This window comes from Moschus berezovskii, chromosome 9 (assembly GCF_049115385.1).
Source record: "Moschus berezovskii isolate FMDL1 chromosome 9, NW_MosBer_1.0, whole genome shotgun sequence".
Taxonomy (NCBI): domain Eukaryota; kingdom Metazoa; phylum Chordata; class Mammalia; order Artiodactyla; family Moschidae; genus Moschus; species Moschus berezovskii.
The window spans coordinates 79,636,774-79,780,952 of record NC_142468.1 but is presented as its reverse complement, the minus strand read 5'-3'; the positions used below and the strand labels follow the sequence as shown (position 1 = coordinate 79,780,952).

At 39.9% G+C, this 144,179-nt stretch overlaps 3 protein-coding genes across 5 annotated transcripts in view; 2 read left to right on the top strand and 1 right to left on the bottom strand.

The window, feature by feature from the left end:
- Positions 1 to 24,861: 24,861 nt before the first annotated feature.
- Positions 24,862 to 101,723, bottom strand: AP3S1 (adaptor related protein complex 3 subunit sigma 1). 2 transcript variants are annotated; one of them, XM_055435511.2, is made up of 6 exons: positions 101,516 to 101,719; positions 69,376 to 69,467; positions 65,672 to 65,783; positions 54,636 to 54,707; positions 34,755 to 34,862; positions 24,862 to 25,578 (listed from the first exon to the last, which is right to left on the bottom strand). In XM_055435511.2, exons 1-6 carry the CDS (start codon positions 101,582 to 101,584, stop codon positions 25,450 to 25,452), a joined length of 582 nt encoding a protein of 193 aa, XP_055291486.1. In that variant the 5' UTR covers positions 101,585 to 101,719; the 3' UTR covers positions 24,862 to 25,449. The 2 variants fall into 2 exon arrangements, with proteins under 2 accessions (XP_055291486.1, XP_055291487.1); XM_055435512.2 differs by lacking the exon at positions 34,755 to 34,862 and having other exon boundaries at positions 101,516 to 101,723.
- A 57-nt stretch (positions 101,724 to 101,780) lies between these two features.
- Positions 101,781 to 122,570, top strand: ATG12 (autophagy related 12). Of its 2 annotated transcripts, XM_055435513.2 has the most exons (4): positions 101,782 to 102,240; positions 112,180 to 112,316; positions 120,451 to 120,513; positions 121,430 to 122,570. In XM_055435513.2, exons 1-4 carry the CDS (start codon positions 102,078 to 102,080, stop codon positions 121,487 to 121,489), a joined length of 423 nt encoding a protein of 140 aa, XP_055291488.1. In that variant the 5' UTR covers positions 101,782 to 102,077; the 3' UTR covers positions 121,490 to 122,570. The 2 variants fall into 2 exon arrangements, with proteins under 2 accessions (XP_088695998.1, XP_055291488.1); XM_088839872.1 differs by lacking the exon at positions 120,451 to 120,513 and having other exon boundaries at positions 101,781 to 102,240.
- Positions 122,571 to 133,193: 10,623 nt separating this feature from the next.
- The window catches only part of CDO1 (cysteine dioxygenase type 1), an 11,433-nt gene continuing 447 nt past the window's right edge, over positions 133,194 to 144,179 (top strand). Inside the window, exons 1-5 of the mRNA XM_055436649.2 lie at positions 133,194 to 133,616; positions 136,542 to 136,619; positions 137,967 to 138,121; positions 142,889 to 143,058; positions 143,902 to 144,179. The exon at positions 143,902 to 144,179 is cut by the window's right edge and continues 447 nt beyond it. Coding sequence (XP_055292624.1) covers positions 133,447 to 133,616; positions 136,542 to 136,619; positions 137,967 to 138,121; positions 142,889 to 143,058; positions 143,902 to 143,931 — 603 coding nt within the window. The 5' untranslated portion in view covers positions 133,194 to 133,446 and the 3' untranslated portion in view covers positions 143,932 to 144,179. The remainder of the gene's footprint in view (positions 133,617 to 136,541; positions 136,620 to 137,966; positions 138,122 to 142,888; positions 143,059 to 143,901) is intronic.

Below are 144,179 nucleotides of genomic sequence, written 5' to 3'. Positions count from 1 at the left end.
GCTATGCAAGCCTTCAGCTCCGTGACGCCTCCCCCAGTCCTCCAACGGTACAGAAGCAGAGGCTTCACCAAGGAATCCAGCAGGAGGCCCGGAAGAAATAATAAGTGATCCAGAGAGTTTATTGGAACTTTAGGCAGTCACTGCAAGGAGGAGAGGCCTGGGACAGCTGTCCAGACGTTACACCTCCGCCGTCTCTCTCCTCTGCGCTGCCGGCGCTCTCTTCTTCTGCAGCCACAGCTCCTTGCAGGAGCCTGTGAACCCGGTTTTGAAAGGACAATGCTCCCAAACAGGTAGAAAAAATCAAACAAAAGGGAAACTAGCTCCATTTGAATTAAGTGTCAGGGGCTGGAATAAGAGAAGGTGTGGCGTGGAAGCAAGAGCTCTGGGCTAAGAAAGAGGCCGCTTGACTCCCATCCCTCACCCACCCAAGAGAGATGTCCATGAGAGCCCCAGTAACGCCGTAGTCCCCTTGGAACCACAGAGGTCTCACCTCTGAGGAGGCTGGCTGTTAGCCTATATCAGAGATTTTCAAGCTTGTTGTGAAGTGGAACACTCTTTATTCAAAACAGATTTTTTTATTTTATTTTTTTAAGGAACTGATCTGGTTAAACTTGGAAAGGAAACAGTTGAGAATTCCTGGTCTCAAGGATTGAAAATTCCCCAGCACTACTTCCTCACACCCTGCACCCTCCCCCGACACAGATGATGTCTTGTCCTCCACACTTACACAGCAAAACCCCCTTCAGTTCAGTTCAGTTCAGTCGCTCAGTCGTGTCAGACTCTTTGTGATCCCATGAATCGCAGCACGCCAGGCCTCCCTGTCCATCACCAACTCCCTGAGTTCACTCAAACTCATGTCCATAGAGTCGGTGATGCCATCCAGCCATCTCATTCCCGCCCCCAATCCCTCCCAGCATCAGAGTCTTTTCCAGTGAGTCAACTCGTCACATGAGGTAGCCAAAGTATTGGAGTTTCAGCTTTAGCATCAGTCCTTCCAATGAACATCCAGGACTGACCTCCTTTAGAATGGACTGGTTGGATCTCCTTGCAGTCCAAGGAACTCTCAAGAGTCTTCTCCAGCACCACAGTTCAAAAGCATCAATTCTTTGGTGATCAGCTTTCTTCACAGTCCAACTCTCACATCCATACATGACCACGGGAAAAACCATAGCCTTGACTAGACGGACCTTTGTTGGCAAAGTAATGTCTCTGCTTTTTAATATGCTGTCTAGGTTGGTCATCACTTTAAGGGACTCTCAAAGTTGCTGAGGGACATTCCAAGACTGGAACTGCTATTCTGCTCTAGCAGAAAAGCGGGAAGATGAAGGATGGTCTGGGCCATGCTCTGTGACAGTTAGTTGTAAATACAACCACAGTGGGGACAACTCTCGATAAACTGGAGAAGGAAACACATTGAGGAGTCTTGTCCTGGTTGGTAGATCCTGAATGTGCATGGGAGGAAATGGGGACCCAGTGAATGCGTCCAGAATTGAGATCCTCAGTTTGCTCACGGCTTCGCGGGTTACCAGTCTTCCCCGCTCTGCAAGAGAGTTCCTCAGTCCCTGCAGGCCTCCTTTCTACCAGTAAAGGCACCCTCGTTCCATCCTGGCTCATCCCAACACGTCAAGAATTCAGAGGCCCTTGGCTGGATGCCCAATGTCTCTAGCCTAAGAATCTCCTTCAGCATGCTGCCATCAGCTTCTGACGGTCTCTGTTTTCCTTAGACCCACGGGAGGGGGCTAGGCAGATCCATCCACCTGCTGCCCCTCATGCACCAGCTGGTATAAAGTAAAGGTGGAATTCTAAGCCTGCAGTTGGCTTGGAAGCACTCATAGACTGATCTGTAGCATTCCCCGTATTTTCCAAATGTGGAACAAAAATTTTACACACACCTCTTAGGAAGTCAATCAATCCATCAGCACTGAATGTACTTCTTGAGAGCAAGGAAATATTCAAACTATGAACCAAGTTCTACATCACATGAATGGACAAATCAGAATGGATGAGAAACTGTAGTGGGCCTTGAAGAACTCCTGTTGGGCCAGGTGTTGATTTTATTTGATAAATTATGTTATGGGTTGAATTGTATCCTTCTCAAAATTCATATGTTTAAGTCCTAACCCCCAGTACCTCAGAATGTGACCTTATAGAGATAATTAGTTAAAATGAGATTATACTGGAGGATGGCAGGCGTCTAATCCAATATGAAAAGGGGACATTTGAACAGAGAGACTCACACAGAGAGGACGCCATCTAACATGAAGGCAGAGATCATCAGACCAAAGTGTCTATAAGCCAAGGACACCAAAGATGGGCAGCAAGCTCCAGGCAACTGGGGGAGAGGTCTGGAATACACCCTTCCTTGAGCTGAAACTCCAATAATTTAGCCACCTGATGAGAGGAACTGACTCACTGGAAAATACCCTGATGTTGGGAAAGATTGAAGGCAGGAGGAGAAGGGGACGACAGAGGATGAGATGGTTGGATGCCATCACCGACTCAATGGACATGAGTCTGAGCAAGCTCCGGGAGTTGGTGAAGGACAGGGAAGCCTGGCGTGCTGCAGTCCATGAGGTCACAAAGAGTCGGACACGACCGAGTGACTGAAATGAACTGAACTGAACTGGGCATCCTCAGAGGGAGCATAACCCTGCCGATATCCTGATGTCAGACTTCAAACCAAGCCTCCAGCACCGTGAGACAGTAAACTTCTCTTGTTGAGGCCACCAGTGTGTGGCCGTCTGTTACAGCAGTCCTAGCAGACCAGTATGGATGGGGAATGGGGCCTGGGAGTCCTGGGACAGAGCCTGGTTGGCAGAGGGAGAGCCTTCCAAGATTATGGCAGTGTTGATTTTCCGACAGGTGTGAAAGCATTTCAGTACTTGAGCAATCAGCTCAGCTATGTGTCAGTTTGTATACAAACTGATTACCCGGCCAGACTCTGCGGTCGAGGGCTAACAGTCTGTCTCTTCCAAGGATGTGTAAGACGAAAGAGAATTATGTTTTCAGGAGAGTTAGAGAAGGCACCTGCTTTAATGGGGGTTAGAGAACAAGTGAAGTGAAGTGAAGTCCTTCAGTCGTGTCTGACTCTTTGCAACCCCGTGGACTGTAGCCCACCAGGCTCCTCCATCCATGGGATTCTCCAGGCAAGAATACTGGAGTGGGTTGCCATTTCCTTCTCCAGTGGGGAGTTAGGGGGGTTAGAGAAGAAGATGTTTATTCAGGTCCATTTTAGCTGTGTGAGTACCTCCAGCTCCATTCCAGGTTAGGCACCTACTACAAGTCACTTACGCTTCCCAGGTGACTCAGGAGTAAAGAATCCACCTGCCAATGCACAAGACATGGGTTGGGTCCTAGGGTGAGGAAGATCTCCTGGAGAAGGAAATGGCAACCCACTTACTCCAGTATTCTTGCCTGGAGAATCTCATGGACAGAGGAGCCTGGTGGGATACAGTCCATGGGTCGCACAGAGTCAGACACGACTGAGTGACTAAGCATGCACTCATGGTGCCCAGGCACCAACAGAGGACACAGAGGCTAAGACTCAGCCTCTGATCTCCTATAGTTTGCATTCAGTTGGAAAGACAAGATTATGTCATTCAAAAAAGAAGCTTATATAAACCCATCAAAACTTTAGTGCAATTTAACTCAAACACATTGTTGTTGCTATCACTGTAAGAACCCACTCAGATGACTACACTAAATTAGATTCCCATCACTCTGTGAGCTCTTCCGTGAGATGAATGGCTATGAAATGCTCAACCTGACAGTTCACACCTTCTCTCTTAGACTGTGGGCTCTTTCTAAACAAATCAAAATAGATCCATCAGCTTTCCACATATGATGTCAATGTTCCCCTCACAAAGTTTTGTAGTCGCATTCTTAACATTTGAACTCATTTTACATTTGGTTTCTGTGAGTCCATCCTGCTTGCGAAATGTTAGGGGGCCTAGCTTGTGTTTCATTGACTTGCCCTCAAGCCTGCTGAGATTTCTAGTCTGCTTAGGGCATGCGGGTGTGGGCCAGACACATGGATAAGAGCTGTGTACTGACCCTTTCTAGAAAAAACCCAGGGAGCGTTCTCCACGCGGTGAGGAAGGCAGGTCTGACCGATAGGAAGAGGGACGGGATGGGTGAGGCTGAACTGCAACAGGTGTTCCCAGAAGTGGAAGATTTGCCAAGGGCCTTCCTGGGACCCAGGGCGCACCAGGAACATGGCGCCCTTTTTAGCCCCGTTTATCCCAGGAGGGCACACAGCCTCAGCATCGTCACCTCTGAATGGGAACAGAGAGGACACGGACGAGCTCCCATCTCTCAGAGAACTGTTGGAGATTCCATGGGCTATAATCCCGGCCACGCAATCCAGGAGGAAGCTCCAGCATCTGCTCGCTTTGTCTCTGGGCCCAGTCTGGATTCCGTGAAGCCAACTGGCAAAATGCGTCCTTTCCTCTGGCCAGAAACACAGCATCTTTAGAAACCTGAACTCACCTTGACTCGTCTTCCCTCTTTTTGTTCTTGGGCTTTGCTTTTCTTCCAGTCCGATTTTCCTCGTTAATTACTTCAAATCTGAAACTTGGACACCCACTAAACAAGAAAAACACTGTCACTGCAGATTCTGTGAGGCTGGGAGACAGGAGCTTCAGGAATAGAACTCGGAACAGATGCATTTTGAATACCTATTATTTAGAAACGTACCTGGATGTTTTATAAACATTTGAATCGCATCTCCACGAAACTCCTGTTGGATCTGTCTGGATCCCTCCATCACGGCCACAGGCCCAGGGGTAGCACTGCTGAGGTACAAGTGACGCTTCTTTCATCATCACAGCCCCGATCATCAGCCCTTCACAAATGCTCACAGTGACGTGTCAGTGGTGTGTTGCTGCTATGAACAGAGGATAGATGACGCTGTCTTTTCATTTGAGTCCTAGCCCTAGAGTTGGTCTGTTGGTTACAAATTCTCCAGGAACTGTGTCAGCCTGGGATCATCTGCAGGCAAATACCTTCTCAGGGTGGAGGCTTCAGAAGAATGCTGACTGACACTTCAGTTCAGTTCAGTTCAGTCGCTCAGTCGTGTCCGACTCTCCGCGACCCCATGAATCACAGCACGCCAGGCCTCCCTGTACATCACCAACTCCCAGAGTTCACTCAAACTCATGTCCACAGAGTCGGTGATGCCATCCAGCCACCTCATTCTCGGTCGTCCCCTTCTCCTCCCGCCCGCAACCTTTCCCAGCATCAGAGTCTTTTCCTTAGGTGGGCTTTAACACCCCACTCCAGTGTTCTTGCCAGGAGAATCCCAGGGACGGAGGGAGCCTGGTGGGCTGCTGTCTATGGGGTCGCACAGAGTCGGACACGACTGAAGCGACTTAGCAACAGCAGCAGGAGTAAAATCTTAACATACTCCTAAGAAGACAAAGAGCAGAGTCATATCTAAACCCAGAATATATCAGCTTCAGTAATCTGGGTGAATTAAAGCACTAAGACACACACTCACTAAAAAGTCCAAAATAAAGGTCAATTGAAAAGTAAAAGGTTTAGAAGAATTTTAATATTTTCTACTTTCTAATTCATTTCTGCGTAGGTTGGTTTATTTCCTTGGAAATCTACATAAGCAAACACTTGACTTGTTCTAGCCAGACGTTTGTGGGCTCTTGGCCTGATGTACAGACAGCCACGATGGGGAGGAAGATGGGGACGCCAGGGAGTGGAAATGACACCCAGATCCTGGTGGCTGTTCCTTGTTGATGGACTCGGATGATTTCTAGACACTGTATCAATCTGTTTGCAGGATAAGTGCTTTCCCCAGGGTCTCCTATTAGTTCACAACGGAGCTGGAGTCTGCTTCTACCATGCTTGCAGTGCCTAGCGCAGAGCCGTGTCCACAGGAGACATTCCGGGAATGAATTCTAAAGGTTGTGGGTGAATTCCACTTTTATAAGTTGAATTATTCTTTAAGAACATATGCAGGGGAAGAACATATGGGGAACACATTTAAAGGGATACTGCATTGGACCATTTTGTAAAGTTAGAATAACTTCCTGATTTATTTGTTTCGTAAGCAGAATTGGTTTTATCAGGTTTCCTTAAAACCGAACACGCAGGACACTCTGTTCCTCCATTTGTAATGTAAGGGGATCAGACTCGATGATTTTGAATATTTTTCTTTTTATTAAATATTTCAGTGCTAACATTTTAAGGTTTTAGAACCTTCCTTCAAATAACATTGAAGTTTAGAAATCGAGAATTTTGGCTGCCTTTTCTGCTTTGAGGGATAGAGAGAAAAAAATTGAGTGATTCTTCTCAAGTTTGGTCTTCTTTTCATTTATTCACAATCAACTCCTTATTGCAATTACATCCTTCTGAAATAATTATTTGTATTATGCCAACCTCACCTCTCCTATTAGGCAGAGCTTTACTCTGCATTAAATGTATTGTTTGCCTTTAGATATGCTTTCCTTCTTGACTGCAAAAGAAACGAACCCTATTAGATTGAAGTGGCAACAACTGAGCACTCCCCCTGCCCCCGCCTCTGCCAAATAGTGGCTGACTGTAAAAGTCATGTATCTTGGAAGCAAAAATCACACAATTAAGATCCTTTGTGTGTGTGTGTGTGTGTGTGTGAGGGAGTTTTCACAGGAAAAATGTTTAAATGCTTTTTGTTTTTTTAGATTATGAAAGTAACACACAAAAGAGTAACAACATTGAAATGTACCGATGGATGATGATGATTTAGCGAGCTCCCTCTTGAGCCAAGTATCCTATAAATCCTTACAGAAGGAAACGATGTTGGTTCTTTTCCTACCATAACTAGGGTAGCATCGAGTTCTTGATGATTGGTACTTCTCTCTCCATTTCCTTTATTCAAAAAACATAGTGACTTCAATACTTTGATAAAAATAACATGATTATTAAAAATAATTCAAGTAGATCAGAACATCACCACATATTTCACTAGTTAGATACAGTAGTCCTTAAAATGTGGTGAACAAACCCTTGTGCACTCTTGGAGAGAATGTAAACTGGTGCAGTCATCATGGAAAACAGTATGAAGGTGCCTCAAAATTTGCAAATAGAAATATCATACAATCTAGTAATTCCACTTCAGGGTATTTATCCAGAGAAAATGAAAACACTAATTTAAAAAAATATATATATGCACCCCTATGTTCACAGCGGCATTATTTACAATAGGCAAGGTATAGACGCAACCTGTGTCCATCAACAGATGAATGGATAAAGAAAAACAGATCACACACACCAAAATGGAATATTACTCAACCATATAAGACAATGAAACTTTGCCATTTGCGGCAACATGTTTGGACCTAGAAGGTGTTATTATGCTTAGTGAAACAAGTCAGAGAAAGACAGATACTGTATGTGTTCACTTATACGGGGAATCTAAATGTCTAAATGAAACAGAAACATACAGATACAGAGAATCATACAAACTCCCTTCTGTGGCTGCCAGAGGGAAGAGCAGTGGAGGGAGGGGCAAAATGGTGAGTGGAACCAAAAGGTACAAACGACTAGGCATAAAATAGCTGTTACAAGGAAGTCATGTATAACACACGGAATATAATCAGTCTTTTATGGTAACTTTTTATATGGGATATAATCTATAAAGTTATCAAATTACTACATGTATACCTGAAACAAATATAGTACTGTCAACTATATTTCAATTTTTTAAAGTGTCATTCACTGGTCAGAATGGTCATAATCAAAAAGCTTACAAATAATAAACGCTGGAGAGGGTGTGGAGAAAATGACTCCTCCTACACTGTTGGTATGAATGTAAATTGATGCACTGATGGAGAACATTATGGAGATTCCTTAAGAAACTAAAGATAGATTTACCATAAGTGAAGTTGCTCAGTCGTGTCCGACTCTTTGCGACCCCATGGACAGTAGCCTGCACCAGGCTCCTCCATCCACGGGATTTGCTAGGCAAGAGCACTGGAGTGGGTTACCATTTCCTTCTCCAGGGAATCTTCCCGACCCAGGGACTGAACCCAGGTCTCCCACATTGTAGACAGACGCTTTACCATCTGAGCCACCAGGGAAGTCCTATAGAGAGTTACTATATGATCCAGCAATCCCACTCCTGGACATAGAGCTGGTAAAAATGGAAACTCTAATTTGAAAAGACACATGTACCTCAGTGTTCACAGCAGCGCTGTTCACAATAGCCAAGACATGAAAGCAACCTAAATGTCCAATGACAGATGAATGGATAAAGAAGATGTGGTATGTATAAACAATACAATATTACTCAGCCATAAAAAAATGACACAAAATAGTGCCATTTGCAGCAATATGGATGGACCTAGAAAGACAAGTATATGTCACTTATTTGTGGAATCTAAAAAAGACATGAATAACTTTCTTACAAGACAGAAACAAGTCACAGACATAGAAAACAATCTTACAGTACCAATGGGGAAGGAATGGGAGGGATAAATAAGGAGTTTGGGGTTAGCTACTATATATAAAATAGATATACACTACTATTCGCACGGGGCTTCCCTGAGGCTCAACGGTAAAGAAACTGTTTGTTATGCAGAAGATGCAGTTTTGATCCCTGGGTCAGGAAGACCCTCTGGAGAAGGAAATGGCAACCCACTCCAGTGTTCTTGCCTGGAGAATTCCACGTACAGAGGAGCCTGGCAGGCTATAGCCCATGGGGTCACAAAGAGTCGTACACAACTTAGCAACTAAACAAAAACAACAAGCAAGGGTTGTATAGAGGATTCCTTATGCCCAGCTATCCTGTCTCCAGTCGTCCCCATTGTTAATAGTCCCCATTAGTGTCCATACTCCATTAGTATCCTCCATTAGTAGGATACTGTTGATGAGGGGGGAATTTCCCCCCTATCGTTCTTAAGTTCTTTTGGCTGGTCTGGTAATTAAATTGATACAAGACAGAAAAAAACAGGAGGAAAAAACAATTTAATTCGTATGCATGGAAGTCTCATAGAACTAGAATCCCCAAAGTGACCAAAGCAAACTCTTTATGAATCATATTTAGACAAAGAAACAGTTATTTGTGAAGATCTGACAAAACAAAGGGGCTTGTGCCTGGAGCAGCAGACTCAATGAAGAAGCAGCAGTTTGTTTACACAGCTTTCCCAGCCCTGAATTCCCTAACTGGTGACAAGGATGCTTTCTCTCCTCTTGGCGGGAGGATACCTTCACTTGGGAGATTTATTTCCTGCTTTCATGGGGAAAGACGGGGTCAGAGTCAGTTAAAAAAATTGTTTTTTCGCCAGTTGCTTCTCAAGTAACTTTAGTCCAAAGTGATCAATATGCCCTTGAGGCATATTTTTGGACAGCCGTGTGTGCTAAGTGCGCTCAGGCGTGTCCGACTCTTTGCAACACCCAGGACTGTAGCCGACCAGGCTCCTCTGTCCATGGGATTCTCCAGGCAGGAATGCCGGAGTGGGTTGCCATTCCCTTCTCCAGGGGATTGTCCCAACCCAGGAATGAACTCAGGCCTCCTGCACTGCAGGATTATTTACCATCTGACCTACCAGGGGACAGCCCTGGACCTCAACAATACAATTGTCAAAACTAATGAACACCTTTGTCAAGGCTAATGAACATTATTACTGACAAAATTCCATACTTTATTCAAAATTCCTTAGTTTTTACTTGATGTCCTTTTCCTGTCCCTGGACCTCATCTATTAATAGGATACCACATTACATTAAGTCATCATTTCTCTAGGCTCGTCTGGCCTGTAACAGTTTCTCAGATTTTTCTGTTTTTTTACGAACTTGAGAATTCTGAAGAACATGGGTCAGAATACTTTGTAGCTTGGCCCTCAGTTTGGCTTTGTCTAATGTTTTTCTCATGATTGGAGTTGGCATGCTTGGGAGGAAGACTGCAAAGATCAAGTGCCATTCTCATGGCACCATGTACAGGGTATATGCTATGAAGGTGAAAGTCAAAGTTGCTCAGTGGTGTCTAAGTCTTTACAGTCCATGGAATTCTCCGGGCCAGAATACTGAAGACGGTAGCTGCTCCCTTCTCTAGCAATCTTCCCAACCCAGGGATCAAACCCAGGTCTCCCGCATTGCAGGCGGACTATTTACCAGCTGAGGCACCAGGATAGCCCAAGAATACTGGAGTGGGTAGCCTGTCCCTTCTCCAGGTGATCTTACTGACCCAGGATTTGAACCAGGGTCTCCTGAAGAGCAGGTGGATTCTTTACCAGAACCCACTAAATAGATTTCATAATCTCCTGAGTATCTTGAAAAACACTCCTGTTCAGGGAAGAGACTGCCACCCGAGAAACGTAGACCAGAACCTAACCGAGGTGGGCTTTAAATGTCAACCTCTTGGGGATTGCTTGGGCGTCGAATGGTTAGGACACCACGCTTCCACTGGAGGGGGTCCAGGTTCGATCCCTGGCTGGAGAACTAAGATCTCACAAGCTGCACGGCACAGCCGAATTAAAAAGAAATGTCAACCTCTTGACAGCATACGACAAATGTTTAGTAGCTTATAGTTGGTGCCACTGCCATGTGGGCCTAAACAAAGTAGACTTTGTTTAGCTTTTCTCTGGAATTCCAAATGAATTCTGTTCTCCAGTGGTTCTCAACTGAGGGTGATTTTGCAGCCCTGGGGACGCTGGACAAATATGTCTGGAGACGTTTTTGTTGTTACAAGTAGGAGAAAGACTGCTATTGGCATAAAGTGGGTGGAGGCCTGGGCAGACACTGCCAATCATTCCACAACCCGCACGACAGCCCCCACGACAATGAACTATCCAGCCCTCATGTCTGTGTTGCCGAGGTTAAGAAACCACGCTCCACCTGCACCTTCTCTTAGTCTGCGGTGTCCAAATCAGCTGCATGTCTCCTTAGAAGCCCTTTCCAGGCCCATCCTCCCTTACTATGCCCTATGGTCTAAAATGTTGCCTTTTCTAGCTGGCAGAAGACAGTCACAAGCTCTTAAGAATTACATCTGTGTTTTAGTCCATGAGGGCTGCTGTAACAAACACCACAAACTGGGTTGCTTACACAGAAATGTGCTTCTCACAGTTCAGGAGGCTGGGAGTCCAAATTGAGATGCCAGTGTTATGGAGTGAGGTGGTCCTCTTCCGGCTTGAGACTTTCCAGCAATCCTGGGTGGCAGAAGAGGAGAGCAAGCCCCAGGGTGCCACCTTTATAAAGGCATGGGTCCCATTTGGGAAGGCTCCACCCTCATGACTAAGTGCCTCTCAAAGGCCCCATCTCCTGATAACATCACCTTGGAGGGGGTTAGATTTCAACATATTAACTTTGGGGGAACACATTCAGACCACAACAGCTTGTGATAAACGGCAGCTGCATTTAGAAGGGCTTACAAATGGAAAGCAGGGATTGGTGAAAAGTGCACAAGCTCTTCTTGGCACACAGCAGCTTACTCCAGACTGCAGCTCTCAGCGAATTAAACCACCACATCTACAAACTGTTTCAGACTTGCCAAACTACAAAATAGCTCATCCGGCCATCGTTTTGCTTTATTAGATTTTACTACAGTCAGACTTAGGGGCTTCCCTGGTGGCTCAGATGGTAAAGAATCTGCCTGCAATGCAGGAGACCCAGGTTCAATCCCTGGGTTGAGAAGATCCCCAGGAGAAAAAAATGGCAACCCACTCCAGTATTCTTGCCTGGAAAATCCCACGCACAGAGGAGCCTGGCAGGCTACAGTCCATGGGGTCGCAAAGAGTCAGGCACAACTGAGCAATGAACACACACAGTCAGACTACACAGTTGAAAGCTATCTGAATGGGAGACAAGCAGCATTGGTCCATTGAAAACTGAAAAGAAAATGACTTCCATATTATAAAGCTGTTTAAGAGGATTTTCACTCTAAAAATAACTTTACAGTGTCCCTAATTCTATATGTTCCATGGGCAGGGCACTAGAAAGCAGTTTAAGAGTAGAAGGGAACAGCCAATAACCACCTTTCGTTGTTGCTGCAAGTAACTGGTATAAAATATACCATATGTTTAGGAAGTGACATCTAATTAGAGCTGATAGGGGACAACTTTCTAAGGGAGGCCCAGGCCACAATCACAGGGCCGGCTCCTTGGGAGACGTCAGGAGTGATACACACAGAGGAGGGCATGGTGGTGCCTAGTGTAAAGGGTGGATTGTGCAAATAATCTATTTCAGCCTTCATATTTGGGGTGGTCTTTAGGGAAAAAATACCACATGCATTGTTAATTCTAGAATGAATGGTTCTGTGGTTTAAGTATGACTGTCTCCTCTAGTTTCAGAGAAACATGAAAGCACCTATAAAAATAAACTCCAGGAAGTGGAAGATACATTACAAAGAGGGCTTTAAACATAATAATTAGAATTCCTGCCTTCTGAAACTAAGATAGCTTTACTGTGGAAAATACTCCGGCCTTAATTTCTGTGTTGCAGTATGCAGCCCTCCCCCAACCCCAGGGGAATCTGGAATAGTAATCTTGGCAAACCAAACGTCAGGAGCTTAAATGGTTAAGGAAGGTGTCTGAAAGGGAAAGTTCCAGAAGGGCACTGTTCCAAACAGAACAAACCCTTGAAAGTGAAGAATATTCTTTACTAGCCAACCAGGATCGTTCTGCACTTGTATGTATTTCCCCCCCTGGAGCAAAAACACATTTTTTTTTTTTTTAAAGCAACCATTTCATTAAATGCCAATCTTCTGGTTGGCACTGTGCTAGGCACATTACATAGATTATTCACGGGGTTTTCTGCTGTGTAGTCAAGTCAAGTCTGACACTTTTGCAACCCCATGGACTGTCGCCCACCAGGCTCCTCTCTCCATAGGACATCTTGGGCAAGAATACTGGAGTGGGTTGCCATTTCCTTCTCCAGGGGATCTTCCTGATCCAGGAATGGGATTGAAACCACGTCTCCTGTAGCTCTGGCATTGTCAGGCATATTCTTTACCACTGAGCTACTACGTAAGTCCAGTTCATACAGTCATCCCAGTAATTCTAGGAGATAAGTACCATTGGCATATTCTACTTACACGTGAGAAAACTGAGGCTTGGCCTCCTTGTGTATTTTATTTAACACGGACAAGCTAGAATTAAAAATCTGGTGATTTGTGAGGAAACCAGAATTGAAAGAGACATATGTACCCCAGTGTTCACTGAAGCACTGTTTGTAATAACCAGGACATGGAAGCAACCTAGATGTTCATCAGCAGACGAATGGCTAAGAAAGCTGTGGTATATATACACAATGGAGTATTACTCAGCCATTAAAAAGAAAAAAATTTGAATCAGTTCTAATGAGGTGGATGAAACTGGAGCCTATTATACAGAGTGAAGTAAGCCAGAAAGAAAAACGCTAGTACAGTATACTAACGCATATATATGGAATTTAGAAAGATGGTAACGGTGACCCTATATGCAAGACAGCAAAAGAGACACAGATGTAAAGAACAGACTTTTGGACTCTGGGGGAGAAGGCGAGGGTGGGATGATCTGAGAGAATAGCATTGAAACATGTATACTACCATATGTGAAACAGATCGCCAGTCCAGGTTCGATGCATGAGACAGGGTGCTCAGGGCTGGTGCACTGGGATGACCCTGAGGGATGGGATGGGGAGGGAGGGAAGGGAGGGTCAGGATGGGGAACACATGTACACCCATGGCTGATTCATGTGATTGTATGGCAAAAACCACAATAGTGTAATTAGCCTCCAATTAAAATAAATAAATAAATAGAAATCAGGTGATTTGAATCTAGAGGTCATGAAATTAATCACTGTGGTAGCTGCTATCCCTCCCCAGTGGCTCTCCTGCAAAGCAGGAGCTGCCGGAGGCACGGGTTCAGTCCCTGGATTGGGACGATCCCTTGGAGGAGGGCATGGCAACCCATTCCAGTATTCTTGCCTGGAGAATCCCATGGACAGAGGAGCCTGGCAGGCTGCAGTCCATGGGGTCACAAAGAGTTGACATGACTTTTTACCCTTAAACAACATTTCCTGTTCCCTCAACCCCCAGCACCTGGTAGCCACTATTTTACTCTGTTTTTATGAGCTCTGCGTTTTCAGATTCCATTCTCAGGTGTTATCCTACCTACTGTTTATCTTCCTCTCTCTGACGTACTGCGTTTAGCCTAAGGCCTCCAGACCCACGTGGTTGTAACCAGCAGGATTCCCTTCCGTCTCGTGGTGAGTGACCCTCCACTGTGTGTGTGTGCTTATTTTTCCCATGTCTGCACTGACACACACCTCTTGTCTTCAGAACAGCCATTCTAACAGATACGAGTTGATATCTCGCTGCGGTGTTTTTCTAACCTTCTTAAATTGTAGTTAACTTACAATGTTGTATTAGTTTCAGATACACAGCAAGTGACTCAGTTACATACATATATATACAAGTGTATTTTCCTCAGATTCTTTTCCATTATAGGGTATTCCAAGCTATTGACTCTATTAATAGTTCCCTGTGCTATACAGTCGATCCTTGTTGCTTATCTATTTGATGTGCAGCAGTGTGTATCTGTTAATCCAAAACTCCTTGTTTATCCTATCCCTTTCCCTTTGGTAATGTAAGATTGTTTTCTATGTCTGAGTTCGTTTTGTAAATAAATTCCTTTGTATCATTTTTTAAGATTTCACGAGTGAGTGATAGGATACTTGTGTCTGTCTGACTTACTTCACTTAGTATGATAATCTCTAGGTCCACCCTTGTGGCTGCAAATCGCATTATTTCGTTCTTTATGGCTGAGTGTGTGTGTCTGTGTCTGCCACATCTTCTTTATCCATTCATCTCTTGATGGACACGTAGGGTGCTTCCACGTCTTGGCTGTTATAAACAGTGCTGCTGTGAACATTGGGGTGTGAGTATCTTTTCGAATCGAGTTTCCACCGTTTCTGGATATATGCCCAGGAGTGGGATTGCTGGGTCAGATGGTAACTGTTTCTGTGGAAGATGTTATTGGAACTTTCACAGGGGTCACGTTGAATCTCTAGTGGCTTTGGGAATGGGGGTTTGCTGTCAGCATCCGCGGCATGACCTGTGCCTTTTCCTCTCCCCTTTGATTTGCAGCAGGTTGGGGATTCACAAGCAAACAAAAGTGCCTCTTCACATTACACCAGAAAACAAGAGCGTAGGGTGGGAGAGGGGAGGTGAAACTGGTGAATGCAAAATAAGGCAGACAAGCAAAGGAAAACAGAGAAACCTGAGGCAGTCCAGAGGGGCCGTCAGGAGAATCAGGCACGCTACTGGAATGGGAGAGAGTCAAGTTTGAAAACAGAGGAGGAGAATCTCAAAAAGTCAGCCCTCCTTCCCGGGGTAACACCGCCTGCTCTGGGCTTTCCGGGCACTGACAGTGGTGATTCCCTCACAGGGGAGATGGAAAGCAAAAGGGTGAGTGGCTAACCAGTGGGCTGCCCGGGTCACAGGAGGATGGACCTGTTTCTATCCAGCAGCATGGATTTCTGAGGAAAAGTCTCTGTGACTGAGGGGGAAAGTAGGGGTGGGGCAAGGAGGAAAGGGAAAGAGGCAGACAAGTAAAAGGAATGGCCTTCCAGGAACAAGTGCCCTGCTATCTGCTTCAAGATTTTAGCAGGAGGTCTAACCGGCAATCAAGGAACTCCCTGCTGAGTAATGGGCATCCACAAAGCCCCAGGTGCTAAGCCCACACTTCCCCACAGCGTGCTGCTAGCCTTCTCTATGTCAGATTCTATTCTACCAGGAGCTCCGAAGTGCAGCCCCAGCACTAGTTTAGGTAAGTGGAGCCGAAAGTTTGACCTGTAACGCCACCGTGTGGAAAACAAAAGTTTCTAATTGCCCATCTGCTAAACTGAACAAAGGAAACAAGAAAGGTGTGTGGTATTTCAAATGCAACAGTACAAGCACAATTCATCAAACAATATAAAAAAAATCATGGTAATATGGTATAACAAAAAGAAAACAATAATTCTGTAGCAACTGAACCCACAGGTACAGAATATTGCAATCTGATAAAGAATTCAAAACAGTTGTTATGAAGAGATTCAATGAGCTACAAGAAAACTCAGAACAGCAATTAAAAGAACTCAGGAGTAAAATTAATGAATAGAAGGAGTTATTTACCAAAGAGACTGACATTTTTTTTTTTTTTTTTTTTTTAGAGAAACAGACAAAAATTCTGGAGCTGAAAAAGTCAATGACTCTGATAAGGAATACATTAGAGAACTTAGGAAAAGAGGCAGAAAGATCAAAAAGCAATTAGTGACCAGAGGATAAGAACATGGAAATGACTCTGAAGAGTAAAGACAAACTAAGATGTTTAAAAAGTAAAGAAACCCTATGAGAACTATGAGATATGATAAGAAAAAGAATAGTTAGTCTACCAGGAGGAGAAGTGAAAGAGGGAGCAGAGAGTCTATTTAGAGAAATAATAGCTGAGAATTTCCAAACCCTGGAGAAGGAATTGGACAAACAAGTCCAAGAAACTAGTAGAACATCCTATTATCTCCACGAAAAGAGAACTTCCCAAGACACATTATAATGGAATTGTTAAGAATTAGTAAGAAGGAAAGAATCTTAAAGGCAGCCAGGGGAAAAAAGGAAGTAACCTACAAAGGAACTCCATTAGGCTATCAGCAGATTTCTCATCAGAAATGCTACGGGACAGGAGAAAGTGACATACATATTCAGAGTGCTGAAAGATAAAAACTGCCAGCCAGGAACACTTTATCCAGCAGTTATCTTTCACATATGAAGAATAAAGGCATTCTCAGACAAACAAAAACTGGGGGAGTTCATCACCAGGAGACCTGCCTGGCAAGAGAGGCTGAAAGGAGTTGTTCAAGTTGAAATGAAAAGACGCTAATTAGTGACATAAAAGTAAATCAAAGTATACTATACTCTAGCAATAGTGAAAAATAGACTATAGATGACTTTTTAAGTTTTAATTCTTTAAAATTTTTATTAATTCAATTTATTAAACAATTCTTTAAAGATTAATTTTTAAAATTTAAAAATAATTCTTTAAATTAATTAAAGAATTAATTACTCCAATCCACAAATTTCCATTTGTTTGTGCCTTCTTCAGTTTCTTTCAACAGTCTTGTAGTTTCCACTCTAGAGATCTTTCACTTCGATTAAATTTATTTCTAGGTATTTTTCTGTTTTTGAAGCTATTGTGAAAGGGACAGTTTTCTTTTTCAGATCTTTTGATTGTTAGTGTATAAAAATGCACCTGACTTCAATATGTTAATCTTATGTCCTGCAACTTAACTGAATTTGTTGATTAGTTCAAACAGTTTTTTTATTGAGTATCTGGGATTTTCATTATTTAAAACCATAGCATATCATCTGCTAATAATGTCAATTTTATTTCTTCCTCTCAAAGTTGGATGATTTTATGTCTTTATCTTGTTTAACTGCTCCAGCTAGGACTTCCAGTGCTACACTGAATAACAGGTGAGAGTGAACTTACGTGTCTTGCTCCTGATCTTAGAAAAAGAGCTTTCAATTTTTCTCCATTGAGTATACTGTTATAAAGTTACCTGTGGAGTTCTCATTTTGATTTTGCTGAAGTATGTTTCTTCTATATGAATCTATTGAAGGTTTTTATCATGAAAAGATGCTATATTTTGTCAAGCGCTTTCTCTGAATTTATTGGTTACTCTTCAGTTTTCTCTCTCTCATATATATGTATATATGTATTTAATATCTGGCTTTGGAGTCACACTGAATGAGCTGTGTTAAGTCAGCAACTGCAATGCTAGCAACAGAGTCCTAATGAAATCTGTCCTCAAAATAGCTGTGATTTTGAATCACTAGACAAAACATGATTGCTATTATTTTTGGTGCCCTGAAATATTTTTTTTGGGTCAGACTTCAGTGAGCTGAGGAGAAATGGAGGATGGGGACTCTTCTTTGCCAACAAGATGTTTTGATATGAGGATCCTGAAATGAGTGCACGACTGCTGTAGATGAAAGAGGAATACAACCCCTGTTGCACCCTGAGAGGAAGCATTTCCGGGATCCAAGACCTCTAGACCATAATAAACCCTAGAGTTGTGACGACACGAGGCACAAATTCCCCTGGCAGGTCACTGGGAGTGGTGTGAGTTTGGCTGCTCCTACTTCTGCCCCGTGGTTCACCTGTTGGGAACAGAGAAGCATGTAATGATTGTCGACTGAAGCACCCAGTGCCTCAGCTGTGCTTTAAAAAAGGCCATGACGTGGCCCTAGCAGTCCAGCAGCTTGAGTTGGGCAGCATGTAACAAAATCAGTTGATCACCTGTTCTGCATTCATTGCAGCGCCTCCTTTGCTGTAAGGTAGATGCTTTGGTCCTTTGTGATGCTATGTGGGCCCTCCCGTGTGAGCTGATCAAACTCTTTGTTAAGTCCTTCAATAGTGATGCTGGTTGAGGACACGCAGCCTGGAAACAAAAGCTCGAATCCAGAATATGTGTCCATTCTATCAGGATTAATTCACTCTGCTTTCTAAAATGGAAGGGGCAAAAATTACTTGCCACAAGCGGCTGCTGGGTTTCCTCAAGGGAAGGTGCTGCATCAGGGGCTCAGCACTGGTCTCTGTTACTGGTAGAAGGACATCTGACACAATCAGTGGCTAAGTTAGCCTTGATGAGCAGGAGTTCATGCTGCTGGGCCCACGTGTGGCCTCAATCCCTGGATACTCCATTCAAGCTCCACTGTACCAACCCTGAGGCCAATGGCAGAAGCACAGGAACACTTTGCTGAGTCATTCTGTCTGTATTTGGCAGTGCAGCATCTCTTCAGATGATTTCTATGGGTAAGCTACGATTCAAAAATCTTCACATTTTCGTGCTCATTCCAATATAAATCTATCCACATGCCTCCTCCCCCAGCTTCCTTACCCTGGATCTTCCAATCTTTGTCCTTCCGGGACTTTGGCTAGCCCCTGTATGTTCCCACCGTAATGGGGACAGAGGCACATGGTGAGGTTAGACTGCTAGTTGTCAGTGTCAACTTGGGAACCGTGCCCAATAATCCTCAAAAGGTTGGGTATTTTCCATTTCCCAGTGTCTGGTTAGTCAAAGTTCCTTTAAAGGAAGTCCTGGGAAATGATTCATCTATGCCCCTGCCATGTGTGCTGGGCTGTCTCCCTGGAGACTTGATCTTTCTGTGAATCATTGAGTTCTAGGTCTGAGAACCGGCGCAGGATCAGAAACTGGACCACGAGTCACGACTTTTTATTGTGGTGGTTACTCTCAACCTCATCATCCGGTTTTTCTTTCTTTTGATTATGCAGACTGGGCAACGCCCTCACTGGCTGACCATCTATCTTGTACCTACTGAAGCCCTGTTCCATTAACCATCTCTATAGGTCTCTGCAGATCAAGACCTTTGGCTGCCATTTCAGTAAGATGATTAATCCAGGCCTTCCCCAGTGGCTCAGTGGTAAAGAATCCCGCCTGCCAATGCAGGAGACACGGGGTTGATTCCTGATCCAGGAAGATCCCACGTGCCACGGAGCAACTAAGCCCATGGGTCACAACTGCTGAGTCTGTGCTCCGGAGCGTGGGAGCTGCAACTACTGAGCCCACGAGCCACAACTACTGAAGCCCTCGCACCCCAGAGCCTGTGCGCCACAAGAGAAACCACTGTAGGGCCAGGCACTGCGACTGCAGGAGCCCCCACTCACCACAACTAGAGAAAAGCCCGCACAGCGATGAAGACCCAGCATAGCCAAAAAAAAGAAAACATCCATTTGCCACAATATGGAATCTCTTATTTCAGGATCTCAACATCCCTATTGTTTTCAGGGTACCCAGCTCTTTAACAGCGTTTCCTACCATCAGCCCTGGCCTTCAGAAGACAACCACTAATGAGCTCCTAAATGATGCCAGTGTCCCTATCGACAGTATATTCCTTATTGCTTTAATAAATGGAGGAACTTCTGGGCTGTTTTGCTTTATACAGTATATTCACTTAAGCTCACATGCTTCTCTAAGCTTTTTAATGTCTTCTTCCTCCTCCTGTCAAAGAAAAGCTATGACCAACCTAGACAGCATATTAAAAAGCAGAGACATTACTTTGCCAACAAAGGTTCATCTAGTCAAAGCTATGTTTTTCCAGTAGTCATGTATGGATGTGAGAGTTGGACTAGAAAGGAAGCTGAGTGCCAAAGAATTGATGCTTTTGAACTGTGGTGCTGGAGAAGACTCTTGAGAGTCCCTTGGACTGCAAGGAGATTCAACCAGTCCATCCTAAAGGAAATCAGTCCTGACTATTCATTGGAAGGACTGCTGGTGAAGCTAAAACTCCAATACTTTGGCCACCTGATGAGAAGAGTTGACTCAGTGGAAAAGACCCTGATGCCGGCAAAGACGGAAGGCGGGAGGAGAAGGGGATGACAGAGGATGAGATGGTTGGATGGCATCACCGACTCAATGGACATGAGTTTGAGCAAGCTCTGGGAGGTGGTGATGGACAGGGAGACCTGGATTGCTGCAGTCCATGGGGTCGCAAAGAGTCAGACACGCCTGAGCGACTGAACTCTACCTGTCTGCTTGCACATTCTGTTATACTTCACTTAGCTGGGCCAAACCAAGTGGCTCAGTCTTTCTCCAAGCTTTCAAGAAATAACCCTAGCAGTGTAACAGCACTGGCTCCCAAGGTCCGGACCAAATAGTTAAATCTTCTGTCACTGGAGAGCTTACATATAAAACTCTCTCCCTCATCCAACTTTATGTTCCTTCCACCTTAAGCCAGAAGCCTCGTGATCCATGTCCATATATTAATATATTCTCTTGGCTCCTCCAGGTTTACTTTGGCAAGGTTCTGCAACAACTTTGGCAGACCTAGCACTTCCCTGGCCTGATTATGCTGTCTTGACCCTAGTTATTGGCTTGGTGATCACAGTAAGGGAGGCAAACCCTAAGGAGGATTCGTCTTACCCTGCGAGGTAGATGCTTCTGCATCTCCTTCAGCAAGGAGGACACGAGTGAGTGGCAGCTTAATGGGAAGAAGTGGGCTACTTCTGTAGGTCTGTATCCAAGATTTTTGCCCCTGACCTTGGCTTTGCCGACATGTTGAGCCTGGAATCCCTTGAACTTTGCCTATCTGACAGCTAAGTCTGGGCCTGACACTTAGCTATTTCTGCCATCCAGCTGAACAAGAGATGAAGCACTTCTACAGGCTGTTACGAAGGCCTGCTGCTCCTCATTGTTGTTCAGCCGCCAGCCCCCCTTCTCCCGCCTTCAGTCTTCCCCGGCATCAGGGTCTTTTCCACTGAGTCAGCTCTTCCATCGGGTGGCCAAAGTATTGGAGCTTCAGCTTCACCAGCAGTCCTTCCAGTGAATATTCAGGACTGATTTCCTTTAGGATGGACTGGTTGGATCTCCTTGCAGTCCAAGGGACTCTCAAGAGTCTTCTCCAACACCACAGTTCAAAAGCATTAATTTTTCAGTGCTCAGCCTTTTTTATCGTCCAGCTCTCACATCCATACGTGACTACTGGAAAAACCACAGCTTTGACTATATAGATCTTTGTCAGCAAAGTAATTACTGTCTCTGCTTTTTAATACACTGTCTAGGTTTGTCATTGCTTTTCTTCCAAGGAGCAAGTGTCTTTTAATTTCATGGCTGCAGTCACCATCTACAGTGATTTTGGAGCGCAAGAAAATAAAGTCTGACACTGTTTCCATTGTTTCCCCATTTATTTGCCATGAAGGGATGGGACTGGATGCCATGATCTTCATTTTTTTGAACGTTGAGTTTTAAGACAATTTTGTCATTCTCCTCTTTCACCTTCAAGAGGCTCTTTACTTCCTCTTTAAGGGTGGTGCTATCTGCATATCTGAGGTTATTGATATTTCTCCCTGCAATTTTGATTCCAGCTTGTGCTTCATCCAGCCCAGCATTTCCCATGATGTACTCAGCATAGAAGTTAAATAAGTGGGGTGACAATATACAGCCTCGACATACTTCTTTCCCAATTTTGAACCTGCTCTTTATACACAGCCTTTAATTAGTAATTAATCACACTCAGCATTTCTCTAATGGATTGATGGCCTGGAGTAACAGTCATCCAATTCCATACTCTCCATAATTTAGTGCTCACGCATTTCTTAAGGCCTGAGACACTGTCCCTACCAGGGCATTCCCAGTTCACCTGCAGTGACAGTCTCAATAGGTACACTACTGTGGCATGCTACTGGTGAGCCACGCTCCACCTGCTGTCAGTAATAGGTCTTTTAACGCCAGCCTGCCAGGAGGCAGTCAAGTTTCAAAACCTCATTTTAGAATGTGCTTCCTCAGATCATTCTAGGCAATAATTTGTTGAAAACCAGACTGAGATAGAGATGTGCATGCAAGCCAATCACTGGGATCAAAGCCTGAAGTCTCAAGGAAGAGGATGAGCCAGAGGGAAGAGCTAAATGGCAGTGCAGTCCCGACAAAGGCTGGAGCTGACCCCATGGGCAGCGCTGGAGCTGGGGCTGTTCTGCCATAGCCACGTGGATGGAGGATGTCTTTGGCGAGGAGTCACAACGTGAGGTGAAGAAGCTCCCTTCAGCTGGTGGCAATCCTCAGCAAGCCAGCAGAGTGCCCTCAGCCAGCAACGTGGCCAGCAGCTGAGGAAGTGCGTGCTCCAGTTCTGCAGAAGGCACGCCAAGGTGCCCACTTCTGGCACTGACGCACTCTCTCCCTTGCTCTACCTCACCGTCCCCACGCACAGCCCCCTCGGAATTCGAAAACATCACAGATACCAGGGTTAAAGAAAACAATTTAATTTCGGAGGCGGGCAGGGCAAGTCTTTTTGTCTTTAGTGGTATTAAGAGTTTTAAAGTTGCCCTTTGGGGTCAGGCTTCCCAGGTGGTTTAGTGGTGAAGAATCCTTCTGCCAAGGTAGGAGACAAAGGAGATGCAGGGGATGGCATCTTTGGCCTCTGGGTTAAGAAGATTCCCTCGAGATGCAGTTTGACCTCTGGGTTAGGAAGATCCCCTGGAGGAGGAAATGGCAACCCACTCTGGTATTCTTGCCTGGGAAATTCCATGGACAGAGGAGCCTGATGGGCTACAGTCCGTGGGATCACAGAGTTGGACACGACTTAGTGGCTGAGCAATGCACGCACGCCACCAACTCATCACATAGTTCAATTTATTTGCTTTGCTTTTAATTTTTAGGGGTTTAAAAATTTAAGTTTGATTACTAACTACATAAAACATTTACATGGTTTCAAAACAAGATACACTTCAAGAAGTGCACGCCTCTGCCGCTTCTCCTTCTCACTATGTGTGTGTGTGTATCCTTTCATTTAAAAGTACACACACCCCACTCATTCTCCCTTCTTCTTGGGTAACTGATAGCATACTGGATGGCTAATTTTATGTGTCAACTTAATTGGGCCATGGGGTTTTTGGATATCTCATTGTGATAACTCCATAAGACACCATAATGTGGATGCAATCCAACTTCTCAACCAATCTCCTTATAAAGGACATTCGGGTCACCCCAGCCTTTTGCTGTTAAAACTAGTATGATAGTTATCATTATTTATTCAACCATTTCCTTACTGGTGGGCACTGAAGATATTTCCAGTTTATTATATAATTATTATTTTGCTTTAAAAAGGTGATGAAATAATTACCTTTGCATATAAAGATATCCAGGAATGCTAAGAGAATAGAGAGTCTCCAAAGTGAGTCACATACCCAAAGTGAGGGTATGTATGATTTGTGTATTTTTAAGTTTTAAAAATTTTCACAGAACTTGGCATATTTTTTAAGTTACCATAAATTACATTCCCATCAGCAATATATGACAGTTTTCATTCCTCACATTCTCTCCAGCACTGGATATTGTCACCCCTCCTAATTTTTGCTAGTATGATAGAAGAAGTGAAAGTGTTAGTGGCTCAATCATGTCCAACTCTTTGCGACTCCATGGACTGTAGCCACCAGGCTCCTCTGTCCATGGGATTCTCCAGGCAAGAATACTGGAGTGGGTTGCCACTGCCTTCTCCAGGGGATCTTCCCGAGAACTCAGGCCTCCTAGATCACAGGCTTTACTGTTTGAGCCACCAGGGAAACCCATGACAGGTGAAAGTAAAATCTAATTGGTCTTTAAACTTGCATTCCTAGGTTACTAGTGAGATTAAGCATCTTTACATATTAAGTGATCACTGAGATTTAGTTTTCTATGACTTGCTTATTTTTGTCATTTGCACATGACTGGGTTTCTTTCTCATACTAGAATATAGTGAGAGATAAAACCCTTTCCACTATTTAGGTTAAAGCATAATCCGGCCCGTTAGTTTCCCTAATTTACAAAAACTTAAATTTTTCCATAATTCACACCTCTCCCCCAGAAAAATTAAAAAGAAAAAATACATATTGCCAGGCACCCTTGTGTGGTACTGTATATAGCTCCATTAGGAAAGGGACTTGTTAACCTGGCACATTTGTCAAATGACTAAAACATTTGTAAAATGACTGAAGAGCAGGGACTTCCCCGCATGTTCTGCTTTGCATAACCTTCTTCAAGGACTTTGATACACCTCTCAACTGATGGAAATCCCGATAATCACAGACTGAATTTCCTGGATGGGGCTAAGAGTCAGATTAATTTTATTAAAAAAAAAATAGTGACTTTTCTTATACCCCAGACCTTGGAGTAAAATTCATATATGCCACAGATCTAAGGAAATGTTTCAAAAAAAGAACATTTGGGGAGAGGGGACTGGAACTACAGGGAAAACCTTACTCTAACTGGAAGAGGAACCCCACTCATGGATCACAAAATAAGACTAAATATGAAAATATGGGCAAATTATGTGATACACTGCTCTTGACTTGTGAAATAATATAATTTTATAATAATGAGCTTCTGAATGTTAAAAATATAAATTAAAAAAATCAACATTAACAGCTGCTTAACAGTGATAAAATATACTTTATTTTGTTGAGTCAGAGGGTCGTAAAAAAAATTATTGCTAAAGTAGATATCAGGCAAACAGAACGGTGCTTTGTAAGTCCGGTTACCTTGGAGTTTATTTAAGCTAAGAGAAATAGGTCATAATGTTTTCATGCAATACATACTTCGTTCTTTAAATAACAATTGTGACAAATAACAGAAATTATTAAGGAATGCTGCACTTGTGATCCATACAAAACACCAACATTTTGGGTTGTACACAATTTAAAGAAATGTCCTGAACACTTTTTGAAATACTGTAATAGCCAATACATACAGGCATGCCTTAGGTGGCCACAGGAATGCAGTTTAGAAAATAAAGGAAAAAAAAAACATACTGGAACTACTTAATTTCTTCAAAACCACTGAGCAAGAAAAGCAACACTGAACTTCCATACTGATTTTATATAATGTCTATACAGTACCTTGACTTAAATCCAAGAGTAAAAGTTAAGACTCTCCTCCTTTATTTTTGGTAAACAACTGCATGGTAAACTTAGATGACTTTTTCCCCTGGGTTTTACCTGGGAGTGGCCTTTTTAATTTTTTACTTAAAAGAGGGCAGGTTTGGCACTTTTATACTGATGTCACCAATGTTAATATTTCTTGGGATCTCAGGAAGATTCATATTCTTTACAGCTGATACAGCACGGGCTGGAGCTCCTGCTAAGCCAGCCTGTATACAGAAGCAAATAAAAGAAAAAGAAAATGAACAACTCAGGTGTAGCTCATCAAAAAACACTAAAACTGGAGGACAATGGTAAAAGATTTTCATATAACAAGCTTAGAGACCAGATGGTAGTTTGAATTGGTATGGAATGGTTACTTTGAAATACTAATCTATAAAGAGATTAACAGTTGACACATTAAAAAATACAGTGAATACATGCAATGATAACAATGTAAAGATTTATATGTAAATACAAATTAACTTGTACTATGGAAACATCACACAAAATATTTAAATTGCATAGCTAGATCTTCACCTTTATCTTGATTTAACTGACATGATATAAACATGAAGCATATTTAACATTACTTTCCTTATTAGACACCTCTTGCAACAACTGTGATAGATTTTGGGTTTTTGCTTTTAAACTGGCATTTATCATTAATATATGCTGTGAAATAAAAATTGAAAGTAATAAATCATGTTTGTTTAGTTTCTTAGGGCTAAACCCTTAAAACATTTCAATACAATAAAGCTTTTTAAAATTATTTTTTACAACTGTAGAGGTTCTTCTAAACTTTTCTAGGAAAGTTCCAGAACATTAAAAAACAAAATCAGGCTTTTAAAATGAAGCCTCAATCCAAAGAGAATGGTTCTGTCAAAAAATGAAACTGTAAGAAGAGGCTCAATCCAACCCTTCAATGCATTAGTAAAAATATAATGATTAAAAATATGTTGTCATATAAAGTAGATTCAACATATGTTCAGTTTATAATATACAAATTTAGAGAAAGAAACAGCATGAATGCAAACGGCAGGATATATATGAAGACATGAATTTAACAATTTCCGATGTCATCGGTGTACAATATCTGGCTCTCATCTCAGAAGGAAAATTGATAATTTGTGAAAAATTTTGAGAGAAAACATGCTTAAAATTATAAGAAAAATGCATATACATCACTTTTCTCAAAAAGCTACATCAATCATCATTATGTTTTTAAGGTTTAATTTATATATTAATCAGATTTCATCAATTTTTATTCAGGTTATATAAAAAAGTCAACAAACATATGGGAATTCAGTACCATACAATATTTTGCACAAAATCAATTAAATAACAAAAACAAATCTTCCACTTTGCTTAGATTTCATATATGAGACAGTGTCCATGTTATTAGAAAGATGAGTTTTAATGTCCCTTTTTGTAATGTAGTTTGTTTTTTCTCTTATGTAATCCTACCTCTTTTGTTAATTAAAAAATAATAATAATAAAGCTGTTACCTGAGAAAAATCTTGACTGATACAAAATAGGCCAGTGTAAACTATTAGCTGAATAAAGGATACAAACATTGTTAAGCACGGAAATAAAAGCCATGGATTATCAAGTCAGAATTGGAAATAATAGAAAAAACAGCAAAATAGTATTAATAATATATATGGTCCACACAGGCAACGATAAGGGTGATATGGATGAAAAACTCCATAGCCAGTTAAAGACTAAACAGGGCCGGAGAATTCAATTTTTATAATTGAATGGAGGTTAGTTGTTTTTGATGTATAACTAAAAATTTGATTGACCTCTACATTTATACCTACCTGAAATAATGCAGTTTTTGTTATACCCCACTTCTCTCCAACTGCCCCCCAAAAGATGTTGAGATACAGATGAATATTATTTGGGCTTCCCAGGTGGCGTTAGTGGTAAAGAACCCGTCTGCCAATGCAAGAGACATGGGTTTGATCCCTGGGTCGGGAAAACCCCCTGGAGGAGGGCATGGCAACCCACTCCGGTATTCTTGCCTGGAGAATCCCATGGACATAGGAGCCTGGCGGGCTACCGTCCACAGAGTCGCAGAGTCAGACACAACTGAAGCGACTCAGCACACATGCCAACTTGATATTTTCAAGTTCAGTGTTTAGCTACCAAAATTTAGAATGGTTTAGAATCAGAGAAGACTCTAATTCAAAGAGCTTTACCATGTTGTAGGCTTTCTTCCTTTTACTAGAAAGTATGCTGTTTTCTGAGGGAACAAAAATTATTTAACAAAATTACAGACAACCTGGAAATAGTTATTTTTCCAGGTAAAAAGGTTTTATAATTTTTATAATTATATAAGTAACTTGCTCCTATTTCTACTCTGGAATTTAAATACCAGGTGCTAGTTATGAGTATATAGTAAAGCACTGACAAAGTATTTAACTACAAATATTTTAAAAGACATGGATTATTAGAGGATTTTTACTATTGAGAAAAAGAGAGAGAAAAGGTAGTGGTGCATGTGTGTGTATGTGTCCATCTGTTTTACTGGATGCTATGCTTAACATTTATAAGTAGTAAAAATTCATTTTTGTAGTATTAAATGTCCTTGTCAAGAAGCTTTTTTCCCCTCATAATACCCTGTACCATAAGCAGCTAAACTAGAGAATAAAATTGCATCCTGTTAAATATCATTAGATTAAGTCGTTTCTTTGTGACCACAGATGGTGTTGACTGTTGGCTGCTAATAAGAATATATAAAGTCAAAATAGCAATTGATTTAAATAGCATATATGTGCCAAATTCATACTACATAAAACCAAAAAGTTTCTAAGTCAACAAACTACAATTCCTCTAAACATAAGCAGCAAGCCATAGACATGCAAAGGGTGGTAACTACTCAGAACACGCAAATGAATTAAGAGAATCAAATTATTTCTCAAGCATATTCAATACTTCTGTGTATTATGTCACAAATTTAAATGATAGAAAACTTAAAAATTGTAATGTGTACTTCAATTAAATTTTAATTAACCTAACATTTTAAGAAATCAGATTCTATAGAATATAAAATGGAAAGAAAAACATGAGGACTATTGATCAGTAAGTAGATGCTTAAATGAGCTGTTAATGTACAAAAATTCAGACTTTAAAAAATAATAGACTTCATGTCAGTCAGATAGTTAACACCAGAACTGCTAGAAACACATTTCAGTTTCAGACTTCCATGAATGTGAAGTCTGAAACATTTTTATTAAAGAATAAAATGTAAAAGAGGTAATTTGCCATTAGAAAATCAGTTTGCCAACAAAAAGGTAAGGAATTTTCATCTGAGTTGAGGTTTTTTAGATATACTCAAAACAAGATAACATTTACTAACACAATTTTTTTTAACACTGAAATTTACAGAAATTAAGTTTTACCTATCTTGTTAGTAGTACGTACAGTTTAAAATGTAAAAATAAGATACTTCTGACAGTACAACATAGCTCTTATAGATTTAAGATTACCCAGTTGACATAAAGCAGAAATAAAAAGAATGAAACCCTACTGGAGAAATAACTTGTTTCCATCTAAGCTGTTATACTCAGCACCACCATGGCAGGTAAACTGCAGCAACTTCACTAACAAAAACAATACATGAATCCAAAGCAGTTAAGAGTATGAATCGGATGGAAGAATGAAGTACAGTATATAAAAGAATGATCATGTTTTCTCTCCCATGAGATTAAATAAATTAACAGAATTAAGAGAAAGAAAACAAAATGAAGTCTGCAAGTATACCAAAATGAGGCCAAACAGATAGAAGACTTATACAGACATACTCTCAGAAATTTCAAGCACTTGAATCACAAAGATAGTAATGGATGGATATGATTCGTTTTTGATTTTTTTTTAATTGCCAGACCCAAAAATAAACAAAATGTGTGCAAGCAAAAATGAAAAAGCAGCATTATAAAATATATTTCATTCAAAGACTCTGAAGGCTCCCTTTTCCTCATGCAATAAGCAATTAGCTTTCTCCAAGGGAAAAGGAAAGAACCTAGATATTTACTTCATCTAACACATAAAATATTCTACCATCTTAAAATATTTTTTCAAGCTTGAAATAGACCATAATAAGATGGTAGCTGGAATAATTTTTACATACTAAAACCTTTACCCACGCATCCTGCTGGAAGTTGCTATATGCACAATTCATAATTTTGACCTAACAGCAAAGTGAAAGAACATCAACATTAATAAACACAGTATTAAATGGTTTCAGACTCAAAATCATTAACAAAATAATGGCAGGTTTTGAAAGCATGTTTTGAGCAGAACGGAAAATGTCAATATTTTAATTTCTGAATTTAAGGCAGAATAACTTTTAAACTGGGACAGGCTTGCTCTTTGCTTTAAAGGCAGTGTTTTAAAATTGCAATTATAAACTGATCAGAAATGCTGCTGGCAGTCCTCTAGTGAGCAAGAACGATGGCATGTTATGAAAATTTTTATCAAAATGAGAATGTTTAAAAATTGTAAACCTTTTAGGTCTAGTAATTTTATGTAATCTTAAATTATAGTTTTAATTTCTAGCATAGGATTTACCTGTGTGAAATATAGCAGACCGATGTCATTTATGGATTTAAGATAAGGATTTACCTGTGTGAAAGAAATATAGCAGACTGATGTCATTTATGGATTTAATATAAATAGCTTTGACCATTACACGTGACCTCCAGAGTCTTCACCATAATTGGGAAGTAGAGGATAACTGGGCATGTCAAGGTAGAGGGGCAGAACCAACTCACAAGCTGACTTTCCAGCATCTGTATCTGAGGGCCACTTTTCTTGTTCTCTATTCTTTGAAAATAGATACTTGATTTAAAAAAAAGCAAATCAGTAGTTTTAGTGATAGACGTTATAAGACCAAGTTACTGATGGTTCTGTACTAGAAAAACAATGTAACATAAAGACTGGAATGTAGAAAGTGGCAGTGATTTGAGATTAAGGGAACAAATGAGACCCATTATGTATTTTCTGTTCCAGGGATACAGTAATACAGATCTGGGGTTCAAAAGTGTGTCCCCAGCTTCACGATACAAGGCCTACAAACCCAGGATAAGAAATTATAAAACCACCAGTATGGGAAGTAATAATCTAGTGTCTAAAAAATGGTGCCAAAGTCTCAGTGGCACTTTTCTAATTACTATAATAGCTAACCTAAGTTTATATATTTTTTCCCTGCATGCGACTCAATAAAGTATTTTCATTTGAAAATTTAAATGGAGGTATGTAAACATTTTCATTTTTCCTGAAATGGCTCTGTACAAAAAGTTGTTCATTATCATCTCTACATGGAAATGATTAACAGTAATTCACACAGGTAACTTGTGGTGTGAAAAATTCACAGGAGATAGCAGAGAAAATTTAGTTTTGCAGGGCTAGGAGTCTATTTAAAACATTTCCAATTTTTGCCAATATGCTTTGCAAAAATTTTCAAGGTTTACAATATCTTATTGAGTCATATTATGATATATTTAGATATCAGAAGTTTGCTACAGTAGAAATCCATTTTAGTTTGGTCAATATATTTAATTCCATGTTTCAGAGCATTTAGTTCAATTTTAGAAAATTTCTGATCTTATTTTGCTGGCCACTTTCAATATTCATCTGTCAGTCAAAACTGTAAAAGCAATTCTGTTAAGACTTTGGAACTGAAAACCATTAAGTGGGAGGAAAGGGACTATTTAACAGTCACTGTTCTAAGCCTTTGTGGGTTCCCACTTTGTATCCAAATCTCTAAAGGTTCAGCTTTTGGTTTTTAAATTCAGAGCTTCTAAAACCCAGCAGGCAATTTTATGTTATTAATAGAATCCTAATTTAGAAAGATGAGGGAAAAGTATCTGTGAGTTAAATTAAGATTGGTTCTGCCATATGGTGCTCAAAATAAACTAATTTATATATACAAAGTAAATAGTCATTTCTACAAATGTAATTAATCAGTTAAATGACAATGCTTCTAAAAAAAAAAAAGAACAAAAAATTTAAACTGTCCTTCACAATGCAGGCAGACAAAACAGAACAAACAAGACATCAATGATATACTAATAAAATACACTAAGTTCAATCAAAGATGAATAACTACAGGAGAAACTAGAATGGAAAATAGCTACAGGGACTATATGGGTTCATTAACACAAAGAATTTTTGAGTCTGGCCTAAATAATTAATTGCCTTTGACATCATTTTGCTTTCCCTTTGTTAAAGTACATTTTTCTCAAAGTCAGCAATACCTTGTCTACCTGTCCTGTCTGGGAGATTGAAAGATAAAGGTCTGTAAGAGAGAAGAATGGAAAGAGCTAGAAAGATCAGGATGTTCGGAAAATAGAGGACTGACTTTTAAAAAGTAGTGACTAAATTCAGACCCATTTATTCATCTTGAAAATCACATGAAATACATATCTCCCCAGCCCCACCCCTCTACCTCCACCCCCAGGGAGTCTTTTCACACCTAGGCAGATCCTGAGTGCCTCTTCCATGTCCCCAAGTCCCAACAACCTCCCAGCTTAAGCCCTCCTTTCCCAAGATCCCAACATTATAGTAAACCATTTATCTATTAAAGCAGGATAGAGGAAAATCTTTTCAGAGCGTTATGTTTGTTTCCCATCTTTCAAAAGATCTGAGTGACCTTTGCTTCTATTTGTCTAGGTAATGGGAATTAAACTGGCTCACTTTTGACTGTTACTGGAAATACACTATTTTTAAAATAATGAAATCTTTTTATTTCTGACAAAGTTAAAGGGACCTTGAAACATCCATGTTATATTTTAAAAATTGTACCGTGACAACATCCAGGCTTTTTAAAAGACACATGATATTCTAAACAATACTTTTAATCTTTAGAATATGATAAATAAGTCTTTTAATCAATCATGGTTTTCTGAACTTTAAGATTTTCTTTGGAAATTTTTGCTTATATAATACATTTTAACTAAAATTTTGTAAGAGTAAGATTTATAAAAGCTTACAGTTTGCTCACAAATAATTTTGGATTATTCTGCAGTCATATATTTGGTAGATATAACCAAATTAAATAATACAGAAACGAAACCCATATGAAAATCTTAACATTTCACTGTGTCTGGAATAAAGCTAGCAGCCTTCCAAACACATTTAACATATATGAAAATTACTGGAAAATTACACAAAGTCAATGTTGCTTCAACACAATTTCTTAAAATGTGATCAGAACTAAATTATGGCTTCACTAGGACTCAAAATTCTATCTTGTGAGTAAAATATTAGCAAATATCACATATAGGGAAATGCTTGATAAACATATAACGTTAGTTTATCCCATCAGATTTAAAACATACTTTTCTGTTAAGAAGAAAAACTAATTTGGCAATAGACAACAATTGATTATACATGTTAAAAAATGATCAGTGGATGAAAAACGGAAGTATTCATTCCCTAGGATTAAAAACCAGTTTAAACAGCACTGTTGGGGTGAAAGGACATTTTAAAAGTTTTAATATTCTTGTAACTATTTCCACTGAAAACGTCAATTCTTTAATTTACCGCTCTTTATAGATAAGAAAAATTGGCTTATTAACAAAGTTTTACTGGACAATCAAAAAGCAAATATCCATTATGGAATAATTATAGGTCTCTCATGACTTCTATCAATATTACAGAGAGCAAACTAAGGAGGAAAAGGGGTGAAGGGCACCACCAAAGGAAAGGAATTAAATACCTGGAAAGGCGAAAATTCCAGACAAGAGGTTGATTTGTTTTTACAGATGATTACACAGAATTTATAAATTACCACATATCCACTCACTTTGGACTAATTATTAAGGGACTGTATCACTGTCTGTGTCTTAGCATTTAAAATCTATGTCCAGACAGTTTTGCAAAGCAAAGTTTAACAGATTACATAAATTATCATTTTAAGACCTTAAAAACTATAGCTTAGAGCTTATAGTAAATCTTTTTCCATACCGAAAAATCCATTGCAAGCCAACTCTACTAAATATTCTGAGCCCTTTTCCTTGTCCTAAAATGAAATTTTCTCTATCAATCTAATTTGTTTTCCCTTTTCAAAAACCACTATTTTAAAAACTGGTTGTAGAACATATAAAATATATACAATTACTTAAAAGAGTCATAATTTTAAGTTCTTCCCCATTTCAAGCCCCTCCTTTGGGACACCAAGAAAGATAATAGACTGAGATAAGGAGGAATGTAGGACTTATTTTAATTTAAAATAGAACACTGGAAAAGACTTTTATACAAAACTTCAACTGTTTCTAACCTTCAGATTTCAGATTTATCCACCATCCTGTATTTCATTTAATTACAATGAGCACAGCACTTTGTTAAGCTGATCCTTTAAAGAGCCAACAAGATAAAAATTCTTCACAACTCACCTGTTGTAAATCAATACTAGCATATTTTTAATCTTTCTCTGCTTTTATAGTAATATTTACTTTAGATTATCCAAATACCTGTACTAATAATTATAAATAAAATTAGTCTTCTACTCTGAGTTATGAGTATAAATATCAAAGGTAAGGGTATCCTCAAACATGTATAGTGCTAAATGAGGTATCAAGACTATTCATCTTTCTAAATTTCTTCTACAGCAATAAGAAACCACTAAAATAATGCCCACTTGAGGGGTTCAGCTTCAGCACCTGTTATATTCAGCTTTGTTATTGAGGGAAGAAGCATGCAATCATAAAGCAGAGGTTTACACAAAGCTAAAGTGCTGGCTGGTCCTCATTCACTCAACCTAACAGCACAAAGTCAGCTGTATATCACCAAATCTTGCTCTTCTAGAATGCAACAAAAGCCATGAATACATGGGTCATTGTATGAAGTATATATGATTTAGGTAATGTGTCCGTGACCTTTGACAGGATCCAGAAATAAAAGAGTAGAGTGCTGAATTTCTTTTTTTTTCAATGTTCATTCAGGCCTACTAACCACCTATTATTAATATCACTTCCTTATGGGAATTCCATTTTCTCTCCTTTCCTTTTTCAGAAATGGATTTATAAAATATTAAATTCATATATCTTTGAAAACCAGTTCTAAGATTTCTTGGATAATTAATGACTAAGAATGTAACAAATACTGATTCCACTATTCAAGTAAATAACTTTTTTTAAGCAATAAGAATTGGGAATTTTATTTATTACTCAGCAATTATGACTGTGGCTAAAAGAATACACAAAACTATTTGGTGGACAGTGGTCACAGAACATTTAACATACTAAAATGTGTATATTCCATTTATTTTCAAAGCTGAATAAACCTACCAGCTGCACTAAAAGGTGATATTGAAGGACAAACAGTGAAAACTACAAATCATGCATAATTTATGATCACGCTCACTCCCTTCATTAACTAGAGCACTTTCCATTCTTACCTCAGATTTCTCCAGTTTATTTTGTGCATCAATTTGTGTAACAATCTCATTCATGTTGGTCTCCAATACCATTCCCCCCATCACCATTTCTGCAAGAATATTGTGAACCTAAAGGAAAATATAATACACACCCATAAAGAAAACTATGTTTCATGATTCCAGTAATTTTTCTTTTAAATACTGCTGTGTCTGTTTTATGAGCTATAAAATAAAAATAATTTGGAGTGAGAGTTCATAATACACTGCTGTGAAGCCTTAGATATACAAACCTCTTTAAATCTTAGTTTAATGAGCTGTAAAACAGGGATAATAATAATATCTCCTTCCTAGAGTGCTGAGAAGATTAAGCGAGGTCAACCACCATGGAAGCACCCAAAAAATAAATAATCTATAAACATTAGCTACCATGATTATAGTATCAAAATTAAAGCTAAAAAAATGACCTATTAGGGCCGTTTATACCAGATTCTTCATCAATAATTATTAAGTTGTTTTATGCTCAAGGTACTTAATAAGGCTATGTGGCCTTACTACTAGCTCTAGATTTAAAATGAAGTAATTTTTGTTTTTTATATTGTGCTCATTTGCTCAGTCTGACTCTTTGCAATCTCATGGACTGTAGCTCACCAGGCTCCTCTGTCCATGGAATTTTCCAGGCAAGAATACTGGAGTGGGGTGCCATTTCCTTCTCCAGGCGATCTTCCAGACCCAGGTATCAAACCGCTATCTCTCCTGTCTCCTGCATTGGTAGGCAGATTTTCTTTGGCACTAGTGGTAAAGAACCTGCCTGCCAATCCAGGAGATACAAGTGATGCAGGTTTGATCCCTAGATTGGGAAGATTCCTCTGGAGAAGGGCATGGTAACCCACTCCAGAATCCTCGCCTGGAGAATCCCATGGACAGAGGAGCCTGGCACGCTACAGTCCAAAAGACTGCACAGAGTTGGACAAGACTGAAATGACTTAGCATCCTTGTTAGTATAGTGCTGAGTATTCCTGCCTGTCATATGGGAGACTGGGATTTGATTCCCCGATAGGGAGGCAACACGCCCTTTTTGAGCTCCTGGTGGCTCAGATGGTAAAGAGTCTGCTTGCAATGCAAAAGACCCGGGTTTAATCCCTAGGTCAGGAAGATCCCCTGGAGAAGGAAATGACAACCCACTCCAGTACTCTTGCCTAGAAAACCCCACGGATGGAGGAGCTTGGTAGGTTATGGGGTCACAGAGAGTCTGACATGACTCGGTGACTTCACTTACTTTTCTTTCTAGCATAGCATAGCACAGCTGCTGCTGCTGCTGCTGCTAGGTCGCTTCAGTCGTGTCCAACTCTGTGCGACCCCATAGACGGCAGCCGACCAGGCTCCGCCATCCCTGGGATTCTCCAGGCAAGAACACTGGAGTGGGTTGCCATTTCTTTCTCCAATGTGTGAAAGTGAAAAGTGAAAGTGAAGTTGCTCAGTCGTGTCCAACTAGTAGCGACCCCATGGACTGCAGCCCACCAGGCTCCTCTGTCCATGTGATTTTCTAGGCAAGAGTACTGGAGTGGCTTGCCATTGCCTTCTCTGACATAGCACAGCACCACCTGGGAAGTAGCGCTTTCGTTATATTATAGGAAGTGGTGCTTTCTTTACATTATAGCTACTTGAATAATACTTTTGGGCTTCTCTGATAGCTCAGTTGATAAAGAATCCACCTGCAATGCAGGAGACCCTGATTTGATTCCTGGGTTGGGAAGATCAGCTGGAGAAGGGATAGGCTACCCCCTCCAGTATTCTTGGGCTTCCCTTGTAGCTTAGCTGGTAAAGAATCCTCCTGCAATGCGGGAGACCTGGGTTTGATCTCTGGGTTGGGAAGATCCCCTGGAGAAGCAAAAGGCTTTGGTATTCTGCCTAGGAGAATACACAGTCCATGGGGTCACAAAGAGTCGGACAGACTGAGCAACTTTCACTTTCAATAATACTTTTGCCCCAAAGCTCTCTCTACATATCTAATTACTCAGATTTTTCACAATCAAAAACATTACAATGACAAAAATATCATTTTCCATTGGGCAGAAAAGCTCTAACCCAGGTATTCTATTATAAGGAATTTACTGAATCAAAAAGCACCAATTCAAAGCTGAAGTGGGTGTCAAAGAGCAGTCTACTGTGCTGTAATATACATTTTTAAAATAATGTGGCAGCATTAAGAATGGAGACTGTGAAAGTATACAGGTGTAAATACTGACTATCACTTATTAGCTGTACACGCTTCAGTAGTTACTTGGCCTCTCTGTTACCTGTAAAACAGAGGTAGAATAGCATAGGTACCTCATAGAGGTATTGTAAGGATTAAACAAATTCATGAAAGGTACTGTAGCACAGTACCTTATAGGTCTTTTTTTTAAAAAACAAAAACTTTTAAAAAGTTAAATATAGAATTAAGCTATTTGATTTTCATTCTTTTAGGATTTCATGCAAATATATTCATGATTTTTAAAATGATATATTATCATTATTTACTAATGTTTCATTTTGGAAAGTTGGACACGTCACACTCCAATTCTGAAAAATTCTAGAAATTATTCTTCCTTAACAAACAAAATAAAATCAGAAGCTACAGAAGCTTTAAAAAATAGTACTAAATATCATCACTTCGACTACTATCCTTTCTTTTACCAGATAACATTTATTAAAACTTTGTTTTGATGTCGTTGGACTTATAGTGTCTGATTTAATTCTCACATTAACCTGTTACACTGAGAGAATAAACCAGCTTACTCAAGATACATAAGCTAATATGTAGCAAATTAATGACTCAAACCTAAATCTGAGTCATCCAAGTCCAATACTTTGTTTTCTTCTGTTAACAATAATAAATAAAATAATTTATTCATAATAAGTATAGCAAATTACTTTTTAGTCTCAATTTATAAAGATCCAATTAAAGGTCAAGAAGGTAACTAGATAGTAAAACTACTTATAATAGGTACTGTTTGTGTAAAAAGTGTTCAGAAAGAAAAGTCATGGCAGGGAGAAATATCAATAACCTCAGATATGCAGATGACACCATCCTTATGGCAGAAAGTGAAGAGGAACTAAAGAGCTTCTTAATAAAAGGGAAAGAGAAGAATGAAAAGGCTGGCCTAAAACTCAACATTCAAAAAATGAAGATCATGGCATCTGGTCCCATCACTTCATGGAAAATAGATGGGGAAACAGTGGAAACAGTGACAGACTTTTATTTTCTTGGGCTCCAAAATCACTGCAGATAGTGAGTGCAGCCACAAAATTAAAAGATACTTGCTCTCTTCGGATGAAAAGCTATGACCAACCTAGACAGCATTATTAAAAAGCAGAGACATTACTTTACCAACAAAAGTCTGTCTAGTCAAAGTTTTGGTTTTTCCAGTAGTCATGGATGGATGTGAGAGCTGGACTCTAAAGAAAGCTGAGCACCAAAGAATTGACGCTTTTGAACTGTGGTGTTGGAGAAGACTCTTGGGGGTCCCTTGGACTGAAAAGAGATCAAACCCGTCCATCCTAAAGGAAATCAGTTCCTGAATATTCACTGGAAGGACTGATGCCGAAACTGAAACTCCCACACTTTGGCCACCTGATGCGAAGAACTGACTCATTGGAAAAGACCCTGATGATGGGAAAGATTGAAGGCAGGAGGAGACGGGGATGACAGCGGTGGTTGGATGGCATCACTGACACGATGGACCTGAGTTTGAGTAGGCTCCGGAAGTTGGTGATGGACAGGGAAGCCTGGCATGCTGCAGTCCATGGGGTTGCAAAGAATCAGACAGGACTTAGCAACTGAACTGAACTGAGGGAAAAGAGATTCATTAAAACTTCTGTTTTAGCAGTAGAAATTCCTCTCTTCTTTGTAAAACAAATTCTCATGAGATAGCATGACTTGTAACACGGATAGATGTGTAGCAATTCCACCAGCCCCATTTTGCTCAGGCTTTCTTGTGGGTTCATCCCTACACACATTGTTCTACTGCCTTTCGAAACATCTCAGAACACAAGCACTAGATTGGTGGAACTGTAGATTTCAGTAATACTGAAATGTCTGCCAAGTTTAGAGGTATCAAAACATGAGCAGCCTACCAGTGTGAGTTGTAAGCAACAAATTCTAAGAATGTATGCAACTTTGTCCTCAAAGTTAAAAAAATTCTTATGAAAGCAAATTTAGATCCTGAAGAGACAGAAAATATGAGCTAAATTCCTAAACATAATCTCAGTCATTATAAAGATAATAAATGCCTAAAGCCTGTATTCTCAGTGAGGAGGTACCATAAGTTATGTAGAAATCCAAGGAGATAAACAGTTTGGGAAAGAGAACTATCAACTGGGAGGCTACTCCAATACTATCCAGGTCGCTATTGTTCAGTTGCTAAGTCGTGTCCAACTCTTTGCAACCCCACGGACTGAGCACGCCAGATGTCCAAAGTAAAGTATGGCACATGAGGAGAGGAAATTTAGAAGATGAACATGTCCAGTGACAGAAAAATTCATGTTCCAAGAATTGAGAAGAATTTTGGCAGACTTAGTAAGAGAAAGAGGAGAAGCTCTGCTTTCAGCTTAGCCCTAACTCATATGGATGACATATTTCAGTATTTTGTTTTATAAATCTTAGTAAAAACAGATTTTTATGGAAATAAAAGGGTAACAATATCCTTACAACTCATCTACTAAACTGCTTTGATGTTCACCTAAAAGTTCAGTAAGTTTTCACTCTCTTTTATGAATTTTTTAAGTGTTTAAAAAGTGGCAAATACCACATTAACAATGTATTTTTGCTTAAAAAAAAGAAAACGCCCTATCTACCCAGCCACACAACTTCTTCTGGACATAGATCATAACTTTTAAATTTTATTTTTACTTTTTAAAAAAATCACCATATAAGAAAAACAGAAACATATATAAAAATAGTCTCTACCACCCTCTGCTTTTGTTATTAGGTCCCTCTATCCAAAGATAATCACAGTTACTTGTATCTTTATATCCTTCCAGAAAACTGACGCACATACTTGTTATATGTGTGTGCATAGCTAATGTACACAAATGAGATTATATTGTACACACTATTCTCATAGTTCTACAAGAAAATAAAGATTGAATTGAAAGTTACAGGCAAGAGAAAACGAGCCTGTCAGTTAACAAAGTAATAAAAGTTACCGGAGCCAGATACATGTACAAAAATGATCAATGAAACTGTTGGTAAGAGCAAACAAAAATATAAAATTAAAATGGTGAATCTACCATATTAATTATCACACACCTAAAAATGAGAGAAATATACAGATTCTTCAGGAATATAGGTAAGTTATCAAATGAACAAATGAGTGGGACAGAACAATATCTATAATACAGTCCCATTGAGGTATGCTAAAAAAATTACACACATACACACACTTGGATATACCCAGATAAATTCTGGAAAAGGAACATAAATAATTTTAAAAATAAGACTTTATCTTTTAAGAACTGTTTTAGGTTCACAACAAAATTAAAAGGAAGGTCCAGAGACTATTCCATACATACAGCCCTGGCTTCTAACAGACATTGCCCACTGAGAGTGGCAAATCTGTTAAAACCAAAGAACCTACACTGAGACAAAGTCACCCAAAGTCACAGTCACTCTCAGAGCTCTCCTCTGCTGCTCTACATTCTATGATACAGAGCCATGACCGCTGTGTCCCAGAGAGTACCCGAAATGCCCTCTACGGTCCATGTATTCCTCCATTCCCCTCCTTCCCCACCCTGACAGGCACTAATCTTTTCGGTGTTTGCACAGCTTTGCCTTTTCCAGAATGCCATACCGGTGGAATCATTCAGTACACAGCCTTCTCTGATTGGTTTCCTATAGTTAGCAATATGTATTTTAAGGTTCATCAATGTCTTTTCATAGTTTGATAATTTGTTTTTAGCACTGAATAAAATTCCATTGATTGAATATAACACAGCTTGTTTTTCTATTTACCACTGAAGGATATCTCAGTTACTTCCAAGTTTTGGCAACTGTGAAAAGAGCTGCTATAATCATCCATGTTCATGCTGGACTGTATGATAACAGTATGTTTACTTTTTTAAAAAGGAATTGGCAAACTGTCTTCCATAGTGACTACTATTTTGTATTCCCACCAGAAATGAATGAGAATTCTGTTGCTCCACATCCTTACCAGAATTTGATGTTATCGATGTTCTGGACTTTAGCCATTCCAATGGATGTACAATGTGTTAGAAATATTTTTTAATAGATAGTAGTTACCTAAAGAATGGGACTGGAGGACTGAGGAAGACAGGAGACTTACTTCCTTCTGTATATTTTGTTCATTCGTCTTGAAAACTTTTAACACAAGCATATATTGCTAAAGAAAAAACAAGCTTCCAAAAAGAGTTTAGAGGAACAATATCAAAGGCAACAGCCATGTGCATATTTAAGTAATTTAAGAATGCTCAAACTACTGCACAATTGCACTCATCTCACACGCTAGTAAAGTAACGCTCAAAATTCTCCAAGCCAGGCTTCAGCAATACATGAACCGTGAACTTCCAGATGTTCAAGCTGGTTTTAGAAAAGGCAGATGGAGAAGGCAATGGCAAGCCACTCCAGTACTCTTGCCTAGAAAATCCCATGGATGGAGCAGCCTGGTAGGCTGCAGTCCATGGGGTCACTAAGGGTAGGACATGACTGAGCGACTTCACTTTCACTTTTCACTTTCACACGTTGGAGAAGGAAATGGCAACCCACTCCAGTGTTCTTGCCTGGAGAATCCCAGGGACGGGGGAGCCTGGTGGGCTTCCGTCTATGGGGTCACACAGAGTCGGACACGACTGAAGTGACTTAGCAGCAGCAGAAAAGGCAGAGGAACCAGACATCAAACTGCCAACATCTGCTAGATCATGGAAAAAGCAAGAGAGTTCCAGAAAAACATCTATTTCTGCTTTATTGACTATGCCAAAGACTTTGATTGTGTGGATCATAATAAACTGTGGAAAATTCAGAAAGAGATGGGAATATCAGACCATCTGACCTGCCTCTTAAGAAACCTATATGCAGGTCAGGAAGCAATGGTTGGAACTGGACATGGAACAAGAGACAGGTTCCAAATAGGAAAAGGAGTGTGTCAAGGCTGTATATTGTCACCATGCTTATTTAACTCATATGCAGAGTACATCATGAGAAACGCTGGGCTGGAGGAAGCACAAGCTAGAACCAAGATTGCCAGGAGAAATATCAATAACCTCAGATATGCAGATGACACCACCCTTATGGCAGAAAGTGAAGAGGAACTAAAAAGCCTCTTGATGAAAGTGAAAGGAGAGTGAAAAAGTTGTCTTAAAGCTCAACATTCAGAAAACTAAGATCATGGCATCTGGTCCCATCACTTCATGGGAAATAGATGGGGAAACAGTGGAAACAGTGTCAGACTTTATTTTTGGGGGCTCCAAAATCACTGCATATGGTGACTGCAGCCATGAAATTAAAAGACACTTACTCCTTGGAAGGAAAGTTATGACCAACCTAGACAGCATATTAAAAAGCAGAGATATTAGTTTGCCAACAAAGGTCTGTCTAGTCAAGGCTATGGTTTTTTCCCAGTGGTCATGTATGGACGTGAGAGTTGGACTGTGAAGAAAGCTGATCGCCGAAGAATTGATGTCTTTGAACTGTGGTGCTGAAGAAGACTCTTGCGAGTCCCTTGGACTGCAAGGAGATCCAACCAGTCCATCCTAAAGGAGACCAGTCCTGGGTGTTCATTGGAAGGACTGATGCTGAGGCTGAAACTCCAATACTTAGGCCACCTCATGCGAAGAGCTGACTCACTGGAAAAGACCCTGATGCTGAGAGGGATTGGGGGCAGGAAGAGAAGGGGACGACCGAGAATGAGATGGCTGGATGGCATCACTGACTCAATGCACATGAGTTTGGGTGAACTCTGGGAGTTGCTGATGGACAGGGAGGCCTGGCGTGCTGTGATTCATGGGGCTGCAATGAGTTGGACACGACTGAGCGACTGAACTGAAGAACATGAGACTTCTGCTTAAAACTACTGTAACATACAAGTTTACGTGGTCTCTGTATTATTTTATTATTATTTATACAGCATTATAATGTCCACTGTTGGCCTCTAATAAGTGAATCTAATAAGTATTAGATGACAATATAACAATTTTTTTTTCTTCAGAATCATTTATCTCAATTATCTCAAAATTAAAAAGTTAAAAAAACATGGCATTCTTTGTATATGTAACAGTTTACCCCATCAATAAACCACATTTATTAGATATTTATATATAGTGCTACAGACAGCAGCATCTTGGTGAGTAAAGCCTATATAATCATTGGAGAGTAAATGAAGATTAAATCAAACACATTTCACTTTTTAACAGTTACAAGTCAAGTAGAAACAAGCATCTAAAAACAAAGAAATGGAAGGAGGTCAAATTACACAGAGTCCTTTCTATGGACTATCACTTGTTTTCAAAACATAAAAGCTACTTTGTTGTAATTTATGCTAGAAATGAGGTCCTTGGCAGCAAACGTCTTTTAATTTGACTGCACTAATATCTTACTACAGGGGTAGTCAAGTAAAACATGGCATATACTTCACTTAAGAAAGCTGACACATATATATTGATATGGAAGGATCTAAAGAGAGACGAAGACAAAAGCAAGGCACAGAACACTATGTGAAATAAAAACATGATCATTCACTGAATCAAGAAAACTACGCATATCCTTGAAAATACATACAAAGACCAGAAACCTCCCAAGCCACACTGTTAAGAGAAATGACTCCTGGGAGCACCGTGCAGTAGGGGTGAGTTGGTACACGGAGGGGTGCGGCAAGAAGAGCTTTCATGTTTAATCACATAGCCTTCAGTGTCATCTGACTTGTTTCTAAAGGAGGTAAGTGTTATTATTTTAATTTTAAAATAATAAAACATACGAGTAACACTATAGTGTTAATGGCTGTCTGTGTGCCTGTGAGAAAAACAAAAGAGGCACACAGAAATCACATGGCCTCCTAAAACAAGTGTGAGCCACTTCAGGACTGGGGTAAGCAGATAGTTTCCACATAACCCTGCAGAGTGTGAAGGACTCAATAAATATTCTGTAAAATGTGTTTTACAAGAACACCTTCCTCTTCTCCTCTTGCAAAAGGAGCAGGAGTTTTGAAAAAGGGTGAAGAGGAGGCAAAGCAGAGTTACAACTCCACTCTAAAAACTACAGTACTGTTAAGATATGATTTTTTTATTAGGACAGAATAGCCAATTATGATGAAATGACATATTATTTAAGATATGCTAGAACACTTCCGAGAAGGCAATGGCAAGCCACTCCAGTACTCTTGCCTGGAAAATCCCATGGATGGAGGAGCCTGGTGGGCTGCAGTCCATGGGGTCGCTAAGGGTCGGACACGACTGAGCGACTTCACTTTCACTTTTCACTTTCACACATTGGAGAAGGAAATGGCAACCCACTCCAGTGTTCTTGCCTGGAGAATCCCAGGGACGGGGGAGCCTGGTGGGTTTCCGTCTATGGGGTCGCACAGAGTCAGACACGACTGAAGTGACTTAGCAGCAGCAGCAGAACATTTGCATCTATGTACTTATGTGGGTCATATACTTACTAATTTGATAATAAAATTTAATACATATATTTGCTAATACAAATTTAAACAATATACCTAAAGTCATCTATGAATACCTGTATTTACAATTTTAAGTGGTCTAAATAAATCTCATTTCACATATTGGTATTTCTTCAAAAATAAGGACAGCTCAGCTCAGTTCAGTCACTCAGTCATGTCCGACTCTTTGCGACCCCATGGACTGCAGCACTCCAGGCTTCATTGTCCATCACCAACTCCCGGAGTTTATTCAAACTCATGTCCATCACGTCGGTGATTCCATCCTACCATCTCATCCTCTGTTGTCCCCTTCTCCTCCCACCTTCAATCTTTCCCACCATCAGGGTCTTTTTCAATGAGTCAGTTCTTCCCATGAGGTGGCCTAAGTCTTGGAGTTTCAGCTTCAGCATCAGTCCTTCCAACGAATATTCAGGACTCATTTCCTTTAGGATGGACTGGTTGGATCTCCTTGAAGTCCAAGGGACTCTCAAAAGTCTTCTACAACATCACAGTTCAAAGCATCAATTCTTCGGCACTCAGCTTCCTTTATAGTCCAAGTCTCACATCCATATATGACTACTGGAAAAACCATAGCCTTGACTAGATGGACCTCTGTTCATAAAGTAATGTCTCTGCTTTTTAATATGCTGTCTAGGTTGGTCATAGCTTTTCTTCCAAGGAGCAAATGTCTTTTAATTTCAAAGCTGCAGTCACCATTTGCAGTGATTTTGGAGCCACCCAAAATAAAGTCTGTCACTGTTTCCACTCTTTCCCCATCTATTTGCCGTGAAGTGATGGGACCAGATGCCATGATCTTAGTTTTCTAAATGTTGAGTTTTAAGCCAACTTTTTCAGTCTCCTCTTTCACTTTCATCAAGAGGCTCTTTAGCTCTTCTTCGCTTTCTGCCATAAAGGTGGTGTCATCTGCATATCTGAGGTTATTGATATTTCTCCCGGCAATCTTGATTCCAGCTTGTGCTTCATCCAGCCCGGCATTTCACATGATGTACTCTGCACTTAAGTTAAAAAAGCAGGGTGACAATATACAGCCTTGACATACTCCTTTCCCGATTTGGAATCAGTCTGCTGTTCCATGTCCTGTTCTAAATGTTGCTTCTTGACCTGCATGCAGATTTCTCAGGAGACAGGTCAGGTGGTCTGGTATTCCCATCTCTTTCAGAATTTTCCACAGTTTGTTGTGATCCACAGAGTCAAAACTTTTGCAGTCATTAAATCAAAAGTAGATGTTTTTTTGGAACTCTTGGTTTTTTGATGATCCAGTGGATCCAGTTGGCAATTTGATCTCTGGTTCCTCTGCCTTTTCTAAAACCAGCTTGAACATAAGTTCATGGTTCGTGTACTGCTGAACCTGGCTTGGAGAGTTTTGAGCATTACTTTGCTAGCGTGTGAGATGAGTGCAATTGTGCAGTAGTTTGAACATTCTTTGGCATTGCCTTTCTTTGGGATTGGAATGAAAACTGACCTTTTATAGTCCTGTGGCCACTGCTGAGTTTTCCAGATTTGCTGGCACATTGAGTGCAGCACTTTTACAGCACCATCTTTTAGGATTTGGAATAGCTCAACTGGAATCCCATTATTTCCACTAGCTTTACATTTGATCACTAAAAACATCATTACTTTATGAACCACTGAAAAGGAAAAATGCTGCAACTAAATTATGACAAGCTGCTGCTGCTGCTAAGTCACTTCAGTTGTGTCCGACTGTGTGTGACCCCATAGACGGAACCCCACCAGGCTTCCCCTTCCCTGGGATTCTCCAGGCAAGAACACTGGAGTGGGATGCCATTTCCTTCTCCAATGTGTGAAAGTGAAAAGTGAAAGTGAAGTCGCTCAGTCGTGTCCGACCCTTAGCGACCCCACGGACTGCAGTCTACCAGGCTTCTCCATCCGTGGGATTTTCTAGGCAAGAGTACTGGAATGGCTTGCCATTGCCTTCTCAGTATGACAAGCTATAGAATTGTAAATGTATATTGGTCTAAATGAAGACACTTGCTCCTTGGAAGAAAAGCTATGACCAACCTAGACAGTATACTAAAAAGCAGAGACATTAATTGACCAACAAAGGTCCGTCCAATCAAAGGTATGGTTTTTCCAGTAGTCATGTATGGATGTGAGAGTTGGACTACAAAGAGAAAGCTGAGTGACAAAGAATTGATGCTTTTGAACAGTGGTGTTGGAGAAGACTCCTGAGCATCCCTTGGACAGCAAGGAGATCAAACTAATCAATCCTAAAGGAAATCAGTCCTGAATATTCATTCGAAGGACTGATGCTGAAACTGAAGCTCCAATACTTTGGCCACCTGATGGGAAGAACTGACTCATTAGAAAAGACTCTGATGCTGGGAAAGACTGAAGGCAGAAAGAGAAGGGGATGACAGAAGATGAGATGGATGGCATCATGGACTCAATGGACATGAGTCTGAGCAAGCTCTGGGAATTCGTGATGGACAGGAAAACCTGGCGTGCTGCAGTCCATGGGGCTACAAAGAGTCGGACACAACTGAGTGACTGAACTGAACTGATTTCAAAAATGTTAAATATGTGAAAGAAAATCAGCATTTTAGAATAATGAAATATGATATTTTCTTATCATGCTTTAGTTCTACAGGCATTAATAAATAAAAGAAAACCTATAATGAAAAGTTTTAAGAAAATGGATGTCTTTGAGTTTTACTGGAGTCACACCAACATTAGAAAAAGAGCTTACCTTCAGAAATATATCTTCTCAAAACGTACTTATCAGAACTTCATTAAATCTAAAAATATGTTAAATTTTTGTATAATTATTTTCCAACAGATAAGCTGATATGTCAGAGTGTTAGACAAATCAAAGCTTTCACTTGGTAATGTCACTGACCTGAAGAAAGTATTTGCTTGTTTGCTAAGGAAGTAACTGGTTCTATAGGTATGTGGTTAACATTGAGATTGATGCAACTGAGCAGGTTCTGCTGCTCAAGAGCACAATCTCCACATAAATTTCTCTCTTATTTAATATTACATTATGAAAGAAAAGTCTAAAGTATGACAATTTTGAAAATTATTTTGAAAGGAATTAAGAGAATATTTTGCTAGTCCATCAAAATTTTGATAAAATTTTCAAGACAAAATGGAAAGGGAAAACATACAACATACTTCCAGTTCAGTCGGTCAGCTGCGTCCGACTCTTTGTGACATCATGAACCACAGTACGCCAGGCCTCCCTGTCCATCACCAACTTTCGGAGTTTACCCAAACTCATGTCCATTGAGTTGGTGATGCCATCCAACCATATCATCCTCTGTCGTCGCCTTCTCCTCCTGCCTTCAATCTTTCCCAACATCAGGGTCTTTACAAATAACTCAGCTCTTTGCATCAGGTGGCCAAAATACTGGAGTATCAGCTTCAACATCAGTCCTTCCAATGAACACCCAGGACTGATTTCCTTTAGGATGGACTGGTTGGATCTCCTTGTGGTCCAAGGGACTCTCAAGAGTGTTCTCCAACACCACAGTTCAAAAGCATCAATTCTTCTGTGCTCAGCTTTCTTCATAGTCCAATTCTCACATCCACACATGACCATTGGAAAAACCAGTCTTGACTAGATGGACCTTTGTTGACAAAGTAATGTCTCTGCTTTTTAATATGCTATCTAGGTTGGTCATAACATTCCTTCCAAAGAGTAAGCATCATTTAATTTCATGCCTGCAGTCACCATCTGCAGTGATTTTGGAGTCCAGAAAAATAAAGTCAGCCACTGTTTTCACTGTTTCCCCATCTATTTCCCATGAAGTGATGGGACCAGATGCCATGATCTTAGTTTTCTGAATGCTGAGCTTTAAGCCAACTTTTTCACTATCCTCTTCCACTTTCATCAAGAGGGTTTTTAGTTCCTCTTCACTTTCTGCCATAAGGGTGGTGTCATCTGCATATCTGAGGTTATTGATATCTCTCCCGGAAATCTTGATTCTAGCTTGTGTTTCCTCCAGCCCAGCATTTCTCATGATGTACTTTGCATATGAGTTAAGTAAGCAGGGTGACAATATACAGCCTTGACGTACTCCTTTTCCTATTTGGAACCTGTCTGTTGTTCCAAGTCCAGTTCTAACTGGTGCTTCCTGACCTGCATACAGGTTTCTCAAGAAGTAGGTCAGGTGGTCTGGTATTCCCATCTCTTTCTGAATTTTCCACAGTTTATTGTGATCCACACAATCAAAGGCTTTGGCATAGTTAATAAAGCAGAAATAGATGATTTCTCGGACTCTCTTGCTTTTTCAATGATCCAGCGAATGTTGGCAATTTGATGTCTTGTTCCTCTGCCTTTTCTAAAACCAGCTTGAACATCTGGAAGTTCATGGTTCACGTATTGTTGAAGCCTGGCTTAGAGAATTTTGAGCATGAATTTACTAACGTGTGCTGCTGCTACTAAGTCACTTGAGCCGTGTCTGACTCTGTGTGACCCCATAGATGGCAGCTCACCAGGATCCCCCGTCCCTGGGATTCTCCAGACAAGAACACTGGAGTGAGATGAGTCCAACTGTGTGGCAGTTTGAGCATTCTCTGGCATTGCCTTTCTTTGGGATTGGAATGAAAACTGACCTTTTCCAGTCCTGTGGCGACTGCTAAGTTTTCCAAATTTGCTGACATATTGAGTACAGCACTTTCACAGCATCATCTTTCAGGATTTGAAATAGCTCAACTGGAATTCCATCACCTTCACTAGCTTTGTTTGTAGTGATGCTTCCTAAGGCCCACTTGACTTCACATTGCAAGATGTCTGGCTCTAGGTGAGTGTGAGTGATCACACCATTGTGATTATCTTGGTCATGAAGATTTTTTTTGTACAGTTCTTCTGTGTATTCTTGCCACCTCTTCTTAATATCTTCTTATTCTGTTAGGTCCATACCATTTCTGTCCTTTACTGAGCCCATCTTTGCAAGAAATGTTCCCTTGGTATCTCTAATTTTCTTGAAGAGATCTCTAGTCTTTCCCATTCTGTTGTTTTCCTCTATTTCTTTGCATTGATCGCTGAGGAAGGCTTTCTTATCTCTCTGCTATTCTTTGGAAGTCTGCATTCAGGTGGGTACATCTTTCCTTTTCTCCTTTGCTTTTTGCTTCTCTTCTTTTCACAGCTCTTTGTAAGACCTCCTCAGACAGCCATTTTGTTTTTTTGCATTTCTTTTTCTTGGAGATGGTCTTGATCCCTGTCTCCTGAACAATGTCACGAACCTCCATCCATCAGGCACTCTGTCTATCAGATCTAGTCCCTTAAATCTATTTCTCACTTCCACTGTATAATCATAAGGGATTTGATTTGACAACATACTTTAATATACTATAATATACTACTAATAACTAATACATTTTAAAAATTGCTGAATATGCCTCAGTCTTTCTATCTTCTATATTAGACATTTCTTGTTCCATTTTCCTTGATCTGTAAACTCTCTTTCCATTTTCAATCTTTTTATCTCTCAAAATATATTTATTAGAACTTCATTAAATCTAAAAATACATTAAATTTTTGTGTAATTATTCTTCAGGAGGATAGCTGACATATCAAAGTCCTATATAAATCAAATATTTCCCCTGATAATGTCATGAATCTTAAGAAAGTCTTTGCTGAGCAAGTAATTGGTTCTATAAGTATGCAGTTAATATGAACCACATATAACTTTTAACCTCGAACATTAACCACAAATAACATTTTCAGTCTTTCTTGACTTTTTATGCTACAGTATGGACAATGTGTTCTACCTTTCTATTTACTCAGATGTGTCTGTTTAAATTTATCCCCTGAAAATTTTAATTTTGACATTTTTTTCCTTTTCCAGAAATTCCACTAACTCCTCTAGTAGTTACATATGCTTTCTCATGGAGCATATGTACTGATTGTTCAGTCTATTTTTCATTTCTCTTGTTGAGATGGCTTTTTTATTTTTTAAAGAAAACAAGCAATGGACATCACTATAAGATTTTGTGAAATCTGAGCAAAATTGTATTTTAGTTAATAATATTGCATCACATGTTAATTTCCTATTTTTTTATAACATAGTATTTCTATATACATATATTTTTTTCTCTGCTTACTCACTGGTACTTAGGCGTGGTTGCTGAGATCTCTTAAAGGTTCATTTCTTCCTTTTGTGGAAGGAAAAGGAGACTCTCACCCTATGTCCTGTGGTTTAAGGACTGGCTATCAAACTCCTTAAGCGAGAGTGGGCTAGAGGAAACCACCTCAGCTCTTAATTCTTCATTCTCCTGGCCCAAAGGGTAGGAAAGATACTGAGGCCTCCAATCAGATCTCCCTTACTCTGATCTTTTTGGGGGATGGAGGGAGGGGGGTTGGGGAAGAAGCAGGGAGAAATAGAGCACATTATAGCTGTCAATGTCAAAGTCATGCATGCTCTAAACCAAGCTCTTCATAAATCTTCACCTCTATCATCTTTGCCTGGGATTTGATGATGTGTTGCAGCAGTAGCAACAACCTGGGGCTGCTCAATTGGAGCCAGGGTGTGCAGGAAATGGGCAGGCAACACAACTGAGCAAATAAGCAGACCTTCTCAGTAAACCCACATGGCCATGTAAGTAAGAAACAAACCAAGTTACTCATATTTTAGATCTTATGACTGTAACGTAACTGAACTGTAATGAAGAGTCTGACTCTATTTTTGATGTCTGCCTGCTGACAGCTTGCAAGCCCCACTGTTCCCCCTTCCTCTCCCGCCCACATCTGGGAGAACTGATAAGAAAGTCCATGTGTTCCTTCCTTTACACTGCCAGGAAATTCAAACTATGCAAGACCCGAGCTACACGTGGAAACCCTCATTCCAGTCCCAACCCGCTAACCACATAAAACCCTAAGATAGTCACTATTCTTGTTCTCCCCCTAAACACTTATTATGTGACTGAGAAACCTTCTCATATCAGATCTTCTTGGTGTACATGTGGTATCTTCAGTCTGTACATCCAAATAAATTTTGGGTTGGGGGTACTGTTCCATTCTTCAGGGTGACTACAAATATTAGCTTCTGTGACTGATAAAGAAACTGTTACTTAAAGGCTGGTAATGAGAAGCTCAACAACAATCACAATAAAGAAAAAGACAATGGCTGGGGGGTTGGTTAGTAGGCCACATGTAAATTATTGTACTGGAGGTTAGAAAGTTAGTGATCCAAGTTTGCAGTGGTAAAACATTGGCAAAATAGCAGATAAATTTATCCATGAAAACTCACTTCCAACATAAAAACTGATGCTTTTCCAGATACCATCAGTTCTGTTACCATGGATCCCAGAGAGACAGCATGTAGGACAAGATAAACATACTGCATAAATTAGAAATCATCTGGTATTTGTTACTGCAGCATAAACTAATCCATCTTGATTGATAACAGAACGGGTATTCTTTACAACTTCCTCCTTTCCTTTACCCAAGTGTGGTCTAACAGCATTCAGGGGGTTGTGCATAAAACTGTATTTGCCCCTAAGAAGAAATGAGATAAGCTATTTAGGAGATCCCTGACTGCAAGAAGGTCCAAGGCTGCTTGGAAGCTGAAAACAAGCCTACTCTCACAGAAGGGGTAAAGAAAGTCTAGCAATATTTTAGATAGAGAGTATAGGGACAGAAAAAGACCCTGATGCTGGGGAAGACTGAAAACAAAAGGAGAAAGGGGCAGCAGAGGATGAGATGGTTGGATGGCATCACCGATTCAATGGACATGAGTTTGGGCAAATTTCGGGAGACAGTGGATGGCAGAGGAGCCTGGAGTGCTGTAGTTCATGGGGCTGCAAAGAGTTGGACACGACTTAGCAGCTGAACACCGACAACAACTAACAGGGACAAGAAATGTCTATGTGACTGGTCTGTAACTTCTGTGGAACTGAAACTTTTTTTTCATTGCATTGAAGAAAAATTAAAACAAGGTTTGAGGCCAGAAAGAAGAGGCACAGCTAATTTTGGCAGGTTCCAAAACAGTGATACAAGGTTGTGTGATATGAGCAGGCCATGAACACTATATACATGATCCTATAAAGACATATTTGCTTGTGTACTTAATTGTACCTAAAAATCTAGAAATACACATACTCTGAAATGCTAACATTAGTGTCAATTAAACAAGGAGGTGATTAGACCGGGGTGGTTCTAATACATTAACAGACTGTATGAGCAAAGTAAAACCTAAAACTGAAATGCCTCAAGGTTAAGAAATCAAAACCTAAGAATAACCAACATGCACAGCCAACCTGGCTTTCCCAAATTATGTAAGCAACAGCCAGGGCTTCCCTGATTGCTCAGTTGGTAAAGAACCTGCCTGCAATGAGGGAGACCTGGGTTCGATCCCTGGGTTGGAAAGACCCACTGGAGAAGGCAAAAGCTACCCACTCCAGTATTCTGGCCTGGAGAATTTCATGGACTATATAGTCCATGGGTTCACAAACAGTCGGACACGACTGAGCAGCTTTCACACAACAGCCATTCACTTTCCCTTTCAAAGCAACTTTCACTTTTTCAGTTTCATCAGATAATTCCCTTGCTTTGCTTCTTCTCTATAAACGTCTTTCATTTAGTTTGCATCAGTGGAGTGCTCATAACCACTTCTGGTTTGGTGTTGACCAATTTGAATCCATTTTAATGCAAATAAACTTAAACTGTTTAATGTGCCTCAATTTATCTTTTACTACTAGACAATCTCTGAAATTGAGATGGTTTCTATTCATTTTGTTTTTTTTTGATTTTTCTATAAATGAATGTATATTAATATAAAATAGAAGTTATAAAAACACCATGTGTCATGTATGGAAGGTATACATATATGTAGAATTTAATTTTTCTATTAAGGAAAATTTTTCTATTACAAATGCAACAACTTTACTCTTACTGCAACATTTTACAATAGAACCCTCCATTTTCTCAAAAAATTGCTACATGTAACATATAAGCTAATGATCTTTGAGCAGTCATTTTAAAAACAGAATTTTAAACATTTTAACCATGTACCAAAACATACTTTAGAATACTGTGAACCCTAAGGCCTAAAAATAACAGGAGTCTTTGTAAGCACAAATAGCATAAGATAGATAACAGAAAAAAGCAATAGAAAACTAAAAAGAATTCTCTTAAAAATATCAAGGTTAAGTTCTTTGTGCAAAATGAGTTAATACATGAAATTAAATCACTCAGTAGATGAGAAATGTGACCTAAAGGACTGGCTAGTGGTAAATGTATTCTTCTGATGTTCACAAATAATAAAATGCATTCTTTTTGCTATGTCTTGATTGTGGTAGTGTACATAACTAAATGCATTTGCCAAAACTTAGTAAAATCTATGCTTAAAGCTGCTGAATTTTAATGTATGTGAATTACATTCCAATGAAGCGGACTTTTAAAAAATCACAATTTTTTGTTAAAATTTTCATATTATTTCCCAACAATTTTAGTCAATGATTCAGTCATTCAAAACAATGTTACATTTTATCAACTTAACAGAGAAAAAAATCCATGTATGTAGAAGTGGAATCTCTCATAAATTTCCTATCCCCAACAGCCAGTAACACTGAAGAATTCAGTCATTCTTCCTTGCTCTCACCTCCTTTCAAAAGACCATCAAGTCCTATCAATTTTACCTTCTTTCATCTCAACTCTACTGCCTTAGTTCATTTCTTCCTGGACTACTGCAGTACACTCCTAATTGATTTCCTTGTCTTTACTCTCCCACCTACCAATCCACCATCCTTACAGCAGAAAATTATTTTGTTTTGTCCCCCCTCCAAAATGAACAAACAGAGTAATAACAATGCCAAAAAACAACTTATTTTAAGAAATTAAATTGGTTCAGAATGAAGTCCCAAATCAATGGGAGTAAAGGTACTTTAAAATTAGGCTTCATGATCAATATCAAATCTTCCCTTCACAAAAAGCATGTATTTTATATCTCTGACTGTACAGTCATCCTCTCCTTCTCTGTCCGTGAAATATCTATGAACCCTTTAACCTTTTTTAAAAAAAAAAAAAATATCCAGTTTAAATGTAATTTCCTCCATTCCCATCTCAACCTCTAGATATGAATACCTCTAGGTCGGGGTCTGAAGCTTCTTCACTAAACACAGTGCCTGGCTCATAGTAAACACAACTAATGAACTGAATAAAGGATTAAAAATAGCATTATTCACTAAATTTATTTTTACTTTGACAAATACAAATTAACATTTTTCTAAAATAAAAAGCTTAGAAAATTTGATAACATAGAAGCTGTACCTTGTCTACATGGAAAATCAAATCCAGTTCACAGACGTTTTCAAAACACTTGTCTAATGTTTCCACAAATACCTAAAGAAAAGAAAAAAGGTTAAAAGCTTTTGAGAACTATACAAGTTCATTCAAATCTATTACCTACAAGGCAGACAATTTGTAACTGAGAACTAAAATGTCTTAACTCCACTATCACATTTCTCTTTTTTAAATTGAAAACTGTATTACGTACAAAAGGAATAATTATAGACTACTCTTCTAAACTAATTTTCAATATGGTAATAACCAAAATAAACTTCACTGAAAATTAAGAACCAGAAATTGTTAGCACCATTACTTACAAAACTACTGACAAATACTCAAATCAGGTGAGGAAAAAAGAAAACCTGTCATAAACATCTGTCAAGCTGGACAGGCACAGTGCAAGTCTCAACCACATCTAACAGAGCCAGCAGTTTTTAATTAGCAAAGCAGGATAAAAGATCATTAAAATTCAAACTCACGGACAGAGCACAGGCTTTTAGAATCAGACTGACCTGGACTCAAACTCTGGCTAGAATTTCTTGCATGACCTTGGATGGGAAAAGGGTAACCCAGTAAGCCTGGCTTGTTCAACCCTACCCACCCTCCAAAATGGACTGCTTACAGACTAGTCTCTGACTAGTTCCTGGGAACCCAGCTCTGAGCCCTTGGAAGGTTCTGTCTGATAGGACAGTTTCTGCATGCCTGAGAACCTGGGCCACACTGTGCCAGCATGACCAGACAGCTAATGCTGACAATGTGATTTACGAGGAACACATTTCTTTCTCTCAGGTTCTGAAGCTTAAGTAGTTCAGTCACAGAGGTATCACATGCCTATGTGACTGACCCCTAATAAAGTGTCTTACACTGCCCAAAACACTAGCCAAAGCCACTACTATTTATCTGGTTGTTTAACATATATAATGATTACAAGTTAAAACAAAAATAGAAAATTCTAATTCTGCTAATAAACACTGATATAAAAGCAAGAAAATTATGTGGTTGCCAAAACTTTGGAATTTGCTTATTAACTTAGAAAAAAGATTGTCAATATTTAAACCAGAGTAATGCCACCTATGAAAAATATAAATACTTTTTTTAAAAGTACCCTGCAGCAAAATATCATTATAACTACATGATCTTAACTTAGGAAAAGAATTTTTAAGTTTTAAGGTGTTCAAATGCTAAGTTTAGTTGAAAAACTTAAAAACCTGCTTCAAAAAACTCTTCCTTAACTTTCAAGTTAGCAAGAATTACTTAGAATCAAAAGCCCCAAGGCAGATACATACTGCCAATCTGTTACATGGACAAGGTCAATACAAAACTAATAATCTACAAACTGAAATTAAGAAATAAAAAAAAACAAATTAATGGGCTTTGGGAACAGTCAAAAAATAATAAAGTCGTTGCTGCATTGTATTTCACAAACAGAAAGATAAAAAAGTAAAAAACCAGAAGTAGCATGGTAAATGGCACCCTCTTGTGTTTCATTTTTAATGATAAAAGTTTAAAGTCAATTTCAAGGTAACTGTTATCTTCTAAGTAGCTACCCATTAATCTCTGGCCTTAGAAATTCAAAGGCTGATGGGAGAAAAATTACTTTTAATTTACTAAGAATAATTTTTTAGGTTTTCCCACATTTTAATACTTATATAGCTTTCTAAAAATAAATATAAACATATTCAGAAAAATGTCACATTCACATATAAACTGAGTCTCCCTTACCAGTGCCCTTCTAACAACAGAACTTCCTTGGGTCTCCTCTCTCTTTAATTACAAATTTATATGCCTGGGTCTGTACTTCCTGGGCTCTAAAATCACAGCAGATGTTGACTGTAGCCATGAAATCAGAAGACGTCTGCTTCTTGGCAGGAGAGCTATGACAAACCTAGACAGTGTCCTGAAAGCAGAGACGTTACTCTGCAGACAAAGGTCTGTATAGTCAAGGCCATGGTTTTCCCAGTAATCACAAACAATTGTAACAGCTGGATGGTAAAGAAGATGGAGTGCCAAAGAAATGATGCCTTCAAACTATGGTTCTGGAGAAGACTCCTGAGGGTCCCATGGACAGCAAGGAGATCAAACTAGTCAATCTTAAGGGAAATCAACACTGAATATTCATTGGAAGGACTGATACTGAAGCTGAAGCTCCAGTATTTTGGTCATCTGATGCAAACTGTTGACTCATTGGAAAAGTCCCTGATGCTGGGAAAGATTGAGGGCGGAAGGAGAAGAGGGTGTCAGAGGATGAGAAGGCTGGATGGCATCACCGATGCTGTGGACATGAACCTGGGCAAATTTAGGAAGATGGTGAGGGACAGAGAGGCCTGGCGCGCTGCAGTCCTTGGGGTCGCAAAGAGTCGGACACGACTAGGTGACTGAACAACAACAACAATAATGCCTGGGTCACCAAGGGTAACAGGAATCTATCACAAGCTTAGTACCTTAGAGTACTTAGTATGCTACTAAAATTACAGCTTAGCCTCTAACAATGAAAACTAGGGCAAGTTATTTAACTCCAAGCCTCATTTGGGCATAATAATGGTGCCTATGCCACAGAGTCGTTTTAATGATTAAAAGAACAAATATAAAGGGCTTAGAACAGTATCTCACCAAAAAAAGTATTCAAGATATGTTAGCAAGGATTAAAATATGATATACAGATGCAGAAATAAAAATGTGCACTAGATAAAATAAATGTCATAAAAATTTCCTTAAGCAATATCAGTAATTTGGCAGGCCCTCCTTTAGACTATCTAGGTAAAAATATAAAGAATTTCTAGGCTTACGGACTTCTGCTAAATTTCAGGAGGAACCAATGCTACTGTTTCTAAACTATAATATTAAATAAAATACATAAGCGTTAAACTGACATGTTATAAGGCAAGAAATGCCTTAAACCCAAGAATAGAGGGCATAAATTTAAAAATATGCCGAGATCAAAAAAATAATAATTTTGTTCAGTCAGCAGCGAGATGTTCTAGAGAAACACTGGCTTAGCTCAAATAAAGAATCAAAAAAACATCAATAAAAATGTACTACCAAAGCCAGGGAAGACAGACTGAATTTAAAACCCAACCAATTACCCTTGAGGAACAACTACAAATACAGCTGCACATAAGATCCAGACTACAGAAAGCATGGTGTTTAAGGCATGTAAATAGCACTTGAGTCAGCATATGACTGGATTCTGGACTGGATTTCCACTAAACCTGACCTCGATACTAACGTGCCAATGATTACAGATATTTTTTCTATCAGTAAAAATGAGACATTTATTGTGCATTTACCGTATAGCAGTTAATTGAGACAAATTAAACTCTTGACTTCAATATGAAAAAACTGAGTTGATGAAAGGACTGTTTTCTGTATTCATGTCATAATGATTCTTTAAGAATTCTTCAAGAACTCAGTGATTCTTCATGTGTGAATAATTTCTATTTTTTAAAATAAAAATGAAAAAAAATGTAAAGGCTAATGATGATAACGGCACACAATGGTAAAGAATCTGCCTGCAACGCAGGAAATGGAGGCTACAAAACGCGGGTGTGATCCTGGGTTGGGAAGATCTGCTGGAGGAGGAAACGGCAGCCCACTCCAGTATTCCTGCCCTGGAGAGTTCCATGGACAGAGGAGCCTGGTGGGCTACAGCCCATGGGGTCGCAAAGAGTCAGACACAACTGGCATTTTTTAAAATATGCATTACTTATTTGGCTGCGTCAGGACTTAGTTGTGGCACACAGGCCTAGCTGTCTTGCAGCGTGTGGGATCCTTTCAGTTCCCTGACCAGGTATCAAATCGGTAACCCCTGCATTGGAAGGCAAATTCTTAACCACCGAACCACCAGGGAAGTCCCTACAATTGGTATTTTGAGCACTGACTTAAAACAAAATAAAATGAATAAAAGTCTTAGCTTTTCTCTACAGAATATCAACTAATATAAAAACCATGAAAAAAATCACCATTTGGCAAACACCACAATAATTAGGACAGGAATCATCAAAAGATGCTAAAACTAATGACCAAACTATCATTGGAAGAAATATTATTTATATACTATCAAAATTATTCTCCATAAGATAATTCTAAGCACAAATGGACAAGAGAAGTTTCAGTAGGTAAACGTGGCAGGCACTTTATCACAAGTAATGGGACAAAATGACATCATGCATATCCTGATATGATGCATTCGAGAAGGACATAACATTACTTGTGATATTCAAAATATATAACCCAAATTTAACCAGTGAGAAACATCAAATCCAAACTGAGGAACACTCTGTGAAATAACTGGCTGGTACTCTTCAAAGGATCAAGGTATGAAAGACATGAAATGAATGGAAGACAAAGGTGAGAACTACCGCGGAGTGAAGGAGACTTAGAAGACAGGAAAGCTGGCACAGCACATGAGCGTGACTGTACACGCAACAATAGACACTACTCTAATGGCACAACGGGCAAATTCCAAGTGCACTCTGCAGGTAACAGTATACTCTGTAAAGGTAGATTTCCTGATTTTAATTACCTACTTGAAGTATGGAAGATGGTAAATTTGAGGAATCTGGACGAAGATATGGTATTGAAAATTCTTTGTATTGCATTAATATTTACCACTCTTTTAAGTCTAAAATAATTTCAACATGAAAAGTTTATTTTTAATTTTAAAGAAAAAAATGTTTGAAAAACCAAGCTGAAAAGGTACTCTTCTCCTATATATCCAATCCCCCCTGAAATCTACTATTCTATGCTGACAAAGAAATCATATTATTTCAAAGAAAAATATTAACATAAGCTGAGTTTCTCTCTCTCAATCCAACTGTGAAGGGGAAAAAAATAAATTCTAACTTCTAGCTCTAAAATTCTGACTTTACATACTTGAGTTCTTCACCACTATAAAGTAATAACAATGTGTCTGCTACATTCCGGGCCCTGGGCTGACTACTTTATATACACTAGCTCCAATTCTTATCACAATGCTGGAAAGGCAGGTATGGATATTAGCATCGACAGACAAGAAAATTGGGGATGGATAAGACTAAGTAATTTACTCAAAGTTACAGAACTGTTAGATGACATAACCAATACTTAAGCCCATACCATCGAACTCCAAACACGAACTTGACACTATAATGCCTCCCAAGGGGACTGACGAGAGGTCAATAAAACATGTAAATTAGAATAGGGAAACGTAAAGTGAAGTCGCTCGGTCATGTCCAACTCTTTGCAACCCCACAGACTGTAGCCTATCATGCTCCTCTGTCCAAGGGCTTTTCTAGGCAAGGGTACTAGAATGGGTTGCCATTTCCTTCTCCATAGAACAGGGAGCATCATCAAATTTGACACCTGGATTTATCATGAAGAAGAAGCAATGGAAATAACTGAAAAGTGCATTACTTCAATTATTATAAATTAGAATTTTCAACCATAGGAAAAGGATTTTAGGAATGCTGAATCACCCTAACAGTGTCGATTCAAATTGTTTACAGAACTATTTTTTGGTTTCCTACATACATAAAAAACAAGTCTTATTAAAAACAGAAATTTCTAATACTCTGGTAACATGGTCTGGTGGAACAAGTAGAATTTTCCTAAAATGATCCTGGGTGTTCACTGTGGAATGCCCAGAAAAGAAACAAATCGTGCCACGGTTCCCTCTTTCTCCAGCAGGAGGAACTGCACCAGAATTCACCTGCGGAACCAGGGGTTTATCCTTCTCAGTCCTCAACAGGGAAGTTTCAACTTCCCACAGTCCTGAAGAGCTGGTCAGTTAGGTTTCCCAGACAATTCTTAAAAACAGGTGGCACCTCAACATACACAGCTCAAAGCTTAAGTAATGTATATGCCGCCCTATGGACTAGGATGCTTTCAATGAAGCTGACCTTTGTAATAAGAGAACAATGATGTGGTGGAAGGTGTGAGCCCTCCGTTGGCATACTATTCCACGTGTAGTAGTATCTACATCAGCACAGCTTCCTACGTGACAGCACAAAGACCACAGAATCTTCAGCGGAGTATTTTTGGCTTATAAAAGTTTCCTCAATTATGCCTATCCCTACTACATAACTCTATCACAATGCAGAATCCCTCCTAAGAAGTCACCTAAAACCATATAGGATAAAAAGAAGCCCAAATTCTTGTAAAAATGAAAAAGAAAAATGACTTCTTTACCCAATTCAGTTTGTGTACTAATGAAATAATATTTTATACACTATCCTCATAAATATATACTTTAACAATAATGTCAGCTAAAAAAAATGACTGCTATAAGTCAGTCATTTAGCAACAGGCTTCACGTACACTATATATTTTTTTAATGCTTTCACCTATTCTATGAGTTATTATTATTATTACCCCTATTTTGCAGACAAGCAAAATCAGGGTTAAAGAGGTTAAATAACTTGCCCAAAGTACAAGCAGGGCCTGAATGGTTTTAATCATTACCAGCATGCTTTAATTGACTGATATTTCTAACAACTCATGAGGTCTATAGGTAGTATACTGAAATAAGCATATTTTACAACTGAAAAAAATTCAAGGTCTGTAAGCATTAAATGACTTCCTCACTATCATATTAAATTAACATTAATAGCAATAAGTAAAATAACTTCACAAAAGTCAGTAACAGTCAGTACTACAGAACTGACAGATGCTATATATATAAGAACTCTAGTTTATATACATATTCTAACACCAAGGCCAAAACATATCTTTCTAAATTTAGAGAAAAGTTTAGCAGCTTATTCTCCATTTCTTCCTAACTATAACTGAACAAGGTTGACACTGAATAACTGCTACATGTGACATCATGTAGCAGAAAGCTGTTACAAAATTTGGGATTATTGAGTAAATTTTTATGCCTCCATTATCAGCATGGCATACTAGATTAATTGAGGACACTCTGCTTATAAATAACTCAAACAACCAACATGAATATTTAATGAAGTCCTATTCTCATTCTGTGTAAATATTTCAACAGTTCCAATGAAGACATGCTACAACAGAAAGGCCTTCAAAAAGGCTAGGTTACAACTCTGAGACTGGATTATATTGCAGTCAATATCACACTAAAAAGGCACACAAAAGAAGAAAAAAAAGGCCACCTTCCGCCCTGACTAAGAAAGAATTAAAAGAAAACAGAAGCTGATCATTCAGCTTGGTGGCATGCTGGTATAAATCTCACACGGAAGGTACTAACAAGTCCTTCTTTCAGATTTTATACAAGATAAAAAGTCAAATCTGACAAAACACACTGGTACCTTAGAAACACAAAATCTTGGCATAAAAGTACTAATATAAGTGCCCAACGATCATTTGAATTGTATCGTTTTTAATATTCAAAAACCCACAATGAAACATGTATTTAGTCATCACATATTGATGTTGATTAAGTTTTCTTGACCCGTTCTCGAACAAAAATATAAAACCAAGAGGTTTTGATCTAAACTCTCTTGATTTGTATAATTTTCCATTTTCACGTGTATTACACTTGCCTTTCTCAAAACTAGACGATGAACAAGGCCAGAAAATCAGTTCTAAATAAGCCCTGAAAAGCTGTTTGTTTCATGAGGCAGAAGCAGAAACAATAAGCTACTCCCTTCCATTCTGTCCACTCAACCAATGTGTTTTAAAATGACTAACTTGTGCATGCTTAGCACTCCCTCTTCTTTAAAGATCTGTAATAACCACAGGGGCAAGACAGTAACTACAGAACTTCCAACATGCTCAAGGGAGTTGACAGAGCCCATCTCTGTAAGGCAAATTACAGTTTCTTTTTTTGTGACATAATAGATCAACATGTAATAACTCAATAGGATCTTCTTATAAAAACAGCTCAAGTCTACATTAGAAATGGAAAGATAACACAATTCTCCTGAAATTCTTTTCTCTGTATTTCATTTTGGATCAAGACATATTACCAACACTTCAAATAGTCATGGCTAAAAAGTTTTGCAAAACACAAGACATAGCTTCCACTTTTCATAAATACATGATAGACTTCAGAAATGACAAAGGATATTTGGTTTTTAATTCCCATCTGAGCAGTAACAACCATGCTTTCATATCCATTAAGATCAGCAATAATATCAAAATAGTAATCAATGATGGGCGAACAATACAGGTAGGAAGATCAGCAAGTACAAAGTCGTGACGTAAAAGCACAGCTGGTGTATCTGAGGAACACGGAGGCCAGGGTGGGTGAAGCAAAGGGGAAAAGACTAGAAAATGGAGGTAAGTAATAAGGCACAGGGAGGAGAGTCAGATTCTGTGACTCACGGGTCATTTATAAGGAATTTGGCTTTTACTGTGAGTGAGAGGGGAAGCCATTGGAGAATTCAATATGGAAGAGTGTAAAACACAAACATATTTGAACCGTATCACCCTGGCTGTTCTACTAAGAAAAGACAAAAAGGAAAAGACAGTGGCAGCAAGAAGACCAGTCAGAAAACTACTGAAATGACCCAAGCAAGAGCTGATGGTGGCGTGGACCGTGTGGCGGCAGTGCAGAGGATACTAAGTGGATTCTGTATACTCAACAGAGTTTTTGCCAAAAAAGATATGAGAGAGATCAAGAAACTAAAATGAAGCAACTAAAAGTAGTAGGATGCAAACCAGGCAAGTAAGGTGTCCTAGAAGCCAAGTGAAGAAGATATTTCATGAAGAAGAGACTGCTAAATAATGTTGACTGAGTAAAGGAGGGCTGAGAAGCACCTTTAGATTTAGCAATAGCGGAGCTGAAAAACCTGACCAGAACATGTTCAAGAAAGAATGGGAGAAGGAAAATTTAAGACACTGCATATAGAAAACACTTTTAAAGTGTTCTGCTATAAGGAGAGGGAAAGAAATAAGGCAGTGGCTAGAGAAGGAAGGAGGGACAGGACTTTTAAGATGGAAGAACATATTAACACATTATAGACTAGTGGGAATAATCTAAAAGAGAAGAAAAAATGATACAGAAGAGAGAAAAATACTAGAGCAATGAGGAGGAAGAGGACTAGAATATGAGTGGGGGAGCTGGCTTAGCTGGGAGCAAAGTTCACTCATCTCTTACAGAGAAGGACAGAGTACAAAGACGCAGATACAGAGTCTGTGGAAGTTCCCTTCTGGCTGCCTAACAAACTAGGAAGCTATATGCTGGAGAAGTGCCAGAGGTTTGAGAAAGGAGGAGAATGTATCAGCCACCATCTAGGAGTGTGGGAGAGTGAAATGACCGGGGAAATACAATATGATTACTGGGGAGCATTAAGGACTCACTAAGGTCTGGGACCATGAATTTAAAGTGAGGCCAGTATGTATGGTTATCTTTTTTTCCTCAGATGTGTGGATATAGGCAAAAAGCTGAGTATATGCAAGCCTATGATTATCATGATTGACCACGGAATTTAAGCTGGGCAAGGAAAGCAAGACAAGAGGAGGATCAGGGACAGTGAGAAAAAGATAGATTTAAAAGATGGAAGATCCCAAAGATCCACTGAAAAGACAAAAAACATAGGAAGAGAATACAGGCTTCTAGATATATCTATTTTTCTAAAACTGCCATTTATTTATTAATAAACATTGAATAGTTTAGAATATATAACTACAGCTAGAAAACTGTCAATAAATATTTTTATCCAAAAAAAAAAAAAAACAGAAAAAACAACCAAAGAAAAGGACTAAGGGTCCCAATAGGCTCAAAGAACCGTTGGAATAATAGAAACTGTGTTATAAAAAGATAAGAGATGGCAGCAGAGAGTGGAAACTGTGAGGGACCAAAGTCTGGATAAACACAAGGTCTAGAAGTGAGTAGTGAAGTGGGATTAATGGGCAAAGTTCATCGGAGAAGAGGAATTTCAGTTTGAAGATACCAGTGGACAGAATAAATTACCCACATGAATGTTCAAATAACCAAAAATTATAATACAAGCAGTACTGGAGTGAATGTCAAGGAACTAAGAACTAGTATCTGTTGGAGACAATTCAACATGGGTCTTCCACTACTCTACATCATGTGAACAGAGGTACTAACTACCTTTATTGTGGATTAACTTTCCAAGCAAACTTGTATAGCCAACAGCCTTGGAAAATAGACACTGTTTCCCTCCAAAGCAAAGGGTACGCTTCCTTTGCTTGGAAGACATTCTCTTCCTCTAGTACATGGGCAGACATGCTTAGTGTCCGTTAAAAAAAGACACCTTATCGAGTCACACTGTAGGAACTGGGACTTGAGTAATCAGTGAAAGCAAATGCTGTCACTCTGGCTACTGTTTTTGCTGTTAGTAATAAAGTCCTTTGTTTCTGCAACAGAAACACCACTCCCCTCACTCCATCTTTTGCTAGCATCCATGAAACCGTGGTAGTTTTAGCTTGCAGGTAGAGTAAAATCTCAGACCACTGCAAGTTTTTCATAAAATCTCCCATGAATAGGGAGTGGGAGTGAGAGGTTACTGCAATGGGCAGAAAGGATGGGTAGAAAGTGGTACAGTTTGAGAACATGAGATAAAGGCTGGAGATGTTTCAGAAGAGAAAAAGGTCTAGAAAAAGTAATGAAAAGCAAAGAGAACACCCTTCAGGCTCAATGAAGTGAAGAAAGGAGGAGAGAAAACTACTGTTTGAGAAGGTGGCAGGTATTATTAGCAGGGAAGCCAGATTTAACTGACAGCAAAAAGATGAAGGCAGTATTAATAGAAGAGGCTGAAGGAATTCGCTGATAAATGACCTTGAGTTTACAGGGACATTAAGGCAGACTTGCAGGAGACAGGAAGGAGCAGGTTTGGGCCAGATCTGGACACACGTGGTGAAGGGCTTCCTCTGGTGACTTACGTGAACAGGAAAACAGGCACGAGGGCGTAAGCTGTCGTCAGTCCCATCAGATTAAACCAGTCCGTGTGTTTCTCCATCCCTCACCCCTCTTTTGCCCACTCCACATCTACCATGGGATACTTTACAAAACATCACTATAGAAAAGTTAGAACACAGAAGTTTTATAAAACAAAAATGCCAAAGTTGTTGTTTAAGACAGTCAGAAGCAAGTGTTAACTTACTTGAATTAGATCTAAAATGCCAAGTTCACTTTCTGAAGAATCCACACAGAAGACAAAATATAATGTTGCATAATGTCTATAAATCAGTTTGTTGTCAGATCCTCCGATTAATCTAAATGACAAAACAAAACAATTGGAATGTTATAGAAACAAACTGAAAAACATTTTCGTTAACTCAAGCAAACTGGTAATTTTTTTTAAAACTTCCTATAAAATGAAAGGTAACAATGACACAGCATTCAAGTGAACTAGGTGGCTGTTATCTTCAGAGAAGTCAAGTAAAAGATGCCAGTGCCTAATCTCAGTTCATTCACTCAGTTATGTACTGAGCACTTGCTATGTGTCAGGCACTGAGAGTGGGTAAGCAGCAATGAGCCAACAAGAAAAAATGGAACTACCTAAGTGGAAGGAACTGCTTAGAGAACCAAAATAGGACAATGCCACACCGACAGCGCTGCTACTTTAGATCGGGAGTTAAAAGAGTTGATGTTGAGGCTGAGATTTAATGATAAGAAAAATTTCAAGATGAGCATTTCAGACACAGGTAAATTAATAAAAAAGCAAATTCATCAAGAATGAAATATCTATGTTCAAGAAAGAAAATGAAAGCTTCAATCAATGAAAGATAAGTACATGATTAGGCCAGAGAAGTAGGTAGAAATGAGTCCGTAGGGCATTTTTAAGTGCTTACTAGATTTAATCCTACAGGTCACAGTAAGTTACATAGCTTGAGACTGACAATCAACTAGATAAAAAAAAGAAGGACATTTCTTCTTCAGTTTTGGACAGACTTACTATCAAGTTCTTCTTCAAAAGCACATTTTGTTTTGGAGTAGAAGAGCAAGAAAAGTGAGCTAAGAGATACTCAATTCTTTTGCCAAATACTTTTTTTTACTGATTGGGGTTTCAGCATTTTAAAAATACGGAATCATTATAAACACCTTTTATTTTTCTAACTATAGTTTAGCTATTCCATAGCTAAGTTTACAAAAATCAAAGCTAAACATAATGAGAGCTAACTGAACATTCAACGATGACACAGGAAAATAACAACTATTTCTTTTCTTTGGCCTCACTTTGAGGCTTGTGGGGTCTCAGTTCCCCAACCAGGATCAAACCCACGCCCCTGCACAGAGTCTTAACCCATGGACCTCCAGGGAAGTCCCTATTTCTTACTCAGTAAAAGTAATACTAAATTCACAAGTTTGTAGAAACAACTTCCTTAAGTATACACTCATTTATTTCTTTACATCCTTTAATACAAAAAATGAAAATTATCTTGGACAAGAATGAAAACTCCTACTATCTAGAAAAGATATGCAACTTAAAACTATGTACAAGCACTTCAAAGGTTCCCTGAGTTGTATTTATCACACGCGACCCTTGCACTCGACCCTTGAAAGGGACAGAGCACCCAGAGCAGGCCTCATCCTGAATCTGCAGGTTAGTCATGTATCTTAAATTTTTGTTTTGGCTCCGCTGTAAAAGAAGACCAAATACTTAAAAACTATAAGTTTTAAAATGGCAATTAAAATTACTGAAAGAAAATAAAAATATTAATATAATAAATTTTATTATAAATTCATCTTTAAGCTGTATAGTACGATACCGATTCAAATTCTTGTATAGAATGTAACACACAATATAAAAAGCACAGAATTCTAGAAATGCTTAGTCCAAATATCTCATTTAACATAAGAGGAGAAAACTGAGGTACAAAGAATTTCAGTGACCTAACCAAGAAAACCAGCTTGTTAGTAACAACACCAGGATTAAAGCAGATGTGCAGCCCCATTTCTGACGCAATACTTGCTTTCTACTTTTTATAAGGCTGAAAACAATAGTTGCCAATTCAAGTCATACTTTCTGGCTCAAACAGTGCGCTGGTTAGATCAATCAATTTCTTGCACGTGTACCACATGCAGTACACTGTGCTGGGTGATAAACTTCCTATGAGAATAGAAGATCAAGAGACTGGAATAAAGGGAAATGATGGTACTGGCAAACACAAGTCAACTACAGAAGTTCAAGCAAGATAAGTGAAGTACAATTAAAATACAAAAGCAGAAAGCAAGTACATCTATCAACTATGAAATTGGAGGCCTTGAGTTAACAGCAAAATTTACAAATCATAGGTCTGCATTTGCAAATTTAAGTGCAATATGATATAACCTTTTAAGAAATGCAAGTAAACTTTCTACACGATAAAAAGTAATTTATGGTCAGGTATGAATTAATTCTCTATTAAGAAAACTATTTTTTATAATACACATCATCTACCTTAAAAATACATTAAAGTGTAGGTTTCTCTGACTAATTTCTAATTATTCACAGTGAAGCTCAGTTAAAGTTGAGTTTTTTGAATTGTCAGTGAGGAAATATCCTGGTAAGAAATTAAACATATAAGCATGGAAGGGAACATCTATGAAACCATTTAAGAACAAACTGTTTTCATGAAATCCATTAATTTAAATTTATAACAGTTGGCAAACTATGTGCAATTTTTATTTATTCATTTTAAAAATAGAAAAGTCTGTTATCCGAATTTGAACTTATTTTATCTAGACACATACATATATAATATCTGAAAAGCAGACTTCAGAATTGTTCATAATATAAAAGATGCTATCTAAATTTTTATGAAAGCAGGTTCATTCACCCTAAGGGGTACTCTGTAGTCCTTAAAAAGAATGAGATTGCTCTAATGGGTTTACATGTAAAGCTTTTCAAAATGTAAGTGCAAACAAGCAACATGATAAGCAAAACACATGTGTGATCCCGTAAGTAAAAATTTTTAACGTTATATTTTTATGTGCTGTGTATAGTCGCTCAGTAGTGTCCAACTCTGTGACCCCATGGATTGTAGCCTGTCTGGTTCCTCTGTCCATGGGGATTCTCCAGGCAAGAATACTGGAGTGGGTTGCCATTCCCTCCTCCAGGGGATCTTCCCGGCCCAGAGATTGAATCCAGGTCACACACACTGCAGGTGGATTCTTTACCGTCTGAGCCACCAGGGAAGCCCAAGAATACTGGAGTGGGTAGCCTATCCCTTCTCCAGGGGATCTTCCCGACCCAGGAATTCAACTGGGGTCTCCTGCATTGCAGGTGATTCTTTACCAGCTGAGCTACCAGGGAAGCCTTACATTTGGCGGAGGAGCCTGGTAGCTTGCAGTCCATGGGGTTGCTAAGAGTCAGACGCGACTGAGCGACTTCACTTTCACTTTTCACTTTCATGCACTGGAGAAGGAAATGGCAACCCACTCCAGTGTTCTTGCCTGGAGAATCCCAGGGACGGGGAAGCCTGGTGGGCTGCTGTCTATGGGGTCGCACAGAGTCCGACACGACTGAAGTGACTTAGCAGCAGCAGTAGCAGCGCAAAACTAATTTTCTAGAAGGATACACAAGAAACTGGGAAGAAGGACTAAAGTTGGAGGAGGAAGACTTGGTTTATATTTTATATTTCTGTTTGAATTTTTGCCATGTGAACGTATTACCTTTATAAAAAATGCCTTTATAAAAATTTTAAAAGAAAAAGATTAAGTATTTTAAAAATTATTTAAGTTAGATTTATAGCTAATATAAGAGGCAATTAATCACCCTGATCCAATTAATCAAATCAGGAAATTTTACAATAAAACAATTAAACAGTGATACTCTACTCATACAGTCAAAGATTAGAAATGTCCATGAAATGTTTTACTTACAATCCTCCTTCTAGGAAATTACAAACATTTTCATCTCTCTTAGATACCAAATGGAATGTCTCCCTGATGATTTGTTGTTGTGTATCTTCACTCTGAGAAAGAATAATTCATATATGTTAGAGTCCAATTTCTAGGTTTAACAGTTTTATAAGAATTTGAAAATAAAAGAGTAATCTGTCTGGGAAATTCACCTAAGGGTAGAGTCCTTGGAGAACTAACCTACTATATCTTAATAGAAACAAAACCCAATATTTTAAAATTAAAAACAAAAAGGAAAAACATAACAGAAAATCAGCACTTAATATTTTTCAGTATAATAAAACTTATTTCTCAGCTTCAAAAACCAACAAGAAAAATATAAGACACATGAAGTATAGACACTGGTAAAAGGGAAACTGGATATCAACTAGTCAAAGTACATTGTGCAAATGGGTACACTGAAACAAAGAGAGTGTCATAAACAATTCATGGACCTAATCTATATTTTAACAGAAGAAAGAACAGAAGTTTGGTGCTCTCAATTAAGTAAGTTTAAGTACAAACTCAGGTAAGAGTTTATCCAGCTTACTTATCTTTATGTAAGCACAGCTTAAAACCAAGAATTGACTCAATAAATATTTATTAAATTCACCAAGCAATTCACATCCCAGTAAAAAAAGAATCAGCTTCTCAAACACTGCAATATAAAACTGGGCAAAATCATGAACAAGAAATGTCCCAGGAAAGAATATATGATGGTCCATAAACAAATGAAAAGATGCTAAACCTCATTAGTTATGAAGTGAAATAAAAATTAAGGTAACAATGAAATAACTCAACATGTACCATATGAGCAAAAATATAAAAGTATGACAATATCAAACGCTGACAAAGATATGGAGCCAAAGAAATTCTCGTCCTACCAGTGGAAAGGTAAATGGTATAACCACTCAGGCAAGAAGTTCTATAATTCATCACTCTACTCTTAGGTACAACGCTAACCCATATGAAACCATTCTTTTTGAAGGTCAAAAACAGTAGAATATTGACAAGTACATGTACATAATACATTCTTAACCTGTATACCAAGAAACACATAGAAGAATGTTCATAAAGGCACCATAACGACAACAAAAAGCTGAAAATGTTCACCAATCACATAATTTACAGTATGCTTATATAATGGAATCCTATAAGAAGTAAAAATTAAATAGGTAAATTATACCCACCAATATGAATGATTCTCAAAAAATTAATGTGGAAAAAAGGAGTTACCAGAGCTCAAGTTGCCATTAAAAAAACAACCACAAACTGATGACTTAACTAACAGAAATGTATTTTTTCACAATTCTGGGGGCTAAGGTTTAAGACTGAGGTGCCAGGATAGCCGGTTTCTGGTGAGTGGTATCTTTTTGGCTTGAAGACAACCACCTGCTCACTGCATTCTTACATGACCTTATGGGGAGAAACAGCAAGAATAGGCTCTCTGGTATCTCTTCTGATAAGGGCACTAATCACATCATGAGGGCCCCACGGTCATCATCTCATCTAAACCTAATTAAGTTCCAAAGTCCTAACCCCAAATAACATCAAATTGAGGGTTTGGGCTTCAGCAAGTAAATATAGGAGGTACACAATTTAGTCTACAGTAAGGGAGGAAATTGCCAAATTCTTATTGCCAAATTCAGACTTAAATTGAAGAAAGTAGGGAAAACCATTAGACCATTCAGATATGACCTAAATCAAATCCCTTATGATTATATAGTGGAAGTGAGAAATAGATTTAAGGGACTAGATCTGATAGATAGAGTGCCTGATGAACTCTGGACAGAGGTTCGTGACACTGTACAGGAGACAGGGACCAAGACCATCCCCATGGAAAAGAAATGCAAAAAAGCAAAATGGCTGTCTGAGGAGGCCTTACAAATAGCTGTGAAAAGAAGAGAAGGGAAAAGCAAAGGAGAAAAGGAAAGATATAAGCATCTGAATGCAGAGTTCCAAAGAATAGCAAGGAGAGATAAGAAAGCCTTCCTCAGCGATCAATGCAAAGAAATAGAGGAAAACAACAGAACAGGAAAAAGAAGAGATCTTTTCAAGAAAATTAAAGATATCAAGGGAACATTTCATGCAAAGATGGGCTTGATAAAGGACAGAAATGGTATGGACCTAACAGAAGCAGAAGATATTAAGAAGAGGTGGCAAGAATACACAGAAGAACTGTACAAAAAAGATCTTCATGACGAAGATAATCACGATGGTGTGATCACTCACCTGGAACCAGACATCTTGGAATGTGAAGTCAGTGGGCCTTAGAGAGCATCACTACGAACAAAGCTAGTGGAGGTGATGGAATTCCAATTGAGCTATTTCAAATCCTGAAAGATGATGCTGTGAAAGTGCTGCACTCAATATGCCAGCAAATTTGGAAAACTCAGCAGTGGCCACAGGACTGGAAAAGGTCAGTCTTCATTCCAACCCCAAAGAAAGGCAATGCCAAAGAATGCTCAAACTACCGCACAATTGCACTCATCTCACATGCTAGTAAAGTCATGCTCAAAATTCTCCAAGCTAGGCTTCAGCAATATGTGAATCGTGAACTTCCAGATGTTCAAGCAGGTTTTAGAAAAGGCAGAGGCACCAGAGATCAAATTGCCAACATCTGCTGGATCATGGAGAAAGCAACAGAGTTCCAGAAAAACATCTATTTCTGCTTCACTATGCCAAAGCCTTTGACTGTGTGGATCACAATAAACTGTGGAAAATTCTGAAAGAGATGGGAATACCAGACCACGTGACCTGCCTCTTGAGAAACCTGTATGCAGGTCAGGAAGAAACAGTCAGAACTGTATATGGAACAACAAACTGGTTCCAAATAGGAAAAGGAGTACGTCCAGGTTGTATATTGTCACCCTGCTTATTTAACTTCTATGCAGAGTACATCATGAGGAACGCTGGGCTGGAAGAAGCACAAGCTGGAATCAAGATTGCCGGGAGAAATATCAATAACCTCAGATATGCAGATGACACTACCCTTATGGCAGAAAGTGAAGAGGAACTCAAAGGCTTCTTGATGAAAGTGAAAGAGGAGAGTGAAAAGGTTGGCTTGAAGCTCAACATTCAGAAAACGAAGATCATGGCATCTGGTCCCATCACTTTATGGGTAATAGATGGGGAAACAGTGGAAACAGTGTCAGACTTTATTTTTTTGGGCTCCAAAATCACTTCGGATGCTGATTGCAGCCATGAAATTAAAAGACGCTTGCTGTTTGGAAGGTTATGACCAGCCTAGATAGCATATTAAAAAGCAGAGACATTACTTTGCCAACAAAGGTCCATCTAGTCAAGGCTATGGTTTTTCCCGTGGTCATGTATAGATGTGAGAGTTGGACTGTGAAGAAAGCTGAGCGCCGAAGAATTGATGCTTTTGAACTGTGGTGTTGGAGAAGACTCTTGAGAGTCCCTTGGACTGCAAGAAGATCCAACCAGTCCATTCTAAAGGAGATCAATCCTGGGTGTTCATTGGAAGGACTTATGCTGAAGCTGAAACTCCAATATTTTGGCCAGCTCATGCGACGAGCTGCCTCACTGGAAAAGAGTCTGATGCTAGGAGGAGACGGGGACGGCAGAGGATGAGATGGCTGGATGGCATCACCAGCTCGATGGACATGAGTTTGAGTGAACTCCGGTAGTTGGTGATGGACAGGGAGGCATGGCGTGCTGTGATTCATGGGGTCGCAAAGAGTCAGACACGACTGAGCGACTGAACTGAACTGAACTGAACTGAAGGGAGGAAAGCAAGTACCAGAATAATATGTAATCACTCCATTAGTATAAAATTCAAAACCATGAAAAACTAAACATTATGTCTTACAAAAATTTGAGGGTGATAAAAATAAAACTATAAAGAAAATCATGGAAATGATTAACAGATTTCAAAGGCTTATTTTCAGAGGAAGAAACACAACTGTCATTCACAGATAAAAAGATTTTCCACACAGGAAATCTAACATAATTTACACAGAAGTGATACAATTAATAAAGTTATAATAAGAACACAAAGACATTACATAAAAATCTTTGCCATTCTAAACTTCTGCAAGAATGAGTTGCAAAATGTAATTTTAAAAAGATACCATCAAAAACCATGCATCGCCTAGGAGTAATGGAAACAAAAAAATTGCAAGAAAAAATGTAAAACTTTACTGGAAAAAGTTAAAGAAGATCTAAATAAATGAAAATATGTATAATGCTTATAGACTGAATGAGCCAATATTATACAGATGCTCAAACTCCCCAAAATGCTCCGAAGACTTAAGGTAATTCTAATCAAAATTTCAACATGGGTGTGGGAGATAAACTTGAAAACCTGATTATGACTCGAAATATGATTTATATATGAGAACCGAGGGCTGGAATAACCAGACACTCTCAAGTAGAATACAAGAGGACCTGCTGACCAGGTAAGAATTATTATAAAGCCACAGTAATTAAGATAACATACTGGTGCAGAAATAGGGAAAATGACTGATGGAGCCAGAAGCACACCCACACATAACTATAATAATTTAATTTTAAACATAATACACACTATGGATTAGCAGGGATGGAAGGGCATTTTCATAAATGGTCCCAGGACAAAAATTTTTGGTTTTGTTCCAATACAATGAACTTCTAGCTCTCATATTATACTCAAAAATCAATCCAAGATTGATTAAAATAAATGTCAGTGCAACCTAAAAGTCCATCAACAGAGGAACGGATAAAGAAGATGTGGTACATATACACAATGGAATATTACTCAGCCATTAAAAAGAATGAAATACCATTTGCAGCAACATGGATGGACCTAGAGCGTGTGACACTGCGTGAAGTCAGTCAGGGCAAAAGTATTATACGACATCGCTTCCATGTGGAATCGGTAAAGAAATGATACCAGTGAACTCACTGACAAAACAGAAAGAGGCTTACAAACTTAGAAACCGAAACCAAGGTTGAAGGGAAGGAAGGAAGGGAGAAAGGGATGATTAGGGAGTTTGGGAAGGTCATGTACACACTGCTGTATTTAAAGTGGATACCAACAAGGCCCTACTGCATAGCACACGCAACTCTGCTCACTGTTACACACCAGTATAGATGGGAGGGGGGCTTCCCTGGTGGCTCAGAGGTTAAAGCGTCTGCCTCCAATGCGGGAGACCGGGGTTCGATCCCTGGGTCGGGAAGTCCCCTGGAGAAGGAAACGGTAACCCACTCCAGTATTCTTGCCTGGAGGATCCCATGGACGGAGAAGCCTGGTAGGCTACAGTTCACGGGGTCGCACAGAGTCGGACACGACTGAGCGACGGAACGGATAGATGGGAGGGGGTTTCGAAGGAATAGACCCATGTATATGTATGGCTGAGTCCCTTCGCTGTTCACCTGAAACTACCACAACACTGTTAACTGGCTATACCCCAATACAAAATTAAAAGTTTAAAGCTAAAAAAAGGGTCAATGATGAAGCTACAAAAATCTAAACATATAATACAGAAGAATATCTTTATAACATTGTAATAGTGTTGGACTTTTAAACAAGACACAAACGATAACTATAAAGGAAATGGTAACTACAAAGAAAAAGGTTTGCAAATTTGATCACATCAAAAGTAAGCACTTTTAATGCTGAAGTGACATCACAAAAAGAATTAAGAGAGCTACAAACATGACAAACATTTCTACAATACATAAAACCGACAAAAGGAATAGTATCTAACACAAAAAAATACTTAAATGCCAGCAAGAAAAAGATAAAAATTCCAACAGAAAAATAACTTGGCAAAAGTAAGACTTGGAATACAACAAACTAAAAAGTTTCTCTATAGCAACAAAAACCATCCACAAAATAGGTAACCCACTGAATGGAAGAAAATGTCTGCAAGCCATATATGTGATCAGAGGTTAATACTCAAAAGATTTTATAAAGACTCCACACAACTGAATAGCAAAAAAAAAAAAAAAATCCAAACAATCCTAATTTTAAACCTTAGGACAGAAAATATAAATAGACTTTTCCAAAGAAGACATACAGATGGCCACAAGGTACATGAAAAGATGCTCAATACCAGTAATCATCAGGGAAATACAAACTAAAACCACAATGAAGCATCACTTCACACCTGTCAGAATGACTATAATAAAGATGCTCAAGTGTTGGTGGGGAGGTGGAGAGAAGGCAACCATGGTGCAATGCTGATGGGAGTGTAAACTGGTGCAGCTGCTATGAAAACCAGTATGGAGGTTCCTCAGAAAAGTGAAAACAGAACGACCACATGATCCAGCAATTTCACTTCCAAGTTTTTATCTGAAGAAAATGAAAATACTAACTTGAAAAGATAAAAGCATTCTCATGTTCATCTGAGCATTATACACAATAACCAATACATGAAAACAACCTAAGTGTCCATGCACAGATAAAATAAAATGTGGTACATATAAAGGCATACCCTGGAAATACTGAAGGTTTGGTTCCAGACTACAGTACAGCAATAAAAAGTAACAAAATTTTTGGTTACCCAGTTCATAAAAAAGTTATGTTTATTCTATAATGTAGGCTACTAAGTATTCAACAGGATTATGTATTAAAAAAAGTACATACCTTAATTAAATACTTTATTGCTAAAAAATGTTAACCATCATCTGAGCTTTTCCTGAATCATAATCTTTTTGCTGGTGGAAGGTCTTGCCTCGATGGCTGCTGACTGATCAGGGTGGTGGGTGCTGAAGGTTTGGGTGACTATGGCAATTTCTTAATATAAATCAACAATGCAGTTTGCCACATCAATGGACTCTTCCTTTCATAAAGGAGAAATCATGCAGTGCTGCTTGACAGTATTTTGCCCACAGGAAAATTTCTTTCAAAACTGGAGTCAGTCCTCTCAAAGCCTACAACTGCTTTATCAACTAAACTTACAAATTATTCTAAGTCCTTTGTTGTCCTAACAATACTCTTTACAGCATCCCCACCAGGAGTAGATTCTATCTCAAAAAACCATTTCTTTGCTCATCATTATGAAGCAACTCCTCATCTGTTCAAGTTCTATCATATCGTTGTTGTTCAGTGACTCGGTCGCGTCCAACTCTTTGCAACCCCACGGACTGCAGCACGCCAAGCCTGTCCTTCACCATCTCCCTGAGCTTGCTCACACTCATGTCCACTGAGTCAGTGATGCCATCCAACCAACTAGTCCTCTGTTGTCCCCTTCTCCTGTTGTCTTCAATCTTTCCCAGCATCAGGGTCTTTTCCAATGAGTCGGCTCTTCACATCAGGTGGCCAAAGTACTGGAGTTTCAGCTTCAGCATCAGTTCTTCCAAAGAATACTCAGGATTGATTTAATGTAGGATTGATCTCCCTGCAGTCCAAGGGACTCTCAAGAGTCTTCTCCAACACCACAATTTGAAAGCATCAATTCTTCAGTGGTCAGCCTTCTTTACGTCCAACTCTCACACCCATACATGACTACTGTAAAAACCATAGCTCTGACTACACAGACCTTTGTTGGCAAAGCAATGTCTCTGCTTTTAATACTGTCTAGGTTTGCCATAGCTTTTCTTCAAAGGGGCAAGCATCTTTTAAATTTCATGGCTGCAGTCACTGTCCCCAGTGATTTTGGAGCCCAAGAAAATAGTCTGTCATTGTTTCCCCTTCTATTAGCCATGAAGTGATGGGACCAGATGTCATGATCTTAATTTTTTGAATGCTGAGTTTTAACCCAGCATTTTCACTTTCCTCTTTCACCTTCATCAAGAAGAAAAAATATTTCCTCTTTGCTTTCTGCCAGAAGGGTGGTATCATCTGCCTATCTGGGGTTGTTGATATTTCTCCTGGCAATCTTGATTCCAGTTTGTGCTTCAACCAGCCCAGCATTTTGCATGATGTACTCTGCATATGAGTTAAATAAGCAGGGTGACAACATGCAGCCTTGACGTACTCCTTTCCCAATTTGGAAACAGTCTGTTGTTCCATGTCCAGTTCTAACTGTTGCTTCTTGATCTGCATACAGATTTCTTAAGAGGCAGGTAAGGTGGTCTGGTATTCCCATCTCTTGAAGAATTTTCCACAGTTTGTTGTGATCTACACAGTCAAAGGCTTTAGTGAAGTCAATGAAACAGAAGTAGATGTTTTTCTGGAATTCTCTTGCTTTTTCTATGATCCAGCAGATGTTGGCAATTTGATCTCTGGTTCTTCTGCCTTTTCTAAATCCAGCTTGTACATCTGGAAGTTCTTGGTTCCAGTACTGTTGAAGCCTAGCTTGGAGGATTTTGAGCATTACTTTGCTAGCGTGTGAAATGAGTGCAATTGTGTGGTAGTTTGAACATTCTTTGGCACTGGAATGAAAACTGACCTTCTCCAGTCTTGTGTCCACTGTTGAGTTTTCCCAATTTGCTGGGATACTGAGTGCAGCACTTCAACACATCATCTTTTAGAATTTGAAACAGCTCAGCTGGAATTCCATCACCACCACTAGCTTTGTTTGTAGTGATGCTTCCTAAGGCCCTCTCGACTTCACCTTCCAGGATGTCAGGCTCTAGGTAAGTGATCACACCATCATGGTAATCCGAGCCATCAAGATCTTTTTTGTATAGTTCTGTGTAATCTTGCCATCTCTTCTTAATTTCTTCTGCTTCTGTTAAATCCATACTATTTCTGTCTTTTATTGAGCCCATCTTTGCATGAAATGTTCCCTTGGTATCCCTAATTTTCTTGAAGAGATCTCTAGTCTTTCCCATTCTATTGTTTTCCCCTATTTCTTTGCATTGATTGCTGAGGAAGGCTTTCTTATCTCTCTCGCTATTCTTTGGAACTCTGCATTCACATCCTCAGGCTCTGCTCCTAATTCTGGTTCTCTTGCTATATCTACCACATCTGCAATTACTGTCTCCACTGGAGTCTTGAATCCCTCCCCTGCAAGTCATTCACAAAGGTTGGAATCAACTTCTATCTCCTGTGAATGTTGATATTAGCACCTCTTCTCATGAATCATAAATGCTCTTAATAGCATTTAGAATGGTGAACCCTTCCCTAAAGGTTTCCAATTGACTGTCCACATCTATCAGAGGAATCACTGCCTGTGGCTGCTATAGCCTTACAAAATATATTTTTTAAAGTAGAAGACTTGAAAGTCAAAATGAGTCCTTAATCTGTGGCCTGTAGAATGGATACTGTATTAGCAAGCATGAAAATGACATGAATCTCGTATATCTTCACCACAGCTCTTGGGTGACCACCTGCATTGTCAGTGAGCAATAATATTTTGAAAGGAATCTTATGAGCAGGAGGTCTTAATAGCGGGCTTAAAATAAATTCAGAAAACCGTGGATGTGCTCTCATCCGGCTTCGTTGTTCCATTTACAGAGCACAAGCAGAGTAGCACAATTTTAGCATAATATTAGCGTGATTCTTAAGGGCCCTGGGATTTGGGGAACGGTAAATGACCTTGCTTATTTAACTTATATGCAGAGTACATCATGAGGAACACTGGGCTGGAAGAAGCACAAGCTGGAATCAAGATTGCCGGGAGAAATATCAATAACCTCAGATATGCAGATGACACCACCCTGATGGCAGAAAAGTGAAGAGGAACTCAAAAGCCTCTTGATGAAAAGTGAAAGAGGAGAGTGAAAGGGTTGGCTTGAAGCTCAGCATTCAGAAAACAAAGATCATGGCATCTGGTTCCATCACTTCATGGGAAATAGATGGAAAAACAGTGGAAACAGTTGTCAGACTTTATTTTTTTGGGCTCCAAAATCACTGCAGAAGCTGACTGCAGTCATGAAATTAAAAGACGCTTACTCCTTGGAAGGAAAGTTATGACCGACCTTGATAGTATATTGAAAAGCAGAGACATTACTTTGCCAACAAAGGTCCGTCTAGTCAAGGCTATGGTTTTTCCCGTGGTCATGTATGGATGTGAGAGTTGGACTGTGAAGAAAGCTGATCACCGAAGAATTGATGCTTTTGAACTGTGGTGTTGGAGAAGACTCGAGAGTCCCTTGGACTGCAAGGAGATCCAACCAGTCCATTCTAAAGGAGATCAATCCTGGGTGTTCATTGGAAGGACTGATGCTAAAGCTGAAACTGCAATACTTTGGCCACCTCATGCGACGAGTTGACTCACTGGAAAAGACTCTGATGCTGGGAAAGGTTGGGGGCGGGAGGAGAAGGGGATGACAGAGAATGAGATAGCTGGATGGCATCACCGACTCTGTGGACATGAGTTTGAGTGAACTCCGGGAGTTGGTGATGGACAGGGAGGCCTGGCGTGCTGTGATTCATGGGGTTGTGGAGAGTCGGACACGACTGAGCGACTGAACTGAAATGAGCAATGGCTTCAAAGGAAAGTCACCAGCGAATAGAAGGATGTTCTGTCTACACGGAAAATCTGTTGTTTAGTACAGTCACCTTCGTTCATCATCTTGATTCTTCTGAATAACTCAATGTAGTTTCTATATTGGCACTTGCTGTTTCATCTTGCACTTTCATGTAACTAAGGTTTCTTTCCTTAAACATCATGAATAAACCTCTGCCAGTTTCAAACTTATCTTCTGCAGCATCCTTACCTCTGTTAGCCTTCAGAGCTGAAGAATTAAAGTCATGCTCTGGATTAGGCTTTGGCTTAAAGGAATGTTGTAGCTGGTTTGACCTTCTATTCAGACCACTGAAACTTTCTCCATATCAGCAGTAAGGCTGTTTCACTTTCTTATCATTCGTGTGCTACAATAGTACTTTTAATTTCCTTCAAGAATGTTTCCTTTGCACACACAGTTTGGCTATCTGTTTGGTGCAAGAGGCCAAGCTTTTAGCCTACCTTAGCTTTCAACATGCCTTCCTCACTAAGCCTAACCACATCTTGCTTTTGATTTAAAGTGAGAGATGTGGGACTCCTCCTTTCACTTGAACAACTTATAGACTACTATCAGGTCATTAACTGCTCTAATTTCAAAGCTGCTGTATCTCAGGAAACAGGGAGGCCCAGGAAGTGGGGGACAGAAGGGGACTGGCTGGTCAGTGGAGCAGTCAGAACACATACATTTGGTTTGCTCTTGTATATGTATGTGGTTTGTGGAACTCCCAAAAATTTACAACAGTGACATCAATGATCACTCACAGACCATTATAACAAAGAAAATAATAATGAAAATATCTGAAATATTGCAAGAATTACCAAAATGTGACACAGAGACACAAGTGAGCAAATGCTGTTAGAAGAACTGGTGCAAGCAGACTTGCTCAAGGTAGGGCTGCCACAAACCTTCGATGTGTAAAAAATGCAGCATCTGGGTTAAAGTGTGATAAAACAAAGGACAATCAGATGAGGTGCCCCTGTAAATCTGTGTTATCTTTAAGTCACTAGGTGTGCGGTCATTTCTGAGGGCAGCAATAAAAGTAAATACCTGGCCATACTGAAAACAGGGGGATAAAGAAAATGTCAAAAGCCAGATGCTAAAATCCCTAGTTCTTTACTTTGGTCAGCTCCCAGAATTCTATACCAGAGCTGGCACAACTGAAAGTCAACTGTGCATATCTCTTTCAAATTCTGCATTCCGTCACATGACGTCACTACATCATCTTGAGAGCATGAAACTGACCACAACGGAGTACTTACACCATATAGCAAATACTACAAAATAGAGCTCTTTCCTCCCAGGTAAGCCAGCTGTTAAAAAAAAATACTGGCCATCTGTATGTCTTCCTTAAATGAAAATAAAAACTTCAAAGAGGTATCATTTCACACTGCTGAGAACGGCTACCATTAAAAAGTCTACAAATAATAAATGCTGGAGAGGGTATGGAGAAAAGGGAATCTTCCTACGCTGTTGGTGGGAAGGTAAGTTGGTGCAGTCAGCTTACGGGAGGTTCCTCAGAAAACTAAAAATAGAATTACCATATGATCCAGCAATCCCACTCCTGGTATATACCCAGACAAAACTATAATTTGAAAAGATACATGTATCCCTATGTTCATAGCAGCACTATTTACAATAGCCAGGACACAAACAGATGAATGGATAAAGATGTGGTACATATATACAATAGAATACTACTCAGCCATAAAAATAAATGAAACATAGATGTGATTAAAAATTATCATGGGCCTTCCATGATAGTTCAGCTGGTAAAGAATCCGCCTCCAACACGGGAGATCTGGGTTTGATCTCTGGGTTGGGAAGATCCCCTGGATAAGGCTACCCACTCCAGTATTCTGGCCTGGAAAATTCCAAGGACTCTATAGTCCATGGGGTCACAAAAGAGTCAGACACAACTGAGCAACTTTCACTTCACAAAGATTATCACACTAAATGAAGTCAGAAAGAGAATGACAAATAGCATATGATACCACTCATATGTGGAATTTAAAATACGGTGCAAATAAATCTATCTACAAATCAGAAACATACTCACAGACAGAGAGAACAGACTTGTGCTTGCCGAGGGGAGAGGGTAGTTGTGGGGAGAACTACTGGGAGTTTGGGGTTAGTAGAGGTAAAGTATTACACATAGAATGGATAAACAAGAAACTGCTACTGTATAGCACAGGGAACTACACTCAATATCCTGTGATAAACAATAATGGAAAAGAATATTTTTAAAAAAGAATATGTGTATTACTGAGTCACTTTGCTGTATAGCAGAAACTGGCACAACACTGTAAATCAACTACATCTCAATAATTTTTTTTTAAAAAATATACCATCCAAGCCTCACTCATAAAAATTCCTATACTATCTTCCATGGTAACTAGATGCAGAAGTTCCTCTAACACCATCTCAAGAATGACAAATAAATATCCACACTAATACTAGACTTAATATGAGTTAAAAATAAATCTTTATTGTATTAAGCACGAAGACCTGGGGAGACTGCTGTTATAGCAGTTCCTATTGTTACACTAGTGAAAGTGCCTAGCCTGACCATCTCAAGTAAAACTTATACAGACAACCTCTATTCATGGATTCAGTAGTCATATATGAATGTGGGAGCTCAACAATAAAAAAGCGGTGCCAAAGAACCGATGCTTTCCAACCATGGTGCTGGAGAAGACTCTAGAGAGTCCCTTGGACTGCAAGGAGATCAAACCAGTTAATCCTAAAGGAAATCAACCCTAAATATTCATTGGAAGGACTGATGCTGAAGCTGAAGCTCCAATACTTTGGCCACCTGATGCAAAGAGCTAAGTCATTGGAAAAGACCCTGATCTGGGAAAGACTGAAGGGAGGAGGAGAAGCGGATGACGGAGGATGAGATGGCTGGTTGTCATCACTGACTCGATGGACATGAGACTGAGCAAGCTCCGGGAGATGGTGGGGGACAGGGAAGCGTGGTGTGCTGCAGTCTGCGGACTCACAGAGTCGGACAACCTGAGCGACTGAACAACAACAACACGGAGTCAGTCTCCAGCTTGCTTTCAGCACCCCACCTTTACACAGAAGTCAACCAGAGACGAGTGGGCACCTGATGAGAACTCTAAACAAAAGCTAGGGACAAAACTAGCAGTGAAAGCAGCTGAATGGAAATAAACCAAGCAGAGTGAAGAAAAAATTTAAGTATATGTGGTTAATACTAGTGCGGTAAGAAAAGACAATCCAACTACGAACAGAACAGCATAACAGTAACACTCAGAAATCTTTTAGTAAGAGCTCATGTAAATCAAAAATATGAGGAGAAATTTTAAAGTTCAGGGGAAAGACTGGAAAATAAAGTGAGAAAACCATTCAAAAAATCAGACCAAAGGGCAGAGAAATAGAAAATAGGTGAAAAAGAAGAACAGAGGTAGAACAGCAATCCAGAGGAACGCTGAATAAAAGGAGACTCAAAAAAACAAGAGCTGAGAAATTTTTCAAGGAGAGAAAACAAGAATTTTCAGAATTAAGGGCCCATCAAGAACCCAGCACAACTAATGAAATCAGATTCATAGCAAGGGTCTGTGAAACTTAAGAAACTGCAGACAAACAGGAGTCTACATATTTTCTGGAGAGTAAAAAGAGGTCAATACACAATGAACAGATAATTAGAATTTCATCACGCTTTCTGATAACAATACTGGAAACTAAAAGGTAATAGAGCAAAGCCATCAAAACTCTGAGGAAAGGTTATTTCCAGCAAGAACTCTATAGGTGGTCAATGTAAAGCTACAATCTCTTGAGACTTGCAAAGTCTCAAAAAAATTTATTACTACCTCCCATGATCTTTCTTTCTCAAGAAGTTACTGGAAGATATGTTCCACCATGGTAAGGCAGTAAACCGAAAAAACCAAGCAAGAGGAGATCCAATGCAGGAACAGGAAAAATGAATACCTGCAATAACAAATATTCTAACATGACTGCCGTAAAGCAGGTCCAGAGGATTTCAGGAGAGATCTCCCTTGTTTTTTGGTGGATTCCAGAGCCCCCCTGCAGACAGCTGTTCAACAGCGAGTTGTGATTCTGGCACTCTCACATGAAGACATGAGCTCATGTCCTTCTACTCTGCCATCTTGAATCAATCTCTCCGAGAGAGATTTCTTCAGGAATAACAAACTAATAGAAAAATGTATATAACTGAGACAACTGGCAAAGATATGAATTAGGGGTAAGTAAATAAAAGATTAGATCAAAGGAAAAGGCGACTGTATCTCCAAGGAAAAGGGAATGTCAGGAAAAACTAAGCGATTTATAATATGGTTCAGATGAGGATGGTGTTCACAAAAGAAACTAACGTAAACATCAAATACTGATCTAACCAAAATGATGAAATAACTATGGAAGGATTGGAAGGATACAGATGTTGAGTGGGAGGGGTGGAAAAAGAGCTAAATAATCATTTTCAATAGCAGAAGTCAACAGATCATTCCTACAAGTGAAAAATGCCCATTGCCTACAGGCAACAAAACAAGCATGTTATTTAGAGACATGTAATAAACACCGAGTTATCAGATAAATGTATGTGCCTACGGGGGTGGGGGGAATAAAAGCATGTCACTTTTCATAATAAATTCTATAGAACTATATAATAGTTCTTCGTGTGTGTGTGTTCAGTCGCTTAGTCATATCCGACTCTTTACGACCCTGTAGGCCATAGCCTGCGAGGGTCCTCTGTCCATGGGGTTTTCTCAGCAAGAATGATGGAATACGTTGCCATTTCCTCCTCCAAAGGATCTTCCTGACCCAGGGATGAAATTCCCATCTCCTGCACTGCAGGCAGATTCTTTACTGCTGAGCCAGTGGGGAATGCAACTACAGTCTATAACCTATGCTTATGTATACAATTTTGATAAGCAAGCTAAAAATAAAGAAGAGAGGGAATAGAGTATGGATTCTGCAACCAGACTACCTGGGTTTATTCCTGAATATGGTCTTTATTAACTGTATAACTTTGAGCAAATTGCTTTAATGCTTGAGTTTTCCTCTGGTAGCAAGAATTTTACCTCATAGAGTTGTTGTGAGGATTGAATTAATACACATAATGCTCTAAAAAACAACAGCTGGCACATAATAAGCATGGATTAACATTGACTTACTTTAGAATATTCATTTCGAGGCCATGTCATCATCCGTTAAATAGCTCTAGAATTCTAATGATAGTATAAAGGTCTTATAGGAGTTTTAAGAAAAGTTATCTTTGCATTACATTATTGTTTATAAACAAATGACATGTTAAATATGCAAACTTTAATTATGTTTCACTGTTTTAACAGTGAAAAGAATTTCTCATACAAACTTCAAGACTGCTACTTGGAATCATCTTTCTTAAAATACCAAGCAATACTCAACTTAGAAAATCAATACTAGAAGGAAGCCCTGAAATTTTATTCAAGCAATCGAAGTCTAAGTTAAGATTAAACAAATCAAGTCTCTACTGACAAAAGACAATTTCCCTTTCTTTAAAAATCAATTTAACAGCATTCATAAAGAAGCATGGAGCTTGCTTCAGGCTGATCAGATTTCCTAATGCTACAGGTTCATCAGTTCAGTTCAGTCGCTCAGTAGTGTCCGACTCTTTGCGACCCCATGAACCACAGCACGCCAGGCCTCCCTGTCCATCACCAACTCCCGGAGTTCACTCAAACTCATGTCCATCGAGTCGGTGATGCCATCCAGCCATCTCATTCTCTGCCATCCCCGTCTCCTCCTACCCCCAATCCCTCCTAGCATCAGACTCTTTTCCAGTGAGTCAACTCTTCACATGAGGTGGCCAAAGTACTAGAGTTTCAGCTTTAGTATCAGTCCTTTCAATGAACACCCAGGACTGATCTTTAGGATGGACTGGCTGGATCTCCTGGCAGTCCAAGGGACTCTCAAGAGTCTTCTCCAACACCACAGTTCAAAAGCATCAATTCTTCAGCAATCAGCCTTCTTCATAGTCCAACTCTCACATCCATACATGACCACTGGAAAAACCATAGCCTTGACTAGACGGACCTTGGTTGGCAAAGTAATGTCTCTGCTTTTTAATATGCTATCTAGGCTGGTCATAACTTTCCTTCCAAAGAGCAAGTGTCTTTTAATTTCATGGGTGCAATCAGCATCCGAAGTGATTTTGGAGCCCAAAAAATAAAGTCTGACACTGTTTCCACTGTTTCTCCATCTATTTCCCATGAAGTAATGGGACCAGATGCCATGATCTTCATTTTCTGAATGTTGAGCTTCAAGCCAACCTTTTCACTCTCCTCTTTCACTTTCATCAAGAGGCCTTTGAGGTCCTCTTCACTTTCTGCCATAAGGGTGGTGTCATCTGCATATCTGAGGTTATTGATAATTCTCCCGGCAATCTTGATTCCAGCTTGTGCTTCTTCCAGCCCAGCGTTCCTCAAGATGTACTCTACATATAAGTTAAATAAGCATATAATAAGTTAAATAAGCATATACAACCTTGACGTACTCCTTTTCCTATTTGGAACCAGTCTGTTGTTCCATGTCCAGTTCTAACTGTTGCTTCCTGACCTGACCTGCATACAGGTTTTTCAAGAGGCAGGTCAGGTGATCTGGGATTCCCATCTCTTTCAGAATGTTCCACAGTTTATTGTGATCCACACAGTCAAAGGCTTTGGCATAGTCAATGAAGCAGAAATAGATGTTTTTCTGGAACTCTCTTGCTTTCTCCATGATCCAGCGGATGTTAGCAATTTGATCTCTGGTGCCTCTGCCTTTTCTAAAACCTGCTTGAACATCTGGAAGTTCACGATTCACATATTGCTGAAGCCTAGCTTGGAGAATTTTGAGCATGACTTTACTAGCGTGTGAGATGAGTGCAATTGTGTGGTAGTTTGAGCATTCTTTGGCATTGCCTTTCTTTGGGATTGGAATGAAGACTGACCTTTTCCAGTCCTGTGGCCACTGCTGAGTTTTCCAAATTTGCTGGCATATTGAGTGCAGCACTTTCACAACATCATCTTTCAGGATTTGAAATAGCTCAATTTTAATTCCAACACCTCCACTAGCTTTGTTCGTAGTGATGCTCTCTAAGGCCCACTGACTTCACATTCCAAGATGTCTGGTTCCAGGTGAGTGATCACGCCATCGTGGTTATCTTCGTCGTGATCTTTTTTGTACAGTTCTTTTGTGTATTCTTGCCACCTCTTCTTAATATCTTCTGCTTCTGTTAGGTCCATACCATTTCTGTCTTTTATTGAGCCCATCTTTGCATGAAATGTTCCCTTGATAGCTCTAATTTTCTTGAAAAGATCTCTTCTTTTTCCTATTCTGTTGTTTTCCTCTATTTCTTTGCATTGATCGCTGAGGAAGGCTTTCTTATCTCTCCTTGCTATTCTTTGGAACTCTGCATTCAGATGCTTATATCTTTACTTTTCTCCTTTGCTTTTCGCCTCTCTTTTTTTCACAGCTATTTGTAAGGCCTCCTCAGACAGCCATTTTGCTTTTTTGCATTTCTTTTCCATGGGGATGGTCTTGGTCCCTGTCTCCTGTACAATGTCACGAACCTCCGTCCAGAGTTCATCAGGCACTCTATCTATCAGATCTAGACCCTTAAATCTATTTCTTACTTCCACTGTATAATCATAAGGGATTTGATTTAGGTCATATCTGAATGGTCTAATGGTTTTCCCTACTTTCTTCAATTTAAGTCTGAATTTGGCAATAAGGAGTTCACGATCTGAGCCACAGTCAGCTCCTGGTCTTGTTTTTGCTAACTGTATACAGCTTCTCCATCTTTGGCTGCAAAGAATATAATGAATCTGATTTCGGTGTTGACCATCTGGTGATGTCCATGTGTAGAGTCTTCTCTTGTGTTGTTGGAAGAGGGTGTTTGCTATGATCAGTGCGTTCTCTTGACAAAACTCTATTAGCCTTTGCCCTGCCTCATTCCGTGCTCCAAGGCCAAATTTGCCTGTTACTCCAGGTGTTTCTTGACTTCCATTTTTGCATTCCAGTCCCCTATGATGAAAAGGACATCTTTTTTGGGTGTTAGTTCTAAAAGGTCTTGTAGGTCTTCATAGAACTGTTCAACTTCGGCTTCTTCAGCATTACTGGTTGGGGCATAGACTTGGATTACTGTAATACTGAATGGTTTGCCTTGGAAACGAACAGAAATCATTCTGTCCTTTTTAAGATTGCATCCAAGTACTGCATTTCGGACTCTTTTGTTGACCATGATGGCTACTCCATTTCTTCTAAGGGATTCCTGCCCACAAAAGTAGATATAATGGTCATCTGAGTTAAATTCACCCATTCCAGTCCATTTTAGTTCACTGATTCCTAGAATGTCGACATTCACTCTTGCCATCTCCTGTTTGACCACTTCCAATTTGCCTTGATTCATGGACCTAACATTCCAGGTTCCTATGCAATATTGCTCTTTACAGCATCGGACCTTGCTTCTATCATCAGTCACATCCACAACTAGGTATTTGTTTTGCTTTGGCTCCATCCCTTCATTCTTTCTGGAGTTATTTCTCTACTGATCTCCAGTAGCATACTGGGCACCTACCGACCTGGGGAATTCCTCATTCAGTATCCTATCATTTTGCCTTTTGATACTGTTCATGGGGTTCTCAAGGCAAGTATACTGAAGTGGTTTGCCATTCCCTTCTCCGGTGGACCACATTCAAGATACACATACATTTCAGTCAGTCACATCTCCTCGATTGCTGCTGCTGCTGCTAAGTCACATCAGTCGTGTCCGACTCTGTGTGACCCCACAGACTGCCCAACAGGCTCCTCTGTCCCTGGGATTCTCCAGGTAAGAACACTGGAGTGGGTTGCCATTTCCTTCTCCAAGGCATGAAAGTGAAAAGTGAAAGTGAAGTCGCTCAGTCGTGTCCGACTCCTAGTGACCCCATGGACTGTAGCCCACCAGGTTCCTCCGTCCATGGGATTCTCCAGGCAAGAGTACTGGAGTGGGTTGCCATTGCCTTCTCCTCTCCTAGATTACATCAGTCTAAAGACAACTAGAATTACATAAAGGCAACAATGCTTATTATTTTTAATACTTCTTAATCCACACTGAAAACTAAATTTTAAAAATCCAGTAGCCCACTAATAAAACCTTACCTTTTTCTATGTTCCTTCCTTGATTCTAAACATATATCCTAAACAAAAGGTGACTTTAAAACCCAAACTTTCCTCTAATCAGGCAGTAAATACATCATTATCCTCTTCCCTGCCTCCCACAAATAATTTTTTTCTTAAAGTGCATTCATTTACTGCACTGAATGTCAGAATATCAACAATTACCAACACAGAAAGTTTCTTTTCCAAAAGAGCTTAAAACAAGAAATAAAATGAATATATCTACTTAGTATTTTTATTTCATATTCTATATTTTGCCTTTTTTATTGTTCAAAAAATAGACATCTTTATGATAAAAGTGGGTAACCTCTGACATAAAAACAGCACAACAAATATATCCAATACTGTAAGAAGCCAAGGGGAACACGTGATTTTCAGCAGCAAGATTATCTTCAAAGAAAAGTGACATATATATAGGGATGGCCTTACAGAACAGACAGAATTCAGGAATGCAGAGAAGGAGGAATGTGACGCTACATGATACTGGAGGCAGAAGGAAAAGACTGGGCCAAAGTAAGGACCAAAGCATGACCACAGTGAGCAGCATATATGAGGAATAATAATTAGTTTACTTTGCATTAAAATGCAGAAGGGAGAGAAAGACTGTCTTTTTCCTAAAGGGAACAGAAGTTTGCAAACACAGAGCACTCCAACATTTAGGAAACATGAAAAAGAGAAGCCCTTAACAAAAAAAATTCAGTTAGCGTGGGTTTTGTTGCCAGATCTCACCCAAGTTGGAAGTCTGCCTGGAAACTTGGTATACGCGAGTAGGCTTCACTTCTAGCCTGGGTGTATAGAGAACAAGCAGTCTTCATTGGGCCACCCCTAAATCCCAGCCAACAAGGAGAGAAAACAGCGCCTGCGACAGAAATCACACTAGCACTGGCCCAGACAGTTTATTAAATTTCTTTGAACTCAATGGTGTTTCCCCCTACAATGTATAAAAATGTATTAATAATGCTTAGCACAAGAAAGCACTCAAAATGTGAAAGCTATTATCAACACTCTAAAATTAACATCTATCACACTAACAAGCTTGTCACTTTCAGTGGCAAAAACCCTATTATTTAATTTAAATAACAAACAGCTGAGAAGGTGATAGACTGAGTCTGAAATATTTAAAGAGAGAGCCTGAACCGTGGTGGGAGCTGAAAGGTCTGAGAACTAAACAACAAAGTAAAATTTGGGGAGGAAAGTTGCAGTAAAGTACACAGACAATTCAATGGGAAAAGAACAGTCTTTTCCACAAATGGTGAGAGGAAAACTGGATAGCTACATGCAAAAAATGACATTAACCTCTACCCCACACCATACACAGAGCTAACTCAAAAAAAGATCACAGACCTAAATGTAAGAAAACTACAAAACTCCTGAAAGGAAGCATAACCTACATGATCTTGGATTAGACAGTTTTCTTAGATATGCCAAAAAACAGGCAAAATGGGGGGGCAGAAAGGATAAATTGGACAAAATCAAAATAAAAAACCTTTAGGGACTTCCCTTGTGGTCCATTGGTTAAGAATCCGCCTTCCAGGGCAGGGGATGCAGGTTCAATCCCTGGTCAGGGAACTAAGTTCCCACATGTCACAGGGTAACGAAGGCCGTGCACTGCAACAAACAGCCGACGTGGCCAAATAAATACAGACTTTAAAAATCACACACCTCTGTGACGCAGATGACACTGGCAGGAAAGTGAGAGCAACAACAAAGACGTACAACTCATGTTATCTGAACGGAGTCTGCATCCCGAGTGTGTCAAGAACTCTTACTAACTCAATAACCAAAAGACATATAACCCAACTTAAAAATGGATTGAGGATTTGAATAGACGTTTCTCCAAAGATGTACAAATCGCCAATAAGCACATGAAAAGATGCTCACTGTCACTGTCATTAGGAAAGTACAAATGAAAATCACAATGAGCTACCGTCTGACATCCACCACATTAACTAGAATCAAAAGACATGTAATAAGAGTCAATGAAGATATGGAGAAATCGGAGCCTTCATACATTGCTGATGGGTATTTAAACTGGAATAGACAATCTAGAGAACAATCTGGCAGTTCTTTAAACAATTAATAAACATAGTTACCATATGACCTAGTCATTCCACTCCAAGATACATAACCAAAAGAAACGAAAATATATGTCCACAGAAAAAATCTGTACATGAATGTTCACAGCAACACTATTCACAGTAGTCAAAAAGTAGAAACAGTTCAAACATCCATCAACTGATAAAGGGACAAACAAATGTGGTATGTCTATACAATGGAATATTATTTGGCCATAAAAAATGCAGTACTGATATGTGCTACAACACAGTTGATTCCTGAACATATGCTAAGTGAAAAGACATCAGCCGCAAAAGACTGCATGTTTCATGATTTCATTTATATGAGATGTCTGGAATAGGCAAATCTAAATACACAGAAAATAGATTAGTAGTTGCCAAGGGCTGGGGGGAGTAGAGATTAGGGATTGACTGTTAATGGGTACGAGGTTTCATTTGGCTTGATAAAAATGTTCTAAATATACATTATGCTGATAGTTGCATTAATACAGCCATGAATTAAAAAAAATTTTTTTAATCACTGAATTACATACTTTAAATGGGTAAATTTTATAGTATATGAATTATAAATTATACCTTAAAGATTTTTTTTTAAAGGTTAGGTAATTCTTTAAAATTAAAAAAAAAAAAGCCAGGGCAAGTTTTATAGCTTTCTTTTTAAAATACCTCCCAATGAAACTCTCTTCTCTGGAAGAATCTTGCAGAACTTTGCATTTTGTAATAAGAAGGAAGTTCACTCCAAAACAGGGTCTACAAAGAGACGATTCATTCTGAGGAAATAGAACATCCAAGAACAATCTCTGGACTGTTCTATAGTCCCTTAGCTATATAACTTTCCAACCAAGGACAGGAAGTAATAAGAAGTAGTAATAATAAAAGTAGCAATGAAAGTTATTATTAATTTAGGTAATAAGTATTGAGTTTTTATTATGCATCACGTTTTCAAAGTATTTTCTTACCCAATATTCACTTTAAAAAACCTTATTCAAAATAAAAGTCCACAGCAGAAGGCTGGCTAAATAAATTATGATATACTATACAGTAAACTATTATACAGTCATTAAAAAATCATTTTCTGGCTATGATACCAAAAGCACAGGAGAGAAAAAAAAGATGGGCCTCACCAAAATAAAAAATTTTGTGCATCAAAAGACACTATCCTTTGAAAAGGGATACCACTCCTTGGGTGAATAAGCAACCCACTGATTGGGAAAAAATATCTGCAAATCATGTATCTGATAAGATGCAACTCAACAACAAAGAAACCAAATAGCCTGATTATAAAATGGGCAAAGTACTTAGATATTTCTCCAAAGAAGATATACAAACATTCAGGAAACACACGAAATGACGCTCAACATCACTAGTTAACAGGGATGTGTAACCTAACACCCAGATTCACAGCAGCGTTATTCACAACAATCAAAAAGTGGAACCCAAGCATCCATTAATAGACAAATGGACAAATAATGCATGACACGTGCATATATACCATGGACTATTATTCAGCCCTGAAAAAGAAGGAAAAGTTGGCACATGCAACAACACTGTTAAATCTTTGAAGACACCATGACAAGTGAAGGGCTTCCCTGGTGGCACTAGTGGTAAAGAGCCCATCTACCAGTGCAGGAAACATAAGAGACACAGGTTCGATCCCTGGGTCAGAAGATCCCACGGAGGAGAGCATGGCAACCCACTCCAGTATTCTTGCCTGGAGAATCCCATGGACAAAGGAGCCTGGTGGGCTACAGTCCATGGAGTTTCAAAGAGTTGGACACGACTGAAGCGACTGAGCATGCATGTATAGCACAGTGCCTGCTAAGTGAAAGAGGCCAGTCGTGAAAAGACAAACATTGCGTGATTTCTCTTTCATGAGATTCCTAACCAAATTCATTGAGACAGAAGTAGAATGGTGGTTGCCAGTGGCTTTCCAGGGGGAAGGGGACAATGTGGGGTTAAGTGTTTAACAGTGTACAAAGTTTCAAGTGGGGAAGATGAAGAAGTTCTCCAGATGGATGGTAGTGATGGTTACATAACACTTTACTTAATGCCACAGAGCCATATAATTAAAATGGTAAATCTGTTACAAATGTTTTATCACCATAAAAATCATTTTATGACAATCACACTAAGAATTATCAGTGACAAGTAATGGCAGAATAACGTGTGGTGGGATGAACTAGCCATCTTTCCCACTTAATTGGCTAGCACACAGTCATCAAAACAATATAGTGGGTCTGACACTCTGATCAAGAGCCCTTTCCTCCTGGGTAACAAAGAAAACAGCGACTGACAGCTATGGATTCCTGCATTAGGAGGCTCCAAGTAAAGCAGAAAAGATGTAAATGCTTCCTGGCACGATAACAGAGCTCATCTAGTAGGCTTCACATAAACTTTGCTCATCTATAATTAAGGCTGTGAGATGTCTGAGAAAGATAAATGCTTTTCTTGAGCTGTGTTACTTCACAGGTTACTTAGGAAACGAAACCAGCTTGATCACTGGTCTCATCAATATAGAGGCTGCACAGAATCGAGCGCTCACTTTTACCTTCATTTGCTGGGCGAGCTCTCCTACCTCTCCAAACCAGGTAGAGAAGAAAATTATTGAGCAGAGGAAAGCATCACTGCCTCTCCTGCAGAGGCGAGAGGCATTGTTCAACCATGCAAAATATGAGTGGGATTCAAGGAGAAACGGCGCTTCCTGTGGAGAACACGACAGGGGTGATGTCATCTGACTGAAAGACTAGAAGCAGAGAAGGAGTGGTCTGACACAGGCATGAGCCCCTCTCTTTCTCTACGACTTCATCTCCTGTCACTCTTCCCTGAGATCACTCCGCTTGCCTTCCTGCTATTCCTCCACACCAGCCGTGGAGCCGGCTGAGGGATCCTACACTCTTTCTGCCTGAAACGTTCTTTCCTCAGTTTTTCTCACACTGCCTCACCTCATTCGGTTCATCTTCTCCAATGCCAGGTTTGTAAAGTCTTTCTTTGATGATTTTATTTAAGATAGCTTCTCCCCATCATTCTGTATCCCCCTACACGGTTTCATTTTTTTTTTCCATAGACTAATCACAGTTTGACATAATTCATTTATTGTTTATTTGTCACTGGAAAGTATTAATAAACCCACAGGGCAGGAAGGCTGTCAGTCTTACTCATTACAATATTACCAGAGCTTAGAACAGGGGCATACAAAACAACAAATAAATACATGTTGAAGGAATATGGGCAGGGGACGAGAGAAAGGAGAGTGCAATGGACAGGTCAGATAGTATCCAAAAAGGACACTCCTACTTTCAAAGGACTAAGCCTGGAAGTGTCTCCCCTTGGAGTCTTAAGCATTTAACACCTGATAGCTAGAATGTTGGCCTTTACTCCTCCTACACAGCTTGAGAGTTTCCTGACTCATTAGTAAAGAAAGCTGTATATCTGTATTGCAGTTCAGATGAGTTGGTGAGAAGAAGGCTGCTGCTGCTGCTGCTAAGTCACTTCAGTCGTGTTCGACTCTGTGTGACCCCATAGACGGAAGCTCACCAGGCTCCCCCGTCCCTGGGATTCTCCAAGCAAGAACACTGGAGTGGGTTGCCATTTCCTTCTCCAATGTGTGAAAGTGAAAAGTGAAAGTGAAGTCGCTCAGTCATATCTGACTTGTAGCGACCCCATGGACTGCAGCCTACCAGGCTCCTCTGTCCATGGGATTTTCTAGGCAAGAGTACTGGAGTGGCTGACAGGGCCAGAATTGCCTTGGCTTAGCAGCAGCAGTGAAGAAATCAGTAACCCAAAAGTAAAAAGACAATTCCAAGTGCTAAAGAAGGAACCCTTGACTTTATCACAAAAATTAGCAAAGATTTCCCTTCAAAATCAAAAAAAGGGAAGGGCCCGGATACACTCAGTTTACTTACATAAGTTCAATTCTATGGGGGGAGGGAGGAAGATATATATGGAGGAAAAAAATACATGCAAGTTATTAAAATGCAATTAATATACATTGTGCATTTTTAAATATTTAAAAACCGAACAGCTAGACATGAGATGGTTGGATAGCATCACCAGCTCAATGAACATGAATTTGAGCAAACACTGGGAGACAGTGAAGGACAAGGAAGCCTGGTGTGGTGCAGTCCATGGGGTTGCAAAGAGGTGGACATGACTTAGTGACACGACATTAACAGCAAGACATTAAAATATTTGGTTATCTTAAAGCCACAAGTGTTCCATAAATCCAACGACAGCTTCAACGCATTCTTTGTGTTATTAATGTCTAAAAGGGATATTAATAGAGAAAAAATTTAAGAAGACATAGAGAAGAAGTACATTAAATAGCAACAGTTATCTATGGGTGGTTAAATCAAGGATGACCTTAGTGATCTTACTACTTACATATTTTTCATGTAATCACAATAAATTTATTTAAAAATTAAAACAATAAATAATTTAGCAATCAGCTTAACCAAAGAAATATAATACTACCACCCGATATAAGGCCTTTTTCTGTTCTGAAAGGCAGAGGAGTGGACTAAAACATTTTCCTATTTATAACCTTTTCCCCCAAACCAAAAATCACTGTGATGGTGAACATTTTATTTCTTCCTTTCAACACAATTTGCAACAGGTTTATTAATCTTAATTTTTTAAAAAACACTACCCACAAAAATTGTGATTATATTAGAATTTGAATTTTTCAATATTCCACTGGTATAAGGAATACCTTGAACTAAGTAACAAGATTTTTTGTGTCACGCGCTCAGAACCACATAGTATCAAGAACTAGTCTTGATAGTAACATCCTCAGAAACAATCTAAAATTACCGAGAACGGGGCTTCCCTGGTGGTCCAGTGGTTACCAATCTGCTTTGCAATGCAAGGGACATGGGTTTGACCCCTAGTCCAGGAAGCTCCCACATGCACGACAGCGACCAAGCCCATGTGCCACGACGACTGAGCCAGCGCTCTAGAGCCCGTGAACCACAACTGCTGAGCCCACTCGCTGCAACTACTAAAGCCCCTGCACCTAGAGCCTGCACTCCTCAACAGGAGACGCCACTGCAATGAGAAGCCAGCACACTACAGCGAAGAGAAGCTCCCGCGTGCCACAACTAGAGAAAGCCTGTGTACAGCAATGAAGACCCTGCAACCAAAAAATAAAATAAATCCTTAAAAAATGAAATAAAATTACAGAGAAGAAGAAAATATCTATTTAAAAGAAATAACATGAGCTAATGAAGAGAGAACAGTGGATACTTTTTTGCCTACCCACATACTCTCCTCTCTTCCACCTTTCCAATAGAATACCAATTTTCTTCATATTTCCACCCTCATCCTCAGCTGCAAGTTAAAGTGTGAAAGTTGCTCAGTCGCGTCTGACTCTGCGATCCCATGGACTATACAGTCCATAGAATTCTCCAGGCCAGAATACTGGAGTGGGTAGTCTTTCCCTTCTCCAGGAGATCTTTCCAACCCAGGGATCGAATCCAGGTCTCCCGCATTGCAGGTGGAATCTTTACCAGTTGAGCCGCAAGGGAAGCCCAAGCTGTAAGGGTGGATCCCAATTACTCTAACCAGACTGGGTAGAACCACCCAGACTGAAGGGAAAGACATCGTCTAGGATTATAGGAACAGATCACTCTCTCCTTGTCGATTTTATTAATTAAAACTGATTTCAAGGAAGAAATCAACCTTTGGATATCAACTTTGTGAAGTGCAGGGCAGGGAAAGAGAAAGAAACTGGATCTATAGTGAAGTCACTGATTTGCTGAATCAAATAATTTTGGAGTTTGTCTATTAGTCTGCATTTCCTATTCCGTATCCTAACAAAGTTCCTTTTAAAGCAAACTGGAGTCAGTTTACATTAAACTCAATTTGTATAGCCAGAAGTATCCTAACTCATGTGGAAGGAAATAAAACAATTTTGAATTATCTCATTAACAAAACAGTCAAAAACTATGTGTTAATACCTAAATTTAAACTTAGAATTGTTGACATCTCAATCATAAAAATAACTATCCCACTTGCCACAATGTCTTAATAGCTGCACAAAAAGACATTAGTCAATACCAACGCATCTTTCTCAAAGAATTTTTTAAAAGAAAAATAGTTGTATATACTTATACTTTATTTTTTTATGTAAAAAATAGGAAAGAACAATATGAGCATTCTATCTAGGGCTTGCATTTGGTTGAAAAACAACTTAATAATCAGATATAGTTTATAAGAATGTTTAGACAACTCATGTACGTAATAGTTTGAAAACTTTCCTGTTTGTACTTTGTATACACCCTCATACATACACAATTGCTTAAATCTGTAGACACAACTGCAATAATTCATATAAAAGGAAAGCACTTTTATTTTATTACAGATATCCACCAAAGGATATGCCATGGTGCATTAATAACATGAGAATCATAACCCAAGGGTTTTTTTCCTTGCTTGATGGCTATATAAAATATATATCTGGCTTATGAAATATATATCTCTTTAGTGATTTATAGTAATATACAAATATTGTCAGGCAAATATTAGAACACTAAAGTTTACTGTTGCCAAGTCTCTGTGGCTAAATGTCAATTAAAGAAGTAAAGCAAGAAAAACATTTGAATTCCTGCAGTCAAGTTCAAGGATGTGCTTCAGTCGTGTCTGACTCTTTGCAACCCTATGGACTGTAGCCTGCCAGGTTCCTCTGTCCATGGAATTCTCCAGGCAAGAATACTGGAGTGGGTTGCCATGCCCTCCTCCAGGGGATATTCCTAACCCAGGGATAGAACCCGCATCTCTTATGTCTCCCTCATTGGCAGGTGGGTTCTTTATCACTAGCAACATCTGGGAAGCCCAGTTCAAGAATACAGGAGGGAAAAACAAAAGTGAATGAATTCTGAGTCCACTCTTGAAATCTTACATGTCTGATTCTAGCAGAATGAACCAAAAACCTCAGTTTAGAAAACCTAGGACGACTTCACTTTCACTTTTCACTTTCACACATTGGAGAAGGAAATGGCAACCCACTCCAGTGTTCTTGCCTGGAGAATCCCAGGGACAGCGGAGCCTAGTCGGCTGCCGTCTATGTGGTCGCACAGAGTCGGACACGACCGAGGCGACTTAGCAGCAGCAGCAGCAGGGTAACTTTATATGTCCCATACATTGAACAGCAGGTTGGAGGCACAATCAAATCTAAACATTTATTACAGCAAGAACTGGAAATCTGTACTATTAAAGGGTAAATACAACTGTTGTATCATAGGGGAGAATAAATGAGAAATGGAAATCCAATGCAGTAAGGGAAACTGGTTGGCAAATGGTTAAACAGTTTTCAAACTCTTCAGTGTCAAATCATTATTGCTGGACTCAAACTTAGCATCCTATCAGAGTACAGGAATGGTACACAAACCGCACCCCTAGATATCCCTCAATAAATTAAACTCAAAAAACTGTCAATGTTATTGGATATATACTTCTTAAAGCCTTCTTTCAACTAAAAACCAAAACAGTTGCAGTAACAGCTGTTTCCTCATTACTTCTGTCCTAAAGACATGGATTCTTAAAACTTTCAGTTAATAAAAAGACTAAATTTTAAGAGTTGAAAGGAACCTTAGGAAATCATTTCTAAACACAAGCTAGGAAATTCTGATGAATGCGTTTAGCAAAGAAATACAGAGTTCTTTATATTTAAGACTTAATGTTGATTGCTGAGGGTAACACAAATATGTTTAAAACCTGACACCTTCCGTTAAGGAATGTATAGGATGCCCCAAGGAATTATGCGATCTGAGACAGAATAATATACCATCATAAAATAAAAACAAAATCCTAAGAACCAAGAGGAATCTTTAGGCAAGACAAAAAGGCTTCCGTGGATGCTGAGGTGATGAGTTAAACCCCGAATCTGGACACCCGGCCACGGTAGGGAAGGACACTGCAGGCAGTGAGAACAGGATAAACTCTGTTGCCCCACACTTACAGACCTCGTTTCCTCCTTCCGTAGACAGTCTGCTCTTGCCATGCCAGTCCTGCTGTCTTCCAACAGGACGGGTTCTTCCATTCCCTCCTGAGGGCCTTTGCACCCACTGCTCCCTTTGCCTGGAAAGAATTTCCTCCAGATAATTGCAACGCTGCCTTTCTCCACCTCTTTCAAGTCTTTGCTCCAGTATCACCATCTCAGCAGAAACGTATCTGACTATTCTATTTTAAAGTGTCACCTTTGCATTCCGTATCACCCTTCCCTGCTTTATTTGTCCCACAGCACCTATTACTATCCGGCATGGTATATATTCTACTTATTAGCTTTGTCTATGTCCCAGCTGAAAAAGCTTAAGTTATCTGTTTGTTCACCTCCAAATTTTAAAAACACTACCTGCACATGGTAGGCATGAAATCAATATTTGTTGAGAAACTGACTGATAGAATAAAAACTGAATAATGAACTGATTGACTGAAAAGGATTTCTGCCCTCAAACAGGCAAGCAAATATATAAATAATCTCAAATTATTCCTGAATGACAAAAATAAACAGCTGGCAAAACTCGATTTATGAAAGAGTAATAACATTTCCTGGCATCCCCCACTTCCTCACGTTCAGTGACCATTCTATTCTTCTTTTACATCTCTTAGCAACTTACTCCCAGCCACACCCGTCATTTAGCAATGGACACGAGTTTGAGCAAATTCCGCAAGATAGTGAAGGATAGGAAAACCTACAGTGCTGCAGCTCACAGGGTCGCAAACAGTCGGACATTTCTTCATGACTGAACAACAAGATGACACCAGAGCTGCCACTCTTCCACGTTAACCTTACTGCTACCTACTGAGTAAAGGTAAAATATATTTCTGTTGCCAGCACTAGGCAAGAGAAAGAGGTATCTCTGCATTTCAACTTCAACACATTTTTCTGCACATAAAGTCTACACTACAGGAGTGGTTACACTGATATTATGAATTAGCCAAACCTTCTACTTTGAATACTGCTTAATTATTAATTGGAGATATGGAGAAACACATGTTAAAATTCTGTTTCACAGCTGGAACATACTGTTTCTACACTGCAAATGGATGGCCAGGCAACATGGCTCAAAGAAAGATACCTTCAGGAAAGGCTAGCACAGCAATGTATTTAAGGCAAATGGGGAACAATGTAAAATCAAGGGGATTTTTTTTCATTCAGAAAAATCAACTAGAATTTTATCCTGGATTAAAGAATGATGTAGAATTCTTAAAGTATTAGGATCAAAATTATACTATACTAAAACGAAACAGGAGTAGTAGAAAATATTCTTTTCTACTTATCGCCAGCAAAAGCAAAATTACTTACGGATATGAGAAATGAGCTCAAGATTTCTCACTTCAACTAACACCTCCACACAGACTGCATTATCATTTCAGGCAAAGTGAAATTGTCACATTTAATTTTTAAAGGCAGGAATGACTTCCATCTGGGATTTATCTGCATAAAAGTGTTAGCAGTGGCATAGTTTCAACATTTAATTGAAAGTTCATTTTCTGGCTCTAAGCAAAATGTCCAATACAAAGTTATATACAACAATAAAACATGCAACAATAAGCAAGAGTTGTATGTCCACATTATTCCTATCACTGAGAGCCTAATTTTGTTACCGCAGTGGTAAATTTTGCCCTCAGAAAGGCACACTGGTCTATAACCCTTCATCAAACAGTGATAAATTACTTGTAAATTACTACTGTAAAACCTGCGTTTTCCCACAATATTTACACTTCTGAAAGGGTTTAACAAATATTACTATTCTTTGTAAGGAGAAGAAAAACTATAAATTAGGGCAAACTCCCTTACGTAGAAAAATGACAAACCAGTCGCTGAAATGGTCACTTTCAGGTATAGCATCACCGTTCTACTTGATCAAACAACAATCCTCGCCAGTTATTGAAGGAGTAAATAAAATACAACCGCTAGGGGAAAAGCCACAGAGAAACGTTAGGTCCTCACCTATCTTTGTCGTTAAAAAGGAGACACCGGACAGTCACACTGAGCACTCGATCGCGTATGGCAACCTACGGGAGAGACTACAGAGCGTGCAGGTCTCTCCAAACGCAGGAAGTCAAAGTTCCTGCGCGACAAGAGGATTACACCGGAAAAAAAAAAAACACTAGCCCATCTGTCCACATAGGAGAAGAGAAAGAAGTCAGGCAGGAAAGGCTGGGAGTCGGGGAGGTGGGGCTGCCAGACCAACCGGCTCCGCGCCGTCTTCCTCGGCTGCAGACCCGGGAGGGCTCGCGCGCGCAGGTGGGCTGCAGCCGCCGGCCCCGCTTGGGCCCCGCACCGGGAAGTCTCCAGGGCCTCGCCCGCACAGCCGGGAAGCCACCCAGCCCACAGACAGGCGGAGGAGCCGCCGGAGAAGAGCCACGTCGGAGGAAGGGAGAGCGGAGGGAGGTGGGCACCTGGCACACCCACCCGGAGGCTGACAGCCCGGAGCGCGCGGCGGCCGGGCCGCCAGGAGGGCCGCGGCGCGCCTGAGGGGGTCGCCCGGAGGGCGCTGCCGGCCGCCAACGACCCCCCCGCGCCCCGATCGGCGGCGGCGGGCACTCACGTAGGGCTGGTAGAACTTGGAGAGCCGCGGCTTCCCGTGGTTGTTAAAGATGAGGATCGCCTTGATCATGGCTGAGCCGGGCGGACCGGGCGGGAGCTGGGGGCCGGGGCGGGGGCGGGCGCGCGAGCCTCGCCTCGGGATCTCGCCGGCTGTCCTTCCCCACCCGCCCCCTCCCGCACACGCGCGCGCGCGCGCGCCCCCGAGACTCGGGGCGGGGCTTGCACGGGGCGGGGCTCGGGCGGGGTCGGCACGGGGGAAGCGGAAATAGCTGCAGGGCCGGGGCGCGGAGCCTAGCGGCGCCTGCGCACTCGGCGGCTGGCGGCGCCGTCGCCCGGAGGCCTTTTCCGGAAGCTTGCCAGAGTGAAATAGCGGTTGCTCTGTCAGCGGACTGGGGACCACAACACATTCGACGCAGAGGACCAACCTGCGATTCCGAGTCAGGGTTGGGTTGGGTTCTCCCCCGCCCCTGACCCGGCGCCTCTCCGGAGATGCTCTTTGGCGCAAGGCCCGCCCACTGCGCGCGCTGAGCCGCCGCTTCCGCCCCACCTGCCCTCCAAGCAAGATGGCCGAGGGGCCGGAGTCTGCGCTGCAGCTCCCTCCCTCAGCTGCTCCCGAAGCTGAAGTGCCTGCGGAGGTCTCCCCAGAAACAGCCACTCCGGAGCCCCCTTCTTCGGCTGCAGTCTCTCCGGGAACAGAGGAACCTGTCGGTGACACCAAGAAAAAAAGTAATTTTCAGAGCACTGTCTCTCTGGGCAGAGGCGGGAGGTTGAGGTTGTGTTCGAAAAGGGATGGCGGCTGATAAGCAAAATTTAGGGTAGGGCCGGTTCCAGACGAGGTTCTTGACCAGTCAGGAGAAAGGAAGTATACTTTTCTGCTTTCAAGACGTTTGAGTTGAGTGCCTCGAAAGAAAAGCTATCCCTAGAGTCGCCTTCGCGATGTGGCGCTGGGTTTTAAAACCATGAACTCTCATCTTCCTTTGAAATAGCCAGACTGCGAGCTCTGTGAAGGTGGGAGCCCTGTGGGATCTTGGTAGCTCCGAGTACTTAATGCGAGATCTAATTGTTTGATTAGTGATACGGATTGTCGTTGTTCAGTCGATAAGTCGTTTCGGACTCTGTGCGACCCCATGGACTGCAGTACTCCAGGCTTTCCTGACCTTCACCATCTCCCGGAATCTGCTCAAACTCATGTCCGTTGAGTCGGTGATGCCATCCAACCATCTAGGTGGTAAGGATAGTCTGTAGTAGATCTTAAGTAGAATCCACACCTTCCAACTAGGTCACCGGTTTCTTTATACCGAGTGGGTGTGAGCTCATCTTGGACCAAAAAACGGGTTTTGAACACTGCTAAGGGAAAACCGAAAATATTAGCATCGCCTTAAAAAAAGCAGCACCATTTTGGAACTGGCTTGAACTGGCTGTCCTCAACCCTTTATTGCTTGAGACTTAGTTTGCCATTGTAAAGTACAGAAATTCCTTTGTAAAATGCAGAAGTTCCTAAGTGGAGCATTCTATGTAGAGTTGCCTATGAGAAAAGCAGGAAATCACTTTCTGTCCCGAGTCTTAATGTGGAGGTATGGCATTTTGTGCTTGCTGATATCTAGGCCTTTCATCCAGCTTCATTTTCTGTTGCTGTGGAGTGTAATTGTCTGTCCCAGCATTGTTCCTCTTTTAAGTCAGACTGACTCTACATTTGAGCGAAGTCTTTTCTGTCATTTCCAGCTGATGTAGCAGTAGAGGAACAAAAACCCTGTAATTATTTCTGTAGATAACCACTAAAATCGTCCTTCAGATGAATCCCTTGAGTTTTACAGATCCTCTTACTTTTTTGGAGTCGTTGTGTTAGTTTCAGCTGTACAGTGAAGTGAATCAGTTATACATATATCCACTCTTTAAGATTCATTTCCCACGTTAGTGATTACAGAGTATTGAGTAGCACGCCTTGTGCTATACAGTAGGTTCCTATTCCTTATCTGTTTTATATATAGTAGCGATATTCCCTTGTTTTCCCTTCCAATTTACTGTAAGCCGAAAGAGACTTTGAAAGGGTTTGTCTTAATATCTAGCAGTCTCAGTCAACGGTTTACTACGTACTTGACCCTGGAGATCGCTGTGAGAACTGTGGCTAAAAATTAACTGTTCACAACCTAGATATGGTCTGTTTTCTTGGGTCTGCTCAATTTATGATTTTTTAACCATGCTTTAAAAATCGAATTTTCATCTTCTGGCTCCTGTGAATATTTGAGTTAGCTTCTCTGATGTCACACTTACTTTCTAGCTATTGAATTTCTACCCTGAAATTGTTATCCTTTTTTGATAGAAAAAAGCTTAAATATTTCATATATTCCACATTTGGTTTAATCTACAGCTTACTGAAGCAGACCCAGGTTGTTAGTTCTTGAGGCCCTTTAGGATCATCTGAGGGAGCTTTTGAAGTACCAGTGCCAAGGCCCTACTTCCAGAAGATTCTGATTTAATTGATGTAGGCATCTGTATTCTTGTAAATGTTCTCCCAGTTGAATCTTATGTGTAGCTATGGTTGAGAACTACAAGCAAATTATCTTTTATAATTTTTTTTAATGTATAGATTTAATTATAAATATTTTTCCTTTAGTTTCTTGCCCTTGCCTTCTTCAGTAATGCAGCTCACTATTTTCTGCTTCACATTCTTGGAATGCAGTTGCAGTTGACTGATTGATAGCCCCAGGGAGTTTAGGGAACAGGGACCAGGCGGTGTGGAAGATCAGTTAACCAAAATCCCATTAGTTATCTCCCAGTTCATCTTTTTTCCTTGGATAACTGAGACTAGAATTACCAAGTGGAAGAAGGAAGATAAACTTTAGTAGAAAGATAAGCTGTGCATTATGGGTTCCAGATGGCTTCATTTCAGGAATAAACTTGAATAAATTAATCTCAGTAACCTCATAGTGACCCAATTTTTAATACCAAGGAATGGGACAAGAAGGACGTAATAGAATAGAGTTGACTTTAGGGGGCAGCAGAACACTTCTGCTTTCAGTCTTTCTTTTGATTTAATTTTTAATTTTTTTTAAAATGGAAGTATAGTTAATTTTTTGAGCTTCCCTGATGGTTCAGATGGTAAAGCATCTGCCTGCAATGCAGGAGACCCGGGTTCGATCCCTGGGTTGGGACGATCTCCTGGAGAAGGAAATGGCAACCCACTCCAGTACTCTTGCCTGGAGAATCCCACGGACGGAGAAGCCTGGTAGTCTGCAGTCCATGGGGTCACAAAGAGTCAGACACGACTGAGTGACTTCCCTTCATAGTTAATTTGGGCTTCTCAGGTGTTGCTCTGGTTAAAGAACCTGCCTGCCAATGCAGGAGACTTAAAGAGACTTGGGTTTGATCCCTGGGTCAGGAAGATCCCCTGGAGGAGGGTTTGGCAAGCCATTCCAGTACTCTTGCCTGGAGAATCCCATAGACAGAGGAGGCTGCAGGGCTACAGTGTGTAGGGTTGCAGAGTCAGCTATGACTGAATCAACCTAGCAAGCATGTGCATAGTTAATTTACAGTGTTGTATTAGTTTCAAGTGTCCAGCAAAGTGATTCAGTTACATGTGTGTGTATTGCTCAATCATGTCCAACTCTGTAACCCTACAGACTGTAGGCCACCAGACTCCTCTGTCTGTGGGATTTTCCAGGTGAGAATACTGAAGTGGGTTGCTATTTCCTACTCCAGATATTCCTGACCCACGGATCGAACCCAAGTCTCTTGTCTCCTGCATTGCCATGTGGATTCTTTACTTCTGCGCCACCGGAAGCCCCAATTCAGCTATACATATATGTGTAGATTCTTTGTCATGTTCTTTTCCATTGTACATTATCAGAAGATAATTGAGTATAGTTCCCTATGCTATAAAGCAAGTCCTGTTTACCTGTTTTATATCTAGTAGTATATATTAATCCCAAACTCCTAATATATTCCTCTCCCCTTTGCTGCTGCTGCTGCTAAGTCGCTTCAGTCTTTTCCAACTCTGTGCAACCCCATAGACGGCAGCCCACCAGGCTCCTCTGTCCCTGGGATTCTCCAGGCAAGAACACTGGAGTGGGTAGCCATTTCCTTTTTCACCTCTCCCTTTTGGTAACTATAAATTTGTTTTTTATGTTTGTGACTCTGTATTTATTTTGTAAATAAGTTCATTTGTATCATTTTTTTAGATTCCACAGGTAAGTTTTATCATATAAATATCTTTCTCTGTCTGAATTAATATGATTTCTAGATCCATCCATGTTGCTGCAGGTGGCATTCTTTTGTTCTGTTTTTTCGCTGAGTCCCATCTTTTTTCCCATTTATCTGTTGATGAATACTTAGGTTTCTTCCATATGGTGGCTATTTTAATAGTGCTGCTATGAACACTTGGGTGTGTTATGGTTTTCTCCAGATAGATGCCCAGGAGTGGGATTGCAGGGTTTTATGGTAACTCTAGTTTTAGTTTTTTAAGGAACCTCCATACTGGTCTCCATAATGTCTGTTAATTACATTCCCACCAACAATGTAAGAGGGCTCCTTTTTCTCCACACCCTTTCCAGGATTTATTACTTGTAGACTTCTTAATGATGGCCATTCTGACTGATGTGACTTCATGGTAGCTTTGATTTGCATTTCTCTAATAATTAGCAGTATTGAGCATCTTTTCAAATGCCTTTTGACCATCTGTGTCTTCTTTGGAGAAATATCTGTTTAGGGCTTCTGCCCATTTTCTAATTGGGTTGTTTGGTGTTTTTTTTTTTTTGATACTAAGTTGTAAGAGCTCTTTGTATATTTTGGAAATTAATCCCTTGTCTATTACATTATTTGTGGATATTTTCTCCCAGTCCATGGGTTGTCTTTTTGTTTTGTTGATGGTCTCTTTCACTGTGCCAAAGCTTGTAACTTTTAATTAGGTCCTGTTTGGTTACATTTGCTGTTATTGCCAGTACTAAAAGAGACAGATTCAGAAAAATGTTGCATTTTATGTCAGAGTGTTCTGCCTGTGTTTTCCCCTAGGAATTTTATACTATCCAGTCTTATATTTTAGGTCTTTAATATATTTTGAGTTTACTTGTGTATGTGGTGGTAGTGGATGTTCTGATTTCATTCTTTTACATGTAGCTGTCCAGTTTTCCCAGCCGCACTTACTGAAGAAACTGTCTTTTCTTCACTGTATATTCTTGTCTCCTTTGTAGGAGATTACTTGACCATAGTGTGTGGTTTCGCTTCTGGGCTCTCTGTCCTGATTTATTGACCTGTGTGTCTGTTTTTGTGTCAGTACTGTATTGTTTTGGTGACTGTAGCATTGTAGTGTAGTTTAAAGGCAAGGAGTATGATTCTTCCAGCTCTGTTCTTTCTCAAGGTTGTTAAAATACTTATTTCAGTTCTGTGAAAAATGCCATTGGTAATTTGATAGGAATTAGATTGAATCTGTAGATTGCCTTGGGTGGTGTAGTCATTTTAACTATACTGATTCATCCAGTCCAAGAACACAGTATATTGTTATCATTCGTTTGTGTTGTCTTCGGTTTCTTTCATCAGTGTCTTACAGTTTTTGGAATACAAGGTTTTTGCCTCCTTATTTAGGTTAATTCCTAGCTATTTGATTGTTTTTCATGCGATGGTAAGTGAGATTGTTTCCCTAATTTCTCTGATATTTTGTTGTTACTGTGGAAAGGCAGCAGATTACCGTACACTAATTTTGTATCCAGCAACTTAAGGGAATTCATTGATGAGCTTTATTAGATTGATTTGCAGATGTTGAAAAGTCATCATGCTGCTGCTGCTGCTAAGTCACTTCAGTCGTGTCCGACTCTGTGCGACCCCAGAGACGGCAGCCCACCAGGCTCCCCCATCCCTGGGATTCTCCAGGCAAGAACACTGGAGTGGGTTGCCGTTTCCTTCTCCAATGTGTGAAAGTGAAAAGTAAAAGTGAAGTCGCTCAGTCATGTCTGACTTGTAGCGACCCCATGGACTGCAGCCTACCAGGATCTTCCGTCCATGGGATTTTCTAGGCAAGAGTACTGGAGTGGCTTGCCATTGCCTTCATACCCCTGGGATAAAACCCACTTGATCATGGTGTATGGTCCTTTAAATGTATTGTTGGAATCAATTTGCTAGTATTTTGTTGAGGATTTTTGCAGCTGTGTTCATCATTGATACTGGCCTGTAATTTTCTTTTTTTGTGATACCTTTTTCTGGTTTTCCAACAGGGTGACCTCGTAGAACGAGTTAGTAAGTGTTCTTTGCCCTGCAATATTTGGGAATAGTTTCAGAAGAATAAGCATTAAATCTTGTAAATATTTGATAGAATTCACCTGTGAAGCCATCTGGTCCTGGACTTTAGTTTATTGGCAGTTTTCGAATTCCTGATTTAGTTTTAGTACTGGTAATTGATCTGTTCATATTTTCTGTTTCTTCCTGGTTCAGTCTTGGAAGATTGTATCTTTCTTAAAATTTGTCCATTTCTTCTCAATTGGCCGTTTTATTGGCATATAGTTGCTCAGAGTAGTCTCTTATGATCCTTTGTATTTCTGTGGTGCCTATTGTAACTTCTTTTTCATTTCCGATTTTATTGATTTGGGCCCTCTTCCTTTATTTCTTGATGCGTCTGACTAAAGGTTTATCAAGTTTGTTTATCTTCTCAAAGAACCAGCTTTTAGTTTACGTGATCTTTGTCTTTATTTCATTGACTTCTGCTCTGATCTTTATTTTTTCTTTCCTCCTGCTAACTTTGGATTTTGTTGTTCTTTTTCCAGTTGCTTTAGATATAAGGTAAGGCTGTTTGAGATTTTTCTTGTTCCCAAAGTAAATCTGTGTCACTGTCAACTTTCCTTTTTGAACTGCTTTTGCTGTGTTTCATAGGTTTTGGATCATCGTTCATTTTCATTTGTCTCTAGGTATTTTTTATTTCCTCAGTGATGCATTGATTGTTTAGCTTCCATGTGTTTGTGTTTTTTGCAGTTTTTTTCCAGTAGTTGATTTCTAGCCTTGTATTGTTGTGGTCAGAAAAGATGCTTGATATGAATTCAGTTTTCTTCAGTTTACCAAAGCTGGCTTTGTGGCACAGGCTGTGATCTATCCTAAAGAATGTTCCCCGTGCATTTGAGATGAACGTGTATTCTTCTGCTTTTGGATGGAACTCTATAAACATCAGTTGAGTCAATCTAGTCTAATGTGTCATTTAAGACCTATATTTCCTTATTGATTTTTCTGTCCGGATAAACTGTCCCTTAATGTAAGTGGGGTGTTAAAAGTCCCCAACTATTGTTGTGTTACTGTTATTTACTCCTTTTATATCTGTTAACATTTGCCTTATATGTTGAGGAGTTTCTGTAGGGTGCATATATATTTACAATTGTTATATCTTCTTGGAGTGATCTTTTCATTATTATGTAGTGTCTTTGTCTCATAACAGTCTTTATTTAAAGTGTATATTGTCTGATATAACTGTTGCAACTGTGGCTTTCATTTAATTTTCATTTGTGTGGAATACCTTTTTCCATTGCCCACACTTTCTATCTATATGTATGTTTAGATCTGAAGGGTGTCCCTGGCAACTATACAGATTTTGTTTTTGTATCCATTTAGCAAGTCTTTTTTAGTTGGAGCATTTAGTCTGTTTTCTCTTAAAGTAATTATTGATATCTATGTTCCTATTGCCATGAAATTAAAAGACCCTTACTCCTTGGAGGGAAAGTTATGACCAACCTAGACAACATATTAAAAAGCAGAGCTATTACTTTGCCAGCAAAGGTCCGTCTAGTCAAGGCTATGGTTTTTCCAGTGGTCATGTATGGATATGAGAATTGGACTGTGAAGAAAGCTGAGCGCCGAAGAATTGATGCTTTTGAACTGTGGTGTTGGAGAACACTCTTGAGAGTCCCTTGGACTGCAAGGAGATCCAACCAGTCCATCCTAAAGGAGATCAATCCTGGGTGTTCATTGGAAGGACTGATGCTAAAGCTGAAACTCCAATACTTTGGCTACCTCATGTGAAGAGTTGACTCACTAGAAAAGACTCTGATGCTGGGAGGGACTTGGGGTGAGAGGAGAAGGGGACGACAGAGAGTGAGATGGCTGGATGGCATCACCGACTTGATGGACATGAGTTTGAGTGAACTCCAGGAGTTGGTGATGGACAGGGAGGCCTGGCGTGCTGTGATTCATGGGGTCTCAAAGAGTTGGACACGACTGAGCAACTGAACTGATTGCCATTTTGTTGATTATTTTGGGTTCATCTTTGTAGGTCTTTTTGTTCGCCTTCTTTCATTCTCCTGTGATTTGAAGAGTATCTTTAGTGTTAAGTTTGGATTCCTCTTTCTTTTTTGTATGAATGTCTGTTAATAGATTTCTGTTTTGCAGTTACCTTGAGGTGTTTATGTAAGAGCCTATATGTATAGGTACTTGTTTTAAGTTGCTGATCTCTTCATTTTAAATGCACTTTAGATACTTTGCAGTTATACTTTCCTCTTTTCATAGTTACTGTTTTGATATTGTGTTTTACATCTGATTTGTTTTATGTATCCTTTAAACTGCCTATTATGGATACAGATGATTTTACCACTTTTGTCTTTAAACTTCCCTGCTAGCTTTGTGTACAAATGATTTCCTGCCTTTATTGCATGTTTGCCTTTACCAGTGAGCTTTTCTGTGTCATAATTTTCTTATTTCTAGTTGTGGCCTTTTCTTTTCCACCTATAAAAGATTCTTTAGCATTTATTGTAACACTGGTGGTACTGAGTTCTTCCAGCTTTTTTTTTTAATCTTTAAAGTTTTTTATTTCCTCATCAAATCTGAATGAGAGCCTTGCTGGGTGGTGTGTTCTTGGTTTTAAGTTTTTCTTTATCTCACTTTAGGTATATCATGCCACTCCCTTCTGACCTGAAGAGCTTTTGTTAAAAAAATCAGCTAGTAGCCTTATGGAAGTTCCCTTGTATGTTTTATACATACAAGTATTTTCTGTTTATCTTCAATTTTCGTCATTTTTATTACAATGTGTTGTTGTATATTTCTTTGTGAAGTAATCCTGTATGGAGCTTTCTTCACTTCCTAAACTTTGGTGACTGTTTGCTTCCCTAGTTTAGGGAAATTTTCAGCTATTACCTCTTCAGATATTTTCTCAGGCTCTATCTCTCTCTCTCTCTCTTCCCCTTCTAGGGTATGATTTGAATATTACACTTTTAATGTTGTCCCAGAAGTCTCTTAAACTATCCTTATTTCTTTTCTTTTTTCTGTTTGGCAGCAGTGATTTCCACTGTTTTGTCAGAAGTAATCCATTCTTCGGCCTCATTGTTAAAAAAACTTCCAGTTTTTTTGTTAAGTGAAGTAACTTATGGAGATAAATTCATAGTCTTTCTATTTGCATCTTTGTATTTTGAATTACTGAAACATTTGATTTCTCTGAAACCTTTTTGGCCCTAGTTGATATATTTTCTTTTTAATAATTTGTATTGTTTTCCTTCATTAAACAGTTTATTGTAGAAAACTTGGTAATTACAAAAAGCACAAGTAAAATCAAGTAGTCATCCCCTATAATACTCCTACTAGGAAATACTATTTTGGAGCATATTCTGCACTTACATGAATATGTCTCTGTGATGGTTTTAATGAAATTGAAATCATATGCAGTTTTATATGTAATTACGCTGTTTTATATGTAATACTTTTTGGTAACTTTTTCATACTATGAAATATGCTTTTATAATACTTATCTTTAATGGCAGCTTAACTACCTTATGGTTTAATGAGTGAGTTATATGATACTGCTCTATGTAAACACTCTATACATAATCACTTAATCTTTATAACAGTCTTACCAGGTTTCTGCTATTATCCTCCTTTTACAACTGGAGAAACTGTAGTATGGAGAGATTAAAGGGCTTGCCTAGGTACATGTATACATACCTGGCAAGTGGCAGAGCCAAGATTGTGAACTCAGGGAGCTCGGAGTGTGTGTTCTTTATCTTTACTATAGTATATAACTTCTGTCATAGAGTATAATATCTTTTATTTAACCAGTCCCCTCTAAATATCTTTGTTGGAAATTCAGATTTACCTTTTTTAATTAAAAATAAATGTGTCAATGCAAGTGAAGTTCTTCTAAATGAATCTTTTCATATCTTATGTTTTTAATCTCAGGCATCCCTCCAGGATCATGAATACATAAACTGTATATTGAGTGAAGATTTAAGCTTTCTAAAGCCTTTTATATCACATTCTCTTTAGGTGTGTCAGTGTACTTGTCAGTATAGTTGACCATTGAACAACATGAGCTTGAACTAAGCAGGTCTACTTACATCTTCACATGTGGCTAAGTGGTAAAGAATCTGCCTGCTGATGCAGGACATGCTGGTTCGATCCCTGGGTCGAAAAGATCTCTGGTTGAGGAAATGGCAACCCACTCTAGTATCCTTGCCTGGAAATCCCATGGACAGAGGAGTCTAGTGGGTCCATGGACTTGTAAAGAGTCAGACGACTTGGCAACTGAGCAACAAGTCTACTTATACATGGACTGTTTTCAGTAAATACCTACCAGAATAATAGATAATCCATTGTAGGTTGAATCTGTGGATGCATGAGTTATAGATGGATTTTTGACTGTATGGACGTTGATGGCCTGAGCTCCTGTTTTGACCAGGGTCAACTATTTTGTTTTTCCCTTTTCCTTTACAGTTGACATTCTGCTAAAGGCTGTGGGAGACACTCCTATAATGAAAACAAAGAAATGGGCTGTAGAGCGAACCCGAACCATCCAAGGACTCATTGACTTCATCAAAAAGTTCCTTAAACTTGTGGCTTCAGAACAGTTGGTATGAAACCGATGGTGGTCATTTCCCTACAGAAATTCACAGAGCATTCATCTCTCTCAGTATTTGGGGGAGTGGGATTGATTCCAGGACCATCTTAGATTCCTTATATAAAATGGCATATTTGCATATAATCTGTACATATTCTCCCATATACTTTTTATTTATTTATTTATTTTACTTTACATTATTGTATTGGTTTTGCCATACATTGACATGAATCTGCCCCAGGTGTACATGTGTTCCTCATCTTGAACCCACCTCCCTCCCATCCCATCCCTCTGGTTCATCCCAGTACACCAGCCCTGAGCATCCTGTATCATGCATCGAACTTGGACTGGCAATTTGTTTCACATATGATAATATACATGTTTCAATGCCATTCTCCCAAATCATCCCACCCTCGCCCTCTCCCACAGAGTCCAAAAGACTGTTCTATACATCTGTGTCTCTTTTACTGTCTCACATACAGGGTTATCATTATCATCTTTCTAAATTCGATATATATGCATTAGTATACTGTATTGGTGTTTTTCTTTCTGGCTTACTTCACTCTGTATAATAGGCTCCAATTTCATCCACCTCATTAGAACTGATTCAGATGCATTCTTTTTAATGGCTGAGTAATACTCCATTGTGTATATGTACCAAAGCTTTCTTATCCATTCGTCTGCAGATGGACATCTAGGTTGCTTCCATATCCTGGCTATTATAAACAGTGCTGCAATGAACATTGGAGTACATGTGTCTCTTTCAATTCTGGTTTCCTCAGTGTATATGCCCAGGAGTGCGATTGCTGGGTCATATGGCAGTTCTATTTCCAGTTTTTTAAGGAATTGCAAACTAGTACAATCCCATATACTTTAAATCACTTTTAGATCCCTTATGATACCTTATACTATGTAAATAGTTGCCAGTACCCAACAAATTAAAGTTTTGCTTTTTGGAACTTTCTGGAATTTTTCTCTCCAAATGTTTTTTTTTTCATCACGATTGGGTGAATCTGAAGGAGCATTCAGAGCCCATGGATTCAGAGGGGGAACTATACTTCCTGGGTGACAATAAATAACTTCTGTATAGAAATATATATGGAGCCACATATGTTACTTCAGTGATGTCCTTTTATTTGTTAGTGGAATTTCTATGCTTTATTGAAGGATGCTCTGGTGAGCCCTGAAATGAAATGAATTTTTTTAGCCTACTGTATTGGTTTTCCTCAGAAAGTCACTGAATGCCCATGCAGAAATATCCATCCTAGAATATTGGTACAGAAAGTTTTGGAGTTTTCTTTGTTCTGGTATCAATATTGCATCCTTCCCATTCTTCTCAAGGTAAGCAGTATATGTTTGCCATGTGCTGTGGAAGAACTCAGAGAGGTACAATTCTTTCTTCATGAGTTTGAACTGCAGAAATCTGCTTATGCATGGCCCTTGAACAACATAAGTTTGAACTGCAGAAATCCACGTGTATGTGGATTTTTTTCAAATACATAGGGTACCACTACACAACCAACAGTTGCTCAGAGGGTTGGCATCCCAACCCCCTTGTTTCTAAGGGTCAGCTGTATTCATTTCATACTGTGGTACATGTTAAGCATTTCATGCCAGATTGTTAGGATTAAAATTTTAAATGCCACTGGTTTTGAACTTGGTATTTGACCACAGAAACTTAAATGTCTACATGGATTTGACTTTTTGTCACATGTATTAATATATAAAATGCCTTTACCTTCAGATCACAATCTTGGTCCGTGTTAACACATAATGTATAAGTGGATAGGTAATTGAAGAATCATTAACAATTTTTTTAATACAATTATGTATACGGATTGGGAAGGGATATAGTTGCTGTGAATACAGGAGTGAGAACTGGTAAAATGAATGAAGTGATTATTAACTGAGGTTCGTTGGACTTTATCTCTTTTTGTCAATGAAGAAGAAACTACTCTGATCTAAGATTTTGGTGGTAATTGGTTTTCACAGATGTGTCATGTCATGAGTACAAAACTTAAGTGCAAGATAGGTTAATCACTACAAGTTACTTGAGATAAGGATAGCATAAAGCCGGGGATTCCTCCAAAGAAAGTTGCAAGGGGAAAGTGTTGGAGATTTTTGAGTTTTACAGGTGAACATCTCCATTTGTGATCACTTAGAATGAGAAAATCATGTTTTCTAAAGAGTGCCTTAAATAATTTGATTAAATTTCAGAGATGGGCAAGAAGATTATAGTGTCATCCACTTGCATACGATAGCTAAAACCTGAGGAACAGAGGACCGTGCCTAGAGGCCAAGTCTAAATGGACTTGTTAGGGGGATAAGGACATACACTGAAGGGTAGAGCATGAAGAGTTGGAGAGACAGATAACTAGAGGAGAACAAAGTAATTAAGTCATTACTTTTAGAAATTTGTAGATAGAAGAAAAGACGAAACAGTGCTTTTGTTCTATGTTAATGTTAGAATTTTGACAGTTTATATTGCCTGTATTCAGTAATCTGAAAGGACTTGGTTGATGTCAACATGTATTTGGTTGAACCATGTAAAATTTTCATCCATGAATCGTTTTGAACAAAAAAAACCCCAGCAATTTCATATGGTCCAATTTTAAGCTTCTATAGTGAATATGACTATCTCTTCCCTGTTAAGCAATAGAAAGCATAAAAGTCATCTTTTTATCACTTTTCTAGATTAAACTAGAACTAACGTCTTCTAGCTTCATGGAGCTGCTGCTGTCGTTGTTCAGTTGCTCTTGTCTCTTTGCGACCCCATGGACTGCAGGACACCAGCTTCCCTGTCCCTCACTATCTCTTGGAGTTTGTTCAGACTCATGTCCACTGAGTCAGTGACACCATCCAACCATCTCATCCTCTGTCACCCCCTTTTGCTGCCCTCAGTCTTTCCCAGCTTCAGGATCTTTTCTAGTAAGTCAGCTGTTCACATCAAGTGGCCAAAATATTGGAGCTTCACCTTCAGCATCAGTCATTTCAGTGAATATTCAGGGTTGATTTCCTTTAGGATTGACTGGTTGAATCTCCTTGCAGTCCAAGAGACTCTCAAGCATCTTCTCCAACACCACAGTTTGAAACCATCAAATCCTTAGGCTTCCAGCCTTCTTTATGGTCCAACTCTCACATCTATTCATGACTACTGGAAAAACTGTAGCTTTGACTATATGGACCTTTGTTGGCAAAGTGATGTCTTGGTTTTTTAATATGCTGTCTAGGTTTGTCATAGCATTTCTTCAAAGGAGCAGATGTCTTTTTCATGGCTGCAGTCACCATCTAGACCCTTCATTATTTTAGCAAAATAAATGTCAAAAGAAAACGTAATGCTGGGGATTCTGGGAAGATAGCAGTAGTGTCAGAAGGCATGAATTCCCACTAAAACAGTCAACTAGAAAGTAAAACCGAATCCCCATAGTCAGTATGCTTAAGACTCAGATGACAGTATCCTCGTGAACCCTAAGATTCAAGCTGGTGGAAATTCCCAACAACTACAGGATCTGTGTCATATCAGCAGATGTGCTGCCAGGATATGCAAGCAGCCTGTCAGTAGCTAAGTCGATAGAAGATGTGTCCACACACAGCACAGTGGAATCCTTGTTCAGTCGCCAAGGTGTGTCAGACTCTTCACAACCCCATGGACTGCAGCACGCCAGGCCTCTCTGTCCCTCACCACCTCCCTGAGTTTTCCCAAGTTCATGTCCATTGCATCAGTGATGCCGTCCAACCATCTCATCCCTCTGTTATGCTCTTCTTCTGCTTTCATTCTTTACCAGCATCAGGGCCTGATGAGTCAGCTATTCACATCAGGTGGCCAAAGTATTGGAGCTTCAGCATCAGTCCTTGCTAAAGATGGAAAAGGTGTATACAGTAAACAAAAAGAAGACCTGAAGTGACTGTAGCTCAGATGATCACCTCCTAGCAAAATTCAGGCTTAACCTAAAGAAAGCAGGGAAAACCAGTAGGCCAGCCAGGTATGACTTAAATCCCCTGTGAATATACAGTGGAAGTGATGAATAGATTCAGGGGATTAGATCTAGTAAACAGTGCCTGAAGAACTATGGACAGAGGTCCATAATGTTGTATCCGTTCCGTTCCGTCGCACAGTCGTGTCCGACTCTTTGCGACCCCGTGGACTGTAGCCTACCAGGCTTCTCCGTCCATGGGATTCTCCAGGCAAGAATACTGGAGTGGGTTACCGTTTCCTTCTCCAGGGGATCTTCCCGACCCAGGGATCGAACCCGGGTCTCCCGCATTGGAGGCAGACGCTTTAACCTCTGAGCCACCAGGGAAGCCCATAATGTTGTATAGGAGGCAGCAAACAAAACCATCCCGAAGAAAAAGAAGGCAAAACTGTCTGAGGAAGCTTTACAAATAACTGGATGGAATGCTGCTGCTGCTGCTAAGTCATGTCAGTCATGTCCAACTCTGTGTGACCCCATAGACGGCAGCCCACCAGACTCCCGTCTCTGGGATTCTCCAGGCAAAAATACTGAAGTGGGTTGCTGTTTCCTTCTCCAATGCATGAAAGTGAGAAGTGAAAGTGAAGTCGCTCAGTCGTGTCTGACTCTTCGCTACTGAGCCATTGAAAAGAAAGAAAATTTGCTGTTTGCAGCAACATGGATGGACTTGAAGGGCATTATGCTAAGTGAAATAAGTCAGAGAAAGACAAATAACTGTATGATATCACCTATTCATGGAAACCAAAAAATAAAAAAAACCAGTGAATATAACAAACAAAAAGCAGACTTAACAGATACAGAGAACAAATTAATGGTTTCCGGTGGTGGGAGTAGGGTACAGTATAGGGCTGGGGAAGTGGGATGTAAGACTGTTGGATGCAAGATAGGATGAAGGATGTATTGTGCAACACGGGGAACATAAGCCTGTATTTTGTAATAACTATAAATAGAAAGTAATCCTTAAGAATTGTATTAAAATTGTTTTAACGTAAAAAAAGAACTTTAGCCTGGAGTGTTTGGTTGCTCAGGCTCTGGGATGTGTCTTGGGGAGAGGTGGAATGAAATGTTGAAAGAATTTGAGGGGCTTCCCAGGTGGTCCAACAGTTAAGAATCTGCCTTGCAATGCCGGGAACCTGGGTTAGATCCCTGGTTGGGGACCTAGGGTCCCACATGCCGTGGAGCAGCTAGGCCTGTGTGATGGAACTACTGAGCTAGCGCACCTCAGCTAGAGGGTTCTGTGTGCCACAGTGAAGAAGAGAATGAGAAGACAGGAAAGACTGTGAACACAGGAAACAGAGAGCAGGAGTCCCTGAAGACGAAAACCAGAGCAGAGGGACAGGACAGATGCTGAGAACTCTAATTCAAGAGCTCTTTCTTCTAAACAGATGTGAAACTTCATACTGAAAAAGCCTACCAAGATCCTGAGACTACCAGTCCAGTGCAGCCATCACCAGGACTCACTCTAGGAAGATTACTGGACGCGAAATAGAAAAATCCTTTGGACATCTGGGGGAGAGGGCCATGTCATGGCTTAGGGTGTTAGGTTACCTCCAAATTTGGCTAGCAGAGATAAAGAAAGTGTTCAGATAATGGATTTTATATAGTATTAATGCAAAACTGGCTTTTAAGGCAGCAACTATTAGCAGTGTGCAAGAACTCAAGAGTGTGCTGTTCCCATGAACCCTTCCTACATAATCTAATCGAGACGTTGTAACAACCAAAACGACTAAAGAGACATCTATATAAATGCTGGTGACTTAAAAACAAATCATTAGTCTTTAAAATTTTATCCTCCCACACTCTAGCATTTAGCTAAAGATTGCATTTTGAAATTTTTACCTCCATGTATCCCCCATATAAACTAGCTTAATTGCTTTTTATATTAAAGTCACTTTCAGTTGCTAACTCCTGCTACAGAGTTACATAGGTTCTTACAGTTCTCTACTATATCTGCTGTATTGTCCCTTCGACACTCACAGCATCTTTTGTTGCTTTTGCCTACAGAGTCCTAATTATTACTCTCTTCGCCTAGTTAAGTCCAAATTTGGTCCTCAACTTTTTTCTTCCAGAAAGTCCTTCCTAACCAAGCGGCTGGGCTAAACTAATGCGACGTCTTTGTGCTACACACCTTCTCAGATGCATCTTTCCCAAGTATATTCTTATCTGAGTATGTTTGCTTATTGAAGGTAGGAATCACGTTAACCCTCATTTTTGTTCCACACCTTGTGCATTTCCTAGCACATAATAGACACTCAGGGTTTGTCTACTGAAATAAACTAAACTGTCATCCAGAGTGCTTTTCATAATTTAAAGTGTGCCAAAAAGTAATAAAATCTGTGTTCACTCATAGTTGAACTGTCGGGAACTAAACACAAATTATTATGTCTCTATCATAGGAAATTCATGTTAAAATGCACACTAATTTCTGAAATTATGTTAGAATCTTTTTCAGCCTTAATAGTGAATTTATATTTAAGAATGAATTAAATAGTTAAATAAGTGTAACTAATAGTCTATTGAATACATCTACCAAGCACTTATACTTGATGTGTACGCCCTCATTTTATTGTTCCCAGCAGCTTCAAGAAGTATAGGTCCTATTATTTTCCATATTTACACACAAGCACACAATTTGAATTTGGATTTAGAGCCAGAATTCAAACCTGGATCTCAGTAGAACCCCTCCTCTTACTTGTACTTAGTTGCTTAGTCGAGTCTGACTCTTTGCCAGGACTGTAGCCCGCCGGTTTCCTGTGTCCATGGGGATTCTCCAGGCAAGAACACTGGAGTGGGTTGCCATGCCCTCCTCCAGGGGATATTTCCAACCCAGAGGTCAAACCCATTGCGCTTGGATTCTTTACCATTTGAGCCTTCAGGGAAGCCCAAGAATAATGGAGTGGGTAGCCTGTCCCTTCTCCAGGGAATTCCTGACCCAGGAATCAAGCCAGGGTCTCATGGCAGGCAGATTCTTTGCTACCCAGGAAGCCCTCTCTTCCTTACTTAAGAAGTACTGTTATCTGTATTGTCTGAAGGAGAAATGTACGTGATGTTTATTCTTGTTCTAGGTGGTATCCCAAATAGTATCTAGTAACCAACTATTTGTGTGTGTGTGTGTATATATATATATTTAAGAACTAAAAGATTAATACCATAGTAATAACCACTGGGACTCAAGCTATCATTAAATGATAGGATTGAAAAGAGTTAGATGACTCATTTGTATAGAATTTGTAAAATTATTTCTGTTTCCCAATAAAACAAACTGAAACCACAAATTTTCTCTAAAGCTGTATACTATGAGCATATTTCTTTCATATTTCTGCATAGAATATGCTCATATGTGAAACCCAAGAAATTTTAGTCTTAGAATTTAATATAGACAAAGGAAAATTGTGTTAACCTTCAGTGTTTTGTTTTCTAAAAAGGAAACTATGCAAAGTCACTTAGACACTATGATCTTTTGCTTCAGTATCTTAAGGAATTTTTTTAAGTACTAAAATGTTTTAGTAGAAACAGACTAGACTGAAACATTTAACAATGAGTCCTTTAAGGAACAACAAGATTGTAAGCATATTAGGTTTCAATTTTGTTACCTTTTTTTTTGTGTCATTTGGCCTCAAGTGACTTTAGGTGATGCAACGGTTAAGAATCCGCCTGCCGGTGCAGGAGATACAAAATACGCAGGTTCGAGCCCTGGGTCGGGAAGATCCTTTCGAGTAGAAAATGGCAACTCACTCTAGTATTCTTGTCTGAAAAAATTGCATGGGCGGGGGAACCTAGCAGGCTACAGTCTATGGGGCCCCAAAGAATCGGACACAACTGAGCATGCAGCACACGATTAGATGTTTTGATTTGGGGCTGTGTGTGTAAAACTTTATTAAGAGAAACTTTCTCTTTAATTATGAATAAATGAGAATATTGGTATATTTTACTAATTAATTTCTTGAAAAAGTCTTTAAAAGCTATTGGTGAAAACAAAAGTGTCTTAGTTATAAAAAGCTGGAAACAAAAATTCTGTTACTCCTCCAAGGGAAAAAAATACTGTTCCGGAAGAACTTATTAATTACTAATTTATGAGAATTAGAAGGAGTTTAGGGACACTGGGAACCAGAAAATTGCAGATTAATGTGAATACCTTTAAAAGTGAATCACCATAAATGTTCTTCTTTCTTGCAGTTTATTTACGTGAATCAGTCCTTTGCCCCCTCCCCAGACCAGGAAGTTGGGACCCTCTATGAGGTAAAACATTCCTGCTTTATTTTCTTCATGGAATATGCTCATCTGTGTATAGTGTGATCATTAATTCACATCATTTAAGAGAAGGGACGGAGAAGGCAATGGCAAGCCACTCCAGTACTCTTGCCTAGAAAATCCCATGGATGGGGGAGCCTGGTAGGCTGCAGTCCCTGTGGTCGGTAAGGGTCGGACATGACTGAGCGACTTCACTTTCACACATTGGAGAAGGAAATGGCAACCCACTCCAGTGTTCTTGCCTGGAGAATCCCAGGGACGGGGGAGCCTGATGGGCTGCCATCTATGGGGTCACACAGAGTCAGACACGACTGAAGTGACTTAGCAGCAGCAGCAGCAGCAAGAGAAGGGAATAGCAGCCCACTCCAGTATTCTTGCCTGGAAAATCCCACGGACAGAGGAGCCTGGTGGGCTACAGTCCAGGGGGTGGCAAAAGAGTCGGACACAACTTAGCAACTGAACAGCAACAAGTTCATAATTGTCTATCAAAAAAAAGAGATCACTTTGTTGTGTCTCTTAACACCTTGAACATAGTTGTGTCTCAATAAGTGACACAGTGATTGAAGAATTAAGGAATGAATAACACAAATAGAAGATGACTGAGATAGGACCAGAAAGTGAGGTCTCCGTGTTTACCTACAGGGAGTATCCTCCACGTTTATAATCAGTAATCCAGATCTCCCTCCAAGAAACTGAAAAGGAGACTGTGTAAGAATGATTTTATTTAGCATCTGTAACATTTGTGATTACTAGTATTTGTCCAATAGCAGCTTGTATGGGTTGAAGGAAATAGCCTTTATAGATACATGTACAGGGATATTTATGATACACATAACAATTCTTAGTTTCATCTAAAGATAACAAAAGTTGAGTTTTTTAATTGCCTTTTTTTTTCTTTCTGTAGTGTTTTGGCAGTGATGGTAAACTGGTCCTGCATTACTGCAAATCTCAAGCTTGGGGATGAACTACAGAGGAAAAGATCTTCCTAACTTAAAAGGAAGCTGCTTTGAAAACTTTTCATCTTGTGGCAAGAGACTTGTGGATGTAATCTGTTCAGCATGTATCTACTATGACCCATGTTTATTCTTTAAAATATCCACAGAGTAGATGGACTTACAAAAGTGTGATTTGTATTAATACACAAATCGTCATAAAAGATTGACATTAGTATATACCCATTACTACAGTTATTCCTTCAGAGGTATCTTCAAGGTATTGAAAAGGAGACTAAGATGATATAAAGCTGCTTTTGTACTACTTCTCAAAACAACTGAAATTGTTTCCTTGAAGAATTATCACTCTGCTGATTCCCCCCCCCCACTCTAAAAGTCAGTTTACTAGAAGATTCTTTGGGCGCATATTCAGGGGAGTTCAATTTGTTTGTGGCAGTGATAGGCCTTTTCTCATTTACATTTCTGTCAGCAGTGTTCTCTTGTGAAACAGATATGCATTGACCTGCGGGCTTTCTTACCTTAGTCAGTCAGTAGAGGGCAACCCAGCATCCAGAAAGAGTTAAGCAGCTTGGTTCTACATCTTTACCAGAAGATAATAGCTATTCCTGCTAATTTCTAGCAAACATCTAGCCAAGAAAGCACACATGTTGACACACTGGAAAACTGCTTTAGAGAAGAGTCATGGTTTTGGTTTGTTTTATTGTGAAACAGAAGTAATTTTACAAATTCTAGACAAATGAGTCATTGAACTCTTTCAATTCTATCATTTAATGATTCTTGAGTCCCAGTGGTTATAACTGTGGTATTAATCTCTCTTTTATTCCTGTAGTGTCAAAAACAGTTAGTGAGTAAGCTTGGCAGCCTCTTTCAGTTTTTTATAATGTATTTTCCAACTTGAAAATGCTCAGAAGATAATTGGAAAATAGCTAGATTTTGTGCCATGAGTAAAAGTACTATTTTTTTTTTAACTGATGCTATTAAACTGATAATTACTTTAATAAGATTTAACTTTTTTCTTCATTCTGTATTATATTTGTGATGCAGCATTTTTATAAAACATTCTAATAAATTGAATGGAATGTTGAAACAGGATCTAAGGTGTGTACAAGAAATCTAAGTGTTTGTTTTCAAAGGTAATGAGAATGATATGATTTTGTCAAAGAAATTTTGAGCTACACTTATGTCCTTTTAGTCCCAGAATGTACTTTATGGTTAATGATCTGCCATACATTATCATTAGAGAATGCCAAGGAACAGTTCAGTTTAAGGTGATGAAATCATGTTCAGTTCTCATTTTCTACTTGAGAACAAATTTCTAAGCCCCCTTATAATGATGTCCCTGTTTAATAATGCAACTAGTATTTAGCCCTGAAATAATATAGGTTGAATTGTGTAAATTTATTTTGTAAGGTGAGTTAAGAAATCAGTATATGTGTTGAAAGTTGGAAAGTATAGTATTTTCAGATCAAATAAGTTGAATATGGTGAAGATCTGTGTCTAGTTTTGTGCTCTTACAGTTTACTGAAGGATGTAAATATATTTATCTATATGCATTTATATTTAACAGCAAGAATGTGTTTAACCTGTGTGTATATTAGGTTTGCTGCTACGGTTTCAAAATGATAGACTGTTTACTTAACAGTCAAAACTACTTGAGTTTGAATTGTGTCATCAACTTATTCTTTTTTGATCTGAATAATTGATTAATTTATTAAATCTGAGGTTAGCTAAATATGTATACTTTGTTTTCTTCCCTCACAACCTTTAAAAATAGGGCTTTACAAGTTTTTCAAACTATATTTGCAACACTTAGAAGCTTAGATCCCCTAAGTTATTTGCTTACTAGAACCTAGAATGCAATTCGCAAAAATATTTTTGCAGATGTTTGAACTCTTGATTGACATGAGCTTGGGGTGTTGGGGGGGACGTGAACCCTCAGGTTATATTTAAAATTTTCCATATTTATGAGGAAATCAGTGTCAGTAATGTCATGCTTTATCTTACTGTAGAGATTACAGTGTATGTAATGTTAGAATATGGGGCTTCCCAGGTGTGCAGTGGTAAAGAATCGCGCCAGTGCAGGAGATGCTGAGACTCGGGTTTGTTCCCTGGTTCAGGAAGATCCCCTGTAGAGGGGAATGACAACTCACTCCAGTATTCTTGCCTGGAGAATCCCATGGACCATGGAGCCTACTGGGCTACAGTGGGAGTCGCACAGATTCGAACACAACTGAACAACTGAGCACACACACAATACACAATGTTATAATACTCTGCTTTATCTTTGAAGCTGCCTATGTCAAGGACTTCACATGAGTTCTCCATACTTAGGGTATAAGGTAAGCTTAAGAATGTCTATCTGGAATCAAAATAAGATGGAATAGTTTCTGGAATAACTAGTTTTTTGGATATTTGCCGGGGGGTGGGGGTAGTTTTAACCCTGAAGGGACCTTTAATATTATCTATTCTGATAAGATTAGAAAGCTCAGAGAAGTGCAGACCCAGCCTAGATCAGGTAGCATTAGATTACACTTGCTTTAGATTACACAATCAGTTTAGTTGTGAGTAACCCACACTGGAAAAGTGCAGTGTTCAGGGGTATAATAATGAAAACCACCTTTTGTGCAGCTTCTGCTTCATTTTCCAAGGATTATGATATACTTAGTGCAATATGCCTTAGTAAGGCATAAGGGAATTCAGCTACAGACCACATAATGGAAGGAAAGTATTCAGAAAACAGTACAGCAGGTTTAGTTTCACAAATAACTCTTTGCCTTCAAAATTGTTCACCCTACACTAGATTATTCACTGTTCCCTGAATATGCATTGTTTTCTGTTTCCTGCACTTCAGCCGCTTCAAATCTTACCTCTGCATAAGTTATTTTCTGTGTTAACAATTACCTGAGTCTCAGAAGGAAGAGATAATCTCATAAAAACACAGCGAACTTCCACGCTTACAGCAGTTACTGCACTTGCTACCTTATAAGCATGGTGAACACCCTTTCATCATTGTAATATCCCTAAAAATGGCATGTTTGGGGGGCTTTTATTTGGTGCCTACTATGTAATACTTAGTTCATTCTAAAGGAGATCAGTCTTGGGTGTTCATTGGAAGGACTGGTGCTAAAGCTGAAGCTCCAATACTTTGGCCATCTCATGCAAAGAGTTGACTCACTGGAAAAGACTCTGATGCTGGGAGGGATTGGGGGCAGGAGGAGAAGGGGACAACAGAGAATGAGGTGGCTGGATGGCATCACCAACTCGATGGAGGTGGGTTTGAGTGAACTCCGGGAGTTGGTGATGGACAGGGAGGCCTGGTGTGCTGTGATTCATGGGGTTGCAAAGAGTCATACATGACTGAGCAACTGAACTGAACTGATGTAATGTTTAGTACATTGCCTTACACATAATCAGTAATTCATCATATATTGAGTTTATGAAATTAAGTGTGGTTTGCAAAATGATTTAAAGCAATAAGTAAAGAAATTTGTTTTTAATTTTTTATGGCAGAAGATAAAAATGTAACAACAGTTTTGATGTCCAATAATTGAGCTCATTTCAGTTGATAAGACCATTGAAAAATGGGCAAAATACATTAAAATGCAGTTCACAAGAATAAAAATATTGATGGCTAATGGAGCATGAAAAGTACTGGACATCACTAGTTAAAGTACAAGTAAAAACTATGAAATGCTATCACCTCTTGTATTATCAGTAGTTAAAAACAATTACCAGTATTGACAACACTGGGGGGAAATAAGCCCTATCATACTCTTGGTGAATGGAACATGAATTAGTACTGCATATTTAGGGGACATTTTGGCAATCTATCAAAAGCCTTGAAATTATAAATTTTCATTTGTTTACCTTGTTTATTCACCTATAGAGTGCCTACTGTGTCCTCAACATTGGAATAAAGCATAACATCCGTGTTCTCCTGGAACTTTCTAATTGGGCGGTAGATTGTCAGGTATGAATTTAAATAATTCTTGAAATTTTAAATTGATTTTTTAAAATAATAGACACTTGATACCAAATACTAGATTTATCTAATTTTTTTTTCCTTTTTGGTCATGCCACTCAGCTTGTGGGGTCTAAGTTCCCTGACTAGGGATTGAAACTGGGCTCTCAGCAGTGAGAGGGCCAAGTCCTAACCATGGGCCCGCCAGAGAATTCCCTTTGCTTTCTTCTGTGATATTGATGAAGGAAAGATAAAACAGGTATGTATATGAATATGATTAGAATCTTGAGTTAGAGGAATCCTTATAAATCCACTCCCATGGTTCCTATATGTTCTCATATGAAGCAGATATACCTGAAACTCATTGGTTATTTACAATGACACCCTATCCATTTTGAACTGGATCTATTCTTTACAGAACTCTGTTCCCTACTGCCTTCCTGCCTACTTCTTAAAACTGTCTCTTCCCAGTTGTACTATGTACGAAGCGTATCTTTTCCCCTTTCACACCTCAATTCTCCCAAGTCCTCTGATTTAATCATGGCAAATCCATTCCTTCCGATTCTTTAACTAATTACTAATTCCTCTCTAACAACCCACTTCCAGTCTATCAGTACATCTTGGCAACTTTACCAAAAACATGTTCAGAATTCAGCCATTTTTCATCTCTTCTCTGACTCTAGCCAAGGCCACCATGATCTTTCATGTGAAATATAATAGCCAGCTAATTGGCTTCCCTTTATCTGCTCTGTAGCCAAAATCCCCAAGTGGCTTCCCATTTTCGAGTAAAAGTCCTAAGTGATGTAAAGTCCCCATTTCTACAGCTTGCCACCCACATCCGTGTTCATCTGTGTTATTTACACACTGGGCTTGCTTCCACCCCAAGGCTTTCTGCTTACCATTTCCTCCACCTGGAAACTTCCCCAGACAACCACATTTCTCACTAGCATCCTTCAGTTCCTGCTCAGTTATCACTTCATCAAGGAAGTGTTGCCCTGAGCTCCCTCTAAAGTGACACCTCCTCCCCACTCTCTGTCTTCTTTCCCCTGCTTAAGTTTTCTCCATTGTGTGTTGAATATAGTACCATGTGTCCATTTCTCCATGTATACTGTATGTAGTATTAGTTGCTGTAGCTACCACCGTGAACATAGAACATAAGCCTTCTGAAGGCAGTCTTAAGTCTTACAAGCAGTACCTGGTGTATAGTACATGCTTTTAAATATGTCTTGAATGGATAGATAGGTCAATATTGTAAACCTCTAATAATTCTAGCTCCTTTCTCTGGGTATCTACCACACATCAATGTCTTTCTCAAATGATCTTAAATCTTTCTTAAACACGATGTTCATTGCCCTGGGCCATGCATAGTGCAGTAGAACTACCACCTCTGAATCTAGGTATTCTGCTTATGCTCATAGAGCCTGTACTGGCAGTCACTTGGGGTGGGGGGGTGGGGGCATGAGGGATACTACCATTACAATCTGCAGTTCTTTGTGGAAGAATATGGGTGTTCTTTGCAAAAAAATTAAAAGCCTGCAAAGAAACAAGTCTACTGCATTTGAATGTACAGTCACAAGGATCCTTAAAGAAGAAGCAACAGTTGAATTACTCTAATCAATTACCGGTATGCTTTTACTGAAGTCACCATTCATGCATACTCAAAGCACTGTGTGCTAGGCACAGAGGAGAGGATACAAAAAGAACATGTAAGTGAAGTGTATCCCAAAGGTTCTCATTGTCAAAATAATCCACATAAGTAACTCCAGATACCTGCTGCAAGGTGGTAAGTACCATAAGAAAGATACTGATTGTTGCTCTAGTTCAAGAGGAGACATGAGAGGAAAGCATGTGAGCTAAGACCTTAAGGTAGGATGTGGACATATTAAAATGTCTTTCGAGTATCTAGGCAGAAGGAAAAGCTTAAGCAGAATAATGGATTTGCTAACCACAAGACATACTAATACAACCTGTCTGGAAGACATCTGGTAAATGAGAAAAGTAAAGATGAAAGATGAAACAGGTATTGTAGAACCAAAACATGGAGAATTTTAAGTGCCAGACTGACAAACCTAGTGTGTAGAGAATAGTTACTGAAAGTTTCTGACCAGGAGACATAATCAGTCTGGAGTTTAAAGGATAGTTAGTGTGTATAATAAAGGATCCACAGTGGGAAAGGCCAGCACAATAATCCATCCAAAATTATAGTAGAGGCTTGAACAAGTGGAGTAGCAATAGAAATAGAAAGGTGGGGAACCTTAAAAGATATTCTGGAGATTTTAAGAAGTTATCTATTGGTTGAAAAGGCTTGAGAATGAAGCAATAAGATCAAACCAGTCAGTCCTAAAGGAAATCAGTCCTAAATATTCATTGAAAGGACTGATGCTGAAGCTGAAACTCCAATACTTTGGCCACCTGATGCGGAGAACTGACTCATGGGAAAAGACCCCGATGCTGGGAAAGAAAGAGTTGGACACGACTGAGCGACTGAACTGAACTGAATTGAGAATGAAGTTGGAAAGAGTAGGCAGTGGTGGATGAGGTTCTTGAGCTTTGGTAGCCTCACTGTGGAAATAGAACCTCCAGGAAATGAAAAGCATGTTTGAAAGGAGTTTTAAATATGGTATATTTCATTTGTGCTACAAAAAGGTGTTAGAGATTGCTTTCAGTGTGTGCAATTAGGGAGATGTAGGAGACATCCACATAGAGGGGATCAGTCGTGATTTTGGGGGGAGAGTTTAGAGATGCAATGAATATGAATGTGTGGATATAGCTATATTATATAGATCCTTGATTATAGATACATATAATATTTTATGTATACATATATATATATATATATCCTTGAGGTCTCTGAATGCCAAGAGGAGGTAGAAAAAGAAAATACTGTCTGAAAAATTTAGGGAAGTATAATCCACTATGAAATGCAAGAAAGTTAAGCTTGTATTTGATTTTTGTTTTTCATCCCCAATATTTATGAGTTAAAATGGCTGAAATGAGGTATTCAGTAATGAAGAGACTTAACAGGAAATTCAGTAGTAGCCATAGGACTGGAAAAGGTCAATTTTCATTCCAATCCCAAAGAAAGGCAATGCCAAAGAATGCTCAAACTACCATACAATTGCACTCATGTCACATACTAGCAAGGTAAAGCTCAAAATCCTTCAAGGTAGGCTTCAACAGTTCGTGAACCAAGAACTTGCAGATGTACAAGCTGGATTTAGAAAAGGCAGAAGAACCAGAGGTCAAATTGTCAACATCCTTGGATCATAGGAAAAGCAAGGGAATAAAAAAAAAAATCTATTTCTGCTTCTTTGACTATGCTAAAGCTTTTGACTGTATAGGTTCAAAATTGGGAAAGGAGTATGTCAAGGCTGTATATTGTCACCCTGCTTATTTAACTTATATACAGAGATAGCATGTGAAAGACTGGGCTTGATGAAGCACAGGCTGGAATCAAGATTGCCGGGAGAAATATCAACAACCTCAGATATGCAGATGATACCTTTCTAATGGCAGAAAGGGAAGAGCAAGTAAAGAGCCTCTTGATAAGGGTGAAAGAGGAGAGCAAAAAAGCTGACTTAAAACTAAACATTCAAAAACTAAGATTATGGCATCTGATCCCATCACTTCATGGCAAATAGAATGGGGAAAAGTGGAAACTGTCAGACTTTACTTTCTTGGGCTCCCAAATCACTGCAGACAATGACTGCTGCCACGAAATTAAAAGACGCATGCTCCTTGGAAGAGACAGCATTTTGCCAACAAAGGTCTGTATAGTCAAAGCTGTGTGTTTTCCAGTAGTTGTGTAAGGATGTTGAGAGTTGGAGCATAAAGAAGGCTGAGTGCCAAAGAATTTGCAAGGAGATCAAAACAGTCAATCCTAAAGGAAATCAACCCTGAATATTCATTGTAAGGACTGATGCTGAAGCTGAAGCTCCAATACTTTGGTCACCTGATGTGAAGAACTGACTGATTGGAAAAGACCCTGATGCTGGGAAAGATTGAAGGCGGGAGGAGAAGGGGGCAACAGAGGATGAGATGGTTGGATGGCATCATCAATTCAGTGGACATGAGTCTGAGCAAACTTGGGAAGATAGTGAGGGACAGGGAAGCCTGGTTTGCTTCATTTCTTGGGGTTGCAAAGAGTAGGACTTAGCAAATGAACAACAACAGGAAACACAAGAATAAAAATTTTTGAGCAAATGATCAAAAGGGTACAAGTTTTTAATACTTTGTCCTATAATTCTTTATCCACCTCTGCAACACACCACAAAAGGCTGGCTCTGGAGTACTAACATATATACAATACATACAGATATTCATACATATGTATATACATATAAATGCCTTAGAGCAAAATCTAGGAAAAACAAACCAGTCTTCCAGAAGTCTAGACCTTTAATAAACCCCAATCTATCTATAGTGAGACAGAAGGATTCTCTACTGGCATTTCTTCTGCCCTTCGCTTTTTTTTTTCATTCATACCTAATTTGTGTTCATCTCAAAGCTTGCTGTGTGCTACGCACAACATAGAAATGCATTTTCTTGTGTGTATCACTGGTAGAAGTACCAGTGGTATTATCCTTCAAGCACAAGCCTAAAATTGAGAGATTTAAGTAACTAGAACGCTTTAAGTTTCTTTGACCCATTACTTGAAACATCAGGTCTTTGCATTGAATATATTATTTTTAAGGAACTGTTTGATTTTAAAAATCAGAGGGATACCCGGCCTTCTGTTGTTTCACTAGGTTGCTCTAGACACAAGGCTCCCTTGTCAAATTGTAATTTTTTTTTTGTTCATATTATTTATTTAATTTTATTTTTTTTTTAATTTTTTAAATTTTTATTGGAGGCAAATTACCTTACATTAATATATTGGTTGGTTTTGCCATACATTGACACAAATCCACCCCTGGTGTACATGTGTTCCCCTTCTTGAACCCCCCTCCCACCTCCCTCTTCCCCATATCCTCCCTCCAGGTTGTCCCCGTGCACCAGCCCCAAGCATCCTGTATCATGCATCAAACCTGGACTGGTGATTCATTTCACATATGATAATATACATGCTACAATGCCATTCTCGCAAATCATCCCACCCTCACCCTCTCCCACAAAGTCCCAAAGACTGTTCTATACACCTATGTCTCTTTCGCTGTCTCGTATACAGGGTTAAGATTACCATCTTTCTAAATTCCATATATATGCGTTAGTATACTGTTCTTTCTGGCTTACTTCACTCTGTATAATAGGCTCCAATTTCATCCACCTCATTAGAACTGATTCAAATGCATTCTTTTTAATGGCTGAGTAATACTCCATTGTGTATATGTACCAAAGCTTTCTTATCCATTCATCTGCAGATGGACATCTAGGTTGCTTCCATGTCCTGGCTATTATAAACAGTGCTGCAATGAACATTGGAGTACATGTGTTTCTTTCAATTCTGGTTTCCTCGGTGTATACGCCCAGGAGTGCGATTGCTGGATCATATGGCAGTTCTATTTCCAGTTTTTTTGAGGAATCTCCGCACTGTTCTCCATAGTGGCTGTACTAGTTTGCATTCCCACCAACAGTGTAAGAGGGTTCCCTTCTCTCCACACCCTCTCCAGCATTTATTGCATGTAGACTTTTGGATAGCAGCCATTCTGACTGGTGTGAAATGGTATCTCATTGTGGTTTTGATTTGCATTTCTCTGATTATGAGGGATGTTGAGCACTTTTTCATGTGTTTGTTAGCCGTCTTTATGTCTTCTTTGGAGAAATGTCTGTTTAGTTCTTTGGCCCATTTTTTGAGTGGGTCATTTGTCTGGAATTGAGCTGCAGGAGCTGCTTGTATATCTTGGAGATTAATTCTTTGTCAGTTGTTTCATTTGCTCTTTGTCCCATTCTGAAGGCTGTCCTTTCACCTTGGTTATAGTTTCCTTTGCTGTGCAGAAGCTCTTGATTTTAATTAGGTCCCATTTGTTTATTTTTGCTTTTATTTCCAGTATTCTGGGAGGTGGGTCTTGGAGGATCCTGCTGTGATTTATGTCAGAGAGTGTTTTGCCTACATTCTCCTCTAGGAGTTTTATAGTTTCTGTCTTACATTTAGCTCTCTAATCCATTTTGAGTTTATTTTGGTGTATGGTGTTAGGAAGTGTTCTAGTTTCATTCTTTTACAAGTGGCTGACCAGTTTTCCCAGCACCACTTGTTAAAGAGACTGTCTTTTCTCCATTTTATATTCTTGCCTCCTTTGTCAAAGATAAGGTGTCCATAGGTGCGTGGATTTATCTCTGGGCTTTCTATTTTGCTCCATTGATCTATATTTCTGTCTTTATGCCAGTACCATACTGTCTTGATGACTGTGGCTTTGTAGTAGAGCCTGAAGTCCGGCAGGTTAATTCCCCCAGTTCCATTCTTCTTCCTCAACATTGCTTTGGCTGTTCAAGGTTTTTTGTATTTCCATACAAATTGTGAGATTATTTGTTCTAGTTCTGTGAAAAATATCGTTGGTAGCTTGATAGGGATTGCATTGAATGTATAAATTACTTTGGGTAGTATACCCATTTTTACAATATTTATTCTTCCAATCCACGAACATGGTATATTGACAAACCACTAGCCAGACTCATCAAGAAACAAAGGGAGAAGAACCAAATCAATAATATTAGAAATGAAAATGGAGAGATCACAACAGACAACACAGAAATACAAAGGATTATTAGAGAATACTATCAGCAATTATATGACAATAAAATGAATAACCTGGAAGAAATGGACAAATTCTTAGAAAAGTACAACTTTCCAAAACTGAACCAGGCAGAAATAGAAAATCCAAACAGACCCATCACAAGCACGGAATTAGAGGCTGTAATCAGAAATATTCCAGCAAACAAAAGCCCAGGTCCAGATGGCTTCACAGCTGAATTCTACCAAAAATTTAGAGAAGAGCTAACACCTATTCTACTCAAACTCTTCCAGATAATTGCTGAGGAAGGGAAACTTCCAAACTCATTCTATGAGGCCACCATCACCCTAATCCCAAAACCTGGTAAAGATCCCACAAAAAAAGAAAACTGCAGACCAATATCACTGATGAACATAGATGCAAAAATCCTTAACAAAATTCTAGCAATCAGAATCCAACAACACATTAAGAAGATCATACATCATGACCAAGTGGGCTTTATCCCAGGAATGCAAGGATTCTTCAATATCCGCAAACTGTAATTTAAAGTACAACACATTCAAATTTTTTTAAAAGATTTTATTTTCACCTAGCCTTGGAGCACATTATCGATGGTTTCAATCGGCAGAACAGTATCTCGCCAGCCTTAGGTGTGCAATCCATCCTCAACCTTTGCGAACTGTTCACAATCCCTCGGCTCCATTTGGAAGAAAACCCCCTTTCTTTCCCATTCCTTCCTCCCTGTCGTACTCCCCTTCTCCAGACCCCTTCTGTCGACGTCCCAGCATTGTGAACCGAGGCTGCAGAGTGGAGCCTCAGGGAGCTGGGCGGGGAAGGGTTTCGATAGGCTGCCAAAAGGCGCCCTGCTCCGGGCGCGGGGGGAGAGACTGCGCGAAGCCCACCGCAAGCGCTGGGACCCGCGAGGAGAGCGTTCCACCAGGGCGAGGGTGCCGAGGGAGCCGGGGTCGTTTGCGTAGGCCTTACCCGGACACGTTCTCGCCGCTTTAAGCACCCTTCTAAGGTCGCTTCCCGCTTCTCCCCACCCTCCAAGGGACGTTGGTACATTCCCGCCGACTCCGAGAGCTTTAAAAGGGCCCTGGGAGGTTGAACCTATAAGGTTTGGTCCCGATTTGTGTGCGCAGCGCGTACCCAGACCCTCCAGGGCGGGTATCTTGGCACGGGCTTCTTTACGCCGTGGCCCTCGTGCATTCGGGGGCTTTGTGTCGCGTGTAACTGTCTAGCTAGCGCCTAGGAACTCTCGCCTCCGGCTCCTCGGCTCGCTCAGCTCCTCTTTCGTCGTAGCCCAGCAGCGAGACGCGTGCCGCCAGTTACTCGGGGGATGGAGCGGACCGAGGTGCTAAAGCCCCGCACCCTGGCCGATCTGATCCGCGTCCTGCACCAGCTCTTCGCCGGCGAGGAGATCAACGTGGAGGAGGTGCAGGCCGTCTTGGAAGCCTACGAGAGCAACCCCGCCGAGTGGGCAGTGTACGCCAAGTTCGACCAGTACAGGTGAGCGCCCTCTCGCCCCGCTCTCCGAGGCTCCGCGGCGCCGGCCTCCCGGCCCAACGGCGGCCGGCGCGGGAGGAGGAGGTTCGACCGCCGGAGAGCGCAGGCGGCCCGGCGCCCGCCGCGCCCACCCTCGCCGCGCTCCCAGCCGGCTCCGGCACCCCAGCGCTGCGCCTCCATGCCCGCGAGCCCTGGGGCCTGCGCTCGGCGCTTTGGGCCGAAGGTGGGTCCCGCTGGCCCGAGGCTGCGACAGGCTCCCGGAGGGGAGGACACCGCGCGGCTGCAAGTTTTCTGTTCTCTTCTCGTTGATCAACCCCTCGGCTTCCGAACAGCCACTCCCCCCAACCTTGGCGTCCAGAGCAGTAGCCCTCCACCCGCCCCCGACCCCGCTCTGGAGCCATCGCTCGCCTTGTCCGCGGAGGAGATGCGGGGAGCCCCTAGGGGCTGGACCAGTCCCCCGGGGTGCTCCTAGGAGAAGGTCCAACAGCGGCCCGGAGAAAGGGGTGACGGTGGCAGACGCAATTAAGCGACATTAATTCTCACCACTTCTCCCTCAGTCGCCTGCAACCAGGCGTCCGCCAGCAAACATTTTTGCTAATATAAAATAACAACCTGGGGTTGTCAGCTGCTGTTTTTCAGTCTATGTCGACCCCTCTCCCAAAGCAATTTGTCTCCCCCGACTGCGGTTTTATTTAAACCCACTGTTTGGTTCTCAAATGAGTGCTTCTCTTTCAGCCCCCAAGCAATATGCTGCTTCTTATCCTTTAGATCTGAGCGTCTGGAATGTAAATTAAAGACACCCCCCGCCCCCGCCCCGTTCCTCAGCTGTGCTAGAGTGAGATGAATGAACGGGGGTGGCTACTCATTGCAGCCCTGGCTTGGAGATTGAGTAAAATTGAAACGTGAAGCACTACCATCCTCTGGGGAGAGAAGTAAAATTTAATCGTCCGGAAGAGTGAGGATTGCTTTTTCCGAAGGGTAGCCAGCGCTTCGGTCAGGTCATAGTGGTTGGTTGTGTTGAGGGTAAGGAGGGCTCTGGTACTCTTCCGATGACTTGACACATGAGCTAACTTATCACCTCACAAAGGTTCTGTGACATAGGTGCCATTCTTATCCCTGTTCTACAGGGGAGGAGGAGGAGGTAATGAGGGTTGGATTACCTGCATAAGAACTGATGTCCAGGATTCAAATTAGCGTTCTTGTTCCCGAGCCTACACTCTAAACCACTGCTGAACTTTTTATAGACATAAGGTGCCATCATTGTTTTCTTCTACCTAGATTTATTATTGACCAAGTGAAATCAATTACCCAGGGTAGCTTGTAAGAGCTTTTAATCTGTAGAACAAGAGCATTTCCAAGGCCTTGAATTTACCTCGATTGGCAAGCTGGAAACCACTTGATACCTCTGGATTGACCACAGTTTTCTGAAGCACCCCTCAGTAAGGTAATGGGTGCAGTCCTGCAGTTGGAGGAGGGAGGGAGATGGGAGAACAGAAATCAATGCCATCATATTTTGTGCCTGTATCAAGTGTCCCAGTACAGTGAAGGAGTCTGACCTCTGGCCTTGGGAAGGCCAGTGCAGAAGAAGCAACACAAACTAAGTGCTAGGCAGTAAACTCTCTGGAAGAAGCCCCAGCAAGAGGAGGACCCTAGGACTGGTGAAAGGAGAATAAGATCCCTAGTGCAGAAACCGTTTCCCAGGGTCAAGGGCTATGTGCACGGCCCCTCGCAGATCATAAAGGGCTGCAAAGTAAGGATGCTGCTGCTGCTGCTAAGTCACTTCAGTCGTGTCCGACTCTGTGTGACCCCATAGACAGAAGCCCACCAGGCTCCCCCGTCCCTGGGATTCTCCAGGCAAGAACACTGGAGTGGGTTGCCATTTCCTTCTCCAATGTGTGAAAGTGAAAAGTGAAGTCGCTCAGTCGTGTCCGACCCTTAGCGACCCCACGGACTGCAGCCTGCCAGGCTCCTCCATCCATGGGATTTTCTAGGCAAGAGTACTGGAGTGGCTTGCCATTGCAAAGTAAGGATAACTGTCCTCTAATCCACTAATCAATCTCAGGGATCCTGCTCTGCCAGCACCTGGCCTCTAGCCGAGGGGAGGAGAGATGTGTGGGGAACAGTGAGCAGATGACCGTGTGAACAAACAAAAAGGGATAAAGATTCCTTTCCTTAAAAATGAGTTTACATAAATTTCTTAATTACCTAACTTGGTTAATTAGATGGCGTCAAGAGAACCCGCTAGACCAACAGAAACTTTAAAGTTTATTTTTTGAGGTGGGGTGGTGTGGGTGGGGTTGTTTTGGTTTGAGATTTTTGGAGGCCAATTGCTAATTTCTCTTCACTGTAAAAGGTTTAGGGTATTATTTTACTTCACAAGTATAGTGACTTTTGTCCTGTTACTTAGGTCCCTCTGTGGAGGATTTTTCATTATGATGCTTTTGAATGTAGATGTCATTTGTATCTTGGCTGTAGTAAAACTAAGGAGAATCTAGAACAGCTATTTAATAAAACCTTGTTTCTCAAATTCTGGTGTAGCTACAGGGAGGAGGAAAAAAGATAATAGCAGCATTCTTGCTTAGAGCAGTAATGTACTTTGAAAATGCTTTCTGTGAGAAACTTTTATTCTTTTTATCAGTTTGAGGCTGTCACATGAAAAATCAAGGAATTTGATTTTTTTGTTGTTACGTTTTTCATGCCACTGATTGAAACTGAGCAGCTGTGAACAGTGATTTAAAATACAAAAATGTCTAAAATGAACCATAGAAAAATATTTTCATTTGTGCTCAATCTCTAACTAGACAACCACATTTAAAGTTGCTGAGAGGTAAACACATTAGCATTTGTAAATTAATGATACTGTATGACATTTTTCTCCCAGTGCTTGTCTCATCAAACAAATTCAAACTTCTGAAATGTTCTTTTTAGGTATACTCGAAATCTTGTGGATCAAGGAAATGGAAAATTTAATCTCATGATTCTATGCTGGGGTGAAGGACATGGCAGGTAAGAGAACTGCTCATTTGGATATTTATTAAAGTACTTAGTCCAGCATATGAAAACTACAGGGCAGAGTGGCCACCTGTCTGTGAGCACTAATAAATCCCAAATTGTTCACAATGTTCCCTAATCCCAGCAAAACTTCCCATGGGAATTAGCATGAGAGGTTTAGCATATACCATGTATGAGAGACCTACCCCTCATGTGAGTATTAAATCAAAGGAGGTGGTGGTAAGTAACCAGCTTAATTTCACCTCTGTGTTCTCTGGAGTTAAACTTTCTATGGAATTATGCTAAAACTTGACCTTTGTGGTGCTTTGAAGTGTGTAAACAATTGTCGGGCCAAAGACCAAAGCATCCAGATGTGAAACTAGAAAAGCAATTTGGAAAATTTCTTTCTACTTCAAGCTGATTGTTTCTTTTCTTTATACAGAGATAAGGTAACTTAGACTAATACCGATTCTTGGTTCTGTAATTTTTCCTCAGCTTATGCATTTGCAAGTCTTACTACCAATCAAGTATGATTACCTCTTTAAGCAGGTCCTCCTCAGTCTTTTGAAAATGGTACAACAAACAAACAATAATCCAGACCCATTTTTGGTACAAGAAAGGAAACATGAATTTATAAGATTTTGGAAAGTTAGGTTTATAGAGTGCATTTACTTACCTATCTAGAAGGAAGTTGTTTTTATCCTCTCAAAAATTTTTGAAAGCAGCTTATATGTTAGGAGTAGGATGATGCTCTGTGACTTAGGAAGCAAGTTCGTATGGTATATATATGGGTTGACAGAATTCAACATATGAAATAAATGCTGTAGTGTATACAAATTCATACCTTTTAATCAATCCTAGAACTAATACTACTTAATAAACACTTAAATACTATTTACAGGAATAAACTCTTTCCCCAAATCCAATTTGCTTTTTTATTCTCCCATCAATATTGGGAAGCAATCACAGGTAAGATACTCTAAGTCTATAAAGTGTTGACATTTTATATACTTTACAGTATAATTTTCAGTGGGTAACCTTTTGTCCTCCAGAGGAAAGAGAGAAAAGCCTGAGGGGGTTATCAAAGTAGTTTTACAACAGGGTTTAAAAAAGTGAACTGTTCTTCAGTAGGATTATGGATCAAAACTGTACCCCTTATGTGCATCAGCATGGAAAATGTAGTGTTGTATGACTTTGCCGTGAACAATGTTGAATTATAAACTGATGACATTCAGAAATCCAGCTGAAATGGATATTGGCCTGGGAGATGCCCTACTGACAGGTATAGCTGTAAGCTCTGGACAGACTGTTACAGGTCTGAGTTCATCTACTGAGTTCAGTTGTTGTTCTGTGTAAATATAGCAGTATCCACGATCATACCGACTCCCACTGCTTTCTGAAGATGCTGCAGGGAAATCTAAAGGAGACATTGTTTGCCTGGCCTGACAAGAAATCCAATGAGATGATCAAGAAGTCGGAAAGAATCTTGAGGGAAAACCAGTGTGCCTACATCAACGGTAACATCCAATACGTTTTTCTAACAAGTAGGGAAAACCTTGCACACCCGTCTGAAATTCTGCTGTCTTACATTTGTGCAGTAGAGCATGGATTCTGGAGGCATGATCTCATCTGCTTAGGAAGTAACCTAAAAGCAGTGGGTTTTGCTTTCTTTTTTAAAGCTTTGCATGTGGATGGTTGCAAAGAGTTGGACACGACTAACTAAACCATCCCCATGTGTGGGTGGGAATCACTGATTAAAAACATATGCATGCAGGCTAGCATCCATTGAAGAGTCATTTACCTACCAAGTCTTAGGGCAGTTAGAATCAAATAGGAATTTACATAAGGAGAGTCTTTTAATAAAGGTGAGAGGCCAAGCTGGAAGTATTAGTCTTTGGTTAGAAAATGGAAAGAAATGTTCTGGAAGTGATTAAGAATGCTAGCTAGTCCCTGTTTTCCTAAAGTGCATACAGCTTACTTCCCAAAGAGTATTCTCAGGAGAAGCTTTATGAAGCATATTATTTAGCAATGATTTCTAGATCTCTGACAATTCATTCTTTCTCCTGAATGTAATATGGGAGAGTTGCACGCTCTTCAGTAGAGGCAATGATTAACGTCTGTGTTCCTAAAGGGCTTAGTAACTGCAAAAAGCTCCTCAAAGCATCTGTGAGATAACTTTTTTATTACCATTTACAGATGAAATTGCCAACATATAGGAAGATTAAGGTCACTCAGGATTTTAACTCAAAGAATTTGATGCCAAAGCCCACACTCTTAGTTGGGATGCTATCCCACTTATCTAAAATAAAGTATTACAGAGGTTTTTCTGGCAAAGCAGGTTCTTTCTTCTTAGATCTTAAAGTTAAGTTTAGGCCTTGGTACATGGTTTAATTTTGTTCATTAGTTTAAGAATGCAAGTCACTTACAAAGGTCAGATTGTGTAGGAACTTTTCCCTCATTCACAGAACACAAGGGGGTTAGTTCCTCAAGTGGCAGGAAACTCTTATTTGAGGTGGACTTCCCGAGTGGCACTAAAGAAACTGCCTGCCAGTGCAGGAGACGTAAGAGATGCGGGTTCAATCCCTGGGTCAGGAAGATCCCCTGGAGGAGGGCGTGGCACCCACTCCGGTGTTCTTGCCTGGAGAATCCCGTGAACAGAGGAGCCTGGCGGGCTACAGTCCATGGGGTTGCACAGAGCCAGACATGACTGAAGTGACTTAGCACACACAGAAATAGCAGGCACATGAGACTCCCAAGAACAAGATTACCAGTACTCCTCACAGTAAAGCCAAAAGCCTTTCAGAATAATTACTTTCCTCTAGAATCACAGAGTCATTATGAAGCTACATTAGATCTTGGAGAACACTTAAGGTTTTTTTCAAGGGTCTTCAATACAAGAGACCGTGGGAACTGGTGTGCAAACGGTCCTGTCTAGAAGGACAACATGACTACAGCTCCAGTGAGATCATCCTGACTTTTTTCCATAGAAGTGGGACATTCTGATTTTTTTTTTTTTTTTTTTTGCTGCACCTCATGGCATGCCGGACTTCGCTGACCAGGGATTGAACCCATGTCCTTTGTACTGGAAGCTCACCGTCTTTACCAGTGGACCATCAGAGAGGTCCTGGGAGATTCTGATGTATATGGGAAATTTTGGTAACCAGCAAAATACTGGATAAGATAAGCTAAATATTTCTGTAGACGTATTACTCAAAAGCCACAAACTTTTAACCTTTGATTTTTACATGCAGGAGGAATGTAAATATGGATAGTGATCAGAGGAAAGATGTTTCAAGTACAGGAAAGAGCATGAGTGAAGGCACAACCATTGCAAAGAATGAAAACTATGCAGGGATGGTCTGGCTGGAGGGAAGAAGAATGCACTAGGATAGGAGCAGTAGAGTAAAGCAAGATCAGGGCCTTAGCCTCCAAGAGAAGCTTCGAGTAAGAGCTTTCTTTGGTCAGCAGAATTTTACTGGGAATGTCTTGATCAAGCAGTATGCATCACCGGGTGAAGAAGAGGGAAAATGGGGCAAGGAAATCAAGTTACCTGTCTTAATAGGCAGAAGGTGGACATTGCCTCGAACAAGCTGGCGTCCACAAGTATCACCAAGAACGGTCTGGTATTAGTGTGACAGAGGGTATATCATTGGCATAAAGGGAAGGAGGGAAAGACTAACGGTAATAATAATGCTGGAATCACATCAGGGGTCAGACATGAGCATTTGAGTCTTCTAAAGAATGGGTGAGCTGTTCTTGTGAGATCTTTGCTTGCACTGGGTGGTCTATGCACTTGCAATTGGAGGGGAAAGGCAGTCAGTTCTTCAGAATGTTAACTTTTGTTCAAAATTAAGCCAGTGTATTTAGAAAAGCTTAGGCTATAAAATGGAAGGGTTTGCATATCTGAGAACTAAGCCCCATTTTTTTAAATGAGGAAGACAGAAGATCCTGGAAGTTCTGAGTTGTTCAAAGGCAGTCAGTCTAACTGGGAGTAGAACCAAAGTCTTCTGTTTCTGGGCTATGTTGTTCTTTGTCATGCAAGCTCCTGGAGCTAGATAATAAAGCATAAGGCCAAATTAAGTGCCCTAAGGAGAAGAGGGTGTCGGAGGATGAGATGGTTGGATAGCATCACCGACTCAGTGGACGTGAACTTTAGCAAGCTCCAGGAGATATGGGAGACAGAGCAGCCTGGTGTGCTGTGTAGTTCATGGGGTCGCAAAGACTTGGACGTGACTTAGCAACTGAACAACAATGACAACTACACTAATGCACTGAACTCCTTCCTTGGTTCGCCTTCCAGCTGTCTCTCTACTATATAAATTTCTTTACCCACATAGTTATAAAAATACTTTGTTTTGTTTATTTCGGCTTCTTGAAGACACCTCCGCCAAGCCTTTTGCCTTCCTTCAGTGTGGATTGGTTGGCCAGGGCTCCCCCTGGGTCCCCTCACACCACCCAGGCTTTCCTTTTCCTCTCTCCGGGCGCCTGTGCCCTCATTTTCTGATCTCATGTCTGCTTTCTCTTGGGGTCATATGCTTTTTTGGTAGCAAATGTCTTCCAACAGCGCTGTGAGAAAGGGTACATGGAAGATAAATTTTTGAGACCTCTTATATCTAAAAATCTCTGTCGTCAACCCTTATGAAATCATGACCTGGCAGCCGCTTTTTCTCAGAACTATAAAGGTAATCCCTTTCCATCCTTCTTGTTGAAAGCCTGGTTCCTTTCAGATTCTTGAATATTTCTATGAATCCTATTTTTTCTTTCTAGGAACTCTTGAGGCCTTTTCTTTGGGTATCTTTCGATGCACTTTGTTTCATGACATTCATTGTGCTGAGAACTCAGGAGGTCCTTAGGATCTAGGAATTCATGTTCTTCACAATCATATTCTCAAGTTGTTTCTTTGATTTTGCTGTTGTGTGTCTGTTTCTGAAACTACTATGGATCAGATAGTAAACCTTCTGAACTAGTCCTCTGGTGTTTTGGGTTTTTTTTATCTTCCCTGTGTTCCATCTTCGGCCCTTTGTTCCTTGAGTCTTCACAGGTTTTTCTTCTAGCCTTCTATTCGTATTTTTATTCTCCTCTTTGTAAAAGCTCTTTTTACTCTCCAGCCCTTTCTATGGTATCCTCCTCTTATCTCTGTCTCTCTTTGGCCACACCAGGGGGCTTACAGGATCTTTGTTCCCCAACCAGGGGTTGAACTCAGCTCATCACAGTGAGAGCGCTGAGTCCTAAGCCCTGGACCACCAGGGAACTCCCTTTCTCATTTCTATGAGGATATTGACGTTTTTGGTTTTGTTTTTTAAGCCTTCTCATGAGTCGTGTCTGTTTCATGTTGCCTTTTTTTCAGGTTGCTCTTGCCTCTGTTATACTAGAGGCTCTGCTCACATGTCTGGTGGCCTTGACTGTGTGCTAGCATTTAAAAACCAGGGACACAAAAGTTAATTGGAAGCTTTCACACATGGATGGTGTTTGTCAACTGGACTTCACTCTAGATCATCTAATAAAGCTTTTCCTTGAGGAACAACCAAGGGCCGTATCTTCAGGACTTTTTTCTTGAGCTGATCAGATTCTCAGAGAAACTACTTCCCATCTCTTGGATGGAGAAGAAATTCCTGTTTGGCAGCATTTTGGCAATTTTGTGATGAAGAAAGTGGAGATCTTACCACTCAGTGTGTAAATTTTCACTTTAGTCACCAGTTTTTCACTGGGTATCCACCAGTCCTGAGTTCATCTGCTGCACTCTTTCTAGAGAATAAGTAGATCTCAGACTTCTACCAGGGCTAGAGGGGAGGCGAGGGAAACATGATGCCAAGGGTTTGAGGCTAAACCTCAGACAGACTCCAGCTGGTTCTTACGCTCGAAGCCCGTCTTCACCTTCACTTCAGGAAGCGTCTGTGCTGCCAGTTCCTCTGCTGTTTGTCAGTTTCAGGATATAAATCAGGTTATTTCTTGGCCATGTCCAAGCATAACTGAGGATTTAACTTTCTCTCCTCTGCAAAGCCATCCATCTATTTCTGTGCTTTCAATTTTTTTAAGAGTTTTTTTTACTTTAATAAAGAAGTTTTTTCTTTTCCTTTTATCTTTTTAATTCTTCCACTCCAACAAAGAGGGTCCTCAGGAAAAAGCAGAGTGTCATTTATTCTTTAACTGGAAGCTCAGTTATAACTAATTTTTAATAATTCCATATGTATTGGTTGATTTAAGATCTTGGGTGATTAGCAAAATTTTTGCCTAAGTCTGTCATCTAAGCCTTCATCTCTCCATCCCTCTTGGATATTGTTTAGATTCCATTGGCTTACATCGAGTAGAGAATATTAGCCATACAGAGCCTGCCGTGAGCCTTCACTTGTACAGCCCGCCTTTTGACACGTGCCACGCCTTTGATCAAAGAACAGGACATAAAAACAAAGTCACCATGACATTCCATAGCAAATTTGGAATCAAGACTCCATTTGTAAGTATAATTTCTCTCTCCTATGTTTAAATGCTTTGTAGGTTGACAGCATTACACCGATACATTGCTTTTTTTGTTCTAGATATTATTTGAATATCTTAAGTATTCTTAAGTTGAAGTATGAGATAAGCCTTAACTTGGGGAAAAGGCCCAGTATATATTCTCTTATTTTCTTTAATTTCAGAGACTATACTTTCATTTATTAAAAAGAAAAAGCTTAAATTAGATGCAAAGAATTGATTGTTGAAAGATTTAAAAATTTATACTTATTACTAAAGAAAATATCTTCATTAGGGAAATAAGAGTGAGAACTATATTGATAAATCTGCCACTGCCATAACTTAATGTTCATGGTCTGATCTGCTGAGACAGCATAAGTAACTTGCATGGTTAACAGTTGAGACCCTATTCTGATCACATGAATAAGGAAACTTGCCTGTTCTGGTTCCCAACTCTCTCTGTCTCTGAGTGTGATGGCAACCCACAGTACTGTGGTATGGCAGTCTCCCACCTCTGAAGTCAGTGGGCCATTTAGGCGAGTGGTCTTTAGTTAGTCATGGGAATGCCTGGAAATGCACAGTGCGTGAAAAGACTGAATATCCTTATCCATCGTATGAAAGGACAGCCTTTGCGAGAAGCCAGGGCAGAATTTTCTCAACGGATTGCCCTGCTTTATTTCCTGCATTCCAATCCCAAGAGATATATACTCTTATCACAGGAACAAAACAGCAGGAGCTCCATTGCCATATACTGAATTTTCAAACACTGCTAGAGAAGAACTACTTAGAACAGACAGAAATGTCTCATGTAAAGATCTTACCCTGCTTTCTTTCTTTCTTACAGACAACTTCAGGATCACTGGAGAACAACTAAGGGGCACCAGACCCTCTGAAGTTTTACTTTAAGGTCCAGTGAAGTTTCGCCTTGAACAGGAAGGTCTGCTACCACTTGCCTGTCCAGTAATACACTTTACAAGGCCAATATTAGATCTACCATAAGGCAGATGCTAATTATAAGGCATTAAGTAAGCAAATAGTGCCCCGAGCTACTATAGAAGAAAAATCCCACTGAAGATAAAAAGGCTTATGATTTTAAAGGTCAAATCAAGCTCCACTCGTTTT

Excerpts from the sequence above, each read along its gene's own strand:
- ATG12 (XM_055435513.2), top strand. The coding sequence starts at position 102,078 with ATGGCCGAGGGGCCGGAGTCTGCGCTGCAGCTCCCTCCCTCAGCTGCT. Across the intron at positions 112,317-120,450 it reads TTGTGGCTTCAGAACAGTTG|TTTATTTACGTGAATCAGTC; the intron begins GTATGAAACCGA and ends TCTTTCTTGCAG. Across the intron at positions 120,514-121,429 it reads AAGTTGGGACCCTCTATGAG|TGTTTTGGCAGTGATGGTAA; the intron begins GTAAAACATTCC and ends TTCTTTCTGTAG.
- AP3S1 (XM_055435511.2), bottom strand. The coding sequence starts at position 101,584 with ATGATCAAGGCGATCCTCATCTTTAACAACCACGGGAAGCCGCGGCTC. Across the intron at positions 69,468-101,515 it reads CCAAGTTCTACCAGCCCTAC|AGTGAAGATACACAACAACA; the intron begins GTGAGTGCCCGC and ends ATTCTTTCTCAG. Across the intron at positions 65,784-69,375 it reads AATTTCCTAGAAGGAGGATT|ATTAATCGGAGGATCTGACA; the intron begins GTAAGTAAAACA and ends TTTGTCATTTAG.